Source organism: Hypomesus nipponensis, chromosome 6, assembly GCF_054491055.1.
Source record: "Hypomesus nipponensis isolate SF chromosome 6, ASM5449105v1, whole genome shotgun sequence".
In the NCBI taxonomy this organism is placed as follows: domain Eukaryota; kingdom Metazoa; phylum Chordata; class Actinopteri; order Osmeriformes; family Osmeridae; genus Hypomesus; species Hypomesus nipponensis.
The window spans coordinates 18392741-18535612 of record NC_140366.1 but is presented as its reverse complement, the minus strand read 5'-3'; the positions used below and the strand labels follow the sequence as shown (position 1 = coordinate 18535612).

Below are 142872 nucleotides of genomic sequence, written 5' to 3'. Positions count from 1 at the left end.
TGGCCATGACTATAAAGACTATGTGGGTAATCCCAGCTCATATGTGGCAAAGTAATCGCAGGCAGGAAGAATTTTTACACTAAATGTTAGTGCCATTACTCTGACTCAGTGTGACCTTGATAAAGGAAATGCTATTGAAACATAAATCCAGACCTTAGGTTTTGTTATCACAGACATTTATTGACCACACACACAAGAGAAGTGATTGTGATAGAGACTAGGGTAATTATTAGTGTTTGGTAAGAGTTTATTAATATGTTGATGTGCAATTGTGATGAAAAGGTATCACAGTTTTAGATTCAGTACATTTTCTGACCCAAATCACTTTTCTCCTCCTGGGCTTCTGCATAGGTGTCAGACTTAGAATGAACACTTATAATTGGCAACACAAATTAATAATTCAGTATGCTTCGACTCAGATCTTATGTTTACACTGTGCAACCGAGTCAGAATGTGTTGCTAAAGTGGACTTGCTAATTCACACACCACCTACATTACTGACTATGACCATCAGACAAAAAAACAACATTAGCAAAAAAGTTTAAGTTTAGGAGACCGCAGCACTTTTTGTTGAATATGACTTTTACTTAAAAGGAAAAATACAACACATCTGGAATTCAAGTACACTTTTAAATCAATTGTAAATGTAAATGCAGAATTAACATTACACATTGAATAGTATCACTGTGATGTTGCCTAACAATACATAGTGTTGCGCTTCATTATTCTGTCGGCATCACTACAAAGTGAACAAGATTCAGCTCAGTGCTTATACGGCAAGAATTCATTGAGGCATTCATCAATTTTTACATTTTATCCAGATGACACTGGCACCTCTGTTGAACATGAAAACAAAAGCAATGAATGCATGCCAAAAGCAATCCTTTATATAAACCTTTTCATCAGTACTTCAGATTACTAGGAAAATAACCCATGTCCCAGCTGAGGCAACAACTGCATTCTGAAGGCCGGTCAGTTAAGATATTAATACAGCACACTGTGTGTGTGTGTGTGTGTTTGTGTGTGCGTGCGTGTGTGTGCCTGTTCTAGTCTGTCTGTGTGTCTTCAGAACAAAACATCTTTGTGTTCCGTAATTTTAAATTGTTGCAATTTTCATCAACATAACCCACACACTAACTACTGCTTCTTTGATTGCAAGTTCAGTGATTTAAGTTAGACTGTAAAAGTTGTTGGTCAGCCTTGTCCATCCTGTGAGAAGCTAGTGCTGAGCGGTGTTACAACAGAATTGTGTAGCTCACAGCTGTGTGTTATCAGAGAGCTATCAGGTTTAGCTCTGTGGGCATGAACAACACACTGTGACCTTCCTTCCTCCACATCTGACATCTTACCTTGATTATTCACACCAAAAATAATAAATACCTGACCCGAATTGATCACAGGAATATTTGAGTCGATAAACGTGGAAGTTTGTAAATCCAACTGCTACCACAAAAACGTATGCAGTTGTTAAACTGCTCTTTTTTACCTGACAATGTTGAAGTTGAGAATAATTACTTTTCACGCCCCTTTCCAGTCAACTTTGAACACAATGGAACATTCTCCCCTGTTTATTTCTTGTAATTGGAAAGTTCATCATGCTTGAGATTCATTACTGCTTAGATGTGTTTGTTCTGAGGGGAGAATGGGGTTTTTTCCTGTTCCTAAAGAGCAGACAAGGCATATTTCATAGTTCACCATTGTTCCACATCTATGGTGCAATTAGAAAGTAACATCTGAGATGATTTCACATATCCTAAGGGCTGAAAGGGATTAAGTTGTAAGATAACAAACTACCGATATAGGAGGAGTCAGAAAGGTTCTTTAATTGCAAATTGTTTGTAAACCTGAACTTTCGTCTGGGGCATTTATCATCCAGTAATCAAATGTTAAAAGAAGTCAGCAAAAGCTTTGATGGATTCATTAGACACACTTTGATGGAAGTCAGAATCAACATTTTTTTCTCATCAAAAAAGTAATTTCTGTTTGTCTGGAAGAAGGAAACAATCTAATTAGACACTTCCTCAAAAGCTGACAGAAAAAAGGTCTCATGTAAAGAAAGACAGCAGGAAACAAAGTATGAAAGTGTTCAATCTAAAAGACAGGCTTGAAAAACATGAATATCCTTTAAAGAATATTAAAACAACTGAAGGCTTATCATGCAAATGGTCAGAAAATTAAAATATTGTCTCTCAAACATATGCCTTTCCCGTCCATGGACCATGGATCATGGTTTTAGGAATCAATACAATTAATGAGACACCCACCTGGATATCTCATGGAAATGAAATCGATTTCCAAGCAGCGCATGATTAGATAAAGATTTATTTTGACCATCAATCTAAATATAAGGTTTATGGAAACATGCTTTATCCTTAAGCTGTCCACAGGATTATAGGTCATTTTCAAATAATAAATAGATTTTCCAACAAATTCACCATACAAAGCTTACCTATAATTAGTATATCCTTGGGTTACGCTGTCACAGTTAGGAGCATAGTTTTATAAGCAATGACAAAGAATTATGGATAAATAACTTTCAATGAAAAAAGGCGGTGGACCGAAACTGCAGTCTAGAAGAATGTGGGACTCCCAACAGCAGTGATGCTATTCCAGATACTACAACCTGCCATCCTGAAAAATGAAAAGCAGCTTGTTGACTGTTGGATAGGCCAGTGGTACCACATGGAAATCCTGTGTTCCTTTCAAGGACCAAGTATACAGTATTGTTAAATTTAACTTTTTTATAAAGTGTGTCGTTGATATAGGTTAAGTACTCGTTTTTACACAATGCAGAACATAATTTGAGTTTGTATGACTATGATAGCCCAAGAAAATATATTGCTATCTACTTTTATCAAATAGATGGTTTCTATAAAATGACTCACCCTAAAGAGTACTATTTACTCCTCGTCATGACAAGGACACTATCTCAAATGCATGTATTGTGTAATCAGTTACAGCCACTCTAACTATGGATGTATGATTGTATAAACACAGCAACGAAAATGTGTTATGAAATATTACTTCTGCACCCGATTGTTATCATGGCCTACGTATGCACTAATCACGCAAAGATGTGCAGAATAAGCAAACACGTTCACCTGAAACATTTCCCTGGAGGAAATTATTCCTGTGCCTATGCTGTGCATTTTACAGGGATATTCTTATTGTCTGTGGGTAATAAACATGACTAATCGCTCCAAACTTAGCCGGGTCCCCTGATATGTGCCCTTTGCGTCTTGCTACGAGCTTAGTAAGGTGCTTCTCATCCTTCTGATTTTGTACACAAACATCACATTTTCTACTCACAACAATCCTGGTCAATTAATTATTCATTGGCAAGCCTTCCTCTCCTTGGTGCGGTGCATACAAATCTATGCAGTAATGACCTATATTGCATTTTAGGATAGAAACACAAGAGACTTTTTCATCTTCAGAGCCTACCAGCATCTGAACGAGTCCCTAGTGTGACCTCATCCCTGACTGTGTCCTCACCCCATTATCAAGAAGTGACCCAGATTTGTAAATCTACTTTTCAGTAGTTCAGAGCCAAAATGGAAGTAGTCCCTCATCAGTAGTCCTTTACTCTTGTCTAGATGGTAAATAAAGGAGCCAGCAGGGTAGCGATCAACTCCTACTGATTGATCAGAAGAAAAGCTTCCCTTGAGGTAAGCTTTAAATCTCGTCACAGTCTTCGATGCTTCTTCCAAAACACTCTCTCTCTCACACACACATACACACTCACACACACACCTGCTGTAAAGCTGGTGACAATCGGCTGCAGCCCCCACGGGCAGGTTGGAGTGGGAGTTTTGTTTTTGTGCATAAGAGTGTGTGAGATCAGTGGTAAATCCAATGTAATCTCCGTCTAAGCTACAGACCTGCTCCAAACATCCCTCCTGAGTAAGGAGACGGTCCGTTATGACTGGGCCTTTCATCCGGGCGAGGGAGATTACATCTGAGCGGCACTCTCCTTTCAAAGTTCTGCTTCGAGTTCAAACAGTGTTTTATTCCAGTTACATCCGCATGAAGGAGAGGCATCACAGGCCTTTCAAAACCAACGCTTATATAATCTAGAAAAGAGACCTACATTTCTCAAAAAATAAACTGCACAGCTGGGTGTATTAGTCACAACTTTTCCACCTTGAGTAACACGGAGGATTGATGAAAAAATAAGTTTGAGGTGGTGGAGATGTATGTACCATTCACTCACTGGGATTCAGAACATATTCAAAAGTCAGGCAGGTACGAGACAAAGCTCTATACATCTTGCACACCAAAGCACTTTGTAATATTATATTCTTTTTATTGACTTTTACCAACACTCATAATCCCAAATCATATTCACTTTCTACACGGTCTGATGTGGCCCCTGCATGTGATGTGATGGAGAATAGATTGATCGCATACAGGGGCACAGGGAGACGGCGACAGACAGCCGCTCACTGGGGAGCACCCATGGCCTGCTGTATTGATGGGAAGTTTTTTTCTTTTTCTACGTGAATAATGACGGAGGCCTGTCGCTAATGATTGATGATGGAGCAGAGCAGCGGTCGGAGGGGTTTTCTCTGCTTCACCGCTCATCTGTCTCTGGAACAGCTGTCATGCGTCTGCCATGGGGCTGAGGGTGCGGCAGGTCGCGAGGGATTCTGAACCACGCGTGGTCTCCCCTAAGACCGACCGACAGCATCGGAACCGGCTGTCGAGGGGAACTCGGGCTCAGCAACACCGTGTGGAGCTGCATGGGCAGGTCTGTTCACCGACTGTTACACCTAGCAATGAGATTTCTGCGGTTTTAGTTACAATTGTTCTGTTATGTCCAATTAGTCTTGTAATCACGCTGTTGTAATTACAGCAGCAATTTCAGCTTCGACTACAAAGCAACATCCGTCGCAGCACATTGCTTGCATCAACGCTGGGCGATCTTAATCTTTAGCTCTATAATACTTCTTTTGTGTACAACTTTTTTAGTTTTAACCTCACTGGATGTAATTGTAAAACTGGTATAGCCTATTTAGGATTAAGGAATACAAAGAAACATGCCGTTTGCATAAAACTTGTAACCATATCCACATGGTAACAATTGTGTGCACATCAGATAAGAGCTCACTGTCTGCGAGCTGGGTCGGACTGAATCATGTGGCGCGTTATTAGGAAACGTCACATCCACATCCTGAAACCCCATTTGCATCTCATTACAAGCCTCATATCTCAGTCAGTTGAATTACATTCCAACAGATTACCTGTAACAGCGTTTCACAACGTCTCATCAACTTTGTCTCCTCTGAATACGGCCTGGGTGCCCTCTCGTACCGGAGCCGCGGTTGTGGTTTTCCCCAACATGCCGCCGCTGCGCCCTGGAGTCGTTTAAAGTTCTGACATGCAGGCTTTGTGTTGTGATATTAGCAGTGATGACAGCGTTGACGGATGGGATAACGAGAGCGTTGGACCAGTGACTAATGCGCAGAATGGGGTGTGGCAGGCAGGTCAGAGATGAGTCGAGAGGCCTGCTTCTCACATAGCCTTGAGGACAAGGCCAGCGACTTGGACGGCGCTCTGAATATGGAGCACGCTTTAGTGACACAGGAACCAAGAGAAATCATCCCCTCTTGTCTGTTAAAACACAACAAAGCACATCTCTCCTTTAGAGAGAGTGTGTATATCTGACATGGGGACAATGGAGCAGAAAACTCATTAGCCTTGCATATACTGGGTCTTATTTGTCACCTTCTGACAGCCAGCTACCTGTTCTCACCGAATACCCCCAGGTTGCTGGTGCAGATTATTTCTTTGTCTGAAGGGAGAAAAACAAATTTGTGTGTGAAGCTTTTAGTCTCTTGGCTGTTCCTCTGATGGCTCTATCACAAAGCAGTGCTGATGTCAGTCCATTTAACAATTTGCAGGATGTTTTACTGATGCGGGAATATTAAATGTTAAACTATAAAAATGTTATTCCCTTTCCTTCATTTTTTTTTTTTTTCTTTTCTTGTTCACAGATTTTTTTTTGTCTGCTTGCTGGCGGGTGTTACAGAGAGGCCAGATATTTCAAGTTAAGAGCACTGGTTTCTGAAGGAGCGCTCATGAGAGATTCCTGTGTAATTCCACCAGGCAGATGAATAGAATGTCTCAGTCTGCAGTGCTGTCAATCCAGTAGCTTTGAAGTGTGCCAACTTCACAAGAAACCCCAACAGAAAGGGGAGAGGAGATGTGGGTGTGGATCTGGGGAGAGAGAGTTGATGTCTGTATTCAACATGAGAACACGAGCAGTGTTTCTCCTCTACTTTTCAGCACAGACTTTATTTATGGCTGTAATGTACAGTTGCGCTGGCAGAGGAAGGGAAATGTGCCCAACAGCCTGTCAATATAGAGTTATTGCAAGCACAAAAAGTTGTTTTTATTAGAGTTTGAAGGCATTCAAATCTGTTCGTGCTGTTTGTGGAAACATAAATGAGTTGGTTAGAAGAAAAAGACGAGTTAAAAAGAACAGTTCACAACCCACCATCTGCAGTACACATGCTTCAGGCTTCAGTCTCTCAACAGCACCTCAGATAATACTGTTCTAAAAAGGTCAAAATGACACATATTTCAATAAATTATCAATATTTTAGCATATATACAACATTTAAGGATATTTGTTTCTTGGGAAAACACAGCACATGTTTTACCTAAATATTTGAGCCAACTTGCAACAACACATAAGCAGTCAGAATCACAATGATTGCCTGTCAAACAGCATACATGTGAAAAGGCTTACGTAATATGTCAATACAAATATGCTAGTTTTATAGTGTGCAAAGTTGTGTTTGAACTCCAACGTAAAACACAGGTGTGGAAGCTGGAGAGGAAGGAGAGCAAGACTGACTAAAAGACGTTCTATCTAATATACCCCCAAAAGATCCCCAATGACACATTTTCCAGCAGAAAAAGCCTGGCATTTAACTTCCCAATTGACAGTTCAGAGGAGGCAGCACAATACAGGGTACCACAGCATGAGCTGCTATTAATATTTGACATTTCCGTCTTTGAAATAAACACTGTTTGTTTTGCTTTGTTTTTGATTTCTTCCTCTCTGAAATGAAACAACACTGCATTTCTAGTGAGGCTGAGAAGGCACACAGCAAAAGCAAACTGAAGGGCACAAATAATTACCTGCTAACCCTGAAAGGATGGATACAAATGGGAGTCTTAGTCCTAAATACTCCTTTTTATTCTTTGCTGAAATGAGGAGCATGTCGGAGTTAGAGCCATTACATCAAGTGTGGTATTATACTGAGGTAAAGTAGCAACCCTCTTTCATGCACTGTACAGTTCAGAGTAAGGTTCATACTTGACCCACTACAAGGTGCCCCAGTTACAGTCCCACAGTGTCCCTCACACCCACCAGAAGTCATGACAAATCACTGAAGTGAACAAACAGTTTCTGGTTGTCGGTCTAAGCCTGAGTGAACGTTTCCTACTATTTAGTGTCATTAGGACAGCCGGCATCCCTCTCCCGTTGGAGAGCTCCTCCCAGGGCCTCCTGCGAACCTGTCGGGAGCCTGGTTGATACCTCTGTTAAGTGACAGAGGTGGACTGAGGCTGACTTGGGGGAGTGGTGCAGGGCTGCGGCAGAGTGAATTGGAGGGGCTGAGGCTGTTTCCTCCTTTCCCAGGGCTCCTGGGCACACAGGATGTACAGATGATAGTGTTGAGATGAAGACAACAGCACTTACTCCAGGCCGGGTTCTCAGCTGCGCGGTTCAGTGGGATGTAACGTGGCGAGCTGTCGGATCAGTCCAGAGATGCCCCGAGGTGACCAATCACGGGGCGAAGGGGAGCTCGAAACAAGCTTCTCCCCCGCGGTGACAGCACTGTCTCTGTGAATGCATTCCAAGCCAAATAAAGGGACTCGCACACACCCTTGATGGCCAATTTACAACAGAAAGACCCAGTATGTAGCTGTGATAAACAAATACAGCCAGAGGACCAAATGAGAGTTTGCGATTCACCTTCTCTTAGATAACCGTGACTTAATGACGGGGCCTGTGGAAACCGCACTTGTTCACAGGGTGAAATGGGATCCCTTCCTTAACAAAGAAAGAGAAAGAGAGAAGAATGGAGAGAAACAAGGGTGAAAAAGAGAAAAAAGGGAAGTAGAGAGGGAAATAAATCGAGGATGAGAATGGATGAGAGGGAAGGGAGAGCACGTGGGGGTGGGGGTGGGGGTGGGGGGGGGTGAAGGCGGTGTGCCCCAGCCCACAACATTTCAAACGGAGAGCTACAACTAATTGGATCGAGGTCCTTAAAATTCCAGTCAGAGAGACACAGCTTAGCAACCTGATGTGTTCCTCTCTCCCGCACTGTCATTTAGTATCCCTCTCAAACACGGGATTCAGGTGGATCTTAGTGGGACGCTGAAGGAGGGAGGGGTTTCCATGCTGCTAATGAAATCATTTCAGTTCAGTCAATTCTACACTTCCTGCCTACTCACTCAATTATCCTCCAGGTGGCCCATTCTCACCATTCACCCAGTCCTAGCTTAATGGGCTGCCAACTCTAGCTCAGGCCAATGTTATATATTTTCTGCATATGTATCTGCCAGTTACTATTTTTGCAAGGTGTTTATCATGCGCCTGGTTTTGGTTTCCACCCCCAGTCTTGCTCTGGCTGCCAACAACTTGCCAGATCTGAAATGTCTCACTTTTTAATTTCACAAATGTTTCTGGCAGGAAACACATTTCACAAGGTGTTCCATTTTAGCATGACCCCAAATGAATAACAGGGTTCAACAAACTGACATTCACACATTCCCTTGAATCCAGGGTTGACATGGCCCTCAATTTCAACTTCTCCAGTTAATGGAGCATAATAGTGGTTACACTATAACCAACCACTTATACTGTCTATCTAAATGGGAATATACAACAAAAAAGGACAATAGTTCAGTTCAGTTTGGCAGCATTTTACATAAATGTCACTTTAACTGCCATGTAACTACGTAGCAATACCTAGTGTAACAATATTGTAGATACAACTGTGGGGACCATTTATTTCTAGCTTTTACATTTCCACAACCCTGATTTGTAGGTTTGTGAAAGCTACTCATAGACCCAATGTCAGGACAGTCCCTCTGAGGAGATTGAGTCACACCGGTGAGGACAGTGACGTCACTTTGGATATTCACAAGAGACAGCCGACCGTGAATTGACGTGCCACCAATTCAAATAGGTTTTCACGTTTTTCTTTAAATAAGAAGGATTTGGTAAACAACTCACAGCCTGCTAAATGTATTTGCCTGTTTAGTTGCTTTGTTGTGTATAATGGAGAAAAGCATGAAATCAACTGTTCTAATCTACATGCGTCTTAATCATGTTATTAGCATACACAAACATTATTTGGCTTGTGTTATGGTTTGCCAACACATATCCTTCAAATAGCTTTATTTTTCAAATGTATGTTTTTTCATGTTTGATTACAAACAAATCAGTTGGCCCTCGTTGCGTTGTTTTCACGGGATTAGGAGTTGATTGGATGGAAATGTTGAGTGGACGCCAAAACATTTTTTATTTTGATTTACAAGAAAGTACACATAGACGCCCTTTTGTTTTTGAGCATGTGTTTGGGCTACCCAGGGAGCTCAGTACAGTGGGGATGGGCCTGACATCAGAGCCCATGTGAGACGACCATCCTATCTGTATGGATAATGAGAGAGGAGGGATTACGCTATTTCTGTCCCGTTTACCCAAGTGGGTCAGAGGTATGTGAAAATGAGTCTTATCAGAGAGAGAGAGAGAGAGAGAGAGAGAGAGAGAGAGAGAGAGAGAGAGAGAGAGAGAGAGAGAGAGAGAGAGAGAGAGAGAGAGAGAGAGAGAGAGAGAGAGAGAGAGAGAGAGAGAGAGAGAGAGAGAGAGAGAGAGAGAGAGAGAGAGAGAGAGAGAGAGAGAGAGAGAGAGAGAGAGAGAGAGAGAGAGAGAGAGAGAGAGAGAGAGAGAGAGAGAGAGAGAGAGAGAGAGAGAGAGAGAGAGAGAGAGAGAGAGAGAGAGAGAGAGAGAGAGAGAGAGACACTCTGGCCTGGCTATGTTCTTATAGTCTTCATCAGATCTTATTGCAATATTGATTGATAATGGGCTGAAGGACTATATTTGACCCCCCTCTCATCTGAGTTGATATGAATAACACATCCATTTTTTAACGTGGCAGACCTTATCTCTGTTTTGGAGCAATTCACGTTTTCCGTTCGTCAAGATGAGCTAGCTGATCCTTTTGATCGACTTCCTGTTAGCGTCCTAATTTCAGGCAACGCAATGGGACTCCATTTCAAGGGGATTAATAGTTACTTGGAATTCCAAGCAAGACTGAAGGCTCATGGTGAGGGAATATTCCTAGTAGGTCTTTCTAAATCCCTTTTGAGTGAGCCATTGACTTTAATTTAATTTTAAAAAGAGATAAAAGACAGGTGAATAAAAACGTGAATATAATTGAGGTCATCGTCACAGACAGTACGATAAAGATTGTATTCAAAAATTATGGTTTTATGACCATTTTGGTTTATGAATCTTTGAAGAGATACTGAAAATAGGTCTTTTGATTATTTTATTACTGTTCTATTTTAAATTCTAATAAAAGGAGGAAACTGTTTTAGGTCCTCTTAGAATGTAATCTGACTAGGTATATTCTATCATTGATTTTAGTTCCTGACAAGCTGATTTCCTTAAGATGTTTTAAAGTCATACAATCTTAAAACTCCTGTTCAAACGCAACTGTCAGTCAAGACAATTTCCCAAATCCCGCTGTTAACGCTTCTGTTTGGTGGTAAGATTTCCATTTTATTCATTTATATATTTATTCATGTTTTTTTTTCTTCTGAAGTAAAAAACATCTAATCTCTGAGGGGGGGGCATTGCCCCACACTGAGGATGCACATCCTCCACCAGCATCAGCTCCACACAGGCGCACGCATTTCAAATTAAAATCACACCCTCCTCCTAGGAGAGGAGGATACAGGTCGCACAGGGGTCGGCTGCTCATCATCCTGCTTGTCTTCAGTTGACATCAGCAAATATCCTCACAGTTGGTCTTGTCAAAAGGATGCAGCGGAGATGTAAACATTTCGGGGCAGTTCTGCTTCTGAGAGTTTTGTCTTTTTTTTCGGGGGGGGGGGGGGGGGTTCTGGAAAAAAAGTGCTGCGTTCCAACGCTATATATATATATAATATATATTATTTTCTAAGATGTTCTAAACACCCACATTGAAAGTCCAACTTCAGTCCCGCTAAGTCCCTGAACCCCAACAAGACACTATCATGAGACATGAGCCTCGTCCCTCAAAGCACACTCCCTCATTCCTCTCAACACAAAGATATCTTCATCTGCCTCGCGGGTTCCATTCAAGGTTTCCTGTTAAATCAGGTTGTGTAAACCGCCGTGAAAGGTTGGCTACAAGCAGAGAGCCACACTTGAGTGTTAGAGAAGGAGGCAGAGCCATGAAAGACTCTTTGACAGAGGTGAGGGAGCTTATTTTGTCCACATAAAAGGTTTCTTCAAAAACATTTGTTTGTTGTAGAAGAGCTAGACAACATTTGCTGATTAGGACGATCCTCCTCCAGTTGGTCTCCTCTGAGCTGAAGCCTGGTCCTTCTCCCCTGTAATCCACTGGGACTGTTTGTTACTCTGTTTAAGTGAAGTTCTGACAAGGGGATTAGCCAGGCTAGTTTAATCACTTTAAAAAAAGATCACTTTTAATTAGTTTTTACTGCCTCAGACAATTGGTATAAGAATCTGATGGAATCGGTGTATTGGTCTAAACATCTGAAATACTATTAAACATGTGTGAAAAGCAAGCTCACTCTGGTTGTCAGGATTTTAGAAGAGGATAAGGGAATGTGAAAATAATGACAGGACTTCTATGGGAAATCAAATCTTTGATCTATTTAATCTACTTCATTTACAACTTTAGTTCTGTCTTACAACTTGCCATGCAAATCTGTTAACAAACCACCCGAGACAGATCGTTAAACAGGTCCCAGAAACGTTTGGCTATTTCAGATAGTCCCTCGACTATGGGTCCCAGAAACGTTTGGCTATTTCAAATAAAGCCCTATTTTACTATTTATTTGGGTCCATTAATTGGGACCAAACCATTAATTTTGGATGATTGCAGGACGATGTGCGTTGGTATACACTGGTCTGGTGGGGAAACAACAATGATGCATATAGGGCACCCTTCTATATCTTCAGACAGTTGGGTGTGTGCATACTGCTTCAGTTGGTGGTTGTAATCTGCAGTCCCAAGAAGATCCACTAGGGGGTGCACATTCAGTGTCATGGCCATAGAGTCGAGGGCCAAGGGGTACCTGTTTTCAGTTGTGCAAACAAATACATTTCATTCACTAGATCAATACATTACACTATCCTTGTCACAGTATTTGGTAAATATACAAAATCAATAAAAGCAATATATTATTTTTAAACTGATGAATGTTAAATGTACAATCACACAGAATATCACACTAGGGAACAAAACTTGGAAGCAGAAAATAGTTGAAATAGAATTTGAGACGACTTGGATGCATATCTTTGCAAACAAGATAAATTGAAACGTTATAATTTGCAAATTGAGATGTCTGGAAATAATACTGTCAGCCAAATCAGTCGTTGGGTTAGTTAGTGGAATGAGAAGAAAAAAAAGAGAAGAAAAAAGTTTGGCACACCGGCCGGTCCTCTGAGATCCCGGCATAATCTCCTTTTCTGCCTCCCAGCCTCTGAAAGAGGATTCAATAAATATGTGATGAAAAAAAAGAAACACCTTCCCCCTCTGAAATCCTTGATCTCCAGAGGAAATTAAATGGGTTAAAAAGGTATGCTCTGTCCTACAAAGAGCAAGACTATGCACGGTCTACGTGCGGCACGTGAGTGCTAATCTCTCTCTGCTTCTGGAGGGAGACGACTTTCACCACAAGGCACAGATCCTGGCTCTCAACAGACGTCCCACACAGGAATCTCAATCTTTTTTATTTTCCCGCACAGATACAGCCCAAGTCATTTCAGAATCAATTAGAGCCGGCGCCCGCCCGGTCCCATGTGCTGCGGGGATTAGTTAGCCACTTGTTCAGCGGCACTCAGCACTGACTGTTCTCAGCTTTACACGGTCAGCCTTACTTTACACATGCAGCATGGAGAGCCCATTGGAGGCAGAGACAACAACAGATGGTGAACAGGCACGGTTAAAACGAACCTTCGTCTTGTTTCTCACTGTCAACACACGCGCGGCCAAATAACATCCCTTTCGACGCGAAAGGAGCACAAGGAGCACGTCTGTCGTAGAATCTCGGTCCGCAATCAAGAGACTTGTACCTTTTTTTTGTCTTCATGAATTATGTATTTTGTGTTAGGATAAATTATTTGTGGAAACGGATTAGCGGATTACAGCGCTGTGACACTCGTCTCCGAGGCGTAGGGGGTCAGGAGTTCAGCTCTGCCCGGGGGAACTGGACTGCTTGGTCCCTTCCAAAGCCTGGCCTGTGATTCAGTGCCAGTGAGGCTGGGTTGCTCAGCCAGCCAGCCACAGTAAGAAGCTTGGTGCATGGCAGGCGATAAAGACACCCTGCTGTGGGTCGATAATAGAAGTGGATCCTGGGTCTGAGTGACTGTCCAGATTCTCTCCTCAGACAAGCACACACTCTGCCCACATGATCGGGTGAGAGGACCACTTAGTTTGACATGCTCTATCTTTTCTATCTGAGCTTCGATTTAACAGAACTTCCAAGGTGCCAGTTTGTTTCTGATACTGGCTGGAGAGATTTGGCTTTTGTCCTTCTGACTGTAATATTGTTATAAATGTAAACATACTTGTGCAATCAGTGCCTGTTTGTGGCTCACAATACCCATGTCTCCATTGGTGCAGCTCAACATGGCGGCGAAGGCGTTTATGTATTTATTCCTAACAAACCCGAACCGCTCATCCAAATAACGTAACTTGTGGCATTGCATGTCCTCGGGAGCGACCCACAGGCCGACCTTCAACCTCATACAACGTCTGTTTCTCGAGATAATCGACTTGCGCACACACAAACTGAAAAACGGCAGAGATTCCAGAAATTATAAGTTAGATAACGATCCAAACTGACAGTCTTGGACTGTGTTATGAGGGAGGTTCTATATTTAAGTATGCTCTATTTATTTTTATTAATTTATTACATAAGTGACAGTTCGAGTACATTTCAAGGTGCAGCCTACATAACCCAACAATAGAGCTTAGATTTAGCATGTGTTATAAAATAAGTTAACATTATGAGTCAGAGTTTCCTAATATGTGTGGTTGGCAAGCATTGAATACTTCATTCTTTTCAAAGTTGTTGTCTGTAGGTTTACTCATAGCTTTCTAGCTGAAGGGCAGACCAGGCTTGGGGGAGGGAGTGAGATGCTGCCCATACTCAGTAAACTGACTGGAGGAGGGCCAATTGACATGGATACCATCGCTCCAATACTGATGGATTTTTCCATTTGAGCTCGTTATTGACTGTCTCTCAAAGTGAGGTTTTCTGAGTGCTGTGTAGTGGCATAAAGGATGTGTTCTGTGAGCACAGCAGGGGCTGACCCTGCCTGGACACCCCAGGAGGGCTGCTTCACCACGGCATGTTAAACAGCAGCGGACGACCCGCTGGTCCCGTCCTACGAGCAGAGCACCCATGGCATTTGAGGGAAACAAGGGAACCAAAGCTACCATCTGACACAGCACCATGTTCACCGTTACTTTCAGCTTATCTGACGACCATCCCGTGGGTCTTGTGTCTCGCTATGGGTGTACAGCCACATGCTGTTTGGAACTCACTCCTTCCAGAGTGGGTTTGCAAGTCTATTTAGTTTCTCAATCCTGATTGGGCAAGCCTCGACTGAATTGAAGCACCACTCTGAACAGTCAATTAGCCTGGAGCACTTTCAGTCAGTCAACATGTTGCTGTGAGGTTAGAGCATTAATCACAGCTATGCCAGACGAGTTCTGAACTTTAAGCAGGGTCTCTCTCTCACAGACTGGCATGGAGAAACGGAGCCCTGCAAACAATGACCGTTCCATTAATACAATTTAACCCGCATGGCTCAAGGGACATCCATTTTTTAAAAATTACCGACACCCCAGCTGGATTTGACATATGGCAATTTGTGAGGATTTCAATTTCTGCAAATTATCACGCATGGTTTCCTTCAGGTAAATTGCAGTTTTCTCTACCCTGTGTTTAAGCTGTGTGTGGTCCCATAGCCATCCCATCAGCCCATCAGTCAAAGAGTAGCACAAGCCGTTTACTATTCTTCTCATCGAGAGACACTTAGGTTGAGTAGCTGTTTTGGCTAGAGGTAAGGCTTAAACTCTTGACAAGAAGGAGCCACCTGTTGACTATTGTTACTTGCAGGCAGCCCAGCAAAGCCATTGAAACTCTGGGCCACTGATGAACAGGTGCCTCCACACAGCGAATCCAAACAGAATGACACAAGGATCAAGCCCATAACATTAAACTGCAAAGTAAATGGTGAGTGGTACAGTATCTTATTATATACCTGCTGCTCCTCCACACTGGGCAATACCTCTCTCTTAATCTGCTTATATCCGTGGGGAAATGTCTTAAGCTGCACTTGGAGTGCAAATTAAAGCCTTTCCCATGATCCCCAGTATGTGTGATGCCCTGCTTGTATCCTTGGAGGTTCCCGTGTGGATCAGTATTTGGATCTGTAAACACCAGCTCCCAGACTGGAGACCTCCTTCACTACCAAACCCAGCTCAGCATGTGACCTCACTCAGTGGGGATCTGTAGGTAAGAGCAACAAATTGAAACATGGTCTAACGAGAATTGAATTGAAATATGCATCAAAATCAACTAAGGCGTTAGTCAGGAGAACAGTATCTTCTCTGAACCACAAAATGTGGGTATTTCTCATTCTTGTCGCGTGTGTGTGTGTGTGTGTGGCCCATCTCTTACTTAATGGCCTTATGAGTTATCAAAAGCCTGGCTGCCCATGTCACTCTCAACATGACCGTGATCTCCCATCACCACACACTGCAGTTTAGTAAACAGATATATGCTTTGACGAATCAGTCCTCGGAAACGGCCGTGTCACCTCAATCTGATGGTCCCAACTCCAGCCGCCAGACATCCCCTCAAGTGGCTCATATCAACTAATGAAATCGTGTAGCTGGTGCTGTCAATATTTGAGCGTACATCCAGCTATAGGAACCATATGGGCTGTGCTGCCTTGATATGAGACCTTGGTAGTGATGTACAGCAACACTGGAAAACAGCACATGAGGCCTTTATTCTCCAGTCCACTGCACAAGCAGCATATGAGAATCATGACAAGGAAACATGGAATTTAAGAGGTTGTTCAAAGGGGCTTCAACTGACTCAAGATTCAAGCACTTCACCAGTAAAAAAAAAGCCTGGTTTTACGAGGCAGCAAATTTACGTCGACTTGTAAGAAAATAAACGTGTCTCCCTTTCACTTCCCGTCTGTCTATTCCGCCCCAGAAAACAAGCAGGGTGATGTCTAACATTTGAATTAATTATGGTACATATGGATCCAATCACTGAGATGACCACAAGCAAGGACGACCGAATGAGATCCGCTGCACTCTAATGTGAATATTAACTCAACTAATTGGATTTGGTTCTTAAGCCTCATTCACATGGGGATGGACAAAAAGGCAGAGTTATGGACGATCTCTGTTTCTGAGCTGCTCCATGGGATTAAAGAAAAAGGAAAAAATTAATTGAATTAAAATTATATGTGCTTTAATCTTCATGAGGAGAAAAGCCGGGCTGTAGCCTTGCGTGAAAAACCCAGCACATTTCATGACCACAGAGTACGAGTTGTGCTAATTGGTAATTTGTGAACTTGCATAGAGACGGAATCGTGTTGCACAGTGTGAAGATTTCTCACTGACACAATTAGAGAAGCACATATCTAAAATGTCATCAATATAGTTACAACTTCCCATGCAGAGTGTGGGAGGGAAAAAAACATTATTAGAGTGTAAGTGAACAGCAAGGATTTCAACAGTATGACATATAGGATCTTGCAGAAATTAAACCTAAAGATAGTTTGTGTGTGGGTGATGTGTAACATGCTCTCTTTCAAAACTGACTGAGGACGGCTATCACCTCAGAATACCATGCCTTTACATGTTAGCTAACCATTTGATTTCCCACACTTTATAATGACACAGAACACAGATACTAGGCGTTGACCGACACTCCTGCTACACTCTTATTGTGTGCCAGTACTTTGACTGGCATGCTGTTTAATCCATATAGCACCCACACTAAGGGCTTGTGTGACTTTACCATATACATTCATCTACGAAGTGCACAACCTGCCCTTCAATTATACCCATTTTGTCAGAATGTTCTGTTCCGTAATAAAGATATTACCCTCAAAACTTAAAACTTCCTAACTTCAGAGTTCAACTAAGATGAAGGAGTCAGGCAAAGTTGAGCGCCATATCTTTCTCCCACAGCTCAGCTCTCATTAATATCAATTTCATAGTCGCGGCCCAAGGGCGATGCTTTCCTAAAATGTGTGTTAGGTTTGCAGCCAAATTTCAACAGACTTCCTCACATCCAAAAAGTCCTTAGAAAACACTAACAAGGTAAAAGAGGATTATCTTGTGACTGTTTTGACCACATACAGTCTCACAGTAATGAAATATTAGTTCATATTAACACATTTGTATGTGTCTTACCTCTGGTTGAGCAGAGCAGTTTATGTGAACAGAAAACAACATAAAGGAGCTCTAACCTCGATGCCTTCGGAAGGAAATGATAAAACAATAAAGCGGAAGAGAGCTTGTTTGTATCCATCCTCCCTCACAAAAGGTCATCACATACCTGCTGCAGACATGCACTATAGTGCCTCAAGGTGAATAATACATGTGGAAAAATATAGCAAGGAATGGATCGGTCAAAGTGTTGAAAGTTCATGCTTTCACTGTAGAAAGTATTGTAAATGTGGATTTCAGGCCATGGGCATTCCTCCTTTGTGCGAGGCAGTCATCTGCTGTGGTGAAAACCCTCAGCCTCACTACTCCAGCACTCTCCGGGTCAATGTTGCTCTTTTTCTGTCCTTTTATATCACAAGTGCTTTTAGCAAAGATTCATATTTTGACAGCAGTGCCTGCTGTGCATTCCAACGTGGTTGCCATGGACACAGTAAGGTTAGAGAACGGGGGGAGGTTGCACGTTGTGCCTCCTAGCTGTCATTTATCCTGTCGGAGAAGGACCTGACTAACGGGGGGAACACGTTGGGGGATTTTTTTTGTACTGAAACCTGTGTAGCTATGCAGGGCCAAGGTTTTGCTGTGAAGACGTTGTCTAAGCACCAACTGCCAGGAAAACCAAACCGATTCACAAGCAGAGAGATCCGGAACACATCTGAGACTCGCTTTACAGGTCACACCAAAACAAGCAAAGCCACACCAACTTGACTTGTGAACCCCTCTGTTTCGATACTGCTTGTCTGATTTGAGTTATGCCTCGGTGGTTGGGTCACAGATTACTAATAGTTTGCACTTGGGATATTTCATGTGTAATAATATGGATAAAGGTAGATTTTCCCCTTTCAGTTCCTGCTTGAAAGCTGCCTTGAACTCTGTTGTGATCCATCATTAAAAGGGAATTCAAAGGAATAGAGGATTAAATAATGATATCTTCATCACAAGCCTCTAACACTGTGCAATCTCTGCTGCTTGCCAATGAATGCTTACCCTCTCAAAGGACCTGTTTCCATTTATATCTGTCCCAGAGAAATCTCTGTTTGAGTCTTACCCACTCATCCCCAAGTGACTATGGCATAAGGTGAATTATTTCCCTTTTCTCATTTAACAATGACAGTTTGCACTTGATTTCACATTTAATTGCAACCTTGCAAATGGACAGAAAACACCTAATCTAAAATGAGAGCATGGTGAAGGCTAAACTACAGGATTTTATTTTTTAATTATGAGAGATTGAAAAGGGGTCCTCTGGAATAAGTTGCATGGCATGTAATGATGGATCATTTATCCTCCATGCTGACTGATGGAATCAGAGTAGGATAAATGGTGATGGACATTGAAGTAGAGAACAGAACTGCAATGCTGATTATAGGGTTTGAGGTTCTGTGCTAGTTTGTCGTGATCTATAGCGGAGACAGTGCTTGTTACAGTGCTACAATACTGCAGGCCTTTCATGTCCACTACGTGAAATTATCCAAATATGTATGTTGCTGTTTCTTTGTGAAATACTGCTCTGACCTTTATTTTGAAGCGTAGAATTTAGTGTAAGTACTCTGTGTCCACCCATACACCAGGGAACTACAAATGAGTTGGAATGGGTCAAAAACTACAACATAAGAGTAACCATGGAGACACTCTGAAAATTCAATGTTGGATGGAAGCTTGAAAGAATCAAGGTTTAGTTGAGACAGACACTTGATAAAAAAAATTGCTTTTTCCACGATATACTTCTATATGTCTCTGAATTATTCTTTGTGTTTCCCTGACCTCGATTCCTTGGTTTGCAGCTATGATTAGGATCCCCAGAGGAATTGGCTCTGATGCTGTGTGCTGTGAGCCAACAAGGCTCAAGTTCTTTGGGCTCTTTGGAGGCAATGGATCCCTCTGGATGTGGAAATAGATTTTCAAGTCTGGCTCTAATTGTAGCTGGTCAAGGTCCTGCCTATGTCATGGCACAATTTTCTCCAATATTCACCCCAATGTCCAAAGCTGCAATTAGTTACTAAAACATAAATGCATCATACCAAAACCTCTGAATATGTGTCTCTTTTTAAAAGTGTACGCAATCTCACTCACAGACTTACAAGGACACAGGGTTTGTGCTATACTAAGCTTAATGCATTGGAGGTCAGTGAAACCATTAGACCTCTAGACTAAAAACAGAAAAGGGAAACTTGATTCTCAGGGCTGTGATGAATGGCCTCATTATAATTTCATGTGAAATGCACATGTATTTTAGACAGAAATTAAAGCATTGTTTCACAGGCTCACATTCAAAAACCATTCATATGTGATTGAGCTGTGATTTACATACTCGTAAACAGTCACCATCGATATATGTACGGGGCAGACAACGCAGTTTCATCCTCAATCCACCCAACGTTGTTGATCTAACAGTGTAATACCTGGATCTTTGATACTGGAGAGGGGTTGCATCTCCAAGCACTCCCTCCATTGTGATGCAGTCAGTTCCAACCAGTGACTGGCTGGGTTTCACCACCCATTGACAAATGACCAGAAGCTGTTGTTTATCAAGCAGGCCATTACCCATGACACAGCTCTTGGTACATGCGAGGTTTGTGATACTGATGGTAGAGACACTTGCACGCCCGAAGCCACGCAATGACAACACAGGGGGGAAAAAAAGAGTGGAATCAATATGATATTACCTCAATTAAACTTGCATAACCAGTAGTGCTGGAGCCTGAGGTATGAGAACTGGCAGTCAGCAAGCTGGAAACATGCAGGGTAGCAGGTGAATACTTCATAAGGATGGAGACACCTTTGAGGGTAAACCCCTAATATATTTACTCAGCAGTCAGCAAAGCTTCTGTCGTGGGCTACAGTTGTTTGATGCAACATGTGACTTGTTCAACGAAGCACTGAATTAAATGGTATCCTCAATGCACATGCTATCTGACTCTTGAATCATTATAAATATGGAAACTTCACTGCCGACCAGTCAGTTTAACCATTTGAGGTTGTCTTCATTACATTACTGTACACATACAACATGTGCTAAATGAGTGCTACATTATACTGTGTGTATATGAACATGTATATATGCTGTATACATTCCCCTAAGAACCCCTTCTTTCTAAACCATGAACTACACCAATAACAACATTAATCAATACGATTTAGATAGATGTTGTCATTTTCACTACAACATTATTCATGAGAAATTTCCCAAAAATCTAAATATACATTCATTAAAATGAGGTTCACCTCCTTTTACACAATCCCTGAATTGTGTTCATTTGATAATATTGTTCAACTTACAATAGGACTTGATAAATGGCCAATTTTATTGAATGATAAATGGTCCAAATTGGTTTTGGGTTGCAACACAATGGAGGTATTACTTTTTAATTTGATTTATTACACATTTCTCTGAACATATGTGAGGACAAAATTAGTCTCACACACACATACGCACAACAATTAACAATCATCTGTCTCTTAAGAGACAATACATCCACATTCATGTAAAAAACAAACATCAAGTACTGTATGTTACCAAAAATCAGAGACTTTTAAACAACTTTGAAACATAAGCAATGTATCCCCAAGACAAGCTGACTCGGCAGAACTGCAACTGCAGCACTTTACCTGTGTTTGTTAAAAGGCCATCCAGGGCCTACAGCACAGGAAAACATCTCCCTCGACACATTTACCCTCACACCTCTCTCCAGCCACAGCTCGTCAGCTTCATTTTCTCATGAGAGATAAGGCACAGGGTGGCCCACTGAATAGCTTTCAAAGACAGTCCGTCAAGCCTGAAGGCAGAGGAAGGAACTAATGGGAAAGGGGGAGAAAGTAGACCAGGAGCTCATAGAGACCCACGTCCAGACTCTCTCCTCTCTGCTTTCCTCTGCCTTTGATAGGGAGCTGCTACAAAGCAGTGAGGGAGCTTGAAACAAGCTACACATTAATATTTTAAAAAGGGCATTGGGTACTTTGATGTGCAGACCTTTATGCAAATTTAGTAGTAGATACGAGTCCCAGTAGAGATGGTGTAGCTTTATTCTTTGTTCCGGCTTTTTTTGGGTGATAAATCTAAATGAACTTTTCACACTCCCTGGGAAACCCTGTGAGCAACAAAGAAGAGAAGTTAAATCCCTCTGCCTCCACATTGTGTGTGTGTGTGTGTGCGTGTGTGTGTGTGGGCGGGGGGGTTCTCAGTCTATGATGTGACAAAACTGCTGTTAAAGATACAGAATGATGGACAGCCATCGATGATGAGTTCATGTGAATCAGGTGTACTTGAAGACATTTACTTGGCTCCGTAAGAGAACCTCTCCCTCAATGACTCCTCTCAATCCTTCCTGGCAAGACAGCTTTCAAATCTATTTATAGGCATTTGAACCACAAGCTTGTCCCACGGTGAGAATATAGTATCTTAGCAGAGGCCACATTTTAACCTACTGTTATTCTGTTTATGAAAAAGTCTATCTTTGAGAGGCTATGTCTAATGCAGTATATCTCAAATGTCAAACATCTCAAATGTCAATGTGCGCAACAGTCACCGATGTAAATGTGCTCTTTTCATGATTGGTTGAAGGAGTTGAGGTCCGCCAAGAATAAACCACTTCCTACTCTTATTGAATTTTATTACTTATGTATGTATTTATGTAACTGCAAGGTCATGAGTCACACCATCTGAATAATCAGTTGGGGAAATCTTTATGCAATAAAATAATAAATAATAAAGTCCAGTTACATGCTCATCAGAAACTGTTTATGAATTTATAATTATCTGGAAAAGCTTGAAACTGAGACTTTGCTTGGGTGCTTATCAAGACAAGATCAAACTCAAGATTGGTGATGGTACCATGTCCAGCAATCTCTTAGTCTCAGTTTTAGTTTCTGTCTGTATCTTTCTCTGTCTCTCTCTCTCTGTCTCTCTCTCCCTCCCCCTCTCTGTCTGTCTGTCTCTCTCTCTGTCTCTCTCCCTGTCTTTCTCTCTCTCTCTCTCTCTCTCTCTCTCTCTCTCTCTGTCCCTATCTCTCTCTCTCTCTCTCTCTCTCTCTCTCTCTCTCTCTATCTCTCTCTGTCTCTCTCTATGTCTCTCTCTCTCTCTGTGTCTCTCTCTCTCTCTGTGTCTCTCTCTCTCTCTCTATGTCTCTCTCTATGTCTCTCTCTCTCTCTCTCTCTGTGTCTCTCTCTCCATCTATACTAGACGTTCTCAACACCCCCCAAAAAATTGTGTTACAGCAAAATCTGAACAGTGTGAAGCCGTGGGCATATGCAACACCCTCTGCTGAGCCCAAATAAGGAAATCTGTCAAACTAGTAGGACTGGACGGAGCAGAAATCCAAGGTACTACATGTCCAGTCAAAATCCTCTCTCCCATGCTGTCCACAGGAATGACAATGAACCATGTCAAACAGGTGAGGTAAAGTAAGGCTGTCTCAAAATGATTTGCTGACATGATTGGATCTGTGTGGGTCTTAGGCCAAGATCCATGGCGCATCCTGTCAGACGGAGGTCTCCAACTCTCTGACCACCTGCTGTCTTCCAGAGGTTCAAGGAGTTTGTGAGGAGTGATACTGGACCTGGTACCATGGAGCCTATCCTCGGACCACATCCTTATTAACCTCCTGTCACCCAATGAAAAGTTAAGCAGCAACTCTGGCTCCCTGCTGTGGGCAATGCCTGCCTGAATTCGAGCAAATCTTCAGATGTGTGGCAGATTGACATTTCACCCAAGGACAAGAATGACACATAAATAACTCAAATACTGTATATCCAACCCAACTGGATTGGCTTTGTTTACGTAAATGGATTTGTTTAAATGCTTTACCTTTAGAGCAGAGAATTGTTTGGGTGAATTAATGGATTTATTTTCTATCTGGAGAAAAAAAAATCCTTCTTGAGATATGCGGTGATAAAGAGAAGATGCCAGAGTTTGCAATAGGAAAGCACTGCAGTGATGGAATCCCATTTAGGAACGGCTGTCTCTTTCTCTGGTTGTCTCTATCTTCATCTCCCCCACTCAATGTTGCTCACTTAGCTCTATTTCTGGTGTTGCCAACTAAATGATTGCACAATGTTCAGCTGCCTTACGCACGCACATCAGTAAATGGGGTCCTGATCAAAGGAAATTTGCTTCATGAACGCCAAAATCAAAATATTAATATCCTCTACACTGGCAAGATATGTGACATTGCTATATTTAGAACAGAATTTGAATTCAAATCAAAGTTTAGCGACAGGGAGGCAGTGAAAAACACTATGCAGTCATCCATTACCAAAAACTCTGAGAAGATCCTGTGCCACTTGTCCTGGCTACTTTCATGCTGGTTCTGCTATGTTATCTTCTGCCAAAGTCATTCACTACTAAGTACCATTCTTTCCAAACACCTGCTGTAGCAGGTTAGGATGATTTTTTTCGTTACAAATGATGGTGTGGAGACTTGCAGAAGAACTGCACTATATAATGCTTTTCATTCTTGTGGTATGCCTTTGAAGAAGCCAAATGCCATTTGAGCACATCTGCATTGCTTACTTTTTTCCCTCAAGAAGACAACAGACTAAACATACTCCTATGGGCTCTGGCACAGAGAACTACCTTGTTCTTAAGACCCAGTGATCCTCTCTTGGTGTCCCTGAGGAATCACAACAAGTGGCATCAGTAGGAATGTTGGGTGTGGATCTAGTTTTACACATTGGAGTTGAACACTAGGCCTACATGATGTACTCCTCTAAAAAAGTTCCTTGGACGAGGATCGTATTCTTAAAACATGAGCTATGGCTTCTGAAACTGTTATAAAAGCTTTAAAGATGAGAAACCATCTTTATCTTAACAAGCATAAGCTGCATGTTCTACTTAAACCTCAAAGCGAGATATCTGGGGCTATTATTACTGACAGTATCTGAAGTACAATTGTTTGAACTCGTAGAAACAGACGATTCACAGCTACAGTGCTAAGTTGAAAGTGTTTACTCATGCACCTCAATTTGATTACATTACAAGGAGGCACTCGTAATTTCTAAATTGCTGAGGAAACTTGGCCTAATCTTTTGAAAGAGTAGCAATGCATAAAGAAAAGAGAGAATTGCTTTGATGTTCAGAATGAGATTGAACTCTTGTGCCTCCCTGAGGGAAATGCAGCATATCAACAATGTGTCTTGTTTATTAAATGTTCAGATTTAGAGCTTGAAGGTGCTCTGAGGTATTTGATCATTGACAATCCACATCTATGGTCTTGACATACTTTTTAGAGGGTTGACAAAAAACAATACTTGAGGAAAATGCTTTCTTTTTTCAATCAAGTGAGGGTGTGAGCTATTCAGCAATCACCTCATAAACATGCACAGACATTAACTGCTAAAAAGGCAGACCGTGCTGTAAGTTTATAAATAGCAACGAGGCCTTATACACAATTGCTGTTTCTGTTACGATGGCGTAACATTATCTGGTTGTTGTTTCTGGTCTGCACCATAGGAACACTTCATGAACCATTTTGCAAAGCTGCAACACACCCTATCCATTCCAAGAGGCATATGAATTAAAGGATGGTTGTTTTAGTTTTACTAATCTAGTTTAAAACAATTTGCTTAAATCTAACCACGGTAGTTAGCAGTTTGCAGTAGGTCTACATTTTGCCAGAATATTTTGACCATTTGAAAGTTATAAAAATACAACTCAAAATGATTTATAAATTATTATTTTTTGCAATGGCACCAGGGAGTGCTAATGTGCCGAAAGAAGAAAATAGAGAGAATAGGCTAGGAACATACATTTGAATTTGTATGAATTGAATATGTAAAAGCCTACATTTTTCTTAAAATGTTCTTCTCTGATAATATTTGTCTTACACATTTATTTAGTCATTTATTATCGTTGCACTGGCAATATCTGTGTTGCATACTTGTACACAAAGCAATTGATCAGGGATTGATAAAATTCTGCTCAGAATCTGATGCCGTCATGAAAGTGCATCGAGTTCATTACTTACTATATCTTCAGACATTGCCGTGAAGACCTACCTCTTTTGACTGTCCTTTGCCGCTCTCTTGTGTCCATTAATGTTAACTACAAGCTTTAAACTAGAAGCTTATTTGAACATCGTCGCTTTCCGTACTTCATTGCAGTTATGTTGACGTGTGGTTAGTTGAAAACTAGCGTTGGTTTACGTAGCCAAGCTAGCTAACTAAGTAGACGAATGTGTGATGTTGTCGCTGTCAACTATTCAATTGACTTTAAATTTATCAGCATTCTATCTTAGCTTCTCCATTTTGAGCAAACTGTAATTTATAGACAATTATCAACAATGGCAGAGGCCTGGGAAGAAATCCGACGACTTGCAGCCGATTTCCAGAGAGCACAGTTTGCAGACACTGTACAGAGGTAGGTAGCGCTAACGAACTAGCTACTGGTATTACAAAGTACTCTTAAATGCTAGCTTGCTAAGTAGTCATGTTTATATCTAGCTAGTTAGCATCTAATAACAATAGAGTCATTCCAAGAGTTGCAAGGCATGTTGCTAATCTGTAATCCGACTGTATGTGGTAGCTTGCTACCTGGTTAACCTAACTCCCCATAATGTAGAGCAAATTTATATTTTGCTCAAGCATATCAACCATAACAGCTGCTAGTTAGGTTAACGAAGTCCCCAGTCCAGTTAACCAGTCAGCTGCAACCTAGTGTCAAATGAACTGTTATCGATGTCCACAGGCTGTCAGAGAGGAATTGCATTGAAATTATTGCCAAACTTGTGGAAGAGAAAAAGTTGGATGTGGTGCACACACTTGATGGAAAAGAATATATCACCCCGACTCAGATCAGCAGGGAAATTCGCGATGAGCTGTATGTTCATGGAGGTCTGTACTCAGTCGTTACCAACTCTTTACGATAATATGTCGCACGTATTGCCACAATTGTTATCTTGAGTTTATTTGATCTTCCTCTTATTTTAGGCCGCATCAACATTGTCGACCTGCAGAAGGTATGTCAGCAGTTGTATATGTATATATCATTCGTTTATCTATGTACAACTTTTAAAAGATTCTTACGTTTGATGTTTTACATTGTGTGTCATTGCAGTAAAATAAGTACCTTTTATTTGTGATTGTTTGCAGATCATTAATGTTGACTGGGTCCATATTGAGAGCAGAGCCAGTGACATAGCAAGATCGGATAGAGGTGTTCAACTTGTGTTGGGACAGCTCATAGATGCGTAAGTATTTCCGGATATGAAAAGTGTCGGAAACATTTTCCTCTCTATGATTGATTGTGAATGATTGTCTGCCCAAGATGGTTATGTCTTCACTTCCTTCCAGGACATACCTGGATCGTCTGGCTGAGGAATTGAACGATAAACTGCAGGAGGCTGGAATGATGAGTATTGCTGAACTATGTAAGGCCTATGACCTACCAGGGGATTTTCTGACCGAGGTGAGTCAAATAACTATTGTGTCTTGTGCCACTGAATTTTCTTTCAAGAAAACAAGCCTGTTTGCAAGTACTTGAACTACAATGCACAGATGCATACCCTGAAGTCATACGTTTCCTTTCATATTCTGTTTGATGTCCCTGGTCTGTTCTTGCTTCTCCAGCTCATTCATCAACGTTTTATAATTATAACTTTGTTTTATCTCTCTGTCTCCTAGGAATTGTCCAAACGTCTTGGGAAGATAATAGATGGCGAGATGGATCAGTATAATAGGGGTGTGATATTCACCCCAGCTTTTGTGTCACGCCACAAAGCTCGCATTCGTGGGCTGTTCAGTGCAGTTACAAGGTAGATTATACGTCTTGGCTTGTATCTGCTGTTGTATTATCTTAACCTACGCTTTTAAGTTTGTAACATAACCTTATGTGTAATGTCTTTGACTGCAGGCCCACACCAGTCAGTAGCATGATTGGAACATTCGGTTTCCAGGAACATCTCTTATATTGTAAGCTGGTCTAGTTGTCTTGTGGGGTATATATGTTTTGGAAATTATATTTCATGAACTATTTGTACATGCCAGAAAACCTTGTTTTAACATGTTTTGTTGGTGGTTTCCCAGCTGTGTTGGAGGAGCTTGTGAACACGGGCAGACTGAAAGGCACAGTAGTGGGAGGCAGGCAGGACAAAGCCGTCTATATTCCCGACATCTACTCTAAAACCCAGAACTCATGGGTGGACTCCTTCCTCAGGCAGAACGGTTATTTAGGTACTCGCATCTACCAGGATTGCATAAATGAATTTGTCCAAATGGTTTAAATCAGGGGTTTTCAACTGGGGGTCTGCGGCCCGCTGGTGGTCTGGAGTGGCATTGCAGGGGGTCTGTGACACAAGCCTATGTTGATCAGTCCACCATCCATTTTTTTAAATATAAATTTGCTACACAGATTTTTCTAGATTAGTTTGAGTTTTTTTCTTTTAATTTATATTGTATTTGTGTTCAGAATCTCACATACACATATTTAAATTTTTCAGATTCTATGTATATTGTTTGAGGTTTTTAAGTAGATATATCTAGATTTGTTTGAGGTTTTTAAATGAAAGCAACATGGAAAACCAAATGTTAAAACTTCCTTTTATCCACATGCACGCATGCACACACGTAGGCGCGCACAGGCACATCAGTGGGCCGCGGATTACTTTCTAGTAAGAATGGTGGTCCCTGGGACAAAACCAGTTGAAAACCCCTGCTTTAAATACTCATTACAGTCACGTCTTCCTGACTGTCATAATGTGTCAATTAGGTAAGTCACATCGACGATCATTCTATATTCGTCATCTTTTCTTTCTCTTTATTTTAATCCGCTCAGAGTTCGATGCCCTGATTAGGCTTGGGATCCCCGAGCCAGCGACCTACATCAGGAAGCGTTTCAAGTCGAGCAAGCTGCTGTTCCTGAGAGCCGTCTGCGTGGGCCAGGTCATCGTGGACCAGGTGGAAGCCTCTGTGGAGGAGGCGGTCAACTCAGCCACCTGGACTGACCTGCAGGTCCGCTGCCCAACTTCATTTGACGTTTCTTTAAGGAGTCACATTAGGCTGACCAATCGGATTGTCCACTGACCAGCTCGCCATCTTTTTCTCTTTTGATGTAGTCCATGTTGCCCAGCTGTCTGTCTGACGAGGACATAGGCATTCTGATCAACCAGGCCATGAGAAACACCAACGTTCAGTCCTCTGCCCGAGTGCTGGGAGGCACTGTGGTCGTCAGCGAGAAATTCATTAGCAACTGTCTCTCCCTCTTTGAAGAGGCCATGCAGCATAAAGCCCAGAAGGTAGGCCTGGTTATATTATGGTATTGTAGGGATGCTCGTAATTAACCGTTGACATCGTAATGTTGACATGTTAATACTAGCGGTTTTATCGGTTAAACAGTGTTGCCAATTTAGTGACAGTGTTTCAAGATTTAGCAACTGTTCACCTCTCCCAGTGATGATAATAATAACAAAGTTGTGACTAGCAACAAATCTAGTGACTTTTTGCTACTTCGGCAATCTCTGTTTTCATTGAGTGGCAGCAAAGTAATTGTAGGCTACTTCCGTGTTGTGCAGCCAAGCTGCAAAAATCTAGCTCTTATGAAGAAAACAATTTGTGTTTTGTTTTTTTAATCGGTTAAATATTGTTGGTTAATGGTAGTTAACGAGCATCTATTTTCAAAATGAGCATCCCTATATTGTTGTATCATTGACGTAATAGTCCGACGTGATAAAGTTCACCGAATTATAGGGGGGTCAGATGGCTGAGCGGTTAGGGAGTCGGGCTATTAATCAGAAGGTTGCCAGTTCGATTCCCGACCATGCATAATGACGTTGTGTCCTTGGGCAAGGCACTTTACCCTACTTGCCTCAGGGGGAATGTCCCTGTACTTACTGTAAGTCGCTCTGGATGAGAGCGTCTGCTAAATGACTAAAAGTAAATGTAATGTAAAAGCACCCCCGCCGGTCTTTCAGGAGGTGAAGAACAACCCTGTGTTCCTGATAACCGAAGAGGATCTCAAGCAGTCGTCTGTAGTGAGCGAGGGCCCAACCACGTCCAAAAAAGAGAAGAGGGAGGCCGAGCGACGGAAAAAGGCCACAGGTAGCGATGACCTATTTCTAGATTCCCCTCATCCTTTATCTTTCTGCGCCATTGGCATTCTGGGCTATTTTGGTTGAACTCTTTGACATACTCCTGACGTATACTTTGCTGACAAATGATGATTATTAAGTTATACAAAATAAATAAAAAGTTTGCATCCTGGCGTGATTTGAAAATAGACGAAAAGCGGACCTTTTTCCTAGCACATGTCACATTTGTTGGTGTTTCAGAGGGCAGCGGCAGTGTAAAAAGTGGTGGAGGCGGCAATGCCAGAGAGATCCGGATACGCAAGACCAAGAAAAAGGGCAAGAGGGACGATGACAGCGACGAAGAAACAACCGCCACCCAGCAGAGTACGACAGAAGCTCTTTGACATTGCTGCTGCTGCGTGTTATCACTGACCTAATGACAGAGAATGTGAGCTCGTTAAGCCAGAACACTGTAACAAGTTCTTAATGGCTGCTTTGGCAAATGTTACTCCCTTAGGTTATTAATCCTGTCATCAGAAGACAAAGGGAGGTTTAGTTCCCCCGGAGTCTAATTACTTTTTGTGTAACTCTTTTGCAGATCGTAACAGACAGACAGAGGTAGACTTTATGACGGCGGAGGAGATTGCTGCTGTCTTAGAAGAGCGGGTTTGTGACTGCCCTGAAGACATCTTGTCTGAACTGGCAGAACAGTTAACAAGGTACAAGTCCCTATTTTAGCTGACTAGGAGTGGTTATTCAGGGGTTGACATACATCTTTTGGACCACTTGTCCTTCGGGCAAGTTGGACATATTTTTTACTTGTCCAACACCTGAATGTACTTGACCAAAACAAAAACATTTGCTAATGTATAAAAAATACAACTATAGACAGATAGCAAATTGATAAATGTCATTTTATAACTGATTGGGCTTGTTTCATACAAACTACTTGAAGGTATTTTTAATTCATTTTTACTTGTCCGTTCGGGCAAGTTCAGTCTTCATTATACTTGTCCTACAATAATTTGTACTTGTCCCGGAAAATTGGACAAGCCTTAATGTCGACCACTCCTACTGTTGTCTGCCTCCCCTTGTGAGAAACAGGTTGTTAATGATACACTGTTGATCTTCATCAATGCCCTTCTCCTAAAAGTCAGTGTGCCTACCGTTCAGCATCAGCGTGTGCATGAGCTGTGAGTGCTTCTGTTTCAGGCCTTTGAAGAAGACGTATCAGGAAGTGATGCGGGCGGTGTTCCTGTCCTCCACCTGCTCCCCGTCTGGACCCACCAAGAAGAGGAGCGTGAAGGAGCTGCAGGAGGAGCTGGCCAACCTGTACAACAACATCCGACTCTTTGAAAAAGGGACCAAGTTCTTCTCAGGTTAGTAGAATTTTTAGGGAGGCAGGGTACGATAAATCGACCGTACTCATTTTCGAAAGCATTCCAAACGTGAAACCGAAATATTCCCAATCGTAAACGTCACCTGAAATGCTTTGACTGCACAGACGAGACCCAGGTGACTATAGTGAAGCACATCCTGAAGAGCGTGTGTACAGATGTCACCAACATCCTGGTGAACTTCTTGGCAGCCGAACTCATGATGTCTGTAGAAAGCCCAAGTTCCCTCACCAACGAGGTCAGCTCTCACCGTGACACCCTCCTCACCCTCGCCACCCTAGCAGAGCTAGTGGCAGTCTTGGCAAGCCTGTGGACACATTCCTATTCCATGTGTCTTTTCCCTGAAGGTTAGAGCGAAGATCCTGGGAAAGCTGCAAGAGGAAACCAGAGCACCTTTGATGAAGCTGCACAACTGCTTGAATGGCAAAGTAAGCTCAATGTTCAGTGAAAAGTTGCAAAATGCCCAGGGATCTTTTAAGTATTGATGAACAGTATTCGACATATCTACACCTTCTTCTAATCAATGTATTTCCCCCCCCCCCCTCTCTCTAGTCAGTCGAAGATTTTCTAAACAATTTAGAAATTTCTGCAGAGGTGTGCGGATTCATGCTGAAGAAAATTGACAAGAAAAAAGAGAGGTAAAACTGCACGCTGTGAAGAAATGTTATTCAGATCAAACGCATTCCATACTTCAACAGATGTTAACCACCTTATCCTCCGTGGGCCAGGCGGCCGTTCCGGTGTGTTGACTGTGAGCACTCTCCCCCCTCAGACAGGCCCTGTTCATGCACAGGCAGGCTCTGGTGGAGCAGCTGAAGGACTCTGACGACCCCGCCCTGGTGCTGCACCTGACCTGCGTGCTCCTGTTCCAGGGCAGCACCAGCTGCATGCTGCACGCCCCCGGACGCTGTGTACCCCAGATCATAGGGACCCTCACCGGGCGCATTCCTGACGTACGACCCCCCACCCCCCGTCTGTCGAAAGTAGCAAACCTTCAGCTTCCGTAGCACCCAAGCATTTGGATTGTGTTTCTGGTTTTTGGTGTTTTTTACGTTTTGGGTTTCCTCTGGTGTTGTGTTTCAGGAGCAGCACAGGCTGCTGTCCAGATGTCAGATGTTGGTGGTCAAGCAGCTGGTGGGCCAGGATCAGGGCCAGGGCCAGGGAGGCAGCAAGGAGGACCACCCAGAGGAGGGGGACGAGGCACGGGCCATCCAGAATGAGCTGGTGGGGCTTGTGGCGGAAGTGAAAGATCTGGTCATCTCTCCGAAAAAGACTGCCGCCACAGAGGAGTGACTGATACCGTGTCGTGACAGAAATGTTGCAAATGAATGATTGCTTTGAATCATTCAAAGGTTGTCTTAACAGAAAGAAAAAAAAATTGTAAACTGTTTTATTTGTTCTCTATAGAAGAAAAAAAATGAAAGTATTACATGGTACATGAGAAATGGTAATGTCATTTGAAATGTCCTCTAAATTCCTTTGTGGGATGTTTCTTGTCATAATTAACATGAAAATCCTCATTGAGGTAATAATGTCACTAAAGATTAAATCAAATGTCAAAACAACTTGACCCCATCAGTGTGTCCATGCATCTGTTTGTTGTGGATCGTACTAAGAATGTTGACTGACAACAACTGGATGACAACTATATCATTATCTTTATGTTTTTGAGCAATACTTTACATATCACTAGTGCCCTCGACAGGAGACAAGTAGGCTTCTCATTACAAAAGATGATGCCTACCTGGCTGGGAATGGTTAAAGGTATGTATGTAACTTCCTCATCCTCCAACAATGATAGTGAACTCTAAATAAAAAGTTACAAAACATTAAGAAAATAAAAAAACAACAAAAACAATTTACATTGCCTCTTTACATAATCATCTCAACAGTGACATTTCATCAAAAGACTTGAACGATATTAAATTGTTGGTCTCTAGTTTCTGAACAATAGCCTGAAAGCTGTTTCTCTGTGGAGATAATTAACCACACGAGTGGGTGGCCTATAATGTATACATTTCATACAGCCTCTCACTGCATCAACAGAGGACAATGAGGGATAAACAGGCACGGGCCTCACATTGCCATGGAAACAGTGAGATGGCACTGTCTGGAGCAGTCTTGTGAGAACCAGACTCTACTAGTAGATGGCCTATTACTAGGCCTTAAAATCAACGTCTGATACCTGGACAAGCATGTAATGGGATATCGTTGTTACATCTACAGCAGAGTTTGGTTATTGGGGTCAATTTACTGTAGGCGTATAGTCGTTGTCTGTAATGGACCTGCCTACGTAGGAGACTGAAACTATGAACCACTTGGCCTATATATGTGGTTGGAATCTCAAAGAACTGCTTAGAAAATGCAACCCATAGTTCATGTAAATCATCTGACTTCCAAAGTTATCCTTTTATTGACATTTTTGTTTTCACATGGCATTTTGTCTGGAGTCGTCACATACAATTATAAACAGTAACGGAGGAACGTCAAATGGCACAACATTGCAATCGCAAACGCATTTTAAACGCTGCAGATGGCAGACGGTTCCGTTGGAACTGCGTGTCTGACCTTGCTTTTTTTTTTTTATACAAAAGCACAAAAGCAACAATCAACTGCTTTTTAGTTGAAAGATAAATGTCATGATGGTCTTGAAACACATCAGAATCAGAATCAATCAGAAGGGATTTTATTCTCCATGAATGTTTGCTCAAACAAGGAATTTACTCGTTTTTTTTTACTCATATGTATGTGTAAGTGTTTCAGACAAGTATGTATAGTGTTTTATATATGAGTGTGTATAGGTTTACAGAGTATGTATGTATGTGTGAGTGTTTCAGTAGTGAGTGTGAGAGTGTTTCAGTAGTGAGTGTGAGAGTGTCTCAGTAGTGAGTGTGAGAGTGTCTCAGTAGTGAGTGTGAGAGTGTTTCAGTAGTGAGTGTGAGAGTGTCTCAGTAGTGAGTGTGAGAGTGTTTCAGTAGTGAGTGTGAGAGTGTTTCAGTGGTGAGTGTGAGAGTGTCTCAGTAGTGAGTGTGATAGTGTTTCAGTAGTTATGTCCTAGACGGCCCCTCATATAAACCTACTCATTTCAGTGTCATTTTGGCAAACCACTACTGTACTTGCTTGGATGTATTGTTCATAGTAATAGTCGAGACAATTATTACAAGTTTCTCATTTTGACACACGATAACGCTTACCTCACCAGTGGCCAGTTCACTAAGACTGTCACCAACAAACGTGTCCCATAGCAACGTTTGCGTGAGTTTTGGCGCGTTTAAAAGTAGCCTATTATTGTCCAGCGATGCTGTGATTGGAATACGGGACTGGAGCTGACCCTGACGACACAAATCAAAATCACCCATCATTCGGTATGTCCAGGACAATTTGGGACGGTTGGCAACCCTTTGTGTAGGTTACCAAAGCAGTAAAACATGTGTGAAATGTTTTCAAACTTGTCTATAACTCTTCAGACAGAACAATCAAAAAACCTTGATCATAGAAATTTTACTTTGGAAGGCAACGTTTTTTTTTTTTTTTTTTACTTAAATGTGTTTACCTCTCATGCAATGAGACTCTCTTCTTTGCAGGATGAGTAAACTGACTGACTTCAAAATTGTAAGGTCACATGACCAATTTCTTCTGTGGTTCCCTAGAAACAGGGGGTGGCACAAGTGCCATATGTCAGAGGCACAGCCCATGGCCTACTTCTTTAACTTGAGTTGGCTACTTCAACTTCTTTTTAAACACGAGTATCTGTACTTCCACTTCAGTGAAATTTACATATTTCAGTGTGTGTACGTTTGCCATCTCTGGCATGTATGTAGGTCTAGGCTACTGTTTACCAGGGCTGCAGCACGATTACAATAACTTATGTTGTCTGTTTTGACTGAGGAACTGTTACTGTATTAAATGCACGTTTGTCTTTAAGAAGAAAAACCCTCCAAACTCGATAATGGCACATATACCGTCTTCACGCGCATCACTTGAGACACCCCCAAGTTGCTGTTGCTTAGTAATAATGTTCTAAGCTATGATTAAAGTGATCTTCAAAGCCCCAGGCACGCTCATTAGTCACCGCGGGCAGAGTAATGAATTCCATAGAGGAAGCTGATTAAGAGCACCATCTTTTATATGCGCGAAGCTGAAAAGAATCACCGTGGCCCAACAGTGAGTTCATTTGAGTTATCTTTATCTAAGTGAACCTGGCCAGGTTGCAAAACTCCAGCAAAGCCACCGTCTCTTTGAGGTTAAATGACGACCATCTAATAAGCCTGCCCCTGACCTTTCCCGGTCATCAGTTTAGGGTGATGTTGAAGCCAGTCTGCAACCTCACTTGCTCTTGATGTCCCCCCATGTATCAACAGAGATTACCTAAGCTTTCATGTGTCTATTAACATGACATTAAAATACAAAGCTTTGAAATTCAGAGTCTATCAAATGACCTGTTTACTATCCATCCCAGTCAAATGCAAAATGCAAACCAGAATTCCAATCCAATATCCAAAACCTGTTTGCACATCAAACAGAATAAACCTACCCAAATAGTGCATCACCAACAGATATGACTATTAATAGTCTTCCTCCACCTTTTCCATATTCAACATGGTATTTTGTAACAGGTGTGATCAATGCAATATTAAAGTATGGGATTTTTAAAGGCAGACTTATGGAAATCAGCTCCCAGGGACATCATGCATTAATGCACACTGGAGATGTCTTCCATGCACAGTCCCTAGGGGGACAAAAACACAGGATGTTTTGTACCTCTGAGTGAAGACAAGCCATTTGTGATCCAAATACTCATTAATGCTAAGCCTGTATGGAAAAAAAACAAACAATTGGCTTAAACAAAACAGCCTTGTTGTATGTAAAACTCGTACTGCCTTAAAATCTGAAAACTTTGACAACGTCAAAACAGTTAGGCAATTAGGATTCAAGGACATCATTTCAAAAGTTTTTTAAAATACAAATCCAGAGAATTTTCACCATTCAAGTTATGCATATCAATCTGACATGAAAATAATAGTTTTTCAAGGAGAGATCATTTTTCAAGGACAGATATTTCATTAATGCTCACATTCATTATAATGGAGTCAGAACGTCCACGGGAAACCAGAAGTAAACCAAACAGTAGTTAACATAACCAGAAGTAAACACACAAGACTGTTAAGGTAAGAAATGTCTACTTTTTATTACATTCAATTCAAGTACAGTACACTGAAATTGCACGTTTTCACCAGATATAGCAGCATTCTGACTGGCATAGACTAATTAATAGGCACATACAAAACACTTAAATAGAAATACCAATGACAAAATGTACACTGGCTGTCTGAATGTGACAATATTTAAAACCACTTAAGCAGTTAATTTACATGTTTTGTAAACACATTCTACACAGCAAGACTGTACTGTTGTAGTCAAACAGCAAATATCACAACTCATCTTGATTTGAAAGGCGAGCGACAGCAGATGAAAAAAAAAATTTAAAAAAAAGAAGAAAAGAAAAAGGTAAAATTATTACTTTTTTTGGCAGTGAAATGTATGTCTTCCTAGTCCAGTGTTAAACCACGGAGCGGTGCTCCCCACACACGTACACAGCGCTGGGCCGGATCCTTCGCTTCGTGTGCCCTGGTAGCTGAGGAAGAAACTTAAAGTACTTGGGCATCAGATCAAGGCAGGCGTCGCGGAACTTCTTAATCCGCCAGTAGTATATAAGAGGGTTGAGGGCCGACTTGAGGTAGCACAACCAAAGGAGCCACGTGCTAATTTCAAAGAAGCTGTCCTTCAGGTAGAAGCCGCTGCTGAAGGTCGACACCAGACTGTACGCTGCAAACGGAGCCCAGCACGCCGTAAACACAGAGAACAGGATGAGGATGGTGGTGAAGGCACGCGTCTTAAAGCTCATGTCTATTTTCATCTGGAAGGGCCTCTGCAGGCTCATCAGGCCCAACTTGCTGGCCTGGCTAAGGCAGATGCTGTCCGGGTGGCTGTGGATGCGGATCGCATTGTGGCGGATAGTGTTCAGGATCCCCATGAAGGTGTACAACATGACCATGAAGGGGATAAAAAAGAAGACCAACATCAGGACCAGCACATAGGCGTGATACCCTGGATGACTTGTGTAGCCAAACACGCACTGAGGGGCTCTGGACGGAATCTGAAGCGACGGATGGCCTATAGCCAGGGGGAAGGAGAAACAGAGAGAGAGGGCCCAGGTAATCACGATGAGCACCTTGGCCCTGTGAGGGCTCAGCTTGTCTTGTTTCTGGACTATTATAAGGAACCGGTCTATACTTATTATGAGCAGTATAGCCACACCCTCCATGACGAAGAGCCAGAAGAACATGGCCGACACCCTGCAGAAGACATCCCCGAAGATCCAGCGTGTGGTAATCACTGTGACCAGAGCAAAGGGCATGTTGAGGATGGCCAGCATCATGTCAGCGAAGGCCAGACTAGCCAATAGGATGTTGATGGCGGAGCGCATGGCGGAGCGCTGGTAGACCATCAGGCAGACCACCACATTTCCCAGCAGGGCCACCAGCAGGATGGAGACGATGACGGTGCAGAAGAAGACCTGGAGAGGCAGGCTCACACCCTGCACTCTCTCCGGGGCCTCGGTGGTGGGTGTGACCGGCTGCAGAGGGGCTCCAGAGCCCACAGAGACATTCTCCATGTCCTGCTGCTGGTCCTGGAGCAGCTTCTCTGAGAGGTTCAGCAGCCCCACTGAGACCCAGCAGCAGAGGCTAGCATTGGTCTCCCTGGCCTCCAGAGAGTAAATGATAGTGGAGTAGACCATTCTTCCCCCGGGTGAGCAGGCATTGTCACAAGAGCTTTCTCGCCAAACATGCCTCAAGTGCAGGTTCTCCAAGCTGGACCAAGGAAGCCAGCATCTTACTAGGAACGAATGATCCTGAGGAAAAAGAAATTACGAAATCACCAAGATATCTCAAAGAAGCACGCGTCTTTTTTCCTTCGCACCACTCTAAAGTGTTTTAAAATGTATTTTTGTTAATAATATATGCAATACAATTTGTCAAAATATAAAAACATGTCTGCAGTCTTAAAATTCCATTATATAATTAATATAATTATCATCAGATTTGTAGTAAATCAGTCGCTTCAGGATGAGGAATGTTCCGGTTCCATTGCAACTTCAGCACACACACTACCACACACACACTACCACACAACACACACACTACCACACACACTACCACACACGCACACACAACACAAACACATAAAAACTACCTAGATAAGTCATTAATTAAGTACTTCAAACAAGAACTTCATCCAGGCACATTCTGTGGTGCATATCTTTCAACAGAGAAAAGAAAGACTGAAGTTGGTTTAAATTCACAAAGATCCCTGTAAATCTGAGTTATTCAATATTGAAACAGCGAATTGAGAGATATTTTACGCTGTCATGGATCAGAAGCCATGTTCATCTGGGGACAGGTGAAGACTGCAGTAAAAAGCTTATCACTTGTATAAACACTAACACTGTTGTTTCAGACCTGCTGGTATCATTTACAATGGCAACACAGCAAATGTCACACAGTAAATGTTTTAACCATTTGCCCTCTCGTGAAGTGAATTGGCTTTAGAGGATGTGCTTCTACATTGTATGGAGTTCACTCTTTGACGACAACATTTAAATTGTTCATTTTATTTTCTAATTTGTTCACTCTCTCTCCTATTTTTAGTCCGTGGACGTGGGTTGAAAAGATAGTGATGAAGGGATTATTATTACACTGGTACACAAAATATTCAATTGGATGTATTTCAATGTCTTTAATTTTCCCACTGTAGGGATAAAAATGTATTGACAGTCTGTCTGAAACATGGCTGGGTGTATATCTATCCATTTCAAAATTTCAAAACAGCCAAAAATCTCCCAACCAATTAAAGGATGCAAATACCCTGTTTTTATTAAGATCAACATGAAAGAATAATAGAATAAGATACACCAGATTTGTATCTGCCAATACATCTTAAGTAAACATGCCAGTTTGTTTTGCTGAATAGACTCTACCCTGACAACAACAGACACACGAGTGGTGACTAATTAAGCCAAAAGTGAAGATGGAAACATGGATGTCTGCTTCCTCAAAGCAGTTTAATCACGAGTCTCTCATCCTTCACAGCCCTGTGTATTCCATTTTAACTCTCAAGAGGTTGCGAAGGCAGACCCAGGATATAGAGATGGTTGATAGCTACTTCATGTGTGTGACTTCGAACCTGAATCAATCCCAGATTGTGATGTAAGTGGTGAGTTGGCTTGTCTGTTGACACACTTGCAAAGGTAAATAAACCCCTTTTTCCAGATTAATAGAAATGTGTGCTTCCCTTTCAAGACGCGATTAACCCAATATGTCTGGCAGCTTTATGAAGCTGAACAATTGGGTCAACCTTTTTTTAGGCTGCATTGGAAACATATTTGGTCTTCCTGCGGCTATTTGTGTCCACGTTAGGGTTACTTTTCAAAGCTTTAGATGAATCACACAGGGTAAAACAAATGCAGTACAGTAAACTGAGTTGAAAACCTTTCATATCTAGTCGCTCTACCTGTATCCACAGAAACCATAGTAACTGGCAAAAGCCCTGTACCTTGTAAGTCAATGATAACACTAAGTAGCCAAGCGGGCACATAATCTAGCAACTGGCACCCGATATATGTTCTGCGTTGTCTTTCAAAACACCTTTCATCAAACACCTTTTGAATAACAGAACCCAGTGGATAAGAGCGTCTGCTAAATGACTACATGTTTCACCCCGTAAAGCAAGAGTCTGAGTTTAAACAGAATAATATGGCTTCCCTCAGATACACTGTTTGCCTAAGGATGCTGATTGAAAATGTGGAATAATGTTGAAGAAGAGCATTGTTAATAATAAATCAACACTGATAATGCAATGCAAGTCCAATCAACAGTCGTCTATGAAAGGGGATGTGGGATTTAGTGAATACCGACATCAAGATATTTTATGATCAATGAAGCATAGTCTTCCTGCTAATTGTTATTGATCACATTAAGTCTCCATTTACATTGCGATACTACACACAATAGCTTACAGTAAAGAAAACGTGTCTTAAAAACTTTAGCTCTACATTTTGGCTATCCTATTTGCAATTCGGCTATGGGTCAACAAGATGGAATACCAGTTTTTTTGGTCCCTACTGATAAATGATCACGTAGTAGCCTAACCTTTTGCTACTTTCCATTGGGTTAGCTACAAATAAGGGAAATGAAGTGTGGGCATAGATTTACTAAAAACAGATTGAAGTCTAACTTCTTAAGCACCACTAGAAAGATATTTACCTCAAACGGTGTCCAAAATTAACCGCGGCTGTGGTAAAAATGGTGCTGTTTTTTTCAGTCATTCAAAAGCCCCCCTTAGGATCCTAATATCTTGCCACCAAGTTGTCAAAGACTATGTTCGAGTCTGGTGGAGATTTTCGTTTTTACACGCATATTATTTAGGACTAATCATTACATAGAAGGGAAAAAAAAACATTTTTAGGGCGACAATCGGCGAAGACACCCACACAATTTTACCGTGTAGAGAAAGCCGCGTAGCCTACCACTCACGCAGGCTTTGTCTCTCTATAGAATAAAAAATTAATTGAAAGCATCTTGGGAAAAGGCGATGGATCGCTTTGAAGTAAACGTTAAAACACTGCAGAAATCCAGATAAAAAATATGTTGTCATCCAGAGCAATCTGAACGGGTTTCTTCCACTACAAGGTTTGGCTACGATGTTACTACCTCTAGTTACGGACTACAATCCCTGCAGCCCCTAGCTGACGTCCCTGTAGCCCAGTAGTATGGGAGAGATCGGATCCCCTTCCACGCCCATAACGGGGGGACTCCAATCGAAATCCAAATCCTGCCTCCGGAGGCGGAAGTTTGGTTGCGGCTGTAGGGCACGTGCAGTGATGTTGTTACCATGTACAATGTTATAAATATAATTCTTATACATGTTTTTTTTATATATATAAACTTATCATAAGTTGGTGTTCAGGTTGTAAGCTACCTTATAGACAAAAGTGTCACATCTGTTTGTTTTTTTCACTGTGTTCTATGGCACTGTTTATATTTAATGCTTACATTATAGACGTCTAAAAAAATCTATGAAAACTGCAATACATCGTAAAAACACAGCTTTAAAGTAGCCTAAGAAAAGCGTGTCTGCCAGTCAGAATAACATCGTTCTCTCATGGCGTTCCATTCTCCTCCGCCACCATCTCAGAAACTTCACCGGGGAAAGGAGTATGGTGATACATCTCTTGTTTCTAGGCAGCTGTTCACTTCACGCCTGTCATGTTCACACGCATGAGAGCTTTGCAACTCACACCAGAAATATCGCGCACACATTATATAGGCTATAATGTCCTTATGTCACATCCTGTATAAAACACAATTACAAGGTGGGCTATTATTGAAAATATGATATACTCCATTGATAAAAAAAAAAAAAAAGCCTATATGTACATCTAAATTCTAATTGGTTATATATGTTCTTTAGTTATATCAACAACATGCTAAAAGGAAGATGGTAGTCTCAGTCGCATTAAGGTGTTATTCTATTAGTTCGATTGTCGTCAGTGAATTCACCAGTTGTTGAACCATGAATATGTATCAATTACGATTACCTACAATTAATTAACTGAATATTTCTCAAATTCTGCCTACGTAGCCCATTGACAACCTACATAGATGACATGCAGTCAAATCTCATTAACAAACCATTAAATACAGGTTGTGCAAGTGATTCCTCAGTTTTAACAATATATCTAGAAACATCTAAATTACTTATTCTACCATGACATTCAATGACAACCAAAACTAAAAAGCACTACAAATTGAATGATCTTATGGATTCATTTATGTAGAACTTATACAGTATGTTGTAACATTTTCAGTGACCAAACAATTTCTCAATGAGACATTTCATGACAGAACACTAAAATAAAAATTGTGAACATGAAACAGAACAAAACTTAAAAGTTTAATGTTGTCAATGTTATTTTACAGCAACGATCATCCTAACTTTGTAGGTTAAATATGCAAAGGCTATGTTGCAGGATATATTGAGTAATACCATGATGTTTGGAATAAACACTTGTACATTTTAAATTATATTCTTACATCTTGGCAACAAGGACAACAGCGCATTGATGATTCAAACACTAAACCTTGAAGCAAGGCAGACAATCTTGTTCTTATACATAAATAAATAATTCATAAGACACTTGACAAACAACTTGGGTGGTCTTGAAGCCAGGAATAATGCATGTTGGTCCTAATTATCTTTGATCTGTTTTGTATCCTTAGTCTTGGGCGGTATGATCTTCACTTCGAAAGGGATGAAGAATTCTAAGAGCGCTTGTGAGTCTTTTGGATCAAGACAGTACTCCTGAGCAATCTTGTCCGGGGTCCATCTTTTGGGTTCTTGTTTATGATTATTGAGAACTGTGAGGGCTTCAACAATGGACAATTTGCCTTTGGGAACGTCTGTGATTTCAACAATGCCATAAGGAGCCCCTGGCAGGCTGAACTTTAACTTCCTGCGATCGTCGTTTGTCCCCTCAGTGACTTGCTTGGGATCCTGTTGGGGTAAACAGTTATAAAAAGCAACTACAGCAACAATGCAATTATATATGTATTCTACCCATCTAGATCAGCTAGTTATTAACTGTTCTAGTTATAAGACAATTAACTTGAAGAGCGTTACGATCTTATTCAAACTAGAACAGTTTTTCTTGGGGATGGGATGATGCTTGTCGCATATAGCAGACACAAGGTTCCAAAGTTGACATTTCTGGTCCACTGAAATAGAATCAGGGAAAACAAAATACAATTTGTAATAGTTTCGACAACGAGTTTGTTGTCTTTTAGTCAAGCTGACCTCTGTCGTAGGATCGTTTGATTCCACATACACAGACTTCAGCAACGATAAGAGGGGATCATTCCTTTTATGGATGTCTTCCGCTATCTCTGTGACTGTAATAAAAGAATACACAACACAATTACCGTAAAACAACATTACTTACTATATTTGGGGGATGGGCATGGAAATGGCTAAAGTTATGTAGCCTGACATGACCCTCCGATCCAGATAGCTAGCTTCGTGTTGGTCAAGTCCCCCAATGTCAATACCCTTACTTACCCTCAGTACTTGGAGCAGGAACAATGTTGACAGAATGCCGAGGTGCTGCCAGAGGCTTTTCCTTCGATATTTCTCGGTGTGCTCTGTTTTCTAGATTAAAATTTCTAAACATACGTGTTACTCGTGCACCCATACTTGACATGTTGTTACCAAATCTAATGCCGCTGTAGCTGACCTCCGGTGTTAATAAAGCTTGCCAGACGTTTAAAACGGAAGCCGAGAAACTTCTACATGTTGTAAATGTTACAGCGACATCTGGTGTTCAGAATCTGAAAAATCATAGACATGTGTGAAGGAGTCCAAATGGCAACAGGTGGCAGTATTTATCAAATATTTTGGAATGATTTAACGTAATTTCCTTGATTAGCTTTACCGTTTACACGCTGGGAATCGAACCGGCAACCTTCCGATTAATAGTCCAATTCCCTAACCGCTCAGCCATCTGACTAACATTAACATCTTGATTTAATGACGATACAACACAACTGTGAGACATTTGAGTTTATTCAAAAGAGGACAGTTTAATATCTTCTGATTGTTTCTTTGACATAGGGCCTACTTGATTTACATTTTTAGGACTTCATTCACGATAGCAGTGGGATAAAACTGCTTTGAGCTTCACTCCGCTCATCTAGTTAACAGCACCTCGCTCACTTGCATTTGGAGGATTCAAGCGTCCAGAGTCAAGACCGTGTTGACCAGCACACTTTTTACAGACAATGGCCGGATTTTCCAGATTCGTTAAGAAGCGCTTAACGCTAAGCGCTTCTTAATTGCGTTCTAAGAGCATTCTAGAGCGTTCTTAGAACGTTCCTAAGAAGCTCTTAGCGTTAAGAGTTTCTTAACGAATCTGGGAAACCCGGCCAATGTCTGGGAATTTGAGACACACTGAGTCTAACAGAATCACATGGAGCAAAGCCGTCTTCTCACTTATGCACATATCTTTCTGATGGGTCCGGACCCTGATGTTTGGCTTTGGTGGTGAATAGGCTTCATGACGTACTTATGAGTGATCTCGGGGGAGATTAAAACTGCATTCTTCGAATTGTTTTTAATATATGGGAATTGAATGTTAGCATGTTCCGTATACCTTGTGGCCATTGTTTTTTCTATTTTGCAACCCGTGTTGACAAACGCAAAATAGGGCCGTCATATCGTTTTGTCACTTTAGTAACTCAAGCACACATTTAAGTATAATGGCTTGTTTTTGGTTGTTCCGTTTTTTTGGAATAACGGAATAACCATATAACATAAATGATAAAACGAGCCATTTAATAATTTGTTTGATTATTCCATATCCTTTTGCTGCTATCTGTAAAAAAATGAAAAATAGCCTCGCAATATTGTTTTGTCCATTTTGGATGTCAGAACCAGATTATGGGGAAAGGCTTGGTTTCCATTGTCTTGTTTCATTTTGGAATAACGGAATAACCATATAACACAAATTGTATAACGAGCCATTTACTAATTTGTTTGATCGGCCGTATTATGCATACTGGCACAAGTGAAAAGAGAGAGAGAGAGAGGGGGGGGGGGGGGGGGAGATGTGCAACTATTGGGGTGTTATTACTTCTGAACACCAGAGGACAGCAACAACTAGCTTTAAAAAAAAAAAAAAAACTGTGATCTGTAGGCCTACTATCTTGAAGACATAGCAGCAGGTTCTTTAGTAGAAGACACACACACCAAACTGGAGGCACATGTTGACCGAGTTTGCTAGTTGCTACGTAGTTAATACATCTTTGATGAACCCAAGTTTCTTTAATATCTATTAGAAACATTACAAGACGGGGCTCCAGTGTGTGTCTATGTAAACTGCAAAGGTAGCCCACATGATCTCAACTTGCTCAGTATGATTGGCTCAATGCACTTCATTAAAACATACAACAGATAAGAGCTGAAAGCGGTAATTTAGGTGGGGGAGGGGGTTGGGGAGGGTTACTTTGACAAGTGTGATTGTCTTTTTCAACTTTTACCGTACATTTGGCCTTGTTTGAACACACTAACTTTACATTTCATTTAAACGTATCCATAAATATTATCCAGTAAAAAAGGTTTAAGAAAGACTTTTATGTTGTTTGCAGATTTTGTAATGAATTGGCCTTGTCCAATTGTAAAATAATTTTGGCAAAATCTTTGTAAGTTTGTTACTGAAAATATTGAGGATGATTTTAGTTTATTTTGGAAGAATGTATTGTTTGGGCTATCTGACGGTTCCAGGAAAAACATCTGTGTATATATAATTAATCTTATTATTATTATTATGGCAAAGTATCATATTCATAGATGCAATTTAATGGGAAGAAAACCTTGCTTTATTGCTTTGAATGGAGAGCTCAGACAGTATATATATATATATATATATATATATATTTTTTTTTAAATCTTAAACAAAAGGCATGTATTGATTGATACATGTTTACTCTAAATGTAACTTATGTTTTTTTTGTTTACTTTAAGTATATTGTAAACTCAAATGCATCTGACATTGTTAAAATTGCTAATAAAATAAATACAAATAAAAAAACGTTAAAAAAGGTAGTTGTTGCTGGCCTCTGGTGTTTGGAAGTAATAACACCCCCAGTAGTTGCACATCTCCCCCCTCTCTCTCTTTTTCAGTATGCATAATACGGCCGATCAAAGAGTAAATGGCTCGTTATACCATTTGTGTTGTTATTCCGTTATTCCAAAATAAAACAAAACAACGGAAACCAAGCCTTTCCCCATAATCTGGTTCTGACATCCGAAATGGACAAAACGACATTACGAGGCTATTTGTCATTTTTTTTGCAGATACCAGCATAAAGGATATGGAATATTCAAAACAAGATTGTATAACAATGGCTCGTTATACCATTTGCGTTTTATGGTTATTTCATCATTCCCCAAAAAACGAAACAACCAAAAACAAGCCGTTATACTTAAATGTGTGTCGACTTACTAGAGTGACAAAACGGTATTACGGCCCTATTTTGCGTTTGTCAACACGGGTTGCAAAATAAAACTAACTATGGTCACAAAGTACACACAACATTGCTTTCCTGATTAATACTTACCAATCCTCAACACTTCAGAAATCACTTCTCTGTGACTGTTAACTGTTTCCATGCCAACCAAGATACAGATCCTAATCGACTTGAAAAGCAAGAAGTGAATCTTCCTTGCATGCGGTTAAGATCATTTGGTTGAATTTTACACCAATAAGATAGACCCCAGAGAACACATTTCAGAGGTAAACACACACACACACACACACACACACACACACACACACACACACACACACACACACACACACACACACACACACACACACACACAGCTGGACATACACAAACACAAAACACAACACGCGCACAAAGAAAATTGCAAATTGGAGCCTGCATGGGTTCTTTATCAATTACAAAGCGTAGAAAATATCACCACAAAAATACATTTTGTTTAAACATATATACAAATGTATGCATTATACAGGATGGTGACGACATACAGAGGGACATATCTCTGTATTTTAGTGGCGGGCCTTGAGACTTTGATATGAGGCAAGAAGTCTAACATACTGAACACCTTCAAGTTCACACAAACTCAATTCTACAGCTCCACAGAAGCTTATCACCTCATAGGTGTCTGGCTTTATCTCAGTAATCGATCAATTCCTATTTGGAATCAATTTTCCAGCTCAGAGTGAAGTGTGATTTGGCATATTCACCCATTGTGTATAAGAAAAGACTGTCAAGGAAGACTATCTGTTGACAGGACCCCTTGTCCGAGCCTTTTGAGGATATCAACACTGAGAGTGAGAACAGGAGGAATAGAGATACAGTAAAATGAGACTGTCAATCAGGAGGACAGCATAAAAACACCTCTGGGTGTGAAGACTTCTACCTTTTTGGAACCGCGTCAATAAAACAGTCAAGAGCAGAAAGAAGGTGACGATGTTTAGGATGAGAAACAACCTGATGTAGGAGGGTGTGCTCGACAGACTGTCACTCCTCGCCGTAGCCACCATGTGAACAGCCTTGTATTTACGTCCCTTGATGAAGCCACCTTTCCGGCCTTTGCGGTTGTCTCCGTAATCCATAAAGGCCCGTGAGTCCCCTTCACCCTCCTCTGGACTCTCTTCGTACACTCGCTTGTTTGTTTTCTGTCTCTCTTTTTTCTCACTGACCTCGATCTGTGCAAAGATATCTGGCATGCTCTCAGAGAGCTTCTCCCCGAGGTTCATTTTCTTGCCCCCTCTGCCTTTGCCCTGCTTCTTGGAGAGCGTGAACATCCTCTCGATCGCCTCCTCCGTCTTCTTCTTGTCGGAGAACTGGAGGAGGCGTTCCGCGGTCTTTCGGAAGCTGGCCGTGTTGAGCACACGTCCCAGGATGTGTCTCTCCAGCTGCTGGAAGACGGGCTTGGCATGCTGGAGGTTGTCCTCCACCACGTTGACAAACTCTTCCACCTCCTCCGGAGAACTGTCCTGCACGCCTGCGGTCTTCTCAAACACAATCTTCTTCTGGTCCACCAGCACCATCGCGAACAGAGGCTTACTGGTGACTTCTCCAGTGAGCAGGTAGATGGTGTAGGTGTGCTCCTTGGTGGCCAGGTAAATGTCAACCCTCTGGGCGTCGCCACGCAGGCTGAAACTCTGGACATCCACCCCAGGCCCAAAGAAGATGTAGGCCACCCTGGTGTGGGGCTGTCTTAGTGGCATTGTCACATTCACATAGTTAGAGCCATTATAGGGGTATCCACGAGGGTAATTCCAGTACCCTAAAACTGCTTTGTTGCTGAAACCTGTGTCATCCATCCAGAACATTCTATAAGAGTCCTCTCCATGTTTGACAAAGGTTCCGTGCACACCATCTATCTTACTCTCCTGGAAGGGCAAGTCTGTGTTGTGGAAGAAGGCACTCATGGTCCTGGTGGGGCTGTCTGGGTCCAGGTGGATGTGGTCAACCAGCACCAGCAGCTGGGGGTGGAGGAGCAGCAGGTTCCTCTGGAAACTTCTGATCTTGAGGTCAGGGTTGTAGGCCGACTGGGCCTCCCCCCGGATGAATACCATCCCCTGCCTTTCCAGCGCCGCCTCCACCCTTCCCTGAGCATCCGCTGCCAACCCTACCTTAAACTTCAGCCACTTGGAGTCACATGCCTCTGTCACCTGACCCTCAAAGGGCTTAAAGCAGGAGTCTGAGACAGCAGGGCCGAACAGAACTGCGTTGTTGAGAAACGTGTACTTGGGTCCGTACAGCGCTTCCGTGATGAAAGGCACACCGTTGGGGGCGAAGGTGAACGTGTTCTGATCAGGGTGCTCATGCCCTGCGTTGAAGTTCCGCCACCCTTTGATCCAGTCTTTGTACTTGTTCCTGTGGACCATGTCAAATATGGCACGTCCTCCCAGCTTCCCCGACTTAAAGGAGAGGAACGAGTGGTTGGCGCCGGAGGGTAAACCGCTTCCGAAGGTGACCACCCCCCAGTCCTCAAAGTAGTGGAGCCTGGGTGTACCAAAGTCTGGAGGAGGCTGAGGAACCAAGCTAGGGTCATACCTGCAGACAACACACAACGCTGAGGTTCAGACTGGATAAGATAACTGACTAAATGTAAACTTTTTCCTAAGTCACACAACAAGGATAGTTCATCGAGACCGAAAAATTGATTGGTTCTGAATTTTACAGGAGCAGCGTCGACCAGCGGAGAGAGAGAAAGAGAGAGAGACTCACCAGATGAACTCTGTGTGCAGGGTGCACCATCTCTGTCCTCTGCCAGCCTGGCCCGGCCCCTCCACCACACGGTTCTGGTGGATCTTCTCAGCCAGCCAGTTACCGCTGCCGTTCCGCATCACGTAGCGATCCAGGAACACCAACTGGCTTTCAGGTCCGTAGAACCAATTATAGTTGGAATCAGCAATCGCCACAGTCCGCTGGAACCCTGTTTAGACATGGAAGATCCAGGTGAAGAACCATACATTTACATGTATTCATGTAGCAGACGCTCTTACCCAGAGCGACTTACAGTAAGTACAGGGGCATTCTCCCCTAGGCAAGTAGGGTGAAGTGCCTTGCCCAAGGACACAACGTCATTTGGCACGGCCGGGAATCGAACCAACAACATTCTGATTAATAGCTTGACTCCCTAACCGCTCAGCCATCTGAACCCCCAGTTTGATGGCTGAGCGTTTAGGGAGTCTAACACCCAACTTTACAAAATATAGGGGGTATGGTATTTGGTGTGAACACAGCGTTATGCTTCTAAAACGTCAGTGGCATTTCAACATTAATACATTTTCGCAACACAGCGTCACGCAAATTTTTCACTTGAGTTTAAAATCTCGATGGACAATCGAATAGCGTCATTTGAGCAAATTTGTGTATTTGCATTGACTTTGCTTCGCAAATTTGCTTCGCCTTCGGTGGGAACACAGCATTATATTAAACCCTCTAGGTTGTGGTTTGTGCTTTAGTGTTGTGCAGGTTCTCAGAACCCAAATGTTGATTACATCTTTATGGTTGAAATGACAGGAACTTGCGGCCCTGCTTGTATCAGCCAATCTCGTTTTAATGCACATCAGCCGTTTTTCGTTTTACTGCCTTTCCAGAAACACACGGTTCTCATTAATTTTGCTGACGCTAAGGACCTCTAAGAAAAGAGAATAGCATTTAAGTGTGAAAAAAGGATTTGAAACCTGGTAACTGGTACTAAACATTTGACCACAGTAATTCCCTTGTTAGGATAAAACAACAAGAGCACTGACCAAAAGCAGGACTTGGTACGAAACGTTGAGGAGATCTTTTTTAAAGTTTAACTCATGAGGCAGGGGGACAGTGTTTACAGTCTGAGACGTACCTTCCACCCCCTCATTATCTGCACACAAACACATACAAATACACATACACACACTGTGAGAGCAATCATCCTGGAACTCAGGAGGTAGTTTCAGGATAATGTTCCCCTTTTCTGTCTGTCTGAGAGAGAGAGCTGGCTTTGTGGGTTAGGGTCCAGGGCTCTCCTAGGCCGACGCAATTAGAGCAGCTCTCTGAACGCCGTCGGAGCCACCCAGTCACAATACAGAAACTGTTGGCAGGCGGCTGTGAAACATCCAGACCCGGCCTCTGGGTCTCTCCCCTGCTCCTGCCCTCCCCGTAACCTTCAGACCAGCCTTTCAGGCCCGCCAGGAGAGGACCAAAGCCAAGATCTTTGCACTGCCCTGACAGGCATCCAGGAAGGTTGTAACTGCGCGCATGCTTCCCCCACGTCAAGACAAAAGAGTAGTCACTCTCCAGCAGCGAGTCATGCTCTGAGGCCTTGTTTCATGCCTAATCTGCTCACCACACAGGCAACATGGACGATGCTGGCTGCAGGCCAGGTTTCCCAGCCGCCCACAAAGGAATAAACACTTATTCACGGTCTGCTGACTGGTCCAGTATTTATTTGCACCTCCCCAATTTAGTCCTATGAGGTTACTACAGTACATCATGTAATTAATTAAACAAATCTACATTTCCTTAACCCGTTAATGAGCAGCGTCACAAACATGTGATCGTTCGAGCGTACCATCACAAATATGTGATTTGAACATTCTAATTGATTATTTTCCGACACATAACCCAGATGATGAGAGTACCTGGCAGGACGGTTCTGTAGAGGAAGGCAAAGTGTTTGTGGAGCCAGGGGTGGTCAAAGTGTCCGATGGAGAAGTGGCGTTGAACCAGGAACATGTACTGGAACAGAGAACGCGTGGTGTAGGTACCGTAGGCCACGCCTTCGTACAACGAGCCGTCCGTTACATCCTGCAGGAGAACCATGGATTTCTCCATGATGGCCAGGACCTGCCTGGTCCACAGGTAAGCCTCCTGAAGGTACCCTGGAACAAGAGAGAGAATAGCGTGAAACATGAAACGCTTTCAACAATGGGTTCAGACATTCTCAACTGTGGAGTTTTAGTCCTTAAACCTTGGCGAATTCAACTGTTTCCACACAGCTGAACCCCAGAAGAAGATTAACGGTGACTAGAACTGTATGCCTAGCCGTCTCTAGCTACTGAGACGTGCAGTTATGGTACTTATTCAGCACTAATTCCTATTTAGAAACACGACTCCTTGAGCAGATTCATACTGGAAAATCAAATTCCTCACGGCATGCAGCGCACACTGCCAAACTCTTGTTGTCATTTCAGGAAAGTATGACACTACCACACCAGTAAAGTATTACTGAAAAGCTGGATTCAAAACATAGAGTTTACTATGAGAAAAAGAAACCACATAAACACTCGAGCCACAGTTCCTTGAGGATTCCCTGTACCTCGATGGTGGAGACTAGCCCCGCCCCCCCACCTGGCCCCGCCCCCCCACCCAGAGTAGTCAACCCCAGTGTGTGGTTTGGGCTAAGAGACCAGAGGTGGACACAGAGCAGGTATTTACCATCAAACAGGAACTGCTGGAACAAAGTCCACATTTACACAGACAGCGTTTCACTGCGCTCACACATAGCCCCACACGAAAGCACACTGTTGGGACTGTTCAGCATTTTCCATTATTAAACTTCAAGCTCAAGTAAGTCGAGAAAAAAACACACGCAAATCAAATTGAGTCAACTAAATTGGAGCAGATAAAAAATAAATAAACAAAAGTTAAAAAAACGTAATTCCGCTAAATGTATTTGATCATCCGTGTAATATAGTTAATCAAATTCTGTGGCAAACTCTATGAACCTAAAACATTGTACCCACGGCTTCACCACTAACACTAACGCTCGGTTTTGCAGTCCAGCAAATTCCTCAAGCAGTGATGTTGTTGGGTCTAATGATGTGGCTAGTTTGTCTAATGACTAGCAGACGGAATAATGCTGCTGTCATACTGCCCCCGTCCTGCTGCTAGTGATGGCTGACCCTGTGGAGGCCCGCAGTGTCCTTCGCTATACATGAAGCCCCCTACACACTGAGAGCCAGGGAAGGCCTTGTCTGGTCGCTCCTTAGCAAACCATCACGCTCTGGTCAGGAGGAATGTGAGAGGTCGGGGGATTTACTATTTTTGCACTGCTCTTTGCCCTAGTCTGTTGCTCAAATTCTCTCACAAGGGATGCATGGAAGCAGGCAGGAAATGGCTGTATGATTCAGGATGTGTGATATGAAATATTATACAGAGTTTTAGATACCTAGGAATGTTGCAATAGCGTGAATGTGAAAATAGTTTGGTGGTGAATCGGCTTTATCTAGTTGTAAAAGCTGGGTGGCCATAAGGCAGCAGGACTCTACGTCCACCTCTCTCAGTTCTGGTCCTCAGGGACCCCCTGTCCTGCATGTTCTACAATGTTTCCCTCTTCCAACACACATGATTCAAAGGAATGGGTTGATATGAAGCTCAGCAGAAGCCTGATAACAGCCTATTCATTTGACAAAGGTTAGTTGGAAGAGGGAAACATGCATTGAGAAAGGAACCAGAATTGGGAAAGGCTGGTCTAGGATATGGATGGATAAACTGCAAGCATCACTTTCCATATTTGGGGGACAGCCACCAAGCATGAACATGAAAAGGAATTCACTGCTACAGCAATCTGGAACATTGGCATTTATCATTTGATCCACTCTTTCCCTAAGTTGATCACACAAGACAGATCCCTGTGTAGATCCAAGCTAGCTTTAAGTAAATATGGATAAAGCTCACAACTGTCTTATGTGGAAATTCCTTGACAAGTGGAGCTTAACCTGAATACTGAGCTGTTTTACTTCTTACTGATGAATAGACAATACAATCCCTCCCTTATAAAAACACATGAAAGAAACCAAAGTTAGGCGCTGTGGTAATCTCTACAACTTGCAGACATGTACAGAGGAAAAGTTCTAGAACATTTAATTTTTGATGTTGAAAGTTTGCACTTTTAACTGCAGTTTTTTGTGGGTCAAAGCACCACTTATCAAGAGGTCCTGACAGAATAACATTTAGCCTAGGGTTAGGGAACTCTAACCCTAACATCATACGTTTTGCACAGAAAATGAATGATGAATATTTGACAAAGGATGGTTGTAAGTTAATACTGGCATGAACATAGGTAAATTGTTTGGTTTCGCGTTCAAAACACTAATAAGGTCACTGGTGGTTTCTCCTCAGTCTTTCTTTTCCTATCCCCTCCTTATCATAAGAGAGACGGAAAAAAACACTGTTACCATAGTCATCTACCATTTTGCTGTTTCATTGTAACTTGTCTAACTACATGCTCTTATTGTTCTTCTCTTTGGGACTTATTTGGTTTCACAATGTATGCTACATGTTTGGCTACCCGCAATGTTTGGGGCTATCTCGTTGTTATGATCAGTGACCTATGCACTTTAGTAAAACTCGCTTTGGATAAAAGCGTCTGCTAAATGCATACATGTAATATAACGTAAATGATCTCAATAAGACTGCTATCAACTATTTCACACTCTGTTCGTCTCATCCCAGAAACACTTCCTCATCTTCCAAACTAAAAACCATGGGACTTCTGGAAACAGCAACAGAACTTCACCTTCAGCTGGCCTCTCTGACAGAACACACAGTCCAAGATATTCAGGAAATTGAAACTAAACAATAAAAAGGAACCACTTAAAATAAGCAGGAAGTCATATAAAGTCTTTTCAACAGTCAAATACTCCACACAAACTCAACGCACAGACGCACGGTGAAAGAAATGTCCCTGTGGAACGGTGTGGAGAGAGTCGGTGCTGGAGAAACAATTAGGAGGGATTAAGAGCAGCTGTGGGATAACCCCAGGCTGGCTCAACTGAAATTCCAGTCAAGAATGTTCTCGTCCTGAGGGAAAGGGGGTTGGCAAGCCCTGAGGAATCAGTCTCCCTTCTGTCAGATCAAGCTGGAAAGCTGCCCTCCATTTGAGGCCCACGTGATATAGGAAGTAGACTAGAGGAAGGAGGATGTGACAGGAGGAATAAAGTTACCAAGACAGGATATTCTACAGTACAACGAATAAGCACTGTACTCATTTATTGTTCTTGTTTATAATCCGAGTTGCCTTTCTTACTCCCTGTATCTTGACCATACACAGTTCACGTTCATCTTCCAACCCAATAAACCTTGAGGTCCAGTTTCCCAGACATGGATTAAGCCTAATCTTAAAGTAAGAGCCAAATTCAATGAAGATCTGCATTGAACAGGTGTTTAGTCTAGGACTAGGTTTAATCCATGTCCGGGCCTGAGTGTTCAGGTTAGTTTAGCCGCAGTTCCATGGAGCGTATGTTACGCCCCTTGTGACACTGTATATTACGCCCTTTGTGACACTGTATGTTATGCCCCTTGTGACACTGTATGTTACGCCCTGTGTGACACTGTATGTTACGCCCCTTGTGACACTGTATGCTACACCCTTTGTGACACTGTATGTTACGCCCTTTGTGACACTGTATGTTACGCCCTTTGTGACACTGTATGTTACGCCCTTTGTGACACTGCTAAAAAAGGCTATACAGGTCAAATCTGTTTTGATTGAACCGGGTTATACTGGAGGTCTGTGCAGGTGATACTTACCCTGGGTCATGTAGACCAGGCTACCCGTGAGCAGAGCCACACAGTTGGTGGGCTGGTGGTTGTGCAGGTACTGGAACCCCCAGCCACGGACGTAGGACTTCTCATACATGTAGCGGGTGGCGTTGCCGATCACCTGCAGGAAACGCTCCTGCTGCACCTTGCTCAGGTACTCGAACAGGAAGTCGTAAGCTGTGGCGAACCCGACCAGCGAGTGAGCCATCGGGACCTCATCCCACGGAGCGTCCTTGACCAACCTGAACGACAGAACGTGACAACTGAGGGATGGAAGCGTGACGCAGTGGTCATATGATTCTTCTGATTCTTCTGATTCTGATATGGTGTTGATACAACTACACACCCTAATGTGTGAAGGTTATAAGAGCTCCGTATCCAGCGTCTGTCTGCCTTGTAAGACACTGACAGAATGCTGACTCCACTTGTATTTTTAATAGATGCTAATTGTTCTACGGGTGAAATAGTACTGACCCATGCATTACTACAACTTTAAAGGAGCTCTTGAAGCGTTTTTGTGCGCGTGATTATGTATAGATTGACTTCAGATGTGATCATAAAAGTACCCAGGCAACCTGTTGACTCAGCATTTGCGCCACTGTGTGTTACTGTTGGTTTGTGCATTTTCATCTTCAGTTCAAATATCTATGGAGCTTCCTTTTAAAGCGTATTGTTCACACATAGCAAAATACATGGGGTTACACAACAAATCCTTCTGGCTTCAATTTGTCCATATGATGTTTCTCATTCATCCATTTATATCTGTCAAGAGCTACTGTGAGTTCAATTAATCTGCCGGTAAGATAGATAGATTCTTTCGACGACAGGCCTGGGGTCACCCACCAAGTTTAACGCATAATAAAAGGACTTCTAATGACAGAAAGGTGATTATGTGGCACTGCTTTACAGGGAATTGCATAATGCCAAAACACACAATATCTCTCTTCTGTATGTTTGCACGAGGAGTGTGTAAAATTTGAACCAGGAACCAGAGCGCCACAAACTGAACTTTCCCTGTGGTTGTAAGGTTCCCCTCCACAACTTGTTGGAAACGTAATTGAAGGCCATGATTACCACAATTGAATGATTTCTGGAGCCACTTTCAAGGTTCCCTGTGAGTCTTGAAGACCCTAATGAAAGTATGGGTGAAGACAGAACTCACACTGTGTGGTTAAAACGTGAAAGCATATGTTCAGTGAGTTGTTTTCCCTCTACAGTGGCACAATCATCAATATTGAAGAGAAATGTTTGCAAATTGCACTAATACTAAGCTGTTTGTAGAAGTCCTAAAATACATCTAAAGGAGGCGACAATGCTTTGAAGGAGAGCCATGAGAGGGATGTAACTGGGATTTTATGACTGGGGTATGACAGGAGTATGAATTGGCTGAAATATTTCATAAGCACCATGACTAAAGCTGATGGCAACATAGCAAGGCCTTGCCTTGTGTGTCATCCTTATACAGAAATTCTGATTCAGATTAATTTCCTTTTCCAAACTCTGACTAAGGTCTACTAAGGAAGTGTGATTATGAATACAGGATGTGTCATTATGTTAGTCAGCAAAGAGCCGAAGGCTTGGAATTAGAACAAAAGAACCATGGAAGTGACTTTGAGGTGTGGTTATTTCTTAGATATTCAGTATAAATGTAGGCTTTCTCAGAACTTCGATTTCAGGAACACACACACACTGACGTTAGAGCAAAGCAAAAACTTCCTTGGTCTGGTGTGTGTGTTTGTGCGTGTGTCTCAGTGACCCGATACCAAAATCCTCCATCAACCTGCCTACACCAGGCCATTGAGCTCACATCTGAACATTTCATTTCCTTTGAACAGGGGCATGTTCAGCAATGAATTCAAACAGCTGCTAAACATATTTCCTAGACCACAGGTCTATCAGACCACAGACACATGAACAGTTGCACTCCTGAGTCTTGACCGACAGACTGTGAATCCACCGAGGCAGAGGGAGGTTCTGGTATTCAACCTCAGTGATCAGATCCATATCTGGAGTACTAGGTGAGGAGAGATGTAGATATCCTGTGTAACCTCTCCAAATAGATCAGTTTCATTCACGATAAAGCTAAAAACATATACAGAGCTGCCTTCTGCGAGAGAGAATATAATAGATGTCTCCAGACGTGGGGGCTGTAGTTTGGGGGAATTTAAGGGAGAGGCATGAATATTCACTCAAGCCTCTGGGTGACTGTCTCAAATTAAAAGCTCAAAATTAATTGATTATAAACTTGGTGAAAACATGCCTGATACGTTTTGGAAAAGTTTATATTCTTGTGACGCACTGATAGCTTCTCAAATGGACTTGCCCTTGGGTTAAGGATTACATCATTTACTTGGAGTGCATTTTGCTACACGCAATCCATTTCATGTTGCAGTGAGCATGTTACAACGAATAGAACATAGATCGCATCAACAACAACAAAACAAGGGACTGTGTCGTTAAGGTGACGCAGAAAATATTAGAAAACAAAGACAGAAAATATACCAACTAGGCTGAGCTGCCATCCTTTCCATGTAGTCCTTGGCCAGGTCCAGAGCCCCTGAGCGGTGTGGGTAGAGCAGGCAGAACATGGACAGCACCCCCAGGTTGTTCCCGTAGACCTCGTTCCAGCGGGCGCTGAACTCCGCCGGGCTCCAGGGGGGCAGGTACTCCTCTGGGTGCTCCAGCATGGCCTCCCCGGCGTCGCGGATCCTCCGGGCCATCTCCCGGTGCGTCCCGGCGGCCGCCGCCTGCAGCTCCTCCACCTCCGCCTGGCCGAAATACAGCATGGGGTGGCCGTCGTAGTTCCCACCCATGAAGGGGATCCCTGCTGCGGGGTCCGCCTCCACCAGGACCGGGGCCACCAGGGGCCACAGCAGACTCATGAAGAACACTGTGGGGGCCCCACGGGTGTAAGCTCGCATCCTCACATCAGAGAGGGCACCGGGGCATTACCAGAGCTCAGCTGAGTGCGGACGGGGAGAAGGGAGAGCAGGAAAAGGGTTTGAGAAGGCCTGCCCATATTCTCCAAAGATTTTCTTACAAAGGCACTGCATTCCTGGAATAATTGGATACAGCTGTATTCCTGATCATTCTGGCCTTCCCTACTGTTCTCAGAGGTTAGAAAACTTTCAGCTCAAAATCCTCGCAGCAGACGACGCGACACTGTCATAACTCAAGATAAAGTTCAGATCGGTGTTACAACGCTTATACTCTCATCCTACCCTACAGAGTAGAGGTAGGTGTTCTACCTGACCATGCTGGCATACCATCCTGAGGCCTTATTCTTCGTCCAACATTAGCCATGTGTATTTAAAATGATAAAAGCCCTGGTTGTCTAAATGACACATCCTCTGCTGGACTGGCTAAAGCAAAAATAGTGTAGGCTATGTATCAAATGAGACAACACACTACAGAGAAAGAAAAAGTTAGTCATCTCAGTAAGTTCCATGACATGACCTTAGTAGCCCTCTTGGCATTTCCGTGATGGAAATCATTTGGTAGTGATTAGAGAGGTGTCTAGACATTGGTCCACTTGAATGGCAAGCGTTTTCTTTGGTTCAGTTTGTTACACTGTCTACCACTGCGTATAGAGGGACTAAAAGATGACATATCCATCGTTCCACAACTCTCTAAATTTGACATTTAACCTCACGAGTTGTCACATTCCAGATAGAGGGCACACAGTACGTTCACCTGGTCAACGTAAACCTTGTTGGGTAGACCAATTTGTCTTTGACATAACGCCAAACACAACTTAATTGTGGTAGTAAAGGAAGCCAAATCTATCTTTGTGAGAACGTCACAACGGCATTGTAAAAGCACCTTGGAATTCGACATAGTGTAGAAGAAGATGGACTGTTCACCAGAGCACCAGAGGCCCATGCATTAAGCGTTGTTTGACAAAACCCAAATTGCAGGGTTTACATCAACCACCGAAACCCATACATTGTACTAGCGTTTCCTTCGCTGCCACTAAGCCTTACCTAAACCAAATAACAGCATAGTAGCCTGTGGAAAACAAGGTTTCAGAGCCACATCTCTTTGATACCTTCAGGAAGTCAGATGTATAGGTTATTTCGGGAATTCAAAGTGATTTGCTCAAATGTTCTGAATATTAGATGTTGTGTGTCTGTCCCATAAACAGACAGATTTACCGAATGTATTTCATTATTTAATTTATAGTCAATATATGATGAGTGAAAACGAAATGGCAAATACTTTATGGATATTTTATAATCTATAGCCTACAACAAATCTCAACCGTTTCGTCTATGAAAAAGGTATTGATAATTTTTCCGTTAGAAAATGTGTGCATTTCACGCAACAAATAAGCTCAGTCGGGGGCTTTCCAGAAACTGGAAAATTACTTACTTTACCTGTCAAAACAGTTGCCTTGAACGTGTGGTCCAGACGTAGTACTCCCCACAAGACGTTTCCTGCATATCAGAAAAGTAATCCTCGCAACATTTATCGATATGATGGGACTTTCTAATACTGAAGAAAAGTTAAACTAAGTGCAAGGAGAAAGCGTGCGGTTCTGTGAAGAACGTCATGAGGAGGGGCAGTTGAGGAAATACTTAAAGGAGACAGAAAAAAATCACTGGTTGCACACTTCCAGCCCGTCAGGTAGGGCATGGCAGGTCCGGCTTTCCAATCTCACTGCATTAGACATGATCATGTAATCAATCACTTGAGCACTTTTTGAGTGCATGAACTACAGTATGACAGCGTTAATAAAATAACGTTGGTTTTTGTGCCATTGTAAATAATCAGCACAAAGCCTTATGCTAATTGTAACAAAATTGTAGAACATCTTTATTTCATACACAGTACATTGAACACTTTCCCTAATGACTGAAACATAAGGCAATGGGTTAAAGTTTTACAGGTCAGGTACGAAAAAATGAGTATGTGAAATACAATCACTAAAGCTGCAATGCAACCTAAATAATAACTTTGGCTGACCATGGCTGACACTCTTTATCAGATAATACAGTTCTAACTGTCAGAACAATAACGCCAAAAGCATATTTAAGACATGTCATACAAGAAGTATGCTTCTATCAAGTGCAACCATTCAGAAGTCGGTTTGAGCACATCTCCAATTGGTACTGTATATAAAGCATAAGTATTCTACATTTTTTACACAATCACTCAAAAGACCACAACATGTACTGCTGGACCAAAATAACATACAGAAAACAAAGAGCATTGTCTTCTTTACCCTTCAGCATTACAGTTTTCATACAGTAGGAAGGACTTATTATTGTATTCTTTTATGAGAAAGGCGACACCAAAGAAGAGCAAGATAGTGCCATTTCTTGGAGGACGATACCTTAAAGAACACCTTCCACCAAACTGACACAGGGGTACACACCTTGAAAGGGATATCAAGTCACTGACCATACAGTAAAACAAGAACCCTGATAATACACACAGTAGTTGTATAATAGTGTTTACTGACACAAACCAACACAGCAATACTGGACATAACGAACTGTCAGGACACACACACACACACACACACTCCTGGGACTATTTGAAGTTGCATTTCAACTCGGATTATATTTTTGAGGTAAGCAATTTTCTGTGATGTACCGAGACAATCCCCTCTGCGTTTGGAGAGATCCTACTTCTCCTGGTTGTTACAGCTGCTATGAACACATACAGTACATTGAAGGATGGACCGAAGAGGTGAGGATTCAACCGGAACAACAATTACTCATCTTCGTTACAAAAGGGTGGTCTTTACATTAAACAATGAGAACACTATGCTGTAGTCAATAGTGTGTGCTGCTGTGCTGACACATACACACACACACACACACACAAACATACATTATTTTGGCAAGTCACATTTACGCACGTACAATAAACCACCTAACAACGTTCAGATGTAGGCAATGATGAAATAGTGGGGGGAGGGAAGAGAGAGAGAAATATAGAGATTGAAAGAGAGGGAGACGGGGAATCACGGTGCTTTACATTCACATGGTGTTTCTAAATGGGAGTGTGACTCCTGTGCTTCATGGAGAGGGTGCTTCAGGTGAGGAAGTACAGGTGAGGAACTACAGGACACATGGACACACATTCCTCTGCTGAGAGAGGAGGGAGGGAGGTAGGGAGGAGGCCTGAGGAAGGAGGGAGGGCTGAGGGAGGGAGGGCTGAGGAAGGGAGGGCTGAGGGAGGGCTGAGGGAGGGCTGAGGGAGGGCTGAGGGAGGGCTGAGGGAGGCAGGGCTCCTAGGACTGACTCTGGACCATCCTGAGCAGGGAGTCAGGAGGCCTGGGGTAGTAGCCTGTGGTACACGGCTTGTTTGGTGAGAATCTGGGAAACTTGTAGTCCAGGGGAAGGTCTGTCAAGTCGAGAGAAAGAATATTCACCAATAAAACACTGAAGTCAGTCGATACAGCTTAGAATCCTTATACTGATGTCGTTATATTGGGATTGGTCTGTGATTTGTGAAACATCAAGATATATGGGGTCAATGGTAACTACCCAAAAAACCCAGACAGTGTTGCCCCTGTCAAAAAACCAACACTGCCTCATTCACTCCTAACAACCACCCACTGAGAGATGCAGAGGATATATATATATATATTTCTTTTAATAAACCTTACTATACATTGCCCTTCAAAATAAAAGTCCTCCTAAGTCCTGTCTCCAGTACCTGCAATGGCCTCCACGCTGGGGATGGCCATGGTGCTGTACTTGTGGAGGCTGTGGCAGCACCAGGTGAGCCTCTGGCTCTCCTCCTCCCCTTCAACACTCTTATGGGCGTCGACAAAGTAGGAGCCCCACTGCTCAGAGGGTGCCGACGGAGACTTCATGCCCTGGTCCTAAGAGATGGGTCCAGGAGTAAGATATATAAATGAGAGAGAGAAAAGAGGTGAGAGAGAGCAGGGGTGAGAGAGAGAGAGAGAGAGAGAGAGAGCAGGGGTAAGTGAGAGAGAGGGAGAGAGCAGGGGTATGTGAGAGAGAGAGAGCAGGGGTGAGAGAGAGAGAGAGCAGGAGTGAGAGAGAGAGAGAGCAGGGGTAAGTGAGAGAGAGAGAGAGAGAGAGCAGGGGTAAGTGAGAGAGAGAGAGAGAGAGAGCAGGGGTAAGTGAGAGAGAGAGAGCAGGGGTGAGAGAGCAGGGGTAAGTGAGAGAGAGAGAGCAGGGGTGAGAGAGATAGAGTGAGAGCAGGGAGAGATCAGACTATACTGAACTTCCTCTCAACTGTATTACTTATCCACTGAGTGCTGATACGTCTTAACGGTAAAAACTGCAAAATAGCAAAACAGGATGTAGTTAGAGATAATAAATAGATGAATCAAACCAGAGTTTGCAAGCTATACGCGGTCATAATTATTGCATCATTTTAATGGAAGACATTGGGCATTTGGTTCTATGTAAAATAATTTACTTTGTTTTGATTTCCTTTACCATCAAGAAGTAAAACCTGAAATCAAGCCCAGAGTGGTCAACGGCATTTCTCCATTCACATTTTTTGCATCGTAACCCAACAGCACATACTTTAGATGCGCTAAACTGGTGTTAAATGACATTAAACATGGCTATCATCTGTGAAAAACCGTGTATGATTGTCTCTGATACAGGATAACGCCACTAAAACACACAGGTCTGGTTATCCTTGTGAAAAAAACCACCCCATAACTCTGAAGAAGAGGGGAAGTCTCCACCATCTTATCACACTTGGCCAAGATACAGATTTCAGTCAGGAAGTCAGAAGATAACCAGCATCCATTAAACCAGGGAACACAGAACAGAAACCTTGACATCTACTACTGCCATATCACTGTCCCAACAACTTGAACTATAGTCAAGAGAGATGTCTTAGACAGTAAAAAGAGAGAACTATACTAATCTAACTAGCAACAGAAGTAGGAGAAGGAGTCAGGTTGAAACACAGGAGGTCATGGAAGATGGCCTCTTGAAACAGGCAGTGATCCAGTGTCCGTCCTGATCACGTTCCAGGGCTTTCTCTGATCCGTCCTGCTAACACATACTAGCCCACCTCCCCTCCTCTGTCTGGAACAAAACATCCTGCAGCCTGATACCTCTGGAGGAAGGGACTGCCAAGACCCAGGCTTTCAGCAGGCCCCAACCTGGCCAGCCCAGAGAGAGAGAGACAGGCCCTGGCCTGGCCAGCCCAGAGAGAGAGACAGGCCCCAGCCTGGTCAACCCAGAGAGAGAGAGACAGGCCCTGGCCAGCCCAGAGAGAGACAGGCCCCAGCCTGGCCAGCCCAGAGAGAGAGACAGGCCCTGGCCTGGCCAGCCCAGACAGAGAGAGAGAGACAGGCCCCAGCCTGGCCAGTGCTGAGAGAGAGACAGGCCCTGGCCTGGCCAGTGCTGAGAGAGAGACAGGCCCTGGCCTGGCCAGTGCTGAGAGAGAGACAGGCCCTAGCCAGCTCTGAGAGAGAGACAGACGGGCCAGTGCTGAGAGACAGACAGGTCACTGCTGGGTGGTACGACATCCCATAGTTGTGAGCATTTGTAGATATATTTTTGGGGGCATAACTGCCTGTATTATCTTATCAACGGAGATAGTTATTATGCAGAGGACATGAAATGTGGTAGAGAGAGAGAGAGAGAGAGAGAGAGAGAGAGAGAGAGAGAGAGAGAGAGAGAGAGAGAGAGAGAGAGAGAGAGAGAGAGAGAGAGAGAGAGAGAGAGAGAGAGAGGGAATGACAAGTAGGGAGGATTTCTTTCTTGTTTCCTTCCTAGTGGTGTATCAGTTGCCCTTAAATGCGTTTCCTGTCGTTTTTCTCTACAAAGCCTTAAGCAACGGTAATCTCACACGAGCCTGTTTCAGCATGTCTGGTTTCACTGGCTCCTCCATTAGATTTGAAACTGTAATGATATGGAACCACCACAGTATACTTACGTAGTAATTGCTGAAAGCATTTACAAAAGGACTCACGGAAAGCAGTATTGCGCAAAAGCACATATGCACTCTCACAATCTACAGAGGGTATGTTGTGGCACTCAGCCAATGAGAGGGGAGGAGGAGGATTCTAAAAGCCAGGCAGGGGGAAGGTGGGCGACTGCATTAAACGGAAACAGCTGCTCGTGTGAACTCACCTCAAACTTTCCCTTCTTCTCCAGAGGCTCCGCTTGGGCCTCGTTGGACTTGGCAGCCTGGCTCTTTGGGACGCCCTCTCCCTCCATTTCCTCTGCGATCATCACCGTCTCCCATTTCCCAAAGCTGCTAGCAGGGAACATGTCCGATCGCATGCTGTCCCCAAAGTATGCCACCTGTAGGGCAGAGGCACAGGACGCAGAGAGGAATCATCTCAACTGTTTTGGCCAAAGTTTCTTTCAGGGAGGAAAGTGAGAGGATGTAATATATAGATCAGATACAGCCAGCAGATGTTTATTATCCCCCCAGATAGACACGACTTTCATCAATACACAATGTCGGTTACAACAGGAACACATTTGAATGTGTTCGCATGAAAAACAAGATGGAATACACAAACAAAGTAAGAGGCAATAGCCAATCTCCTGATTGTTATTGACGCGTAGGAAATCTTACATTTCTTCCACACTTGATAAAATGATACAAAATGCAACTTGGCTGGGTTCCTCTGCTCGCAGTATTCACATTCAAGACTGCTGACATGTGTCTTACGAAGGTCCCTAAGGGCAAGCTAGACCAGACACGATGAGACTGCGAAACTCATCACTTCTCCTTCGACCATCACGTCTCTTTTGTACTCAATACGAATGGAAAGAAAAACACGTTTGGACAGGCGTATTACAAGACGGGCTTAGCTGGTTAAAAGTTCAAATGCATCCTCACTCTGAAAAGCAATTCACAAAATAATTTATGTGAAACAAAGTCAAAAGATGAATTTACATAACACAACAAGAGAGAAGGAAAGACTACAAATACACATTTCTCAGTCACATACCTCTCACAACCTTGTATGGAATGTGAAAGGTTACACTGTGTGCATACAGTACCTGTGCACATGAGTGTGGAGGGAGGCGTCTCTACACGAGACAGACCCCAGAAAGAGAAGGAGGTACGCAGGGGGGGTGGGGGAGGGGTGTGTGTGTGTGTGTGGGGGGGGGAGGGGTGTGTGTGTGTGTGGGGGGGGCTCCTTGGGCCCTCAGGAACCCCCTCCACTCCTCAGACCATTTGCTGTATCTCCGACTAGGCTCACAACTCATGAACAAACAGGCAGGGCAGCCAGACTGGCCTGCTAGAGCTGGAAGGCTGGGAGGCTGGGAGGCTGGGAGGCTGGGAGGGTGGGAGGCTGGAAGGGTGGGAGGCTGGAAGGCTGGGAGGGTGGGAGGCTGGAAGGCTGGGAGGGTGGGAGGGTGGAAGGCTGGGAGGGTGGGAGGGTGGGAGGGTGGGAGGGTGGGAGGGTGGAAGGCTGGGAGGGTGGGAGGGTGGGAGGGTGGGAGGGTGGAAGAGTGGGAGGCTGGGAGGGTGGAAGAGTGGGAGGCTGGGAGGGTGGAAGGCTGGGAGGGTGGAAGAGTGGGAGGCTGGGAGGGTGGAAGGCTGGAAGGCTGGGAGGGTGGAAGGCTGGGAGGGTGGAAGGCTGGGAGGGTGGGAGGGTGGAAGGCTGGGAGGGTGGGAGGGTGGAAGGGTGGAAGGCTGGGAGGCTGGAAGGCTGGGAGGGTGGGAGGGTGGGAGGGTGGGAGGCTGGAAGGCTGGGAGGGTGGGAGGGTGGGAGGCTGGGAGGGTGGGAGGGTGGGAGGGTGGGAGGCTGGAAGGCTGGGAGGGTGGGAGGCTGGAAGGCTGGGAGGGTGGGAGGCTGGAAGGCTGGGAGGGTGGAAGGCTGGAAGGCTGGGAGGGTGGGAGGGTGGAAGGCTGGGAGGGTGGGAGGCTGGAAGGCTGGGAGGGTGGGAGGGTGGGAGGCTGGAAGGCTGGGAGGGTGGGAGGCTGGAAGGCTGGGAGGGTGGGAGGCTGGGAGGGTGGAAGGCTGGAAGGCTGGGAGGGTGGGAGGCTGGAAGGCTGGGAGGGTGGGAGGGTGGGAGGCTGGAAGGCTGGGAGGGTGGGAGGCTGGAAGGCTGGGAGGGTGGAAGGCTGGGCGGGTGGAAGAGTGGGAGGCTGGGAGGGTGGAAGGCTGGGAGGCTGGAAGGCTGGGAGGGTGGAAGGCTGGGAGGGTGGAAGGCTGGGAGGGTGGAAGGCTGGGAGGCTGGGAGGGTGGAAGGCTGGGAGGCTGGAAGGCTGGGAGGCTGGAAGGCTGGGAGGCGGGCCGGTGGGGATATGAGCTCCAGGCATCAGGTTTCCACCAGACTTTCCCAGAACCGGCCGTGACTTCAGCACAGCTCGAACCAAACCAGAAAGAACTGCTGGGGACTGCACTTCTTGTGCTTTCCAGATCCCCACCCCCTAAACTGCCAGAGGCTTCGGATCAGTATGATAAATATTTACAGGGCCAGGAATTCTAGCACAGTGGCAAATTATTATAAAGCAGCTTTTATGGGGCTGGAAACTATATTATTAGACTGACTTGGGACCAGACTGAGACGACTAGAAAACAGACAAATCATCATTATTATTAATTGTCTGATTTCAGGCTACACTTATCAACTTATCACATCAACTTTAACCATTAAGGAAGCACAACTGTAGATATATATTTTTTTTTTCACAACCCCCCCCCCCCTCCCCCCTTTATTCTCTCCGGCCATCTTCCCCCTGCAAGAGCACCCCTCCCCCAGTCTGAGAGCCCTGGCCTCCTGCTATCTCTGCCTCACTCAGGCCAGCGATTAGGCCCCTGGGTAAACAGACGTGGAGTCAGGCCAGCCAGGGGCCAGGCCTTAATGACTTCTTTGTGCTCCGCTGTGTGGGGCCTGGGGTGCAGGGTGGGGGCAGGGGGAAGAGACAGGGGGGAGGAGAGATAAGGACATAATCCACCTTAAATATCTAAGTTGACGACAGTAATGCCCCTGATATGCAGGTAATGAAACTGTCATGTTACGACGAAGATACAGCAAAGCCGTCTCAGTAGGTTGTGGATGGACTGACAAACTCACTATGGACCCTATTTTAACGATCTGAAACACAAGTATCAAAACGCAAAGTGCAAGTAACTTTGTGGATGGGACTCCAGCGCGGTTGCTATTTTGCCGGCGGGATAAATGACTTTGCGCCTGGCTCAATCTAAAATGGGTTGGTCTGAAGTAGCTACATTACTAATGGGTGTGGTTTGGGCGTAACGTGCAGCAAACCAATCAGAGCGTCATCTCACATTCCCTTTGAGAGCAGAGCTTGTTCCATGGCGGATTGCTATTATAACGGCGGATTTGCCAGGCGCACACCAGGAGTGGTTCACAGGAGGAGACCGACGTTCTAGTCAGGGCAGTAACAGATAGAGAAGTGACATTGTATGGGAAAGGCAGAGCAGTTTTCTCACTGCACTAAATGGCCCGCTCATGCTGCTCATTCAAATTCTTATTTGTATATATATTTTATTTTTTTAATTGTTATATTTTAAAATTATTTAGTTATTAGAATTAGTTTCACTATTGTACTTTTTTACTTAATTTAAAACCTGTATATGTATATTGTTTTCACCTTCTTGCCATAGTAAATTCTGTGTTTGCTTAACTACATGGTGAATAAACCAAATTGTGATCCTGATGGAGATGGGAGAAGAAACCCACCCAAATTAGCTTCAGTTAAACAGACTTGGGAGGAAATTGCCACAATTGTTACAAATCAAGTTCACATACTTAGAGATTTCTCATGAAAATGTTTTTATAATCATTGAAGAAATGTAACACGCCATAAATCAAAACAATGTAACGTAGCTTCCAGAAAGAAGACCCTGGCCTCGCCAGCAGTGCGCACGGACCAAGCTTGCGCCCTTAAAATAGGTTTTTCCTGGTCAGTGGCGGAATTATTTTTCTGAAACTGCAAAATAGCACCGGGGAACGTTGGCGCCGGAACACGCTTTCTTTTTCTGCTGAACCGCCCCTGGGAGCGCAAAGTCATTCCCTAATTTACAGACGTGCGTCTGTGGAGGGAAAAGTCCGCTTTGCGTCGAGTGCAAACGAGGAATGATACTTGCTTCGTTGACAAAGTCAATTGCGCTGGGTGCAAGATAGGGCCCTATGACTCATACAGGAAATGCAATATCATAAACGGATTTACTTGGCTGCCAGAATGTTTTTAAAGTGACAATGTTTTCTCTGCTGGACTACAGGGGTACATAACCAACTTTATCAGACTCAAACCCCAGTTAACTAAGAAGTGCGATGTTATCTACACGTCTGAGCCGTGTTCCTGCTGGTCTCTGGACCCGAGCAGAGAAAAGTCTGTAATGTGACTTGAATGCCTCCTATTCAGCCCACCTGTTGTAAGTCCTGTCAGGTGAAAGTGGAGAGCGGCCCAAAACGCAGGGCCTCAGGTCGCCCTGGAGGACTGCTTTTAAGCAGCGGCGCTAAGTGCAGGTTGTGCAGGTTGACACTGCATTCCGCGAGAGCTTTCTCCACGTGGCCGGGGGAACAGAGGGGGCATTGAGCCCCAGGCCGGGGAGAGCGGGCTGGGGGTGAGGAGCGCGGGGCGGGGGCCCGGAACGTGGATGAGGATGGGCGGCCCTGGGAGCACCAGGGGCCGGCCGTGTCTGAGAGAGAGGTAGAGAGAGAGAGGAGCCTGTCCTGGCTGGAACACAGCCCTCCTGCAGGCTGGTCACTGTCTCCAGCTCCCTCCTGGAACACAGCTCTCCTGCCTGCAGGCTGGTCACTGTCTCCAGCTCCTTTCAGCGACTTTGTGTTCAGCGCCCCCTGAGCAGGCATCCTGCTGGCACGCCAGCCTCTGTCCACACTCCTGCCAAGGTCTGCAGGTGTACAACGCCTTGCTCCTACCTCCCTCACATCAGTGTGAATCTCTCCCCGAGCTGGTTTATAGAGAAGCTCTGATCTGTCAGGATCTGAGGCCACCGTCACCCTGCCAGCCAGCCTAACAGATCCCTGTACTACACAGATTCCTGTCACTGACCCTTGCGAGTTTCCTCAACAGAACAGTCAGGCACATGTAAATGAGAATCGTCATTTCATTCTAACCACAATATAACAGTTCTCTTCCCCCCGTGTACAGTGTCACAGCTGGTGTGCGGGATCAGACCTACCGTGGGTTCCAGTTTCCCCGTCATGGTCTTCAGCAGCTCTTGGAGGTGGGGCCAGTTGCCCTGGGAGTACCAGCCAGGCTTGTCCAGGGAGGGCAGGCCCTCACTCTCCTCCACGTCGTTCACTGTCGCCGGGACAGACAAGCGGCCACACGGTCACCACAGTTCACCCACACAGCGCTAAATACCCCCACCCCTACCACACCTCTCCCCCTCCCCACCACACCTCTCCACCTCCCCCCCACCCCACCACACCTCTCCACCTCCCCCCCGCCCCACCACACCTCTCCACCTCCCCCCCACCCCACCACACCTCTCCACTTCCCCCCCACCCCACCACACCTCTCCACCTCCCCCCCACCCCACCACACCTCTCCACTTCCCCCCCACCCCACCACACTTCTCCACCTCACCCCCGCCCCACCACACCTCTCCACCTCCCCCCCGCCCCACCACACCTCTCCACCTCCCCCACACCCCACCACACCTCTCCACCTCCCCCACACCCCACCACACCTCTCTACCCCCACCACACCTCTCCACCTCCCCCCCACCCCACCACACCTCTCCACCTCCCCCCCGCCCCACCACACCTCTCCACCTCCCCCACACCCCACCACACCTCTCCACCTCCCCCCCACCCCACCTCACCTCTCCACCTCCCCCCCACCCCACCACACCTCTCCACCTCCCCCACACCCCACCACACCTCTCCACCTCCCCCCCACCCCACCACACCTCTCCACCTCCCCCCCCACCCCACCACACCTCTCCACCTCCCCCCCACCCCACCTCACCTCTCCACTTTCCCCCAACCCCACCACACCTCTCCACCTCCCCCCCACCCCACCACACCTCTCTACCCCCACCACACCTCTCCACCTCCCCCCCACCCCACCACACCTCTCCACCTCCCCCCCACCCCACCTCACCTCTCCACTTTCCCCCCACCCCACCACACCTCTCCACCTCCCCCACACCACCCCACACCTCTCCACACCTCCCCCCCACCCCACCACACCTCTCCACCTCCCCCCCCACCCCACCACACCTCTCCACCTCCCCCCCACCCCACCTCACCTCTCCACTTTCCCCCAACCCCACCACACCTCTCCACCTCCCCCCCACCCCACCACACCTCTCTACCCCCCCACACCTCTCCACCTCCCGTCCACACCTCTCTACCCCCCCACACCTCTCCACCTCCCGTCCACACCTCTCTACCCCCCCACACCTCTCCACCTCCCGTCCACACCTCTCTACCCCCCCACACCTCTCCACCTCCTGACCTGCATGCTGCTGGTAAAGATTACATCAGCCATGACATGAGCAAAACCAGGAGAAAACAAACCTGGTCAGGTTCAAGGAGGTGCTTCCCAGAGGCTCTGCCTGGACCCCCTCCTCTTCTAGCCCTCCTTCCCTCCCCCCCCCCCTCCCCTCCCAGCCCCCCTCTCCCTCCCAGCCCCCCTCTCCCTCCCAGCCCCCCTCTCCCCTCCTAGCCCCCCCCTCCCCTCCTAGCCCCCCCCCTCCCCTCCCAGCCCCCCTCTCCCATCCTAGCCCCCCCATCCCCTCCCAGCCCCCCCCTCCCCTCCCAGCCCCCCCCCTCCCCTCCCAGCCCCCCCCCTCTCCCTCCCAGCCCCCCTCTCCCTCCCAGCCCCCCTCTCCCCTCCCAGCCCCCCCATCCCCTCCCAGCCCCCCCCTCCCCTCCCAGCCCCCCCCCTCTCCCTCCCAGCCCCCCCCTCTCCCTCCCAGCCCCCCTCTCCCCTCCCAGCCCCCTTTCCACCCCTCCAAGTCCCCTCTCCCATCCCCTCAACTGCCAGCCCCCCTCTCCACAGTCAAAAAACTGTGATTAATTGACTGTATAACTGGAGAAGAAGAAGGCCACATGAAAGTGTGATCCAAATTTGAAATGCAATTAGAATGTTGAGGCTGGTGGAATCTCAATTGCACAACAGGCCAGATCATTACTCTCTCTCCAGACATGTCAGGGAGGGCCCAGTAAATTCCATAGCACACACAACAAATATGACCAATGCTTGGCTTCAAATACACAGCAGCTTGGCTAAATCGCGTTCATAGGCTACTGGAATTGCAGACTGGGAAATGGATTTGTAACTTACACAGTTGAACGGCGAGGCGAACTGCATAACTGTCATGCATAACTCTCACGTGTCATGTATGATCATAATAACAAGGGGCACAGCCCTTAGGAGAGGGAAATCAGAGTGCTTCTGTTCACGCGGTGCTCAGGACACCTGGTTGGTGGCTGCAGTAGGAGAAGCATCAGCCCCTCTCTACACCAGAGGAACAGGACAGCCCCTCTCTACACCAGTGGAACAGGACAGCCCCTCTCTACACCAGAGGAACAGGACAGCCCCTCTCTACACCAGAGGAACAGGACAGCCTCTCTCTACACCAGAGTAACAGGACAGCCCCTCTCTACACCAGAGGAACAGGACAGCCTCTCTCTACACCAGAGGAACAGGACAGCCCCTCTCTACACCAGAGGAACAGGACAGCCCCTCTCTACACCAGTGGAACAGGACAGCCTCTCTCTACACCAGTGGAACAGGACAGTGCCAGGGTCATGCTAAGGTGAAATAACCTACAAATATTGTGACAGAAGAAAGTAAAAAAGCACAGGCTGACACACACACACACACACACACACACACACACACAGTAACAGCTGTGAGGACATGGTACTTGTAGAGACAGGGGAACGAGAGCTATGTGGTTTCTGCTGCAGCTCACGGGACACAGAACAGATACACACTCCATTCATACAAACACCAGGGCATCTATTAGCATGTCAGATCTGGTGGTGTTTTCCCAGTAAACCAAGTGAGGTTGTATGCGCTGGGTAAATATTTATAGAGACCTGGCAAGGCCTGAACAAATGGCTCCGTAGGTCCTGTTTAATGAGAGGTACGTCCTGATGTATGGACCTGCACTCTGTTTTCAACTATTTAAAGAAACACTTTCAAACCCTTTTGTCATCGGTCACAAACACAATACGTGACGTAAAAGATGAAAAAAGTGATGTTGAAGTGAAGCGCTAAAGCCAGTGTGTGGTGTGTCTACAGCAGTGAGTTAACGTTTCTGAGGGCCTTTCTGCCAGCGTGGCTTGGCTCACAGAGGAATATTTGAGTGACTGGATCATTGTGCTTCACACATAATGCAACGCTCCTGTGTTATCCCTGGCTGCAGGAGAGAGAGAGAGAGAGAGAGAGAGAGAGAGAGAGAGAGAGAGAGAGATAAACAGACAGACAGAAGAAGAGGGTGAGAGAGATATATAGAAAGAGAGAGTGAGAGGCAGAGAAAGAGTGAGACAGAGAGAGAGACAGAGTAAGGGAGACAGAGAGAGCTAGAGAGAGAGACAGAGACAGGAGATAGAGACAGGGAGAGAGCTAGAGAGAGAGGGAGCTAGAGAGACACAGAGAGAGAGCTAGAGAGAGGGAGCTAGAGAGACACAGAGAGAGAGCTGGAGAGAGAGGGAGCTAGAGAGACACTGAGAGAGAGCTAGAGAGAGAGGGAGCTAGAGAGACACAGAGAGAGAGAGCTAGAGAGTCCAGCTGAGGCAGCATTCCTCAGCAGCAGCAGTTCAGCTCCCCTTACAAAGCTAACCCTTACAGAGCTAACCCTTACAAAGCTAACCCGTACAGAGCTAACCCTTACAGAGCTAACCCTTACAAAGCTAACCCTTACAGAGCTAACCCTTACAGAGCTAACCCTTACAGAGCTAACCTTAACCCTTACAGAGCTAACCCTTACAGAGCTACCCTAACCCTTACAGAGCTAAACCTTACAGAGCCAACCCTTACAGAGCTAATCCTTACAGAGCTCACCCTAACCCTTACAGAGCTAACCCTTACAGAGCTAACCCTAACCCTTACAGAGCTAACCCTAACCCTTACAGAGCTAACCCTTACAGAGCTAACCCTAACCCTTACAGAGCTAACCCTTACAGAGCTAACCCTAACCCTTACAGAGCTAACCCTTACAGAGCTAACCCTAACCCTTACAGAGCTAACCCTTACAGAGCTCACCCTAACCCTTACAGAGCTAACCCTTACAGAGCTAACCCTTACAGAGCTAACCCTAACCCTTACAGAGCTAACCCTTACAGAGCTAACCCTAACCCTTACAGAGCTAACCCTAACCCTTACAGAGCTAACCCTAACCCTTACAGAGCTAACCCTAACCCTTATAGAGCTAACCCTAACCCTTACAGAGCTAACCCTTACAGAGCTAACCCTAACCCTTAGAGAGCACACGTCAACATCCAGCCCTGGGATCACACACCAGCTGCGTGGGCAGATTGACGAGGATAAGTATTGGATCAGATACCCACTTTGGATCACAGAGAATCAAACGCTATCGGCCAATAAGAACCTGGACTGTATCTGCTGCCTGTGAAAGAAGGCAGTGCTCTCACCCCATGAGGTTCTGGCTGGGGTGAAGGTCTGGGTTATAGTGGTGGGAGTCAGGAGAGGGTCTGGAGTTTGAGAGGGAACTCTCTTTTACGATTTCTTAAAAGGATCTTCAGTAATCTCTAACCTGAGATTCCTAAGTAATCATTCCACTGGGGTGTTAAATATGCGGCTCTTCAGCTAATACTCTCTCTGGAGTAGTCAGAGGTCTGGTGTTCCACTCTGTGGAGAGGAGAGGAAAGCATGGGGAAGGACAACCCCATGCTGATGCTGGTGTGGGCAGTGGGACGGCACAGTGGGCAGGGACTCACCCAGGGTCCGGAAGGGTCTCTGCTGGGGCACCAAGGAAAAGAAGCCAGGCTTCAAGGCATTGGTGATGATGACGTCAAACAACTCCTCAAAGTCCTTCCTGCAAGCAGAGCAGGGACACTGTGCTCAGTACGGACGCAGAGCCAAGCCTGGCACACACGGACAAGGATTGTACATAACAAAACCATGGAAAAGAATAATTTCCATGGAACCGTTCTGTGCAGAGTTAATGGGAAATGTTTCCATGATGTGGTGCACGTAAACAAAGTGATGGATGAGAATAGTCGGGGAACCATTCAAACATGTGGAGAGGAATGTAAACACATCAGGACAAGCACAATTACAGAGATTTCTCCAGTAACACTGTATCTAGTGACGAACTGGGAAGCATTCTGAGAGTCACAGAGCAGCAGAGCTGGACTGGGCCTGGACCTGGTCTGGACCTGGTCTGGGCCTGGGCCTGGTCTGGACCTGGTCTGGGCCTGGACCTGGACTGGGCCTGGTCTGGGTCTGGACCTGGTCTGGACCTGGTCTGTACCTGGTCTGGACCTGGTCTGGGCCTGGTCTTGGCCTGGTTAAGGCTGACATGTCCTTGGGACCTCTGACTGCGGCCTTACATGGGTGTTAAGCCGAAACTAGCAAAACACAAATCAAGCATAGCACGGGGACTGGAAATGAGTAGAATAAAGGAGATAACAAACTAAGAAATTGTATGCTGTGGAATAAAATACTGGGGGAAAAAACGATAGTACGGTTAAACCCAAACAAAAAACAAACTAACAAAGTGGATCTAGTCCTACATGCTGTATTCATTTCCGTGCAACATATGGGCTACAGCGCTGTTTTGCTGCCCTGTGAGAAAGGCAAAGTAGGGAGGGCTAAAAATAACAATAAAAAGCAAACAGATGACTGCACACAGACTGTTTTGATCTCAATGTGCTGCACGCCTCGGCTAAAGAGGCACCTATTCCCACAGAGGGGTCTAGACTGAGGGTGTGTGGGTCTGGAAGAGCCCTGGGCTTGTTGTGTGACTTCTAACAGCTCTCAGGCCTTGGCCCGCTAGGGACCTGCCCGCTGCCTGGAGGCCTGAAAGGTTGGGGTACTCCCCGACTCTCTTGAGAGAAGCGTGGGGATAAGTAATCAGACTATTACTTGGAGAGCAAGGATCACAACGCAACACCTTGCATTGAGGGCAAAGTGCAAGCGTGTTCTGGAAATTGTGGGAATTCGCCCAAAGCTGGGTGAGCAAGAATCCGATGATCCTGCCTGAAAGATCAGGCTTTAGACTAAGCAAGTCAGTAAGTGTTAGCCGTCAGGTGAATCGCAACCAGACCAACCAGCTTGACAGTAAAGCATAATTATCCCTAAACCAGTGAGCACAGGAAAACATCTATATCTTTATTGTAATATTTATTGGTTGAAAAAATTCAGATTTGTTCTGATGCAAACTCCTCTGCCTAGATTTTTTTGGCCATGAATTTTTCGGCTTTAAATATTTAGCCTGGAATTTTTTTGATTCCATTTTTTTTTGCCTCGAATTTGAACAGCCTAAATTTGGTCTTCTTTAATTTCTAGGATCATTATTTTACCGTTCGAAGTTTTGGACCAACAATCGTAGTGGTGTTTACATTTCAGTTAAGTATTCAAAGCCTTTTAGAATTCAAAACATGATGTCACTGATCAGATTCTATAGTAGATGAGCAACCACTGCACCCTCCCTCCCTCCCTCCCTCCCTCCCTCCCTCCCTCCCTCCCTCCCTCCCTCCCTCCCTCCCTCCCTCCCTCCCTCCCTCCCTCCCTCCCTCCCTCCCTCCCCCCCCCTCCCCCTCCCTCCCACCCACCCTCCCTCCCTCCCACTCCCTCTCCCTCCCTCCCTCCCTCCCTCCCTCCCTCCCTCCCTCCCTCCCTCCCTCCCTCCCTCCCTCCCTCCCTCCCTCCCTCCCTCCCTCCCTCCCTCCCTCCCTCCCTCCCTCCCTCCCTCCCACTTCCTCCCTCCCTTACCTTCCCTCTCTCTCTCTCCCTCTATTTAGCACAAACAGACACACAGCCAAGATTCTGCTCCACGTGGCGACTGCCTGGGAGGTGACACATGTTGCGGTGTTAAAGGTCCCGGGTCTGGGTGCAGGGGTGAGTTCCACAGAAACCAAACCAGCATGGCGGAGCGGGGTGGAGAGGTGAAGGAACAACAGAATGGCCTGGCCGTGCTGCTTGACAGGAAATTAAGTGGGGGGGGGGGGGGGGGGCTGAGCCACGGTGATCCCTCGAGATGGGACTGGGATCCAGAACCAACAGTTCACTTTCAGCCCCCCCCACCCGCCCCCCCCCCCCCCCCCCCCCACCCCCACTCAGTTTCCAACAATGGTGATACCGAGGCTAGCGTCAATTGGATGTGTGTTGGCTGTGAAACCAGTGAAGGCAATTGGGGGAAGGGGAATTGGAGGGGGTTTGACCCCCCAAATTAAGACTTGGACCCCCCCAAAAGAGGTCAAAACAACAGGTCGGGGGGGTCGATACATTACATATCGTTCTTACCTATAAGCGTACCCCCCCCCCCGATTGTCATTGTATAATTCGCACTTTGGGTAGAGTGTTGGTGGGTGTGTGGATGTTTGGATCATGGGCAGGAAGGCCACAATAGAGCATTCAATTCAACACACTTCATTGCCCACCAGCCCAAGTGTGTAAGACGGTTTAGGCAAGAATAATAACCCTGAACCACACTGTGTACACTGCAGCAAGGAGCAGTGGTGCTACGGTGTCCAGTCCTCTGGGCCAGCCCACACAGCTGCTCAGAGACGAGCCTACGGAGAGCCTGTGGGGACAAACCAAACGCTGCACACATTCCACAGTGGGAGTCCCTCCCTTGCGCTCCGAACGTCGGCTGGGCTAGTGGCAAACTGCTAGTGGGTGCTGTCTGCACAGTGGGAAGATGAGGGTGTGTATGTGGTGTGTGTGTGTGTGTGGTGTGTGTGTGGTGTGTGTGTGAAAACGGAATGTGAGGGCGGTGTGGAGTGGGAGTTGGCAGAGAGAACAGTAGAATCTGTTTCCATCCTGGTGAGTCTGGTCTTGTCCTGAGCAGAACCCTACACACTGACAGATCATAAATGCAGCTGGTCTGGGCGGTGGGATTTATGGCATGCAGCGGTAAAAGCTGTCCTGCGGGGATAGTGTGTGGTCTGGTCTGGTCTGGCCTGGTCTGTTCTGGCCTGGTCTGTTCTTGGTTTGGTCTGGTCTGGTCTGGCCTGTTCTTGGTCTGGTCTGGCCTGGCTTGGTCTGGTCTGGTCTGGCCTGGTCTGTTCTTGGTCTGGTCTGGTCTGGCCTGGCTTGGTCTGATCTTGGTTTGGTCTGGTCTGGCCTGGCTTGGTCTGATCTTGGTTTGGTCTGGTCTGGCCTGGCTTGGTCTGATCTTGGTTTGGTCTGGTCTGGCCTGGCTTGGTCTGTTCTTGGTCTGGTCTGGTCTGGCCTGGCTTGGTCTGTTCTTGGTTTGGTCTGGTCTTGGCCTGGCTTGGTCTGGTGGTGGTCTTGGCCTGGTCTCCTTACCCCAGGACGTGATCACAGATGAGCCTGCAGTAGTCGCTGTGGGAGCTGGTGATGAGCAGGAGGACCTTGCCAGCATTCTTCATGCAGCGGAGCCAGGTCTTGACGGCGTCTGAGCAGGGCTGCAGGTACCGGCCTGGGTCCCGCTTCACGCTGGGGAAGTACGTCCCAGCATCCTCTGAGCACACACACACACACACCAAGACAGACAACATACACAGTTAATATATTCTGTCAACAGATTGGCTTGATCTTCCCTCACAGATGGATGCTTTAACATCTCAGAAACCACATTTCCAATATAATCAAATAATCAAAATGCCGTGACGTGAGCCCGTGTGTCTTTCATGTGATAAGAAGGCTACATGGAGGAATTCTGCTGTGTCACATCCGGATCAACAGGGTCAAAAGACAGACAGTGAACTCCCTTTCCTGCCCTCCCAGGACTGTTTGAAGTTTAGAGGCTTCCAAGCCAGCCAATGGTTTTCATTAAAACACCAGACCGTGCTAACAAGCAGCAGGCAGCACAGTCTTCAACCTTGACACACACATTGACTGGACTCACATATGGTGTGCGTGTGTGCGCACGCGCGTGTGTGAGTATTTGTGCATGCGAGTGTGTGTGTGTGTGAGTATTTGTGCGTGTGAGTGTGTGCGTGGCTATGCTCTGAACTAGGTGTAGAGCACATACGGACAGCCACTCGTTCAGTCTAAAAGCTCTGGCAGACGACCCAGTGGTGGATGAGGGGGGATCTCAGGGTCATGTTCCTCCCCACAGAGGCATGGCGGATGGGCAGCCTCTGCTTCAAAGAGCCCTGGCTGCTCGCTGGCACCACCTGCCTGCCTGGCTGTCTCTCTGCGCTTCAGCAGACAGTCAGACACTGCAGAGCTGAATCTAGCCCACTCCGATCTGCGTTTAAGAAGCAGACACAGTCAAAACATCTGTGTTGACCTGGAGAGCTGCACCCAGCGGAACCATGAATAACAACAGGTATGTTTATTACAATGGGAGGGAGCCTTCGCAAACAGCACCGCTACACAGCTACCAATTAGCACATGGTTATTTATGAAAAAGAGGAAACAATAAAAATAAAACCTTGTCTGGGTGTTTTCATCATAGTGTTTTGTTACATTGGAACAGCATACTTGAGTAGTGAAAGCCATTCGATTTCAAAAAGTCTAGACTTCAGGAAACACCCCTCACCCCTCTACGATCAGACAGTATTGGATTGACTATCTGTCATATCGATGAGTGGTAGGGGCCATATTTTAATTAAACACTGACATGCTTACAACCTTATTAAAACAGGAAGTGGACCTCTATTTGCCCTGCAGCTGAAGAATGTTCCCAGTAAGTGAGAAGTGATGTTGAGTTTTTTCACGAGCAGGAGAAAAGGCGGCTTAAGAAAACATCCCGGGTGCAGATGAGTGGAGAAGTCATCGGGCCAGGTGTTTACCCTGGCACCGAGCAGGACGACTTCTCATGGAGCATCGCTGCGTGTGTGTGTGAGACAGAGAGACGGTGTGTGTGTGTGTGTGTGTGAGAGACAGCATGAGAGAGTGTATGTGTAAGAGAATGTGTGAGAGACAGACAAGAGTGGGTTGTGCGTGAGAGTGTGTGTATGTGAATGAGTGTGTGTGTGAGTGTGAGAGATGGTGTGTGTGTGAGTGTGTATGAGAGATGGTGTGTGTGTGTGTGAGTGCCCGCACCAGAGAGAGAGAGAGAGAGAGAGAGCTGGACTACAGCAGAACAGACCCCACCCTCCCACTCATCTTGTACCCTTCTCCACCTGTGATAGAAGGCTAACCTCACCAGAGGTCACAGGGTGCCAACCATCACATGGGTGACGCAACAATCACAATTTAGCTTCATTAGAGACCAAAAGTGTAAAGTCGATCTTTAATGGGTGAATTGATGCCTGCTAGACTATCACAATAGCCGAAGGTCTTCTAGATTTGTTGTCGTTTTTTTTAATAAAATGAATGGTCCCACATTTCAGTACGCTCTTTGCTAGTTTCATCTTGCCTGTAAGATGGTGCAAACGCTACGAAAGACTTGAACTTGCTGCCATCTTGTGGTTCAAATACAGAGTTGCTTTTATAGGTGAACAAATACTTGGCTGATGTACGGAAAGAACACTGCAGATAAAAGAGCAATTCCTCACTCTCACCACAAGAGGGTGACAAAGCACAAAGAAAACAATCACGTTCCTCCTGCATGATTCTGTACTTATCTTTCGATATTACCACCAAGAAATCATACACTAAAGTGTAAATCAACAGAACTTCAAACATGGTAGAACAAAACATAATGAAACTTCACTATTGACAGTAAAGGGTTAAAGGAGGCCTGGGATCATAACTTCACCAGTTTCCTCTGAAGTTGTCCCCTCCACTTTAACTCGACCAGTAGGTCAGCCAGCTGGCTCTGGGTGGACCCTGAGACAGCCCAGACCTTGCTCTCTCACAGCTCCTGAGCTCGTACACTGACGGACACTCAGATCTGCACTGGTACTGTAGACACCTACACATTACACCTACAGGAGCTTTAATGACATCCCGTTCTAAATCCATGGCCATTTATATGGAGCTGGTCCAGCCTTGGTACAGAGAGAGGATAGATTATGAGTAAATGACCACTATAATGACCACTATAGTCTGTGAGTGAGTGAGTGAATGTATGTGCAAGTAGACAATATGTTGGGTGTAAATATGGAAGTGTAACCCATGTCCCAGGTGTAACCCAAAAGGGAGTCAGATGGCTGAGCGGTGAGGGAGTCGGGCTAGTAATCCGAAGGTTGCCGGATCAATTCCCTGCCGTTCCAAATGACGTTGTGTCCTTGCCCCATTCCACCCTACTTGCCTCGGGGGGGAATGTCCCTGTATTTACTGTAAGTCGCTCTGGATAAGAGCTTCTGCTAAATGTAATGTCGTGAGCGGGCTGTGGCGGCAGGGCCTGCTTGGGACAATGCCCAGCATCTGGGAGCTTCAGAACCAGCAGGGTAGCTCTCGCACATCAAAGCACTCTTTACAGGATGCACAAACAGTTGCAGTGCAGATTGGGGCAGAGTGCTGGACCGTTTCACAAACAGACACGCCACAAATGAGGGTAAAATGAGCTAAATGCACGTAGCTCATTTTTCTTATCATTTTTTTTCCTTCAGAGGGGAAGGCGTAGGCTATCAAAACGCAAATAAACATTATGGATTCATGCTGTCCGCTTGACAACAGTTGACGACAGCAACATTACCTTGTGTATGTAAGTGGCATGAAGTGAATCGCAGGCTGTAATCTACTGAGGGAAAAGTTCCGACCATCCAGACCAACTTTGCATTGTATGCTTTTTCTGAAGAAAATGTACTGCAGTGAGATCCACAGAGCAGACTTGCCGTTTATAAAAGACTGATTGCTATATAGTGCCCTTCTCTATCCTTTTGGTCAGTGTCAAACAGGGACAGACTTAATTTGTGACCCATCGTCGCAGTAATGTTAAGCCTTGATAAAACCCAAGGCACCATCGTTTCAGCTGGTTTGTTTAATGGAGCAAGTGGGTACAGACATCTCTCCTAAAAGGTTAAACACATAGGCCTGCATTCTATTTGTGCCTGCCTAATTGAAGACTCGTCACCATGCAGTATCCGTCAGTGTCTGGGTTTAAAGAAGAACATACAAGGGGTTAAGATGTAAAAAGACGTAAAGACAGCTCAACTGGAGACATTGTAGACTGGAGACTTTCCAGAATACGTGATTCTAAACAGCAGCAGAGTATCACAAGGTGACATGGCGTCTGTGGCCATGACAACACATCAGTGGTTGACAACAGACTCCATTTTGATTCTATTTTGCTGATACCATTCAAAAACAGGAATAACAAAACATCTGCCTGAAAGAACAGTGGCAGTTGGGATGGAAAGGATGGTGGTTTGGGAACAAGGATGAGCAGTGTGGTCTGTGAGACAGCACTCGAGGTGCCTTGTCACTTTCCCCTAAAGGCCAACATGTGGACATTGCAATCTGTTATTATATAAAACCTGAGCTATATCTAGCCAGGACATCTTTGGTAAAGACTTGGGCGGACCTATATTTGAGGATGTTATGTGAAGTTCATCCTATAATGAAACAGTTTTAGGGTGAAAATGCACTGTGTCTTTCAATGGCAAAATATTTTTTAAAGATAATGCTCAAAATGATCTGAATCCAAAGCCAAAAATTATCTTTCATGACTGCAACTAGATTCTAGACTACCTATGAATTCTTCTCACAACCTTTAATATTCACACGTTGTTTGAAATCTGCCGAGGGTTAGTCTTAGCCCCTTTACACCACACTGTTGACTCAATATTCCTGTTATAAATCATTTCAGGCACCAAATACGATAGCAATCCAATGTCTGTTTACTAAAGTTTCTGCTCCTACCAGCTGGAACCTCGTAGGCTGGAAACGGCTGATGGAAGAACAATGCAATAAATAATGAAGCTACGTTTGTAAAGCCTAAAGTAAAGGACGTTGAGCCAGGTCCATCTTAACCACAGCAACTAACAGTGTGGCACTGATAGTGATAAATGTTTCTCCAGCCTAAAAGTACAATCAGCGCAAACTGGACCTCCTCCACATCTCTGGTGAGCTGCGTTTAGCTGAATCCTAGGCAGGCAGCTGCTTACATCTACTGAATCTAAAGGAACAGCAGAGACTGTCATCTGGATTTCCCAATGTGACAGACTGTTGATGTCTTGCAACATTTAACTACGGGTTAATTAAAAGTGATTTTAATTTGTTTTCACCAACCTGTAGTTCGCCATGGCAACCAGCTCATACTGTAGCTAAGTTTGGTGAACCTAGTTCACACTCCTCCCCTGTAACAGTATGGGAGCCATAACAAAAAAACATTATAAGAAATGAGACAGACCACAGTTGGAAACACAGAACTATGTAGTAAGAATATGAGAAGATCAAATGTAACTCTGATAAACAAAAGTCTGCTTTCACCCAACATTAATAAACAACAGCAAGTGATTTACATCCCATTTCTGGATTCCGAGCAGTGAGCTGTTCAAAGTTCTAATTAACATTTTATGGTTGTAAAAACATGGCATGACATAGCAGTCAAAGAGAAATTTGGTGCTCATTTTGACAACTGAACCCAGCTGCAATTCCATAACCTAACAGTGTTCTATGTATCAACTTTAAGCAATTGTGACATTTTAGACAGATGCTGGTCGCGAGGCTGAAATCCAACTTTGTAGTCTCCCACCCCTGTCGCGGCCTCTTAATGGTTGCATGTTGGTAAAATACTGTACTGAGACCCAACACAAACACGCTAAATTACTGTTTCTGATCAGACACACGTGCACAGCCCTCCCTAGAAATCGTCTACCAAGTAACCTGGCAGACTTACTAAAAGGGCCACCAACTGCTAGTATTTAATGGCCTTCTCTGTTCTATTTGGTATTGTAAGCCATAAACTTTGACTGTTATTGTTGCATGCAAAACAGAGGCTTGGCTTATCTTTGAGTTAGCATGGCACAGATCAAAGAGCAGGACGCGGAATGTCAGACATAACAGTGTATGTTCCCACCCTTCAAAGGCCGATGCAGCGTCACGACGCGTTTCCACGGCAGCGCCCGGCTCGACTTAAACCCCTTACCCATGAGCTTCCTGCACACAGCAGCACAGCAGCTGCGTCCTTACAGAGGACCCTCTCACTGCAACCTACACAGCAGATAAGCCTTTAAAAGAAATAGAGAGCGACAGGCTCCGAAATCTGTCATCGTGAGTGAACATGGATTCAAAGCAGCTGGGACTGAGAGGCTAGTGCAGTCTTGTAGTTGCGTCACTATCAGCTCAGCCAATGTCCTTCTCCTAGCTCGTTCCTGTTTATTTGACCGTCTCATTACGCGGCGGTTGAGGCCCGCGCTGCTAATGTAAACCTAGACACACCTAAATAACCCTGGAGCACAACTTTCCAATGAAGAAATCCTTAAGGACCTGACCGTGTGCAGCGCGGGTTACGATGACATCATGGTACAAGTTTAACATGTCGCCGTGCAAGCCGTGAAAACATGGAGACAGTTGCTATGACAACACGCGGCGGAGCATGTCCATGCTCTCTTTGAGCAGGTTGCAGATTAAAAGCTTATGAGTCTTTATAAAGTGAACTAAAACCGACCATCAAAGACCATCATTATGCAAATTCATGGTTTTACAGGCATGCACTGTAGCGTGTGCAACAACAACCAAACAACAACATCCAATGGCGTCCGAAAGGATGGGCTCCTGAGATATGGATGACCACCAAGCATTTCAAAAATGTTCTTGAGGACAACATGGTGACACTGGGGTCTGGAAGCGAAGCTTATTGCTTGAGATGAGAAAGTTCAGAAGAAACACAGTTGGCTCATTGACGACTTTTTTACAAAGATGTTGTTTTTGTCGATCCCAGAAATACACACATACTGTTATGTGTGGATATACATACACACGGTTATAACAACATCTGATCATGAAAAATATAAAAGAAAAAGGCAAACTTTGCAAAAGATATAGTGGCCACGTTTAAGCGTATGAATGGTCAAAGTTGTGGCAAGTTTGGTGAGCACATACTGGTATTTTTGCATCTTAATACCATGTTTGAAATACATTTGCTGGCATGAAATAGCCCAGAATGGGATTAGCAGTACTGCCAACAAACCTGTTTACTGTCACAATTAAACATCACATTTCTTCAGCCGGTTCCTCCCAATCACTCTTTAAAATGGAGGCAGCATTACCTGCTACTTACAAGCAGCACTCCAAATGTGTCTTAAATCTTAAACGTGACAATAAAAGAAAAGTTATTCCTATGGAGACCATTCTAGACGGGCCAGTTTGTGTCGTTTCAACGCAACACGATGGACACTTTGAAAACTTTCTAAAGTCTTTACAGTGATTACTTTAGGGGAAGGCTGGTTAACTAAGCCTAGCCACTGGTCATTACAGTACAGTTATAGAGCGCTAGCAGTAACAGAGAGCTGAGTCATATCTCTCTGTCTCCTGTGGCCTCACCCACGATAGGTTTATTCCTGGAGCAATAAGCTCAATCTTTCTGAAGTAGGGGAGAGTGACTTCATGATCTCCACCTCAGCTGAGTAACCAAATCTTGCTACCTACTAAACAGCTTGACATTGAGGTGTCTGTCTGTTTCTCTGCCGCGTCACCATTAAGATACGTACAAGAGTCGATCATCACAGATGCTTCTCAAAGATACTACAAAGTCCCAGGTGGGACCTTTGTCTATTTTGAGTTTTCTTTCTTTCTTGGTGTCCCAAAAGTGAAGGACGTTGAGAGCAACATTTTGATTTCATGCATCACCTGTTTACCTTTTTTGTTTTAAGCGGAGGCTGTGTCAACATCCATCTTTTACTGTCCCCACAGTTGTGCAGAAATAGCAGTTGGACACAAGAAGCACCCATTTTGGGGAACAGAGGGAACCTCAACACTATCTTTAAATGTAATGTTCCCCACGCTTCAACTCTTTTCCAAACCTGTCCTCTCATGCCAGATTCTATATCTTGTCCCTGGATGCTTTAGTCTGTCCATTCTTAAAACACTTACAGTTGACAACACAAGTCACCTTCACATGGGAGTTACTCAAACTGCAAGAAATAATGTATTTATGCTATCATCTGCCAAATCATAAAGAACTGAAGGAAAAATACTTTGCATAGTACCACTTCCTTGTAGCAATAGGACTAACACGAAAAATGAGAAAGATATCTCGATCATTTAGGGCCATCCAAAATAAGTATGGGAATAGTTATGAAGGCCCATTTAAGCCACTCTAATGACAATAATTGCACTTCAATCTGAACTAAAGTATGTGCACTATTCCTACCTAGCTACGTTTTAAGCCATAGTAAACACTATCCATGAGAAAAGTTCTGCTCGTGACCTGGCCCCCATTCATTTTGCTGTGAGAAACGTTTGCCAACTTTTTACCAGACCTCCTTCCAAACGTATTTGAGTGGCTCAAGGATTCTTCTCAGCCAACACTTAAAATAGAGAAGAAACCAAGAAAAACATAAACACACTTGACCTGACTGAGACCAGAAGGGGAAATCCACCCGTAGCACCGCATGGTTAGGACATGCTGGAGGCTAGCAGGGATGCAAAGCATTGGTTTCAAAGCGATCTAAAGGGTGGCTCATTGCGTGTACCACGTAGGCTAAGGTCTTACCACATCGGCTTGGGTTCTAATCATGCATCTCTTGCAGCCTGTCATCCCCTCTCTGTCCTTATATTTCCTGTCTCTCCCTACCATCACTATGAGGAAGAAATGCCCCAAAAATACTTCTTAAGAAAAAAAAGCTACATCAATAAAATAGGACTGTAGACATCCGGACACAAGTTGAATGCCACAGCCATAAACAAAAATGAGAATATGGATCAAAACTAGGTTAGGAGGCAAGCAACCCAAACTGGACCAACTGTTTCAGTGTATGAAAGGTTATTCAAGCAGTCAGCAATAGTAATCCTTTTTACAAATACCTTTGTTTTGTACCGTTCAGAAGAACAGTGGAATGGGTATATAAACATACTGAGATCCTGTGTGTTCTTTACCATTAAACAACATCCAAACTGAGATTTTCAAAGCTGCTTGCATCAACTTTCTTTTTGGTCAACCATAATTATTTAGAGTAGAGAGTAATTCGGTAAACATAGGAGCTTCTTCCAGAGAAAAAGAAAAGTAAAAAGGATCCTGGCTGCCCAGCATAGTGGTTTTGGCTTCCCACACCTTTCTCACCACGAACTTCAACACAAACACCAACTAAGGAGGGAGTGAGAGAAGCGCTAGGACCTGCAGCTGTCCCTCACAGAGAGCGTTTAGCCTTTAGACATTCTGGACCTGGACTGGAGCAATCTGACATGAATTGCGTAAAGAGAAGTGTAACCATAAAAGCAGCGGTACAGATTTTAATATGACCATTAATCAAAGGTTTACTATGACCCTGACATGGGAACACATGGTAGGCTGGCTTCCACATGACAACAGGAACCTAAACCCAACAGGATACCAGGTTTCCTCAGATACCACTTTTATGACATGTTACTTCTTGTAAAACGACAGAAATAATCCTATAAAAAACTGATAAGCTTTAGCTATGCATTAACCTAATGCAAAGCACTGCTAAAATGGGATAAGTGTATACATTCACAAGTCGAATTTCAAAGCACTCTACTTTTTATTTGAGACTGTATGGATCACTTAAATAGTATTGCGAATAACCTAGACCCATGTCAGAATGTCAAAATGCAAACACACAAGAATTTACATTTTGGGACAGGTCAAGTTCAGTTTGGGACGGTTCATTTTGCACCTCGGGACGGTACTGGGACAGTGAGGAAAAAAGTGAGTTACGAGCCCTGACTACAGCTGTGCAAAACGACATAGTATAAAAAAATCAAGCGATAGTGTTACAATGCAATGATTGAGAAAACACTGAGGGATTTGCTTGAGAATCCACACAAGCCCTTTATTCAGAATAAGTGACTACGGTGGGTGTGAGAGGCACAGTCAAATGGAAAAGTACCAGTAATTAAGGCTCTACTTCTGTGTTGCGTCCTGCCTAGATTGAGATAATTGACTTCAAACAATCCTTAGCATTACCTGGCCCCAAAGAGAACCTAAAATTAGTGTCAAATCTGATTTTGGAAAAGCAACCTGGATTGCAACAGCCTAAGTGAGGGGGGGGGGGGGGGGGGTCTGTCTGGCCTCTGTTTCCCCTTGCCGTTTACCAGCTTTTCAGTAATTTCAAGATTTGCAGTTGTCTTTTTAGCCCAGAATATTGAAACAAAGCGAAAGATACAGTCCTGGCTTTGAAGTTCTTATTTTGAAACACGGTAAGCCTCAGGTTGGTCATGATTCTGACCATGGTTTCAAGACGTTTGTCTTTGGGTCCCTATAATTGCACCCAAACTCCAGCCTGGAGGTCTACCATCAATGCTTCCATTCATAAAGCTGGAAGTGCCTCTTAGTGGCAGATTTGGTTTATTAAAACGTTAAATCTGTATCCCAGTTACTTCCCAGCCGAAACAAGCTATCTTTAGCGCTTGCCATTTTCAACTCTTCTCACTGGCTTTAGTCACATCATCAACCTGCAATTATTTACTCCTTCCTCTCGGGCAGTGTGGCATCCTCAAATCACTAAACGGAGACTAAAGATTCTAAACACAGACAAATGTCTCTCGCCCAGACTGCCACTGAGACCCTGTGGAACAGAGGTAAACAATCAGCTCTAAGATTTTCAAAGGACTGTCTGTAAGGAGAGCCTGAAAGGAAATCTACAGTTTTCGACATCACCATACCCACAGTCACAGTGCTTCTTTGTTAGGACTGATCCCAGGAACAGTAGTTCGGATTTAATCCAATGCAATTTACAAGTATGTTCTTATGTGCTGTATAATTTGTTTTATATCATTGTCTGAACATTGTAATATGGAGCATATAGAAGGCCTCTTTGTGATTGGTGCTACAAGTCACCAGTCTACAAGTTGCTCCTGATAATGAGTAGGCTATGATAAAGTGCTTTGAGATTTCAAAGACGCTTTGAAAAACTGTTTACATATTAGACAAAACCATAATGTCACCATAACACGAGTTCAATGAAATAGAAAAAGACTATCAATTAGGTTCAAAACATGTCTCCGCGATGACACAGTGATGGTGTCCTGTGCAGAGGTAATGGGGTAACCAGATGCCTCTTTTCCCCTAGTTGGTGACAACCCCAGTCATTCCCATAGTAATTAAAACCAATTAGAGTGATTTAGTCATGTCTGGAAAGAGGCAGCAATGTCAATTTCAAGAGCATTACTGTATGTACAAAACAACAGTTACGTCAGAGCCACTTTGGGACCCTGCTATGATTCTAAGCAACAAGAGGGGCACCATGTTGTGGCTGGGGAATGATGAGTTAAACAGAGTTTCCACCAACCCACGAAGGACTACAGCTAGTATGAATCAACTATTAAAGGTACAGTCCACCATTCTAGATGAACGGAAAACATTCAGATGCATCAGGATTGTCTTTACGCTTGACGGTGTACATTTTATAGTGTCGTATATGGGTGATGGCCTTTAAACTGTTCCAGATCATTCTGAACCCCGGACGGTTCTTTCCAGGTCACAGGATGTGCATCTAGGTATTCATTTGCATGAAATGACTTTAGTATTATTTTAAATTGGGAGGAAACACCATAAGAAATATTTAGAACCCAAATAAAAACTCTTGTTATTGCCACTGCGTGGTAAAAGAAGCTTTCATGGCAAAAATGGGATGCTTGGTGCATAGCCAACCTAGCCACGGGCAACCTTGGTAAACCCTTGGAATTAAATGACAGAGTTGCGGGGGGTGGAGTCCACACTAAAAGACTTTGCAAGCTCCTTAAGGCCTGCTAAACTCAGAGTTCAAAATAATGTTAAAAAAAAAACTGGGTTCTGTATACCCATTGAAAATCCATGACTTGACAAATTCCAAAATATCAATAAAATTTATAGTTTGGGAGGGAAGTAATGAACAGGTGCAAATTGACAAACATGCAACACACAAAATTGAAGGTGGGCAATGAAATAAAATGTACAAGCTATGAGTAACCTGCGGCTCGCTGTCCATTTGATAGAATTCCATATTATCCTGGTTTACACACTTTTACAGGTAGTAACCCAAGGTGGAATCTACCTTGATTCTGATCTTTTGGTAAAGGAAATTCCGCCCCCTGGTGTACTGATCTCACACTGCGGTTTCATGAGGCACAGGCATCACTGAAAACTACATAAGCAATCCAGTTGACTGTAACCTCGACCAACTTAACTTTGAGTCACTACCTTAGTTACGAACGACTAACCAGTAAAATAGCACATTGCAAGACATTGATATTGCAGCTGCCATGCAACAATTTTCTATTAGCTTAGTTGAAATGTTGCAGGTCTCTCTGCTTCTCATAAATGTTAGACATCAAACTCTACAGTTGGGCCCATCTACTTGTGTTATTTATGTTACTGGGGTATTTGACTGCCCTGAGGGAAATCTATTTATCAAGGAACATGCTCACTCACTTTGTCACTTTGAGGCATTCCTACTAAAGCACTGATAGGCCAACTGTGAGCCCATTGTATTCAAGTTCAAGTCCTTTATTGTCAGATGTACAGAAAAACTCAAGGTCAGACTGGGCACTGACATTCTTAAGACAAGACAACGCAAAGCAACCTGGCATAACAAAACATTATTAAACAAGGAACCATATTTGTTTCCATCTTCAGTCACACAAAGCAACTGCGGTGAACTGTGGCCAGACAATAAAATATTGCTTTAGTTTTATTCATATAGCTCTGTACATCACTATCATACACATATGAAAGTAACTCAAGTCCACCAAACGTCAAATAACTATGCCAGCTGAAGTGTCTCTCTGTGGTGCTCAACTGAGAGAGGAGGAGGAGCCCAACGTTGCTCTAAACACCAGGAGGGAGACGGCCCATCATCCTAAAGAGACCAGCCGTCTCTGAGGACATGGCACCCTTCATTAAAGATGACATCACAGCAGGGAGGGGCCTTCCATAGTAAGTAGATGGTGTGTGATGATGGAGACTGGGGATGTATAAAAACCCAGAGCCCAGGGTTAAGAGCAGCAGCTGCAGCTCAGACAACAGACTCCACGTCTAAGGATATACAGCCCTGCAGTGGACAAACATCTTCCCCCCCCGTTCTTTGGAGACTAAACCCACAGGTACAGTAGGCGTTCGCCCTCCGGTCTTCTCCCTGTAACACTGTGACCTACTGCTGTCTTGCTGGCGGGGCGTGTGTGTGGGGGAATGTGAACACGGTACATTGGGTGAGGGGTTTGGCTTGGCTGACATGGTGGTGGTCGTTGACGATGAGAGGTGAGCAACACATAAGACCGGGAGACTAGACGACGTCATGAGGCCTACAATGTTTACTGGGTTGTACCTCTTTGCTAGTCTGAGCAATCAAAGCCGGCCGCTCCTGTGCATAACCTTGAAGTAAGCAGCACTGACAAGACCCTGACTAAATGTACTGTATATACTGTATGTATGAAGATGTCTGAAAAAAAAAGTCTGATTAGATTTGGCTGGTTTCCTTCCTAGGTTTAGCTTCTGAAGATGGACATTAGGGTGACAAGTGTTCTCCTCGTCCTCTTGGCCGTGGTGGAGGCAACACCAGAGAGATACTACCATGTGCAGAAAGTAGCCAAGCATGCTTACCCCACCAAGACTCAGAGTAAGTCCTCTTATCTCCTTATCAAACGTGAAGCTGGTCAGTTATTTACAATGTTAAATGACGTATATTTCCTTTATTTGAATCACTTTTCAAAAGCACTGACAATATTCAAAGTCGTTTTTCAAGGAAGACTGTTCAATGTTAAAAAAAAAATACCTTTGAAGGACTTTTTCAGTAGCAGATTTGCTTAAGAACATTGTTAAATCATAAAGTACAAAACTGAGATGTACCAAACACAAGATCATGATTGATCAAAATCCTTAAAAAAATTGAATGTTGTACAAATGTGTGTAGGCCTTCAACACAAATCTTTCTTGTTCATTGCATACAGTATTACAATAGCAAGTGAGCAAATCAATTTGATTTATTGATGTTTCTGATGATAGTCACTTGACCAAAGAAGATTTAAATTTGTATTATACCCTTCAGAGCAAAAATTCTGAAAATGTAATCCAAGTTGTTTCTGAAGACGTGACAGCCAATGGCAATTGTCACCTCTGTATGCCCTATTAAATCTTAGCAGCATGCTAAATAATTTGTTGGCCGTTAAAGCCTTACACTTAGTTCATGCTCAAGAAAATATTTATCCTCAAGAATATACAGAGTACTGTAATGACATGTCAAAAGCCCAATGTTGAAAGTAAGTGTGAAGAAATGTTCTGATGTGGTTTTAATGGTGTGTGTCCTTCAACATATAAATAGAAAAGTTTACCACAAAGTGAACAATACGAGCTGTCGAGCTTGGATTCAAAAACCTACTAAAACAGATGTTACCACGTTGCACTGGGCACACCCAATCAAACCACTTTAGCTGTTAAAACTGCACCAAAGCAAACACTAGGATGGAGAGAAACATCTTCCTATTTGAAGTGTGACAAAAGTAAAAGAGACACTGTCGCTCAACAGACAAATTACACCAAATCCCCAAATCTATCTGCTGTGTTTTATATGGATCAACACAATATAACATATTGTGCTCAACAAAAACTCAATTGAGTGTAGGTAGCATGACAGACAAATGACACATTTGAATGTACCTACTTTTAAGTCCTATGCTACGACAACTATACTAAACAACATCAAGGGTAAATTGCAGTCTACCCTACTTCCTTAACCAAAGTTCTTATTGTCACCTCCAGTTTGTGGGATTTGCCTCGGATGCCAAACCTAGTATTGGCGCACACTGCGCCCGTGAGGTTTTCAACATACTCTTTTGTGGCTTTAAAATTATATCCCCGTTTCTAAGCTTTTCCTTCTTAAATATCTCAATGTACTGTGGAGGATTTCACAACACAAAAAGTGGTGCTACTGTCAAAATACAATATATTTGTGGAATCCTTATGGAGTCTTATTCCATGCAGAATCACTTCATCACTCATCAATCAAATGTGAAGATTAGGTACATGTACATACAGAGGATGCACTGTACATTTGTCAACAGTATTTTTAAGAAAAATCATCCTCCTGACTTGTTTCAGAACTGGAATCCCAACAACATCCTGTGTTGACCTGACCTTCGTCTACTTCCTGAGAGTTCAAACTTAGGTGGTACAAATCATTCAAAGTGGTGCAAAAAACAGACCACTAATCATATACCATTCTACAGACAGTTTGAGTAATGAAAGGACTCAGCAGAATGCGGCCATCTTAAACTAAAATAAAAGTCTACAGTAGCTGAAAGTCTGTGCCTCAACATGGTAGATATGACCTCCTGGGTTTGTGGGAAAATCTCAGTAGACCGCTGCGGTTCCGACAACACTGCAGTGGGATGAGAATTCACTCCCCACAACCTCTCTCCATAATCACAGGAAGGGACTGCGTTCCCCAGGGTTTTAAATCAGGTTGCGGTGTTTCGTATGGAAATACCAACCCTTAGGTTAGTTACGGATTTGAGAACTGACAGAAAAGAAAGTGATGGGGTTTACAATACTGACAAATGTTTAAGTGAGAGGTGGCGTCTTTGGTAAATGGACTGCATTTATATAGCGCTTTTCTACCTTAGCGGTAAGAGGTAGAAAGCACTCAAGGCACTTTACAATGTTTTCCTCTCATTCACCCCTTCATACTCACACTCACACATACCGACGGCAGCGAGCTGCCATGCAAGGCGCCGGCCTGCCCATCAGGAGCAACTTGGGGTTCAGAGTCTTGCTCAAGGATACTTTGACACATGACCTAGGAGGAGTCGGGAATCGAACCGCCAACCATGCGATTAACAGACAACCCTCTCTACCCCCTGAGCCACAGCCGCCCCGTCTTTATGATTAACTATTTCAGCAACATTACAATCTGTGTCAATGGGACTAAAAAAGATGAATCGATGTGCAGCAACTGGTGCATGATATAATTAGATGTCAATATGAGCATGGTCATTAGATTCAAAGCTTTCCCATTCAACTGAAATCAATCTAGGGGCATCAGAGAGAACAAAATAAAAAGGGGGACAAGTCGTCCATGGAAAATACAGCTAACATATGAGCTACAAAACAATCTTTTAACAATAAAGTCATTTTGACTTCTTGTGTATGAAAGCCTAAACTAAAAAGCCACCTGGATCTCACTTAATCACATTTATCCATTCTTCAGCTGTGGCAGGTGAGCCTGGACCTCCAGGTGCCCCAGGTGAACCCGGACCAATGGGCCCACCTGGACCTTCTGGGAAGAGTGGTGTGGGACACCCTGGACCAAAGGGTCCACCTGGCCCCCCTGGACCAGCCGGCTATTCTTCATCTGGTAAGCCTGGCAACCCAGGTGGACCTGGAAAACCAGGTAGCAACGGCATCCCTGGAGAGAAAGGCCATACTGGGGCACCTGGAGCTATGGGTCCAAGAGGATCACCTGGCTCTCCAGGAAGTCCTGGACCAGCTGGACTCTCCTCCGTGGGCAAACCTGGCCCACACGGCTTACCTGGAGGAATGGGGCCAAGAGGTGAGCCCGGACTGAAAGGACATCCAGGTATTCCAGGTCTGCCAGGCCAGAAGGGTGAGACAGGACATGGTATCCCTGGAGCAAATGGCGCGAGAGGACCAGTGGGACCAATGGGTCCATCTGGTCAGCCTGGTCAGCCTGGCATTGGTAAATCTGGTGCACCTGGGTATCCTGGGGAACCTGGGAAGAGTGGCGCACCTGGTAGAGATGGAGTTCCAGGATCTATGGGTATGCAAGGGCCAAAGGGTCACACTGGGGCCCCCGGGGTGGGAGCACCAGGAAAGCCAGGTGAGAATGGTACCCCTGGTATGCCCGGGGGTATGGGAGTTAAAGGTCCCCAGGGACCCGCTGGGCAGCCTGGTTCACCTGGCATGCCAGGTGTTGGAAAACCAGGTACTCCTGGGCACCCAGGTGACAGAGGCGCTCCAGGTACATCAGGAACCACTGGTCAGAAGGGAGAGCCAGGCCCAACAGGTTTCACTGGTCAGCCAGGTGCTACTGGGCCTATGGGCCCTGCTGGTCCACAGGGTGCTAGAGGTTTCCAGGGAGAGTCAGGTGTGCAGGGACCAAAAGGTGATATTGGCCTGATGGGAGCCCCAGGGGCAAAGGGAACCAAGGGTGACCAGGGAGCTCAGGGTTACTCAGGTAAATCAGGTATCCCAGGTGCAGTGGGCCCTGCAGGCGCAAGAGGTGCTACCGGGCCTCAGGGCAACAAGGGTGAGCAGGGTCACACCGGTGCTACAGGTATTCCAGGCGCAATGGGCATACCAGGAGCAAAGGGACACACTGGTGCCCCTGGCCTTCCAGGGCAGAGAGGTGATAACGGCATCCCAGGGGCGATGGGACGAGTCGGGCCATCAGGTCCATCCGGGCCACCAGGCGCTAAGGGCCATCAAGGTCACCCAGGACCCCCTGGGCCTGCTGGGGCCATGGCCAAGGGAATCTCTGGTCCCCAGGGTCCACCTGGAGTTCCTGGGTCAAGAGGTAATGATGGTATCCCCGGCCCTTCCGGTCCTCCAGGCCCACCTGGTCCCCCTGGTGAAATGGTCTATCATCACGAGAAGAGCATGCCCGTAAAATCCCATGAGATCGTAATGCCTCACCATGAGATGATGAAGGCCCCTATGTCGGCCTTTAGTGCTGTTCTGACTCGGGCTTACCCCACAGCTGGGGCACCTATTCAGTTTAACCAGATTCTGTACAATGGGGAGCACCACTATGATCCTCACAGTGGAATGTTCACCTGCCAGGTGCCAGGCCTTTACTTCTTCTCTTATCATATGCATGTCAATGGTGCTAACGCATTGGTGGCCCTCTACAAAAATGAAGAGCCAATTATGTTCTCTTACGATGAGTACAACAAGGGCTTCCTGGATCAGTTGTCTGGGAGCACTGTGCTCATGCTGCAGGCCCATGACACAGTCTACATCCAGGTTCCTGATGAGGAGACCAATGGCATATTTGCAGCAGATAATGTTCACTGCTCTTTCTCTGGTTTCCTGATTGCCTCGACGTGATAACTGACTAAACAAAACTTCCAAATTAACAAAAACAAAAACAACTTCTTACAAATAGTCCTGTTTACAACTGGCAAAGAGTTTGGGTTGTAGAATAAAAGTAAATGAACAAAATATTCTACAAGTTTTTTTCTCATGCAGAACTGCAAAAGAAACATTATATTTTTTTGCCCAAAAATTGCACAAGCAGAGGCAGTCAGGCCCAGTCATAAACAGATGGTTTGAATTTAGGAATTCTTATCTCTATTCCCTTTTTTTTTAAATGTGTATTAAGGAGTTTCAATGCACGTCAAAGGTTTTAACATAAATCAAATGGTGCTCTAAACTGCATGTAACATTTACAGCAGATATTTTGTTTTCATTGTGTTTAATAAATGTCTCGCGTCTGAAAAGTTTTCACCTGTAATATATCTGCAAAAGAACTCATGCTTTTACTTTTGTGCTGTTGGTAAAACAAACAAAATGTCAAAATATATCCCTGAGGATGCAGTATGATATGTACAACTTATTGACCGAAACAAAGAAATAAAGTCTTGATTCCAAAGATATAAGAAACACTTTGTTCCTTGCTTTGTTGTGTTCCAAATTTGCAATTGAAATGTGAGAGTTTGAAAGTTGTAGCATACTTTAGACTCTAGGATATATTTCCCATTGTCCATTTAAGGTTTTAGAAAGTTAAGCATTTTGAAAGAAATAATGCAATAATAATATAATTATAATTATAAATAGAATGCAAAATGTTTACCTTTAAACGCTGATGTGTTGTAATTGTGGTCGATTGCTGCCAACATGTCTTTCCAGAAATCAGAATTAACTTCATTTCCACGCTGTTTATAAAAAGGAGAAATGATTTAAAAACAAGTAGAAATATAAATGAGCCGTAACTATGTAAGAAAACAGTCTTGAGAGATGTTTACCTTATGCAACATATCCACTACCCTTCCACAAAGAAGAGCCCCGGGAAGGTCAAAATAGTTGTCATAAAAATAGTATTTTGCTGCAGAAACATGGGACAAATTATTTGTTTTAATAGGTAGACGTTTTTAAATGTCACATACTGTACAAATATTGTTATTACACCTAAACAGAAATGTTATCTGAAAAGAGGTTAGAAGGAGGACCACGTACTAGATCTCGTGAAGGATGTATTGAGGCTATTGAAATGCTTCCATTCCCTTTGGGGCCCATAATGTTTGATGATCTCGTCTGTGCTGAGGTCATTGGTGCCATGAGTTGCTCTAATCAAATACAAAAACAAGTCGGTCAGGTTATCCAGTAATGACTTGTTTTGAATTGTCTATCATTCACAGCGAATACTAGTCTACCGTAAAACAGTTCCATCTTCTGCCAGCTTTACCAGGTTTCCATCCTCAAGGTCCACCACTAAGCCTTTAAAACTGAAGAGAATTGACGAACATCTGTTATCGATTGTACTGATAATCTATTACAATACATATACCATGTGCATTATCTATTACCCACTTGCTGTAACTGAGGCAGTCATTTATGGGGTACCTCGGATTTGCAAACTATAGTCAGTGTGTGTGTGTGTGTTTGTGTGTGTATGTGTGTGTCTGTGTGTGTGTGTGTGTGTGTATTAACACACAGTTCACCACTCCTCTCCTCATGACTCACCAGAAATCCCAGGTTGCTGGGGTTAGCGTCAGAAGATCCTTGTCATAGCCTTTGTGCTCCACCAGATAACTGGCAAAACTCTCATAGATCAGCTATCAGGGGAACAACATTAAATTGGGGGTTATTATGACTTAAATCATCTATCCACATGTGGAGTTGTTACATTTAGCTCATTCTTTTATAACATGACATCAAGTGAATGGTGACGGAAACCCCTTGTGGTAGTCGTGTTATTTATAAATTATTTCACTGTTTTATAAACTGAAAGATGTCATCAAGACGCAGTGTCACTGCTGTGTGATTCATAGCCACCATGGGCCCCAGTGACTTCTTGTTGTAGCATAGTATATGAATCCTGAAGCTTCATCGCTTAATTAGCACCTAGTTTGTCTCATGTGGAATTGAGGGTGAAACTGAAGCTCGTTTTTTTATTTACTTCAACAGTGCAGTTTACCTTTAGGCAACATGAAAGACCTGCTAGTCACGAAGAGCAGCATCTTCCTAAATATATGAACATACTGTCGGCTACAGCTACATATCCGCTAACTACTCCTTTAATGAAGCATTGTGCAAAGCTACCAGAACGGCAGAATAACTGGCAATGGATGAAACATGCAAAAAATTTGGCTAAAGGCTAGTCGAACTATCGTCTGCATTGTCAGTGAGGCTACAGTAACGAGCGACAGTAACTCACCCTAGACGTCTCCTTCAAATGGTATCGACAGAGAGTGTGATCCAAATCAAAACCAATAACATCACAGTCTGAAAGGCTAAAATATTCACTCATTGTAACGGGTGTGCTCTCTAATAAAGACGAAGCACTGTACATACAAGAACTTGCACGCCTGCACTGTGCGCAGCACAACTGTATGCGAGTGTGTCAATGTCAACGACGACTAGCCGCAACCAATGTATTTGCCGCTACGACAACACGTGGGTGCTGGCACAAAATGAAAAGGGGATTCCTCAAATCTTTGGCTACCCTGTTTAATGTATCGCTGTTATAAGAGTTGAAAATGAACACATCCATCAATTTTCATAATGTAAAGGCTTGTGGCGTGTCTGACTTGTCTTCCCATAAAATGTAGGCTACGGTGCGTGGTGGTACCGTAATATTTGGGGTAGTAGCGCATTCTTTTCTGTTTTTCCCCCCCTTTTTTTCAGGATTAGGCTCCACGAGATCATCAAGAAGGTGAAGGCTAGGTTCTCTAATGATACTTGTTGATCTATGTATCAAGTATCCTAATTAAAAATAAAGGCTGGGTAGCCTATGCCTTAGGCAACGTTTGATAAATTAACCCAAATCGTAAAGCTTCAAAATAAAAACATTCTAAAAACTTTTACCACAAATGGTACCTTAACACTTGTTTTTCCTGTGTAAAATGTGACAAGTTCCTGTCCTGTAATGAGTGATATTCCTGACACACCTCCACTGAAACCAGCAGCAGGTGGATGATGAGTGCAACAGGAAACGCGGTGAGTTTGAGACAAAGCTTTGGCTTGGGCACTTTATTTCATTGCAGTTGAGGGTGTGTACCTGCGATTTTATGGTCTCCCAGTCCAAAGACCAGGCAATGTGTTGCGGGAGCTGAATCTTTCCGATAATGGAAAGTTAACTACGTAAGGCAACTGTGGATTATAAATGCTCAAAGGGACTTCTATTCTTCTTTCTGTCACAAAAGGATAGCTATAGTGTGACATCGTGTTTTTTGTTTTTGTTTAGTTTGGTTTGGTTTAATATTTCAGTTTTTGGAGAGATCTTTACAATGGAAATTCGAGAAAGGATTTTGTTTTGCTGTCAGGCGACCTTTCCATGTTTTGATAAACAAACCTCAAACACTAACACCACACCAAAAAAGAAAGAAATCGTGATAATTAAAAATGATCATGCGATTGAACACATCCCTCGAGTTTTGCCACCAATACCCCCAGTAAGACCGGGGTATATTTATATTGCTCTCTACGACTACACCGCTCGAACGGAGGAGGACATAAGTTGTAATGCCGGGGACAAGTTGGAAGTGTTGAACAAAAGTGCTGGAGAATGGTGGTACGCAAAAGCGCTCACCGGGATTTCAGCTGGCAAGCAAGGTTACGTTCCTGCTAATTATGTGGCACCGGTGGAAAGTCTTGATGCCGAGCCGTAAGTAGCCTATCCTCGATATCATGTTGAATGTAGAATTGTATGGATGAGTTTTTTTGTGGCGTATGTAATTGAGTCAGGAGGAGAAAACAACAGGCTAAACTTTGTGTGTTCGGACTAACATTCCATTCCACTTGCCTTCTTTAGATATGTAACTGCACCAGTAACACGGCCTACATTGTTGACACTAATGCTGTAGAAAATAAAGGGCTATTTCACTCTCTGAATGTTAAGTGATTATACTAAAGTGTGTGGTCAGACAAGTTAATGATTGTCAATAACCAGGAAGCACAGTGTGTAGGTTAATAATTTTCAGAATCCTAAAGGAAAATACTTGTCTGAACCATACATTTCCAAACAAGATTCCAATCAATGTTTGAGGAATATTGTAGGATACAAATATTGTTTACATCCTACAAACAATGTTGTGTAAACCAAAACAGGGCTGCCTGGCAAACCATAGACAGAAACAGGTTAAGCAAGGGATCTGGGAAATGACAGTGAACCAACACTTTAATGTGGAAAATATTTGTCAGTCACATACTTTGTTTAATCAGTATTTTGGATGAATGTGGTTTCCACACTGTGAGGCCCATCAATAAGTTAATGAATGGAATGAATCAATAAATTTAAACAACTTAAACATTTCCCTCCATACCACCGCCTGTCTTACTGATTGCAGTGTCACAGTATGTCCTTATTTTTCTTTTCAGATGGTATTTTGCTGACACTAAGAGACTTGACGCAGAAAAGCTATTGTTGGCAGAGGGTAACAGCCATGGGTCATTCCTCATTAGACAATGTGAGAGCCAGATGGGGGAGTTATCACTTTCAGGTAATCTTATCACCCACACACACACACACACACACACACACACACACAATGAAAGGGTGTTGTAGGTAATAGCTACTGTACCTGAGGTATCTTCAGCTTATGTTCTCCTTAGATTTTGTTTTTCTGTGTGTGCGTGTGTGGTTTGTGTCAATATAAAGTGGGAAAGCTTCCTCATAAAAAATCTCTGCTGTAGCTAATCACTCTCTTCCAATCACCTAAGGTGATTCATGAAAAAGGATCAGGTTAAATAAACAGACACACTAACAACCCTTGCTCTTACAGTCTGCCCAAGGTGCACACACACTGGTCTGTCAGTTCCTGTTCAGTCCAAGGAGAGATGCCTATTCATTAACAGCGGGGCTGTAAACTTGGTTTCACTGTGCTCTAATCAGAAGGCTATCTGCCTGGCTACCACTCTTGTCCATTAATATGTTTCTAAACCATAAGTAATATGGCATCAAAAGGTTTTATCATGAACTCAGCACTTGCCAGTTCCCCGCTGATGTTCTATCAGTTTTGAAAACTTAGGTGCTTAGGTTTCCCTTAAGGAGATGTTCCGATGGGAGGGACATCATTGCATGTCAACAGACCTTGTGTGTTTACAGTGTGTTTGTAGATACAGCAATGTGCTGGCACTGCTCTTGAGTACACTACTCTAACAACTGTCTCTTTGTCTTTCAGTGTTGGACAAGGGTAAGGTGAAGCACTATAAACTGAAAAGATCGGACAACGGTACCTACTTTGTGTCGAGGATCAGAAACTTTGTAACTCTGAGAGAGTTGGTTGAACATTACTCAAAGCATGAGGATGGTCTTTGTGTGCGACTAGGCGAACCATGTAAAAAGGTAAAATTATCTCTCTAACCGGACACAATCAATGGTATTTTCTTAATGGTACTTGTGACTGTCTGGTCTCTGTGTTTTTCTGATTTTTGGACCATACTATGGGAATTCTCAAACTAAGACAATAAAATAATTTGGCAAATAGGGTTAGGAAAATGTATTTTCAATAAAATCCTTACACTGTACAGTATATTGCAGAGGTGCTGAAAACAATCTTGTGTAATGTACTGTATATTTGATAAAGCCCACATTCACGTTCACAATTATTCTTTATTTAGAGTGTGGCACCGCAGACCCATGGTTTGTCCTACAACACTGCAGACCACTGGGAGATCGAACGCAGCTCTGTTAGACTGTTGAATAAACTCGGAGCCGGACAGTTTGGAGAAGTCTTTGAAGGTGTATGGAACGACACCACATCAGTCGCAGTAAAGACCCTCAAACCAGGTAAACGGATTAACTCTTTAGGTCGGCCTGTGATTTCTGACCTGTGATGGAAAATGAGCCACAGCCCTTTTGCAACGGTGCAGCAGAGACACTGCGTTTGGTAAAATCCTGTCAGATCATGTCAGTCGCGTGTCATCGCATCTTTCTTTGACCATCTCCCCAGGCTCCATGGATCCTGAGGACTTCCTCAGAGAGGCCCAGATTATGAAGAAGCTCCGGCATCCTAAATTGATCCAGCTGTATGCTGTGTGTACCGTGGCTGAGCCCATCTACATCATCACTGAACTGATGAGTAACGGCAGCTTGCTGGAGTACCTGCAGAGTAAGACACACCCACATGCCCTCTGACCCCTACAACTAGCACAGCGCAGCAACCTCTTTCAATCAAACACAACTTTGATGCTATGGCGCTTGTCATGGGTTAACCAACAAGAGCAGATGTTTGTTTAACTTTACGACTAGCTTTCTTTATGGTTGTAGACACTTATCTGAAGACTATTATCTGAATGAGGAAATACTGCGTACAAATGTAACATCTGAGAACACGACAAGGATCCCAGATCCTTTTGACATGTGGATGTCTCTGCCGGGAACATCCACATTCTTTATTGCATAACTACATAGCATGAAGTGTGTAGACACTGGAGGGGGTGGGGTTTCTAATCACCCCACATGTAGCCCCTGGCTACTATGACAGCATGGGACTACATTGAGGAAACATTTTAAGCCCCTTCATTCTGTGAATCGGATGAGTCCTCCTGTGAATTGTTGTCCGAGTTCTGTCTACTGTCTGTCTCCCTCTCTTTGTTTCAGTTTGAGAAAGCATGTGCTTCAAACATCACCTCCTTGCTGTCAGTCTTTCTGTAGCAGTGGGTTGAGTAGAATGAGGAAATGAACTGCAGGACAGGCACCATTGAGTACAGATGTCTGTGTGTCTGTCAACCATGAGATAGCAAACCAAATTAATTTGAAGGTGTACAAAGAAGGGGGGGAAGTAAAAAAAATATTTTAAAAAACAGGTTCCTCGTATTATTAGGTTACAAGTTTTTGGGGGTCCATGGTCTGATGTTGGTTCTCCAGTGACTCTTTACAGTAATAATCTCTCATACTGTATATTGTACCCTGGCATGAAAAATGCTGTGTCATTGCGCATCAGAGAGATGGTCAACTCTGGTCATGTAGAATTGATGTCTGTGTCCCTGAGACTGTCTGGAACTGCATCCCCCATAATTCAACAGTGGCACAAACCCCCGTGGCCTGAACTCTGTCAAAGTCACAGAGTGCAGTCCATTGCACTGCTTGAGAACGCTCAACTTTCGAAACAACACTTGCATATATATCAAACCTTGGGATTTTTGAATGAGGTTGACACATCTGTGGCCGTCTCTCATGGTCCGACACGTCCTTCTGTCTCCCTCAGAGGACAAGGGGACGAAGCTTCGGATTTCTGACCAGATAGAGATGGCTGCCCAGGTGGCTGCTGGGATGGCCTACCTGGAGCTGCAGAACTACATCCACAGAGACCTAGCGGCCAGGAACGTCCTCGTGGGGGAAAACAACATCTGCAAGGTGGCAGACTTCGGCCTGGCCAGGGTCTTCATGGTGGGTCTCACTCCTTTTTTAAGTGTGATTTGCATGCACGTTGTTTCGATCCGTAACATTGAAACCGTATACCACAGCATTTTAATTGAATATTGATATCCTTTCTGGATCACATAATGTTTTTGTTTTTTTTGGTTCTTCTCTGCCCATTAGGACCAGAGTGACGAGAATGTTTATGAAGCGAGTGAGGGAACCAAGTTCCCTGTGAAGTGGACCGCACCAGAAGCCATTCACGGAAACAAGTTCTCTATCAAGTCGGATATCTGGTCCTTCGGCATCTTGCTGTACGAGATAATGACCTTTGGACAGATGCCTTATCCAAGTAAGATTTTTACACTGGTATATACATATACAATCTGTTTGTCATGCTGCAAATTGTATGAGCATGAGTCATCATACTCAGGTTCTGAACTGCAGGGTGTGCGGTAGATGATAAGGGTTCTAAAACTGGCCAGTTATTGTTTACATGTCAACTCCTCCAGAAATCGTCTAACTCTAACCTTAACCCCACACCAAACCCTTACCCTAACCGGCTTGGATGAGTGTTTTACATGTCTCTCATTGTTTCTGTCCTGCAGCCATGACCAACTATCAGGTGGTCCAGAGGCTTCCCACTGGGTACAGGATGTCCTGCCCACCCCACTGTCCCAAAGTGATGTACGAGATCATGGTGGACTGCTGGAAGGAGAATGAAATGGACCGGCCCACCTTTGAGACCCTCCAGTGGAAGCTGGAAGACTTCTTTGACCTGGACGTGAGTTCCTATGACGATGCCAACCGTTACTAGGACAACGCAGCAGGACAGGATGCTCTGTCATTGCCTGTAAATGTTCAAGATGTGGAGTTATTCCAACAATGCCAAAGTTTTAAGTTTATAGTTGTTTGTACACAGCATATAATAGCATAAATGTTTGTGTCATTTAACATCTAGCAGGTGAGCAAACATTTTGCTGGAGAGTTGTTGTCCAAGAAATGCAAAATGACTAGTTTCATAATGCATGTGTAAACAAACCATCTACATTGAGCAGAGCATATCAAGATAACTAGTACTGTATATACAGAAACCACTGTTCATCAAAAGACTGTCTGGGGAAACTGGGGAATCTTACTGACCGGTGTAAGTAGTTTCTGACACTCCCTAGTCCTGCTTTGTTTGTCAACTAAATGCACTTTGTAAAGGGGCGTTGCTGGGCAGCAGCTGAAACCTGTCTGCCTCTGGCACATCTCACTTACCAGACGCTCTCAGATAAGCTGTGAAACCAGCCTCCAGTCGATGAACCAGTTTGGTGAATACACAGCATAGCAGACATACTTCTAAAGAGTGTGTACAGTTGCCCGTCACAGTAGTCTGTACCTTGATTGAATGTTGGACGGCAGTTGTAGAATGTTGGAATGTGACGTCTTCCTTCCTTTCTGTAAGATGAGGCTCTTGTTTGGTCTTTTGACTGATGAGACTTTTCTCACTGGACTGGCAAGAGCACAATTTTAGTTAAACGTGGGGTGAAGATGACGACGACGATGATGACGATGATATGAGCTTATCATTACGTGTTTTCCAATTTAAAAGTGTCTGTCGTTTTTTCTACAGAAAGTGTTAAATTGATTACATCATCCCCATGAGTATGAGATTGTCTTCTTTAATGCATACAAATGATTCAGAAAACTATTTTCGTTATTCTCTTTGTTGGACGTTAATTTTAATTATTGATGTATTACGAGCCTTGTTGCATAAGTGTCTTTACTGGGATTGCCAATGCCAAATGTTGCCAAATGCTACCTAAAACCTTTTTAGAGTTAAATAATGTTGTAATTTTTCATCATAATAACATAACCTGGTTTGGTCAATGTGGCAAAATTATTGTGACGTTTTCTCTATTCCAATAAAGTACATTGCCACATGGTGGTGCTCACAGCTCACATTCTCCCTGTGTTCGGGCTTCTGATCATTTCACTTGCTCTTGTCTTGAGCTGAAACCCAACTGAACATAACAAATCCAGACACCACGAACCATCGGAAAAGGAAGACAAAACTCTCATAATTCTCAACAATATTTTCCAGATTAACTGGAGTTTGTGTTTCTTTTGTGCAGTAGTACCAACCAATATTTTCCTTTTTGTCAAACCATTCTCCTCTGTATAATATAGCTGGCTGGATATATAGATATATAGACACATAGACTGTTGTGGCTTTAGTGACCCCTGTGACCTCTTGAACATCTTGTGCCATCTAGGCATTCATCTAATGTTTTGCAGAATACCAACATAAGGTTACTATAATTACTTGGAATTTCGAGTATCTGTCTGGTCACAGATAACTATACCAATAAAGTGAATAATCAGACAGTATAGTTTTTTAGCTAGGTCAGGACATTAAAAAAATGTAGAAGATGGAAGTTTCACTCTGTACATTTTGTTTCCCCTGACATGTCCTGCTCTGAGAACTTGGGCATCGAGCACATTCCGTATGGGGTGTGACATGACTGTCTGGGAGGACAAGGCTGTGACTGGATGAAAACCAGCCCTTCACCTCTTTTCTCCACTTACTGCAACCCATTCTGTGAGGCACAACTGCAATCCGCTTCAAATGGCACCCTAGATCCTCTTCATGCTGCGTCTGTACAGTCTCAGCTTTTTACCCAGGACTCTCGATTACGTGTTTCTGATGCGAAGGCCCTTCACTGATGCATACAGTATACCAGGCTAATGACTCAGTAAGGTACATAGCCTCTGTTCCTCTCCACTTGGTTAGAATAAAATTGGTATTGAATAAGAATGAACTGTGCTGAAGTTCTGAACCATGTTGTTTGGGAAATAATGGCTATGTCGTTGTAAGTAGCTTACAAATGTGATCTAAAGTAAAGTAGGCAATGGCTTGAAACATTCTGTTATGATGAGCTGGATCGGAGAGAAAAAAAACCATTCAAATGATTCCAAATGCGATTGAAATGGTTAGCATCATTTGGCTATGTTGTTAAAGAGTATAAGTAGCCACATAGCATAATCAATCTTCCTATATAAGCATCTGAAAAAGCCCAGGGTTGGAGATCCACCATGGAAACTATCTGTCTGTTCTTGTTAAGAATGAAATTTCTCCACGTTTAACACTTTATGGTAACAGCCTATGTTTCCCTGTACATCATTGTAGATTCAAAGGAGATTTGACTGTGGTAATAAATTACAGGCAGACAAGGGTTGATTGCCCCTCAACAGAAAAACAAGTAGATGAGACAGGTTTAGGGAGAATTATTCAAATGAATTGCTCTTGTTTGCAGACAGAGGATGGGTGGGAGGATGTGATGCAGAGAAAGGGATTGATCATTATTTTTCCAGCCAACATATTTATGTGTACGGAGTTAATTCCTTCATCCATAGAGGCAAGCTTGGAGTTTCTCACCATGTCCTCCTCTCTCTCTCTGCAGGCCTTGATGATTGACTGTGACAGAATCTTAGTATGGGAAGAGGAACAGAACACATTTATAGCACAGCTCAAAACAGAGTTTAATTCAGCTCTGTGACTTACATGTCTTGCGTCAGCAGTAAGAGTGCCTCATATAAAAAAAATCTATTTGAGGGACAATAAAACTGTATTGAAGTAAAAAAAATCCCCTTTCATGGTTTAAAATTTGAAAAAATCTTATCATCACCATGAATCTTTGATTTTGTGCTTGGTTTTGAAAGAACATAAAAGGGAAATTGGTAAAAAGTTTTAACAGAATGACTAGTTTCTCCCAGATAGAACTGAATGTACAGTTTACAAAGATATTGTCTCCTTTCAGCCCTTCGGTCTGTGGATTTGACATCATTTAAATATGTAGCGTAACTCATGGCGAACACCATGGTAACGTCTTCATTGGGGAGACGTTCAACCTGGATTTTTGTATTATTGGTTTGTCTTCTGCAGGCACTGAGTGTTCTTCTCTATCATGTTTGGTGTGTTTTTTCTTTCACAAAATCAACCAGTCATTTAAAGTTTTATCTGGAAATGTCACTCTGTGTCTGAGGCACAAGCCCAGAGAAGAAAGACAATCAGGCTCTCTCTGTCACCATTCAAAGGCTGGCCTTTGCTTATCATAAAGAAAAGCACATGAAGGCTTTCACTGAAGTTCTCTAACGTGCTGGCCAAAGTGGAATTTCTGTATTTCGGAATAAAAGCACTGTAAATGCACTACCCTTTTGTAATGTAATAAGCTTCACAGTGTGTCACCCAAAATTTCAAATTTCTAAATGTTCGGTGGCTAAACGGCTCTCTGGGCTTTTACCAAGCTAACTCCCGCAGCTGAGAAAATGGTGCTAATTAAATGTGTTTGTATTGGTCAAATCATCCTGTTCAGACGGCATTCAGACATGCGTGTGCATTCTCCCTTCCTCTCACGCCAAATATTTGTTTATCCCAACCTTGATGAAATCAGAGGTTCTGTTGACATAAATGCAGAGATGGAGAGAGAACATTATTAACGAGTCATGTTTGTCTCCAGCTTTACAACCAAGAGTATGTACCAACACTCTCAGCCTTGCACAGAATTGGTTCCCTGAGTGTGAGTGGTGGTCAATATCTAATCCCGTAGAGTTTCTTTACACTGGTTTGATTTGATCAAGTCACCTGGGACTCCAAGCAACACACCAGCAACTACCTCTTAAGAAGCTTGAATGGAGTAAAAGAAACCAAGAACACGTATCCTCCAACAATTTAAAGTTAAAATTTAAACTTAAATTTAACTTAAAATCTGAGTACCAGTGGAACAGTGGAATCCTCACACACATAACTGACCACTCAATCAGTGGGGCCCATCCATTTACAGGTAACCTGTGCGACGATCCCCGTTGAGTCCAATTCATGAACGCCCTGTCTGTTTAGGGTTCTGAAGCGGAGGCTGAGTGTAATTATGTTAGTGGCGTGGGGGTCAGGGCGGGTTCATAAGGGCAGCCTGGGTGGGGACAGAGTCTGTCTGCGTGGGCATGGTGATGGATGGACTCCTCCTCGCCTGGTCACATTGATCCTCCAGGCCCTAATGGCCTGGAGAGAGGGCCAGGCCGGGAGCTTCTTCCCAGAGACGGATGACTCTCATCCACAGGCCCAGGCCCCACCATCACATCTTCATCAAGCATCGATTGGATTCCAGCGAGGATAAATGCCTCTCGGCAGTTGGCCGGTGGACGAGTTTCGGACGGCAAGCCGACCATGTGCTGGCTTTCATTAGCACAGCCACTGTGGTCCTGAGCCCCCATTAGGGACTCTTATTTAATTGTCTGTCCTTGTTGTGGGTCCAGAGCGGACTAGACTCGACAGGTGCTGCCTTTTCTTAAAGGTTACCACCAGTAAAACATCACAGCCTGTGGTAGGCTAGGCTAGGCTAGGCTAGGCATGCTGGGTTGGGCTGGCCTAGGCATGCTGGGTTGGGCTGGGTGCCACACTGATGTGATCTAGTCTGCTGAGGTGACTTGCTACTAGAGACAGTGACAGCTATCTCCCATAATGCTGCCATGAGCATCTGGAATGGCAACAAATGTGCACTCTAAAAACAGGCAATTTAATCAAAAGGTGCAAATGAAGACTGAGTCTCTGCTGTGCATCTGTGTCATGCAGCTGGAGGATTTGTTTATCTCTTTAAGTTCTTGACTGACACAATTTTCAGTACCAAACTCAGCACCTTAGGTTGAGTCACTGATATGCAACTTAACTCAACATAATTTAATCTCTCTGTTTTGTGGTAAGTGTAACATTTCTGCTTATGTCAACCGATAACTTGTCTCGAGATTTTCCTCTTAATCCATTAGGACTGAGGTGTAATCTGAGTTTTAAGACTCCTGACCTCTCCCAGGATTTCTGTCTCTGTTTAAACATTCAGACCACCCGTTCCATTCACTCACACCCTCAGTTAAACATCAAAGATCTCTGCATGTTCATTGGAATTACATTAGCCCATTTAGCAGCACGTGTCATTACATTTTCATCTGTGATTTAAAACAGGAACACTGTTTCGAAAGAAGAATTTCTCCAGGTGACGGGGTTTACATGAGGGCGGAAGGCCCCAGGGGCGGGGCTTTGTGTGGTCAGTCCAGACCGAACGACACCTCCAGCACCCTGGTCCTGCGGGGCGCTGTGTCAAGCTGGTGCCCTCTGTGTGTGATGAGGGCCACCTGATCCAGCCACGGGCCGGCAGCAGGCCCCGCAGGACCCCCTGGCACAGGGCCGTGGCTCAGAGAACCCTCCTTTGTGTGGAGAGCTGTCCTTCACACCTTCCTCTCTCTCTGGTCGCACTGAAGCCCGGGTCTTAACCCCCAGATACGGGACATGGCCTGGACGCAATGTCGTCTTTTTTTATAATGAATAAATAATATATATATATTTTATAATAATCTGAACGTAGGATGTTCCTTCTTGTGTCAAGGCTTTGTTCTCATGCAGAGTGATGGCAGCAAAGGGTGCTAAATTACCCAGAATTCCATTGTGTCACCATATGAACAACGGAGGAGCAATCTGCTGCTCACTGGATGAGATCAGAGACAAGGGTTGAGACTTGTAGAAAGAGTTATTTTAGTATACAGAGACAAAAATATTCCCATGCTAATAGCCACACTTTTCTGTCAACAACTCTGAATGTAGTTTTGTATACATCATCTACATCTTAGGTTTGGACACTCCCGCTGTTGGATAAGAGCGATGAGTACCTCACAGGGCCTTGCAAGTCCAATCTGGATTTTTCTCTGAAGAGTGCTGTAGGCTTCCCAATACTAGCATGTCTTTGAAACATTGTGACTTTACAAAGCGGCAATCAACTTTCATCCACTTTAAAAATAAACTTAACGACAGATGTTGATCAACAGAAAGTGTTTTCTTTCATATTTAGACCCCTGAACAAAAGCCAGAAATGTCCCACCCCTGGACAATAAGGTATCTTTCTTGCCAAGCACTTTCTGACATTGACACAGATGTCCAAGTCTATCAAATGGTGTTCAAGGACTGCCATGATCATTGACGAAGCTGGCCAAGAAAGCACTCGGATATTCTAATCTGTGAGAGCCTGTTCTCACTTTGGATAAAAGGAGAGTGCCCTTCCTCTTGGATGTCCTCTCATTTTTCATTTGCTAGAACGAGCTGGACACCGAACAGTCTGTGGTTGAGGAGCAGATGCCTGTCTTCAGTCTTCTTCAAAGACCTCTGGTTTTAGGTCTGTTAATGCTTAATGCATTTCTCTGATGGTGGAAATGACAGCTTAGACCAGCTATTTGTGTGTGTGTGTGTGTGTGTGTTTGTTTGTGTTTGTGTGTTTGATTTACAAGTAGAGTAGAAAGGGAAATTGGTGCTTAAACTAAAGGATATAAATAGGAGTGTGTGAGGCCAAAATCAAAGGATATTGATGAAAGCAATCTCTGCTGGATGTTTTCCCTCAACCTGTACATAATTGGACAAGCAGGGCAACTGATGAAGGCTGATTTGTCACTCAGCTTGTTTGACCCCTAAGTTGCCAGAGCCTGGGTTTTATCCTCAAACAGCCATGACTGGATCTTAACAAAGGATACTTTACAGGAAACCCTGATCTCAAGATAAAATTGAAGCTTTAAAGAAAACCTGTTTGTAACACTCCAAAGCAAGGTGGACTTACTGATCACATTGTAGACTTTGAGACCCCCTGCCCCCATCTCTTATACGCTAAAGCCTTGAGCTGTTGGAAGACAATTTTCTTGATGTTTCTCACACATTTTATATTTGACATTGTTTTCATTTAGGATACACAATTCCAGCATATTTGGTTTCATTATATTAATACGCTGTCCAGTTTACCCCTCTCCTATCAGATCAAGGTGCATAGTTTTGATTGTGTGGCTGATAATAAAATAAACATAAGGAAAGGTCTTCTATGTACAAGCACGGAATTCAATACAAAATTGCTTTTACCTTACTTGTCAGCATACTTCTTTTTCAGCATTGTTGCTTGAAGTGTGGTGTCTTCGACGTAGCCTCTTCGGAGCCACGGCACATGAAAATTCTTCGCAACCTGTCCCAGAACATTCTGAAGCTATCAATCCTGCTTTTCCTCATTCCACTTCATTGTCTCTTTATTTCTGCACTTTCCTGCATGGGGAGGCTTGATTGATTTAGCATTACAGGCCTGGAGACAGGGAAGTCGGGGAGCTAGGCAAAGTGTTTGGGAGCATCGCATAAAGTCTGACACAGACAAATGACTCTTCTTCCTCAGATGAATCATTTGAGTTTTCTAAAATTGCGCTTGTTCCCTCTCAGACACGTGGCCCCCGTCATGCTTCTTCAGCGACCTGATAATGTGGTGACACACATCTGTTTTCTTTTGGCCCACTTTACTTAGCCTAGGCAATTGCATGGAAAGGATATCCTAACCTCCTGGAAAAGGAGGGACATTTCAAAGTGACTGCAATGAGTGGTCAGTGTGTGTCAGAGGAGCACTGCAAAACTGATGATCGACCTTTATAAGGACAACGCTGTGTCTGGAAAACAGTTCCTTCACCCAATCCATATTTTAGCTGTCTGTCACACTGTGTATTTATGTGCTTGTATGTCAGAGAGAAAAGAGGGCGATCTTTCTTGTAGATATAGAATCTAACATCCCCCCGCTAAATAAATATTTATTTATCTTCTAATCCTAACTTCAATTTGTGAAGTTTAAACTTTTCATAACGAATCATCAGACAACGATTAAACAGACAAGTGCAGGCTGAATCGTCTTGACACACTCACTGGGTAGTTTTCCTTGTTATAGAAACAGCACAGTGGCCCTGATTCACCCTGTGTGCAGATTAGTCTCTGGGAGGAGAGTCAGAGCCACTGCTGGACAGGGACTTGGGGGCAATTAGCAGAACTGACACCATTTTGTATGCTGAGTCTGCGATGAGTTTGTACAGAGAAACCCCGCAGGCAGAATGAGCCCCTCTCCTACTAATCCACAGCCACAGATTTCCATTTTTAATGAAGTTCCGTTTATTTTTGGGCTAGACTGCTTAAACATTTCAACATTTCTACCCCCGTTGCGGAAAGATTAGCTATATTCCACATAAATGGGGGAGAGGGGAGTGAAGGCTTGCTGCAGACACAAAGCACTGGGAATCTTCACAGACACTCTTTAGAAGGGCCGTGGTATTAGACTTGAGTTCATACGCAGTCAGCAGGCTTCTCCAAGCTTCCATGATTGTAATGAAGACATCCGACAGCTTTAAGTACCAGTGGCAGTGTTACAGAGACCCCCTTCACAGCATCATACTGCTCAATTTACGAAAACAAGAAACGCATGCAAAGCAAACAAAGTTTTTCGCTAGCGCCTTGTCCAATTTCCCTCCACACACAGACACTAACAGGAAGCGAGCTGCTATAAATCTTGTAAAGACTTCAAGTGGAATGTTCAGCAGTCCCAAGTGCTTTTCTAAACCCAGGTCCCCAACGAGCAGCAGGCTAATCTACTGGTCGTCTGATTGGGACCGTGGTGCTCTCGGCAGCAGAATCAGTGTGTGACAGCCAAACGCACATTAGGGGGGGTCACTGGAAGCAAATAAAACATCAGTGCAGTTAGGAGGAGATAGAGAGGATCAATGGAAGGGAGGAGGAGTAGAGAGAAAGGCGGGGGGGGGGGGGGGAACACAAAAGAGAAGAGAGAAGACATGTGAGGGTGAGGAGAGGAGGAGATCAAAATGGAGGACATTGTTTTTCCTCCCTCTACAGGAATTAGTGGTGGTGGGTGGGCAGAAAAAGAGGCTGGGCGCTGGGCAAATATGCCTATACTGGCCGGAGGGGCTGAGGGGGTGAGGGGCACCATCTGTGGTGTGAAGACGCAGGCTGTGGCCCATCTAGGGTGACCAGAAGAATGACCCTGAAAAGGAGGACACTTGGGTCCAAAAAGGAGGACAAAGGGTCATAAAGGAGGACAACCCCAAAAAGTTGTTGACGGGGGGGAGGGGGGGGGGACAGAACTTACAGAAGGTATGATATTGATCTTTGCTGCTCTTATGGCAAAGTGGAGTTCTGAACTCCACGTAGGTTAGAAGGAGGTCTTTCTCTTTGACATTGGAAAACTTTCGCGAGTGGTAAATTGCAACGGTGGGCAGGAAGGGTCAAAAAGGAGGACAAAAGGGCGAAAAGACGGACACGCAACAGCGGTCCGGACAAAAGGTTGGAAAACAGGACTGTCCGGCCGAAATCCGGACGTCTGGTCACCCTAGGCCCATCCCCTGGGCACATTGGCCAATCAACACGAGCCGCTTCCTCTTCGCCCCTCTCCCCCTCAACGCTTTAGACAAACTATTGGCCGAATGGAAAAAAAACAAGCATCAGGGAAGCTGGATGTTTTGGGCTGAAGTCCGAAACAACCGTCTAAATAAGAGCATGGACATGTTTTCTTCCCCCTAACATAGATTTGTCACTGGCTTGTCATGTTGGTGGGGGTTCCAGTTTGAGTCCCCCTATCATATCTCCTCACTTACTCTGATTAATTTATTTTCAAATACGACATGGATTAGTGTAGAGGCAATAACTTATGTTGTCATAGCTCTGAGCCTGCCAGCATTTCCTCAGTTTTTCAAGGTTCATCAAGTCTGTTCAAGATGCTACATCTACAGATACTGTATATCACAATGGTGTATCAATCACCAGAATGTGCTTTTAAGTCAATCAATATTATTCATGAACCTGTGGTAAATAACCATGATTAGTTCGAGCAGAGGTGAAGCATTGGATTCTGCGAGATGGCTAATGCTTCATCAGTAGAGCCCTGTCTCTCGCGCTACCACTGGTAGATAGTTAACTTAGCTGTTTCTTAGCTTCCTTTTGTCATGTGAAGCTCAAGTTTGTCCGCCTAGCTGTAGCCCAGCCGTTGCTGCAGTGTTGTCAGTCACTAATGAGCGTAAAAGTAATTGAGCTTGATTGGGCGGGCCCTTTGCCACATCATTAGAGTGATAGATCGAATTGGCAGATCACACGAGAAAAGGCGGGAAGCACTTAAGTCATAAAGCAAGGTCGTTTTCACCACGTGACTTACTCATTTACAGTGTTTGTTTCGGGTTGCGATGGCATAGCGTGCGGAATGTCAATTATGAAGACACAGGGCAGATATTTCACTTCCAGGGGTGAACATACACTTGAAAGCCGCATTGTTAATAGCAATTGAAAACAAGAGGATCCATGAATCAATATGTATTCACGCTGTGTGTGGATCCAGAGATCGGTGGAAGATTGCATCAGTGCAGAACAGGTTCGCAAAGTTGGCTGCTCCGAAAGATTCTCGTTGCAACAAATGTAAATCGAAAGTAGGCGGATAGTTCAATTTGACCGTGTAATGCACACTTAAAGTACATTTAAAATGACCTTAGAACCTCTGATGAAGCTATATGCTAATATGGTAATGATTTTCCGTGGAGACCTTTAAATGTCACAAACAGATAATTCCCGAAGCTCAAGGAGCTATATGCGTTTATTATCCACTTAAGGATCTTAAGGAAGGATTAGCTTGCACAAACAATCAGAGAAGATGCCAGGAAAGATTTCATAAAGCGGTTTCAGCGTCCCAACTTTGTGATCGGTGATAAAGGCGAGAGAGATTGACTCAGGTTCATATTCAGCCTTAAGTAGCCTATGCTAGACTACTCTCGATTTCGTCAAATGGCTATGGCCCTGTGCCCGTCTTTCCTCCATTTAAAGGTAAGGCAAGGCATTAGACAGGCTTCGCTCAGAGAATAGAACAACCATGGTGTTTATGATGCAAAGGGAGTGGAGGGGGCTCCGTGTTGATGCAGTTTTTGCAAGAAGATTTTGGGGAGCTGGAGATTACACTGATCTAATTAATTACCATCATAAAAACGCCGAACATCGTTAAAGTGTAATTCCATTAGAGTTCCTCATTCCACCAATGTTAATTAGCAGACTAAAGCGAGAAATGTGAAGCATTGAGGGACTACACTGACACACGCGCACACACACACACACATGAGTCTGGAGGTGTTATGTAGAATTAAAATCTGGTTAAAGGCCCACTGCAATGACAGAAAGAGGAAAGCAAGAAAGAGGGGTGGGGTGGGGGGGGGGGAGAACAGCAGAAGAAAGTGTTACATAAATTCACTTGAGCTAAAACACAGTTTAAAAGCTTTTTATACAGAACTCTTTGTGACTCCCGTGCATGTGACTGTTGCATACTGTACCAACATTCCGGAACTGTAAATTATTCAGCCTAAAAAGCCATCTCAGACTAGACACAGACACCACTCTCAGGCTGCAGAATCCCAAACTACTTCTGCGCCTTGGGAACACTTTGGAGTTGGAATTTGAGCAACAGCAAGCAAGGATTGCTGTTGTCGCCATCTTTGGAAACTCATTACAAGCAATAACTTTGGGATTCAATCCCAGCGGCCATGACAACACCTGAACCAAAGCCTTTCACCCGCATAATCAGATAAAATACCGTCATTAATCAACTCCCATCTGCAGCGTTAGAACGGAAGATAACCATAACAAGATCATCAACCATAATATTTTCATATCAGGGAAAAATATTCATCCGAATACAGTGCCTATATTCTGAATAATGTGTTGGTGGTTATGTCTCCATTTGAAACATGCCATGTCTGGCAATAGTCAATGAATGTCAACGTGTTTGTAACACAATATCTCCTCGTACAGGCGATGATGATGTGAAAACTTGTCTGTGAGAACGTTCAAATCGTTCGAGTTCATTCTCAGGAATTGTGTCGGGCACTCCAACCAGAAGAGGTCTGTGGGCTTAATTGACAACTCTTTAGGAGCGCCTGTGTTGAGTGGCCTTGATGAGGAGGGTGTAATCAGGGTCCTTGTCTCTCCGATAAGGGAGGCAGCCCTGAAGTCTAATCCACTCCACACCCTCACATTTGCTTCTGCTGTGGCCTTTAGGTTGAAGAGAAACTCCAGAGGCTTGGAGAGCCTACTTCTACACTCAGCCAGAACTTAAACACCCAAAGGTCATTATGTTAGGGAGGGAAATGCTGGAGTATCAGAATGAAGTGATGTGCCGGTGGTGGTTCTTGCCTGGGTCAACAAGTACTATTCCCAACTAGGCACCAGTCCACCTGAGGGATTCAGAAAGGTCGCCGAAAGACAGTAAACAATATTGCTTTGTCTCGTAGACCTCTATCTCATCAGACTTTTATCACTTTCTCCGTCTAGTTGACCTTTGGAGGAGTCTCCAAAACTATTTCTTTAACAGATTTTGCATTGAGTCCTGTTGAATCCCTGAAGACAGGCAAGGCTGTTTCTGAATGATTAATGTGGGTCTTTGTTCTGCTTGAAGAAGCTTTTCTTACAAGTCCTATTCAGCCAGAGATCATGGGAGGGGAGAACACTGACAATACCTCAAGAATAAATAAAAGCTTCAGGCTCCTCAGTCATATCTCAGAGCCTATTCACTAGAAAAAAAGTATTTCATTACACACAGATAGAAGCACAACAAAGTACTTTTATTTTTCTGATTCTGATATGTTGAGGTTCTCTAGCGCTGTCTTTCTCTCGCTCTGCCATTTTCAATTGTGTCAAAATCTTTCGTTAACTTAACCTAGGCTATGATATAGGCAAAGGCAGATACAATTTATCTTCTAGGACCAAAGTAGGCAATATACATTTGTGATCTACAAAATGAAGAAAGCATTGGAGTATCTTCAGAGAGCAAAAATGTCAAACTGATATAAAAAGGTGTAAAGTGATTTCAAGGTGAGATTTTAGTCTATTATTTGACACCACTCTGCAGGGCACAGTTACAGTTTAGTACAGTTCGCATCCAATCTAAGTGATGAGAAGTCGGCAAGAAGTCAAGTGTTGATTGGCTGTGAAATTAGATTGCTCAAGTGGCACCATTCTGAGGTGTTACTGGCCTGGGATTCTGGGCACTAGCTTGAGAGCAGGTGAGCGAGACAAGGACAGGGACAAAGACAGAGAAATAAACAGACAAAGACATTTAAAGAAGACAGAAATAAGCCCTCAACAGACTCAGTCCGTTCTGTATCTTAGATGAACAGCAGGTGGCCAGGGAGACAATCTGTACACTGCATGATCACAGAGCACCAGGAAATAGCGATCCGTCCGAGGCATTGATAGAGTGCGTTTATTGAGGATCCTATTCTGCCCGAGGCGAGGCCCAGCTCTGCTGGCCCTGGTTAGTGAGAGTGCTCTCTCATTAGTCCTCAAGCTGAGGTGTGCAATATTGATAGCAGGAAAGCAGGACTGACACAAGCAGGGGCAGGCGTCCATGAATACCTCACCATGCGCCTGCCCTCTCGTTCGCCACTGATAGCCCTTTTGGCACAGCCCTACAGAGTCTTAAGGTGTGCTGACTTCACTCCTTTATAATCTCATGGAGAGGCTAAAGCAACTTTTTATGCGCTCCGAAAACGGCGTCAGACTGACTTCACTGGCATCAAGTCAATTTCACGAGACGTCGTAAAACTCTATTTCCAGGGGAAGAAAGATGTGTTCTTTAATGATAAATCATTTAGATTCATCATCCTTTGGTGTCTCTCGCGAATGGGACGTTAAGTTGTCAGTTGGATTTGGAAGTGCATTTATATGTTTTAATCATGTGATCTCCCTAAAATAAAAGGTCAGCACCTGTTCAGAGTAACAATGCTCTGTGGAGGAGTACAGTTTGTTAGCTTTTTACAAATGAATCTCCTGACCATCATTCAGTCATTTAGCGGACGCTCTTATCCAGAGAGACTTACAGTAAGTACAGGGACATTCCCCCCGAGGCAAGTAGGGTGAAGTGCCTTGCCCAAGGACACAACGTCATTTGGCACGGTGGGGAATCGATCCGGCAACCTTCTGATTACAAGCCAGACTCCCTCACCGCTCAGCCATCTGACTCCCCATCCCATGATCAAAGGCCTTGTTCTTGTTGCATTCAATGATACATCAAAGTGATGTTTTGGGACGGCTCGGAATCTAAAGAACAGAGAATACTGCGATGCTAGGTTTTACAAGGACACCTTTCTGAAACTCGTTTCTTCTCCCGCTAGCTACTCACCAGACCCCATGACTCCCTCCCATGTCTATGATAGGATGTGGTGAGTCTCGCTCAGCCAGACATTTTGGATGAAGGTGCCAAGCAGCACGGTGTGGTGATCTATTAGTGTGTGTATGTGTTTGGATGGGAGGTGTTTTGCGAAGACAGGAAGTGTCTGATTACAGGGGAGTGCTGTTCCTGTTGCTGTAGACTGGAGGCATTAATCCACCTGTTAATTGTAGACTGAATAAGAAAAATATCAAATGTGCCAAAGCAGTCCCCCACTCGTCTCTCTCTTTCTTGTCATCCTCTCTTCTTAAATGACTCCTGGGCTTTTCTTTTATGTCCTGGATTCTGACAAGCAACAGTCTAATCGGCCACGCTTTCATAATGATGGGAGTTCTGCACGCGCAGTTAAACTCCCTGCTCCGCCAGTTTCTCTTGGACTACATGTGCAGGGAAGTTAAATGTCAGAGATGCAGAGTGACGAGTTCATCAGAGTGAACGTGCAGTTACAATGTCTGCCCTCAAATGTGGTTGTTAAGGTGTTCCTGCCCATGTGCACGTTCCCTAACACGTGGAAATGGAGAGGTAGTCTTCCCTTCTCTGCAGGAAAAGACAGTTCACCTCTCAGCATTTCCAGGCATGTGACAAAAAAATAAAAAGGCAATTTGAATAATAGCTTGGACTTCTGAACTCGGAGACTGAAACGGAGGAGGGCTTTTTGACCTCCACTGACGTTTTGCTCCCCCCACTTTGCAGGGCTCATGCCAGAGGTCAGAGACCCGTCCATCTTCCACACACACCCCACATCCGTCTCTGTCTGAGGGGGGGAAATGAATTCAGCTGATTTGCAGAATCTGTCTTTGAGCCTCTCGTCCCATCCAGCACAGACGGAGCTGCCTCTCTTCATCATGAGCGCTGGCAGGAGCAGCACGTCTCAGAGACACCTCCCCTGCCCTCGACGCATTCCTCCGAGCCACGGGGACGCGAGTCGTTCCGCCCCGGGAGCCTCTGAGGAGAGGGACACAGCCTGTCATCCGTCCATCTCCTCCGCACCCCCGGGTGCCCTTGGCCAACCTTGGAGGGGGCCCACACCTGCCCTCTCACAGGACGGACAGGGATGGATAGACAGACACGTCGACAGACAGAGCCAGGGAGACAGAGGCTCAGAGGGACCTGTCGCTACCTTATGCTAATGCAGTCAGTGTCACCAGGAGAAGGGGGAAGCGCGTCCCCCCTCCACGCTCAACAGGCTCTGGGGACGGCCAGCTGATTTCTCTCACTTCCACCCGCTGCCTTCATTTTCCACACTACTGGAAACAGGACACCGTCATCTGTTATTGAGTCCCTGGCTTGCATTGCTCGGATCGGCTCTGCGGGCTGCTGCAGCCATCCCTGTGTGCTGATATTGAACACTGTGCTTCCAGCTATATGGCCTCAGCTTCGTTTCAGAGAGACCGTAAGTCATACCTAACGGTGTGCAATTACCAGCTGAAAGACATTCCTCTATATCCATAGCCGCACTTTGTTTGGATGGTGCAAACGAACTTGAACTCCTGCAAGGGTAGATTGAGAGTCATGACCACATTCCTGACAACCTAACTTTAACTTGAAGAGGTGGTAATAACTGGGCAGGCAGGAACAATTTGACCTCAATAGCTTTTCCCCCAATAATTTATTTCTGCTCCAGGCATCGATTAAAGCCATTTAAGAGGATCGTTACTATTCAAACCTGGTGATGGAGCATTATAAAAAGAAACCTTGACAGACAGTTTGCAATTCAGTGGATGAATCAACATAATAAAAGAGCAAGACATCCATCATCGCTCCAATTACCTTTCAGGCAAAATTAGAACATGTCACCAGGAAGGTCAAGGTTGCTTTGGCATGCATGTCTGTCACCTGTAAATGACCAAGGAAACGGCTCCTTTTTCCAAATGCTCTGGCTCGTAGCGGCCGACTGTATATGTCTTTTAGTGCCTGGTCATTTCACACACTCCAAGGGAATGCTAAAGAAACCCTTTCAGGAATCTCTGTGAAGACTGGATCAGAACACTGCTAAATCAGCACCCAAATTACTCTTACGTTGACAGGTCTTCAAATCTGAGACGAAATATATGTGACATGTTACCTAGGGTGAGCATAATAATATACACGCTGGGTTCTTGGCCTTCAATGACTGTATCATGTGATACAAATAAACGTCACACAGAACTTACAGGAGTGCTAAATCAGTGCTGAATGTTTTGCTTCCATGTGAAGTCTTAAACACATCCCTTTCACAAGCCTTGCCAAGCGAGAGGTATGGGCTTTGTTTCTATCCTCGTCATATTAAAAATGTCGGTTTAGAGGGAAGAGAAGTGGTGAGTTTCTTTGTTTCTTCTTCAACCTTGCTCAACAAGAAAACTGCCTCAGACACCAGATACTTTTCCCTCCCTCTCCTAATTACATTCAGATACTTTTCCCTCCCTCTCCTAATTACATTCTTCCCCATCTCTGGACCTTCACTGGAGTAAAACACTTTACCTTCACCCCTCTGCCAGCCCCTCCCATCTCCTGATTACCAACACAACCAACACTACAACAGACTTTATTATGCTTTAACTGAATACACAGCATGTATAAAACGATATATTCTCTGTATATATATATATATATATATATATTGTTTTATATGAAATGCAAACTGCCACAGAGCAATTTACATCAAGTTAATTTACACTATCAATGTTTAATTGCTTCCTAATATACATTTTCACAATAAAAATAAAGCCTTTAATAAGCTTTTGGCTCAATTTCCCCCTTTTACCGGACTATTTCCTGCAATATAAACGTCATTATTTCAATTATGAAATAAGTTCAGCCAGACAAATACTACTCAGACCAATTCTCACTTTGAGAACCTCTCTGACTAGGGTAAAATTAAAACTTCTTGCGGAATAGGCATATGGACTCTTGTATGTCTTCGCCTCTGAACTGCATGACAGGCGTGCAGAGCAGTTACACTGGCTAACAGGTGGGTTCAAGGCACACATGCAGTTTACTGCCGATGGACGGACAGACAGTTAGTGAACTAAACTAACTACCTTCACTCTGATGAACATCATCCTAAGGTCTAATACAAAGGGGCAGATCACCAGACAAGAGCACACACACACACACCCATACACACACACACTCCCATACACACACTCACACACTCCCATACACACACACACTCCCATACACACACTCACACATACACACACGACAAAGAAGAATCCACAAAAAAAGTGTTCAGTTTGTACACACCAACTTAAGTCTGAAAAGACTGAAAATATATTTTGAGGAATCTGGGTTGAGAACATGCTCAGAGCAAGCCAGTGAAATTTCTCAACTGCCTCACTCTGCATCTTTGCGTTGTTAGTGGAGATGAATAGAAAGCTTAGCAATGAGGACAATCAATGAGTTCTGTTGCTATTTTCACCATACAGGAAAATCCAGGTTTGCTCACATGAAATAAGAACAGCCTTCTTTGGTATATAAATCAGGCCATTTCCAAGGGAAAACTATGTTTCATTTTGATAAAAATAACCACGTTCCCCCAACAGTATCAAACAGACAAGACTCGATTTTCCTTCTTTCTGATCAATAAACCGACAAATGAATTAAACTATACTTAGGAGGTAAAGATAAAGACATTAGGCTCAATGAAATTCCACAAAAAAATGTAATTGAGAATTCCACATAAGTGCCGTGTCAAAAAAAAATATTGGACAAAATGTCTGACAGTCATCAGGCCTCAGACTGATGACTTTTTAAAGTGTTCCCAAAGAATGAGACGGGAAGGCTAGGGGGTGCGAGGGGGTGGAGGGGGGGGGGGGTCTGTGATATGATTAAATTGTGACTGTGAGCTACCTCAGAGTGCCTTTCCATGTTTGACACCTTGAATCACAGCCCTCCTGGTCATTAGAGAAGGGACTAGAGAAATGTTTGAATTGGAAATCTATTAATCTGCTTCTCTTGTATTGATTAGTTGTGGCTGCACATCTGAATTTTTTTTGCCGCCGTCTGGGAATAAGGTTACCGATCATTAGATCCAAACTTGTTAGGGCTCTGGGCTCTGAAGTGGTTGTAAATCCTTCTATCCAAGACATGCAGCAGGCTAGTTTATCTTTTGCCAGCCACAAGCATAAAGCAAATCTGCGTGTTATTCCTCTGCACTGATACATCACACAGCAGATGGTTTTGTGCTTTACAGTGTATTACAGTTTAGTGACTGACTACTGCAATACTGGGAACCATTTAACTTCATTCCTATAAGGGAAAGAGGGAGAGAGAGAGAAAGAGAGAGAGAGAAAGAGTGAGGGAGAGAGAGACTAAAGGAAAGAGAGAGAGAGAGAGAGAGAGAGAGAGTGAGGGAGAGAGAGACTAAAGGAAAGAGAGAGAGAGAGAGAGAGAGAGAGAGAGAGAGAGTGAGTGAGGGGGGGAGAGAGAGGGGGGAGAGAGAGGGAGAGAGAGAGAGTTTGAGAGAGAGAGTGAGACAGAGAGAGAGAGAAAGAGGGGGGGGGAGAGAGTTTGAGAGAGAGAGTGAGACAGAGAGAGAGAGAAAGAGGGGGGGAGAGAGAGAAAGCACACCAAGTAATGAGGCTTCAAACGGAGCCGCCTGGTCGTCTGTTCCTCTCTTCCTCCATCACGTTCCCTCCTTCTTTCTTTATTTCCTCCCTAATGTCTTCCCCTAATGACAGTGGCAGAGGGTAGGCTTCTCTCCTGGGTCGGCCAGACAAATAGCGTCTTCTTCGTAACATCCCGATAAACACATTGTATAATTGTAGCACAGTATTTATGGACCTGTTCTTGGGTTGTTTAACAATTGTTTTTTCTTCTGGTCAAATTGAAATTGTGTTACACATTGATGTATGTGTGTTCCACTGGTGCTGGTCCAGGGGAAAGGCTGGTTTTACTTTGCCATTTGTAAAGGACAAATGTTCTGAATGAATACATCAAACCAGATCGATAAAGACGATCATGATTATTTCCTCACACACCCAAATACTGGCCGTTTGCCAAACACAGGTATCTTACTTCCAGCAGCGTTTCCTAAAACTATTTGACATGTTCCGATGTTAGTTTCCTGGTGTCTGGACAATCTATTCCATCTCCACTTTAGACCAACATACTCACTCTATTGTACTTGCTTATTTCCTGGAAAGACATTAAACCTCTGTAGACCTACCATACCCTGAAGCTATGTAGTAATTGAACACAATTTTTATGGAATCAGGCTGTGGAGATGTGGCTCGAAGGCTTCTTTATGTCTGAGATGGGGACTCGGCCTGGCGATAGGAACAATATAAAACTCAATATGGTTCCTTTGACTCCAGCCACATACTTGGTGATAGCCTGTATCAGGAAATTGAAAATGTGAGATGTAGACACTATGTTAACTCTGCTCCTTAGAGATTGAAGCTTTGTTCAAATGGATTCGGAGGTTGTAAACCAAAGCAGTAGTATATACATTTGAGTTTAAGGGTTTGATCGAAGATTCTCTCTCCTAGTCTAATGTTTATTTTATGGCTGATATCTCATTTTCAAATGAGACAATAAGTACCATTATGCCCAACAAATGGTGATGTGTATCATTTACTCTACCGCCCACTGGCCAGGATAATTAAGCATCCACATGAATCATGTTTCATCACAATCTGGAGACACAGATCAACTCCTCCGTTAAACATTAACGTTGAAACGAGTGGGGAAACGTTTCTCCCCCACTCGTTATCATATTTTGCTGTTTGTTTCACAGGTACGTGGATTGTGGTCAAATGAGATACACAGTCATGTCTGCAGTACTGAGCACAGACAGAGTCATGTCTGCAGTACTGAGCACAGACAGAGTCATGTCTGCAGTACTGAGCACAGACACAGTCATGTCTGCAGTACTGAGCACAGACAGAGTCATGTCTGCAGTACTGAGCACAGACACAGTCATGTCTGCAGTACTGAGCACAGACAGAGTCATGTCTGCAGTACTGAGCACAGACACAGTCATGTCTGCAGTACTGAGCACAGACAGAGTCATGTCTGCAGTACTGAGCACAGACACAGTCATGTCTGCAGTACTGAGCACAGACAGAGTCATGTCTGCAGTACTGAGCACAGACACAGTCATGTCTGCAGTACTGAGCACAGACAGAGTCATGTCTGCAGTACTGAGCACAGACAGAGTCATGTCTGCAGTACTGAGCACAGACACAGTCATGTCTGCAGTACTGAGCACAGACAGAGTCATGTCTGCAGTACTGAGCACAGACAGAGTCATGTCTGCAGTACTGAGCGCAGACAGAGTCATGTCTGCAGTACTGAGCACAGACAGAGTCATGTCTGCAGTACTGAGCACAGACACAGTCATGTCTGCAGTACTGAGCACAGACAGAGTCATGTCTGCAGTACTGAGCACAGACACAGTCATGTCTGCAGTACTGAGCACAGACAGAGTCATGTCTGCAGTACTGAGCACAGACACAGTCATGTCTGCAGTACTGAGCACAGACAGAGTCATGTCTGCAGACAAAGAGGTTCAGCCACACGGAGGACAAGCAGACGCACAGAAGCTGCAGGACATTTACCCTGCTGGTTAAGGCAGATGAAACCTAATTCACCCTGAGTGGGGTTCTGTGTGGGAGGACATCTTGCGGTGATGCGTTCCCCTGCTGTTGATGATAATGGTACGTCGGCCCCTTATTGGCCTGTCAGCCTTTACAGATGTGCTGCTCCCTCTCCTGTAGGTCACCCTCAGGCAGCTGCAGCTGTCTCTCTCCCTCCCACCAGCCTCTACCCCTCCCCACTAGCCTCTCTCCCTCCCCCAACCTCCCTCTCTCCCCCCAGCCTCCCTCTCTCCCCCCAGCCTCTCTCTCTCCCTCCTTGTCTTCTCTCTTTCTGCCTCTACTCCTCTCCACCTGCCCAGTCTCTCCCACCCTGTTTCCCTCTCTCTGTCCCCCTTGTTAGCTCGCCTCTAGTTCTATCCTGTCCTCCTCCTCCCCCTGCCTACCTCTCTCTCTCTGCCTACCTCTCTCTCTGCCTACCTCTTTCTCTGCCTACCTCTCTCTCTCTGCCTACCTCTCTCTCTCTGCCTACCTCTCTCTCTGCCTACCTCTCTCTCTCTGCCTCCCTCTCTCTCTCTGCCTCCCTCTCTCTCCGCCTCCCTCTCTCTCTCTGCTTCCCCCAGCAGTGAGCCAAAGCCAACTACAGCCCTCCTGGTCAGTAGCCACCTGACATGAGCCCTGCTGCCCCAGGCAGGAGGTGGATGCTCATTTACAACTGTCCCATCCAGACCAGAGGGGAAGCTTTGCCACCACAAAGCGTCTGCTAATCAAAATCCCATTACTGGTTTTTCCTTTGATTTCCCTGAAGTGTGGCTCTCGCAGACTGGGGCATCCAGTGGCCAAGACTGATGGGGCGAGGCTGGGATGGGCTGGGGGCAGGTGATGAATCAGAGGGAAGTGAGAGGAGATCCGGTGAGAGCTGTGATTTTATTAACTGCATCCTTGTGATGGATCATCTTCGACTCACCCCCCCAAAATAAATGTCCATTGCATAAACAACAAAAAAAAAAATGAAGGAGTGGGGTGATGGTGTTGTTAATGTCACGCTTCACAGTACCCTCTCTAATGAGCAAACAACCATGGAGTGATCCATTTCCTTGAGCTTGGCCTTGAATTCCAAGGGAGGAACACATCACAGACTGTGCTGCTGGCATTTTGAGGCAGAGCAAACAATGAACCTTGCTTCAACTCAGTATAGTTCCCTGATAAGGCAAGGCAGAGCTCGAGTGCCACTGTGTTTCTGTCATGACAGTGTTTATCTCCACACATTTCCTGTTCCCACTCCTCCTTAAGGTGCACACTCACTATGTCACTGTGTGCTTAACTGTGATTCCTTTAGCATAATGTGTTGGCACTCCATCCTGTCTCTTTCCCCTTCAGTGCCAGTAAGATTACGACCATAAGTATTATATGACAGAACAGAACTGATGCATAGACTCTGGAGAAGCCAATGTTTAAAATAAAATAAAAAACGCGTCTATTTATATATTTTTTAACGAGTTGAAATATGTACATGGGTTGTTCTGTGCTGTGCTGAGATCCATCTTACTGACAGGTACAGATGTCGTCAACCAAAAGCTTCTGTCCTTGTGCCGCTGGGCTCCTGTGTTATTGCGACGCCTGAGGAGAGTTTTACATAATCTCACGGGAACAGAGGAGCACATAAAGGGGTTCAGTTATAACTAAAGAAGGCAACGGAGCCAAGCCCTTCATTCATCCCTTCAATAACAATATTGATCATTTGAATAATGCAGAAGGCAGGAGGAGCAGCCGAAGGGATGTGTCGGACTGATTACTGGAACAATCAGCCGAACGGCGGATGAACCTGTTTGCTGACTGCATCTTGAGACAACGGCTGTCGGTGTTGATACACTTTTACAGAGGCCTACATTTCCATAAACCGCATCTGAATTAATGACAAGCATTGACAGCCATGCATAATGCATCAGAAGGTCCAGAGCAACTCTCTTAGCGTCACTGATTTGAGCAAGTAAACATTTAGTGTATCCACAAAGCTAGCTGTTCTAAAAGCTCGTGGCTGCATTTGGCACACACTTTAACACTTCAACAATTTTTTTACTGCTACTCAAGTCCATTTCACTCATCAGGATATGCTGATGCCACCATTTGAGATATTGTAGATTTCCATTTCATCTGGGGAACCTGCCTCTACATGGCCACCCTATCGACAAGACTACTGTGTTAAACTGTAGGTAGTTCATTCCCAATGATCCCGCAGCAACGCATTGTATATTTCCCAGCATTCAGCACCTTTACAGTACGGGCCCAGTAATGCACTTCAGAGTGTCAGAAACTTGCAAATGTTTCACCCTGAGTCTATGAATTACAGCAGAGAGGAATACAGTAAACCATCACTTTATCTCTCCTCCACTGGGGGTCGGAGGAGTCAGGGGGCTATCATGCATGTCAGAGGTTCCAGCCTTTCATCACCGAGGGGGACACTCTCTCAGTTTGTCTCCAGTCACCTAATCACTTACCTGGGATCAACCTCGTGGCCTGCCAGCCTCCTGTCCTTGGGCGCTGACTCAGCTAACTAATAGGTGTCTGAGGAGGAGCCTGTAAGATCCACGACTCAACTGAGAGACGTGGGCTCCATCACAGCTCCCACAACGCAGACCGGGAGCTTGGATCTAGAACCAGGAGGCAATGTCACCGATTATTTTCAAGTTCAGTGGCTGGTGATTATGGCTTAGAGGAAGGTGGATCGAGTGTACCTGTCATGTAGCTATCATCATCACCACACACACACACACACACACACACACACACACATACAGACCTCTCTAGCTCAACATGCAAATGTGAAGAGTCAGATGACTGCTTGACTCGCTCCACTTCCAGAATGAAATGAAATAGTGCTGATCCCTCTCTTTTCAAGGGGACAGAAGCACAGAAAAGCAGCTTTTTAAGCTTCCTCAGCTTTGTAGCGCGCTATGATATATTAATCATGTTTTACAAAGGGCCCAAAAATAAATGAAATAAAGGTAGGGAATTAATAAATGGTAGCTGCAGGGCAAGTCGTAGGGGTACCTATGCTGCCAACGTACAGATATCACATCAGCTATATGCTGCACTTTTGATGAAATTGTTTTCAGGTGTTGCTTTGCACGCCTCATTTGTTGACTGAGTACAGGGTTCAGACAGCCTTGCAGTATTTTAATTGTATAGCACAAAGGCTGATGCCTGGGGGCCCTCAGGCCCAGATAGATTTCTCTCCGGGTTGGCAACAGCTTTCTGAACAATGAGAAGCAAGAGTCAGGGCGAGAGAGGAGATAACGCTGTCACACTCTGTGAGGATCCCCATCAGGGCTGTTTAACCATGCAGGACGGCAGGAATCTCGGGACGTTGGGACGCTGGAGGACGTGATTCTGGAGGAGCTTCACTGGGAGGGGGTCCTGGGCTCCAGGCGGGGGGGGGGGGGGGGTTGGGGGGGGTCTGACCCCCCTGATTAAGACTTGGACCCCCACCCCAAAAGAGGTAAAAACAACAGGTCGGGTTGGTCGATACACACCCTGGAGAAGCAGTTGACCCCCCCCCTGATTGTCATTGTCTAATTCGCACTCTGGCTCCAGGTGTGTCTGTCAGCACCTGGGCCTCATCTACTAGCTCCAGAACATCTCAGGACCTCTTCCCCCCTCCCCCAACCAATCAGGCCAAACACAATGACATCGTGAGCTGGAGGCTGACGGACCAGGAAGTAGTATTTAACGTCATGTTATTACATCAGTGCAGCAAAAGCAAGAGCTCTCAGAGTTCTGTTTTTCCGCTGAGTGGAGCTCAAAGGAAACTGGTTTCCGGCACCAGTTTGGACACTCTCTTAGCGCTGATGAAGGAGGAACTGAGAGGCACATTGGCAATCCAGATGCCCTCTCTGCAAGGACAACTGTGTGACACTTTGCAAATGTAAACAGAGTGGATAAGGAGCAATGAAAGAAAAAGGTCCACAAAGCAGTTGGACTTGTTTTTTTCATGATGTGTCACAAACAGTGTATATAATTAATGCCCCCATACAACACAAGCACTAAGTTATTTTTAAAATATTACCTAATTTCCTGACAAGAAAACTATTATTTCTTGCATAATGTTTTCACCATGACAGTGATTATAAAATTAGTCTCTGCACTCTCTGGTGTTCTGTACTCAGTTTAGAGCAGTTCTTGTCATTCATGGGTGGAACTGAATATCAGACGTTTTTTCATCTTTCCTCACGCCAACATCTCTCTACTTGCGGGCAGGCAGATGGCAAATTGGACCATGTTCACTCACAGCTCTTAATCTGTTTTGGCAAGATTAGTTTCACTGCTATTTATGAAGGTACATCTCACTGCATTTTGCCTTAGCACCAGCTTTAACAAGTGAACTGAGCAGTAGGCTTAGCTGTCATCGCGCTGCAACCCTACTGGAACCACATGTGGATTACTATGACTTCCAACACTTCGAGACCAGGCTCACGCAAGTAACGCGAGTTCAGCTGCGCCAGATTCTTTGATGGCTTCACTATCTCTGATCTTCGATACTGTTTCCAAAAATAGTTTGTTGTCCTCCTCCATATACTCAGCAGCAGTATGGGGTGGACGTGCTGGAGAATATGCTTGAGCTCTTGGGGGAGTTCTGTGTTGATGTTGTGGTTGGTTGCATATCTCCCCAGCTCTCTCCCCAGAGGGCTGTATATTTAAAGGTCTGGGGAGCAGGGGCTATGTGATCTCATTTCTGTGGAGGTGATTAAATGGACATGCATGGACGGACGGGCAGAAGTCCGCGGTCCACCTATGCCGGATTAGGACCTGCTGAGCACTGCAAATATTTGAAATGTCAATCCATTTGATAATGTCACTAGGCCTCACAGACCAGAGTGAGCACAAAAGGGAACATACGTTCCATGCTGCAGAATATTAACACCTTCTCTCCACCACACCACCCCCCCCCCCTCTGATCTCTGCTTCTTCCCCTTTTCATGTCTCCCTTGCTGCAAGTTGCCATCTGTGGCCATGAACTAATCTGACCAGAGAGGAACATCCCACATACATGCTGGTGCGCACGTACGCTCTCTCTCTCTCTCTCTCTCTCTCTCTCTCTCTCTCTCTCTCTCTCTCTCTCTCTCTCTCTCTCTCTCTGTCTCAGCCTTTCTCTGTCTCGCTTTATCCCTCTCTACCTCTCTCTTTCTTTCTGTCCCCCTCTCCCTCTCTCTCTTTCTCCCTCTCTCTGTCTATCTCTCTCGCATGAAGCAAGAGTCTGGGGGTTTAAGATGTCAAGGAGAGACGCTCTGCATATTACAGTGGTAATGTGTTAACAGATGGACCTGAGTAGAGGAGGGCTTCCCGGGAACGCATTCACCCTCCACAAGATACTCATTAATATCCACATGAATGTGTGACCCAAGCCTTATCAAAACAGACCTACTGCAGTGAGCCATGTAGGATGTGATACACGTTAAGTCACCATCGTCTGAATCCTTCATCTTTTGTTGACGTGCACGTCACAGGATTATACAAAACCACTTGACCCCTTCAAGCCACTTCCTTTTCTTTTACACACAGGTTCCTCCTCTCACATTTTTGTTCATGAGATGGCAAAAACGACTACAGTTCCATCACGGTTGCATATCTTCAGTACAATGATGAAACAGCGTTGGAAGGGCCTGATCTCTGGGCGGGATAGGGACAACAAGACGTGCTGACTGTAGCAGCCTGGAGACCATGTGTCTGTGGTCTTGGTATGATTACATTCATGGATAGGAGAGGACCGTTTTTTAAAGACAGCAAAAATGTTAATGTGCGCCACCTTGCATTCAAATGGAGGTCATCCATCACTTGGTGCTAGCCTGAGAAGAGCAGAATTGTGAACTTGGGTTTAGATCTTTTTTTCTCTCATCCGATTCAGGGCCCAGCTGTGTGTGAATTACCTCCGGCAGAATATTGTTCCTTGTGCACCGAGACAAAGACACTGTAATGTACAAATGATCATCTGCACCACATTTTATCTGCTTAAAATAAATCTAGGGGTCAGTAGAAGGCGTGGGCTTATGATGTACGACCACGGCGGGGCGGAACGCCCTCACCTTCTGGTTCAACTTCATTTTTTACTCGCTACTGCACGTATAAATGTATGTTATATATATATGTATAAAAATAATATTTTTCTTTTTAAAGCACTATTATTATGTGTTTAGTTTGATGTTCATGTGGAAAAAAAGGGGACTGATGAGGGGCTTTTGTTTTACTGTCATCGGGTAATTAAAATAATAAATATATTAATATATCATGTTTTGAAAAATATCTGGTCCATACTGTTTCAAGTTGCCATTTGTAACAAGTACAGACACAGTTCCTCTTGACGTTCTCTAGCAGCCGATCTAAACCTCAAATAAATCATCCAAACCTGTAGGATTAATTCCTAAACTGTATGAACCCATATCCTCATTGACAACATACAAAATATAAATACGGATTTGACAAATGCAGCCATACCAATGGAAGCAGCACTGTGAATGAAGATAACAATAAACATATTTATCTTTCTAACGATCACACACAACGCACCAAAGACATTCACAGTTCAAGAGAAGCAATATTGGACATATTTTTCATGCTGTGTCCTTTATCTGCATTGCGACAGAGATATTCACACATTTGTGGCCTGTGATGACTTTTCCTGAGGTTTGAGTCCCACTGTCATTCATTCCCTTAGTGAATGTAATGCAAACATAATCAGATAAATGACACAGCTGCTTATTCACAGCACTGTATGGTCAACAAAGGGGTTAGGGTTACAAACAACTTGTACATAACAAATAAAAGTAACAAAACCCCCCAAAAACTTTTTAACCTCTAACTCTCTCAGAGAGATTCCCTACCTCTTCTTAGGAAACAGTGAAATATCAAACATGGCTGTGAACGTTGAAATAAGCAAGTGACTGCACCTGTTTCATTTGTATTGACAGAAACATCATGTTAAACTGAGAGAACAACAGAACCCACGAGAGATGGCTCGTCTCTATATTTCAGTCTAACCCAACTTTCAGAACTTACAACAACGTCCCCCGGCCCACAAAAGCTCAGCTTGAAATCCTGCCATCATTCCCAAAGGCACACAGAGGAAACATAATCGTTTAAAGCAAAGACCTGTATAAAAACTGTAATGACCGTGGTTGTGAAATGCCACTGTGTCAAGTGGTCCCTTCCCTCTGCGGGAAAGGGCTCAGCAGAGGATTGAAACCGGGGACTGAGCCAGAATGGATCACATTTGAGATGCGTGTAGACGGAGTGGTCTGTCTCCCGGGCGGCTGGTGTTCACTAAGAGCACACATGCAGACGGCTCGTCGTGATTGGATTCAGATCAGGTGTCTCAGAGAGGTTAGGCTCCATGGCGATGGGGGACTTCCTCGGAGACCGTATCCGTGTGCCTCCATCTCTCCCCGGCAACCGTCTGAGTGTGCGCGGGATGAGAGGAGACTGCAGAGCTGTTGCCGTGGTGAGGGCGTGACCCGGCGGGTGTATATCCTGTCTTTTAGTGTCACCTTCTCTGTTTGACTGAAGGTCTCCATGGAGACGGGCCTGGTGTCTCCCTGTACTCGACTGGGGAACCAGCAGGGAAAGACGAAGTAGAACAAAGATAACTCCAGGATTGGAACTGGAACGAGGCTTGAATGTTCACCCTCCTGTCTGTACTTATGAACTTATGTTAAGGTTTCCAACTGGATCCTTTCTCAGAAACTTTTCCCATCTTTTTTGCTGTGTTTCAGTTTTAATTTGCCTTCATTAATCCACAAAAGTAATATAAACACTGGACACAATACACAGAGAAATCTCATTAGAGAGATCCGTTAAAAGAAAAATCTATAGGGTCTTTCCTCTGCCCTCTAATTAATCCAACTTCCTCTGGGTTGGAGTCAATTAGCCTCTCCTGTTTTATCGTTACCATTGATTCTCATTTTGAGGAAATCCATGCATTCTCTTTCTGATGAGAATGGTACAATGCAAAGTCAAGAGAATGCATGGTCTGTAGCAGTTTTAAATGAGTTTTCTAAAGGGAAGGACACTGCACACTGTGGGGTCTGAACTCCAACATTTCCCACATGCTACTGATGCTACCAGTCCTATGAAGGAGTCCACTGCATGCTACTGATGCTACCAGTCCTCTGAAGGAGTCCACTGCATGCTACTGATGCTACCAGTCCTCTGAAGGAGTCCACTGCATGCTACTGATGCTACCAGTCCTATGAAGGAGTTCACTGCATGCTACTGATGCTACCAGTCCTCTGAAGGAGTCCACTGCATGCTACTGATGCTACTGTAGCCGAAGGTTTTAGACAATAGCTATTATGTTTGGCTGTAAAATAAGGACACGGGATTCCGATGCCGAAACCAAGACGGCACCGCACGTCTCACTTTATTTTCCGAACCACACTCTCTTATTAGACCGTCCGAACAACGACCCCCTTTTTCACAATAAAAGCTCACAAGAAAAATAGCTTACATACCTCCCCCCTCCAAAAAAAAACGTCCTCGTTTCAACACAGAAACTACCAAAACATGAAGGACACCAACACACAACATCAAAACACCACAACCATAGAAAAAAAAACAAGACCAACTCCAACAACAGCCAGCAAAACACATGAACCTCACATACAGAATCAACATGGACAACCATCAACGATAGGTAACAAAGTCCATGAAACGAACTGGCAGTCTCCCAGTCCGACCAAATCGAGACACAGTCTGTCGAAGCTCACCGGGGCCCGTATCCTGAACAGTCTCAGTGCCCGGTGGCTCCTCAAGTCCGCAGTCCCCGTTTTGCAACCCCCCGACCAACAACACAGGAGCATGAGGAAGAGAGGAAGCAGGGACGTCATGAGACGAAGCAGCCGGCACCAGTCCAACAGTGTAGGGTTTGAGTCTATCATAATGAACAACCTGCTCTCGCCCATTGGGGCTCAAAGGACTGCCAATCCGGTAAGTGAGCCCAGGCTCCCCCTGAGAACCTATGACAGCCAGGACCACGTAGGGCCCCCTCCAGTGGGGAGCAAGTTTCCTGCGGTCTTCCGTGGGGTCATGCAGCCACACCAGATCACCCACTGCATACGGCTTGTGACGGGCAGCTCTGTCATAATACAACTTCTGATTCTCGCGGGCGTCGGCACCATGTTGCCTGGCAGTGCCGAAGGCAGTTTTCAGCCTCCCCACCAGAGAAGTCACAAAGTCAGCATGAGAGGAATGACCATCCGAACATCCTGTCTGATAGGACACCAATACATCCACCGGAACACGAGCCTCCCGCCCATGAGTCAAGTAGTAGGGAGTGAAGCCGGTGCAGGAGTGGACAGATGTGTTGTAGGCAAAAGCCACCTGTTTCAGGTAATCATCCCATTCGCCTCCACAGGCAAGCAACAACTTGGCCAGCTGATCTATGAGAGTCCGGTTGAAGCGTTCCACCATGCCATCCGATTTGGGGTTGTAGGGCGTGGTCCGTGTCTTCTTAATCCCTAAAAGTTGACACATCCTCTGTACAATCTCTGCCTCAAACTGCCGCCCTTGGTCACTGTGGATGACCTCCGGAATGCCATGCACCAGCACATAATCCTCAAACAAACACTGGGCCACAGATTGTGCTGTCTGATTAGGGAGGGCATACAGATTCACAAACTTTGTAAAGTAGTCTTCCACTACCAAGACATACCTGTTGTCCTTTGAAGTCACTGGTAGTTCGAGAATGTCAGTAGCCACTCTTTGGAATGGTCGAGTCGCCTGGAGACCCCCCATTGGTGCCCGGTGCTTAGGCACAGGAGCCCTGCGGGTCTGGCAGGGAACGCACTGTTCACACCACCGTTGAATGTCTTTCAGCATGGAAGGCCAGTAACAAGTTTGCCTCGCCCGCTCCCACACTCGTTCCGCAGAGAAATGTGCTGCAGCAGGACCCCCATGAAGGTGTTGCAGCACCTCAGGGATGAGTGGGGGAGGCACCACCACCTGACACAGAGAACCCCCTGTGAGGGGCGAAGACACAGCTCGGCAGAGTAGTCCATCTACAACGGAGAGGCGGGGATATTCGGTCCATAATTTCCTGAGCCATCGAGAGCTGCCTCTCAGGTCTCCCCGAGGCGGTCGAACTCCCCCCTCAGCAATCCAGTCCAACACTGTCTTTATATCAGTGTCGGCCCGCTGCAGGTCTCTCATGCCAATCCCATCATGCGATAGAGCATGCATGAAGAATTGGTCATCTGCGTCACCATCCATTCCCACAGGCTGCACCCTTGTGAGAAGATCAGAGGGGACCAGGACAGTTGAGGACGTGGAGTCTGTGTCGGGCACACTTGGCTCTCCGTTCAAGCCCACAGCATTCACCTGACTGGCAGCTGCTGGACAGGCCTCGTTTTCTGTACCAAACTCAGGGTCTGGAGGCCGCCGTGAGAGTGCATCCGCATTAGTGTGCTTCAGTCCATCTCTGTGTCTCATGACCCAGTTAAATGGATCTAGTTCCAGTATCCACCTCGCCCTTTTCCCTGTGGGGTCTTTGTCAATAGACATGCCACGAAGGCCAAGAAGAGGCTTATGATCCGTTATTATGGTGAATGCGGCTGACCCAATGTAATGTCTGAACTGGCGTACAGCCCACAGTACAGCCCACAGTTCCCTGTCAAAGGTGGACCAACGCCGTTCAGTGGGTGAGAGAGAGTGACTGGCATAAACCACCACTCTCTCCAATCCGTCTCGGTCTTGAGCCAGCACAGCCCCCACCGCTTCCAAGGAGGCATCAGTATAAACCTTGAAGGGGACATTGAAGTCAGGCATGGTGACAACTGGGTCAGATGAGAGCACCTCTTTCAAGTACTTAAAGGTTGCATCACAATCAGACGTCCAGTGGAAAGGTGTGTCTTTGCAGGTTAGGCGATGCAGAGGTGCAGCATGTAGGGCAAAGCCCTTGACAAAACGCCTATAGTAAGAACAGAGGCCCAAGAACGCCCTCACCTCAGTGGGGTTTTGTGGTGTAGGCCAGGTCCTGACCTTGGACGTGTTACGAGGGTCCGGTTGCAGACCATGACGAGACACAACGTGCCCCAGGAAAACCACATGGTCTCGAGCTAGATGACATTTCTTTGGATTAAGCCTGAGGCCCGCTGCCTGAATCCTGGAGAAAACTTCTCGCAAACTGGAGAGGTGCTGTTCAAAGGTGGGGCTGTATATAAGCACATCATCCAAGTACACCATACACACCTGCCAGGGGAGCCCTCTAAGCACCAGCTCCATCATGCGCTGGAATGTAGCGGGTGAGTTGGTGAGTCCCATAGGCATTGAACGCCATTGATATAGGCCCCTGCCCGTTGTAAAGGCTGTTTTTTCCCTGTCCTCTTCAGCGACTTCAACCTGCCAGTAGCCATTAGAAAAATCCAAAGTGCTAAACCAGAGGGAGCCCGCTAATGCATCCAGAGTATCATCTACTCTTGGGAGGGGATGAGAGTCCTTTACCGTGATACTGTTCAAGCGACGATAGTCGATGCAAAATCTCCACCCACCATCCTTCTTCTTCACGAGAACGACTGGCGAGGCCCAGGGGCTGGAGCTCTCCTCAACTACCCCGTCAGCTAACAGGGCAGTCACCTGTCTGTCTATCTCGTCCCTCTTGTCTGGTGAGGTCCGGTAGGCACGCTGTCGTAGAGGTGGGTGATCACTTGTTTTGATGTGATGTTGCATAAGTTTGCATTTTCCAATCACTCCCGTGGACGTGCTGAATATCTCCCTATGCTCTTCCAGTAATGCCTCCAGCTGCGCTTTCTGCTGCTGACTGGCCGGGGACTCCTGCAGTGGCAGAAGAGGCCCCGTGGCCGAAATAGCAGAGAGCGTACCAGCTGACGCCCGTGGGAGTGACCCAAGCTCCGACTCGTCCACAGAAAAAAACTCTCCCAGGTGCATGCCCTCTCTCAATATGATGTCCTGATTAGCAGGGTTCAACACTCGAGCTGTAGTAATCCCGTTCTTTACTGATGTCACCGTGCGGGCCACAACACATTCACTTTTATTCTGGGGATTAGGCTCCAGGTAGCCCACAAAGTCCGGGGGTAGGCCTGGGCCAACTGAGGAGACATTTACCGGCACCAGCATCTCGCTGAGGGGGGGCAATGTCATGGCAGCGGCCATGGAAACATTACAACATTCAGGGATCAAGTCTTTGCTGCTTAACAGCGGGATGGCAGTGTCCCATAACAGCAGCCTGCCAAGAGCAAAGTCCAGGAGTGCATGGTTGGCCACGAGAAAGTCCAGGCCCAGCAGTGCTGCCTGAGTAGACCCCCTAAGCACATGGAAAACATGCTGCCAGGATTCATTTCCTAGATGCAGAGTGGCTGTTATGGTGCCCAACGTGTCCAACACTTGACCGTTCACAGCACGCGCAGCAATAAAATCAGCATTGAGGGGACGCTTGCGAAGAGCTGGGACGGACATGCGAAAGTCTGCACTGATGTAGGAATCTGTCGCTCCTGAATCCAGCAGTACGTTCATTTCCGTCCCCTCGATGTTGCCCCTCACATATGAGGTACGCTGCAGTCCTGGTGTGCCTTCCACAGGTACATTGCACGTGATCTTTTTTTCTACTACCAGATGACCCATGGGTTCCGTAGCTGATGTTTGGGCCGCAACATCAGCTACAAGTCTTTTCCCGACTGGCTGGCCGGGTATCCCCTCTTGGGCGAGAGGAAACGCACTCCACGCCTCCCCTGTGTTTCATCATTACCTGAGGGCCCGGCAGGTCTCCGGTCGTGGCCATTCGGAGAGGTGGTTCGGTCACCGTAGGACCTCTGATAATCCCCTCTTGCCCCGGGACTCCTCTCTGCTCCACGTTCACGCCAGCCACGGTCAGGGGAACGCCCTCTCTGTTCACCCTGTGAGCTACGTGACTGACAGCCCTGTCCCCCACAGTCACACTGACATCGATACACACGCCCCTGGGGAGGAGGTTTCCATTCATTCTTCCAGCCATTGGATCTCAGTAGGTTATCTTCCTCTGCCATTCGTCTCATTTCAAGTCTCATTTCTTTCATGTCCCCTGCAAGTCGGTCCACAACTCGATACAAGCCTCCATCAGATATGGAGTGCACCGTCGCCGCTGTGCTATTCCCAGCAGGGGCTAGACGTGCATAAGTGCTAGAACAGTCCATATTCAACGTCTCCCTGGCTATCTCACATCGTCCGGCGACGGTCAGGGCTTCAACCAAATCAGTAGCCCCCTGCTCATGACATTTTGCCCTCAGGACCGGGTCGAGTCCGGCCAGAAATCTGCGAAATTTCTCCTCCCTCTGAGCTGTCTCACCATAGCCAGGGAACGCTTCATGCACTAACTTGCTGATATCTGCTGCATAAACTTCCAAACTCTCACCTGGAGCACGGAGGCGCGCCGAGAGGTTCGCTCTGAAACAGTCCAGGAAACGTCTCTGTCCAAACGCCTCTTGTAATTTCTCCTTGACTGCAAAGTAGTCTGCTTGCACGGCTATTGGAAGGCTATCCCACAGGAGAAACGCAGCCTTTGTGAGCCGTGTCGGTAAAATCCTAGCTAGCTCATATTCATGTTCACGTTCGGTGCCTCCCACCAGCGCCTTCACAGCCACCTCATACTGTCGGGCCCAGCAGGGGAAACTTTCATTCACCTCCCCGGCAAAGTGTGGCGGCAGTTCAATCCTGACGTTGCTGGAGAAGGGCCCTTCCCCGCGACGCTGTCGGCAGTCCAACGGATCTTCCTCAAACTTCCACATTGTGTCGTCACCTTTGTTTCTGTTTTGCTTCTACCACTCTCACTAATTCGAACGAGAGAAAAAAACTGCAAAAACACCCGAGGCACAACGAGCGTGCTGCTATTTAACTGTAAAAAAAAAACTAGCGTGGAGTTAGCAGTGGCTAACTCAACCGACCTTGCTAGTCAACTGTTCGATGTACCAACAACCAACAAAAGCCCTCAATGGAGAAAAAAAATAAATCCCACCGCTGTCACCAATGTAGCCGAAGGTTTTAGACAATAGCTATTATGTTTGGCTGTAAAATAAGGACACGGGATTCCGATGCCGAAACCAAGACGGCACCGCACGTCTCACTTTATTTTCCGAACCACACTCTCTTATTAGACCGTCCGAACAACGACCCCCTTTTTCACAATAAAAGCTCACAAGAAAAATAGCTTACACTACCAGTCCTCTGAAGGAGTCCACTGCATGCTACTGATGCTACCAGTCCTCTGAAGGAGTCCACTGCATGCTACTGATGCTACCAGTCCTATGAAGGAGTTCACTGCATGCTACTGATGCTACCAGTCCTATGAAGGAGTCCACAGCATGCTACTGATGCTACCAGTCCTCTGAAGGAGTCCACTGCATGCTACTGATGCTACCAGTCCTCTGAAGGAGTCCACTGCATGCTACTGATGCTACCAGTCCTATGAAGGAGTCCACTGCATGCTACTGATGCTACCAGTCCTATGAAGGAGTTCACTGCATGCTACTGATGCTACCAGTCCTATGAAGGAGTCCACAGCATGCTACTGATGCTACCAGTCCTCTGAAGGAGTCCACTGCATGCTACTGATGCTACCAGTCCTCTGAAGGAGTCCACTGCATGCTACTGATGCTACCAGTCCTCTGAAGGAGTCCACAGCATGCTACTGATGCTACCAGTCCTATGAAGGAGTCCACAGCATTCTACTGATGCTACCAGTCCTATGAAGGAGTCCACTGCATGCTACTGATGCTACCAGTCCTATGAAGGAGTCCACTGCATGCTACTGATGCTACCAGTCCTATGAAGGAGTCCACTGCATGCTACTGATGCTACCAGTCCTCTGAAGGAGTCCACTGCATGCTACTGATGCTACCAGTCCTCTGAAGGAGTCCACTGCATGCTACTGATGCTACCAGTCCTATGAAGGAGTCCACTGCATGCTACTGATGCTACCAGTCCTATGAAGGAGTCCACAGCATGCTACTGATGCTACCAGTCCTATGAAGGAGTCCACTGCATGCTACTGATGCTACCAGTCCTCTGAAGGAGTCCACTGCATGCTACTGATGCTACCAGTCCTATGAAGGAGTTCACTGCATGCTACTGATGCTACCAGTCCTATGAAGGAGTCCACAGCATGCTACTGATGCTACCAGTCCTATGAAGGAGTCCACAGCATTCTACTGATGCTACCAGTCCTATGAAGGAGTCCACTGCATGCTACTGATGCTACCAGTCCTCTGAAGGAGTCCACTGCATGCTACTGATGCTACCAGTCCTATGAAGGAGTTCACTGCATGCTACTGATGCTACCAGTCCTATGAAGGAGTCCACTGCATGCTACTGATGCTACCAGTCCTATGAAGGAGTCCACTGCATGCTACTGATGCTACCAGTCCTCTGAAGGAGTCCACAGCATTCTACTGATGCTACCAGTCCTATGAAGGAGTCCACTGCATGCTACTGATGCTACCAGTCCTCTGAAGGAGTCCACAGCATTCTACTGATGCTACCAGTCCTATGAAGGAGTCCACTGCATGCTACTGATGCTACCAGTCCTATGAAGGAGTCCACTGCATGCTACTGATGCTACCAGTCCTCTGAAGGAGTCCACTGCATGCTACTGATGCTACCAGTCCTCTGAAGGAGTCCACTGCATGCTACTGATGCTACCAGTCCTCTGAAGGAGTCCACTGCATGCTACTGATGCTACCAGTCCTCTGAAGGAGTCCACTGCCACTGTAGCACATCAACACATGGTACGCTTTTTTTTTCTTGAAAGAACATGCATTTGCCTTTCCTGATGTGAATCTGCTCCATATCTGTGACACTTCTCTGTTGTTGCTGTAGTATTGTTTCAGACAACTCTCTCTCACACACACACACACACACACACACACACACACACACACACACACACACACACACTCTCTCTCTCTATAAACTCTGTCATTCCTGAATCACTTGGGAGATCAAATTGACAGACGAATGAGCCACCGCCATGAACTCCAGAAAGCTCTGCCACGCTCAAGAACAGTGGCACCACCATTAACCCCTTAGGAAGTTGAACATCGATGTCAAACCTGTTAGAATGTATTTACCTGACATCTGAATTCACAAAACCAACGTCACATTCACAACTGACAGCACTCAGGCCTTTTTAGATGTTTATACACAAACATAACTATTGTGTGGTATTTGATCCATAGTGTAATATACTATATCCTATCAAAATCTTGTTTCTTGTTTTATGTGTTTTGGAAAATTGACTTAGACTATTCATGAAATTATTTAGAGGGTGCAAATAAAGACCTAAAATGCCAGACATGAGAGGGCTTGAGTAGTCTGCATTAGACACTGAGATCCAGGAATAACTGACAAATTGTTGAAGTATACAGCAGAAGAGAAGTGAACCTAAAGTTATCTCCTCCTTAGCACTTTTTTGTTGCTTTTCAAAAGTTGTCTTTTCCCTTAAAAGCTATTGATTGGATTTTATGGCATACAGACATTTACAGGAGCATTCGTAGATGGGCAGTATTTGTCTCCTAAAAAAACGTTATCCCCTCCCCTTAGTCAATAAAATTTGACATTATCATTTCAGAGGCATTACTAAGCCAATCAGCATGTGGAACTCACTTCCGCTCATACCTATTTTGTATAACGTTTAATAATATTATCTAGCGTTTATGAGCACTTTGGTTGATTGCGACAATGTTCCTCAACGAGTCATGATATTTAGAAGTTTAAGACATCAGCATGTTTCTGCAGAAAGGTGCTTGTTATGATTTACAGACCACAGTCCTGCTCCCATTTCCTTTAGTAGGTAATATGTGTCATTTTTTATAACATTGTGAAGTCGTGAAGTGCGAAGTGAAATGTTAAGTGATGTTGCGGTGACATCCAAAGGAAGAGATTGGCCTTGTCTGGCAGTAAGTGAATATCCTACCCCTCACCAAGCAACCATGAGCACCTCAAACGAAGTTTACCCGAGTCCTAACGGGAGAGAGTCTGTTTCTGTTTCCAGAGGCGGGGAGAGTCGCCGTTAATTGAAAGCAAAGAGCCCAGATATGCTGTCTGAACTGATCCCAGTGCTTTGTGTTTCATACATATCAAGTGATCGTTGCCACTAGCGATTTGATTTAATACTTTTAATTTCCACATACTTACCTGGGTCGAAAATTATTGTATTGAGGCCCATTCATTGCTTGTGAGCAGGGTGTCATTAGAGTCAGTTTTATAAATGGCCAGAGAACGTGAACTATCACTTTGGTAGCCCATATGACGCATATATTTTTTGATTGAACCCAATAATCTGTGATGCTTTGATAAAACACTTTCAGCATTTTATCTGTCGTAAAAGTGCATTTTGACAATTTTTGATATCCATGGAATCAAAAGATTCACTTGGCATTTTCTGCCTTTAATAACGAATGACCATTTGAAAATTAATTGTGTTACTTCCAATTCCACTGTGTGACAAAATGAAATCCATTAGTCTATTTTGCTTGGCCTTGCCAGCCACTATGAGTGTGAATGTGAATACTAATGTCTCCTATCTCCTGTAGGACTGGCCTTTTGTTGACGTATCTGTGGATACTGTGTATGTAAGCTATATTCTGCACTCAGTGAATTGTGCACTGTTGTTTTGCAACCCATACTCCATATACCTTCAAGTGGACCATAGGCCTAATCCCCATACAGTTTTGCAAAGCTATCGCGTACTATTAATCAACGTTTTTATTTTAAAAGGTACAGCAAGATGTTGTGTTGAAGGGGTGACTTTCAATACGTGAGCCATTGCGGAAAATTAAAATGAGGTGTTTGTTGTGTGCACTCAAAGGCTGTTTCTAGGCATTAAACAGTGAGATTAAAACGCTCAAGTGACTCCTGGTGGCATTTCAGCCATATACCCCGCTCAATGGGGGCCTGCAATCTCTAGGTCTGACCTTCCGCCCTCTCAGCCAATTAAAGCCTGACATTTGTCCACCCCTTTGCTAATGAACATGCAAATAAACTCATGAATTATGGAAAGGGTTGACAACAGGTTAATTGGCCCTAAATTTGTCGTAACTGTTAAAACAGATGCAACACACTGGAAAATGAATGCTGTTATGCTCTTGTATTAGTATGTCAAAATGCTCAGATTAGAGTTTACAATTCACTGCTGATAGCTTGACGTGTGTGTGTCTTATGTCACAGCACTTACCTCTTTGAGAGGCTATTTTCCCCGGTATAAAGTCATCAAATCAATTTACACTCATTGATTAAGGAATAATTCACGGTTTAATCGAACATACTGTCTGTCAGGTGTCTCGCTGGTCTGATGTATGGAGATGTGAAGTGCAACCTCTGTCTCTCACCTGTGATGGCCTCCTCAGTCGTCAAGCGGCTACACCTGGGCCCGGAGGTTTGCTCCCCTTTAAGAGGACGTCAGGAGAGAGAGACGACCACTTCGTTCTGTCCGCAGCATACTTTGTTTTGAGTTGTGGCAACCTTTTTGATTTGTGTTAATGCACCCTTCAACACTACACTCACTAACCTGAGTCACACACACACACACACACACACACACACACACGTACGCCACTGATTCACTGACTTACACTTAACCTTTTGTTACGTTTATTCTTTAATAAATGACCGCGACTGCTAGTCAGCGCACGTGTTCCCCCCTTTGATCTGTCTGAACCCCGAGCCGGGATAGGGACATGGGGGCTCCTCACAGAAACATGCTGCATGAAGCACTTTCACCTGTTTCATTTCAAATGTCAAGAAACAACCCCCACTCGAACAGAAAAGTAAAACAATACCCAGTGTATATTGGTCATAACTGCCTGCATCGTCCTCAGGCCAGAATTTTGAACACTTTTTTGCAGAAAAGTAGATCTCCACTGCCTGA

General features: G+C 44.7%; 7 protein-coding genes and 1 long non-coding RNA gene across 11 annotated transcripts; 4 read left to right on the top strand and 4 right to left on the bottom strand.

Moving 5' to 3' along the window:
* Positions 1–13535: 13535 nt before the first annotated feature.
* Positions 13536–19749, top strand: LOC146287478 (uncharacterized). Its single transcript, XR_014758510.1, has 4 exons — positions 13536–13673; positions 15385–15501; positions 15673–15783; positions 19526–19749. It is a non-coding gene; the product is annotated as an uncharacterized LOC146287478 (long non-coding RNA).
* Positions 19750–25791: 6042 nt separating this feature from the next.
* ufl1 (UFM1-specific ligase 1) lies at positions 25792–32709 on the top strand. Of its 4 annotated transcripts, XM_084700815.1 has the most exons (19): positions 25812–26094; positions 26422–26567; positions 26664–26692; positions 26826–26923; positions 27027–27141; positions 27357–27487; positions 27586–27644; positions 27759–27905; positions 28507–28682; positions 28787–28966; positions 29642–29768; positions 29999–30121; positions 30336–30456; positions 30950–31116; positions 31242–31372; positions 31482–31562; positions 31687–31772; positions 31907–32087; positions 32218–32709. In XM_084700815.1, the coding sequence occupies exons 1-19, from the start codon at positions 26018–26020 to the stop codon at positions 32425–32427; spliced, it is 2385 nt and encodes a 794-aa protein (XP_084556941.1). In that variant the 5' UTR covers positions 25812–26017; the 3' UTR covers positions 32428–32709. The 4 variants fall into 4 exon arrangements, with proteins under 4 accessions (XP_084556944.1, XP_084556943.1, XP_084556942.1 ...); XM_084700818.1 differs by lacking the exon at positions 32218–32709 and having other exon boundaries at positions 25792–26094; positions 31487–31562; positions 31863–31944; XM_084700817.1 differs by lacking the exon at positions 32218–32709 and having other exon boundaries at positions 25795–26094; positions 31487–31562; positions 31907–32044.
* A 3608-nt stretch (positions 32710–36317) lies between these two features.
* Positions 36318–40945, bottom strand: gpr63 (G protein-coupled receptor 63). The gene is made up of 2 exons (XM_084700107.1): positions 40458–40945; positions 36318–38047 (listed from the first exon to the last, which is right to left on the bottom strand). Exon 2 carries the CDS (start codon positions 37931–37933, stop codon positions 36695–36697), a length of 1239 nt encoding a protein of 412 aa, XP_084556233.1. The 5' UTR covers positions 37934–38047; positions 40458–40945; the 3' UTR covers positions 36318–36694.
* Positions 40946–42134: 1189 nt separating this feature from the next.
* On the bottom strand, positions 42135–43496 carry ndufaf4 (NADH:ubiquinone oxidoreductase complex assembly factor 4). The gene is made up of 3 exons (XM_084700123.1): positions 43309–43496; positions 43048–43142; positions 42135–42747 (listed from the first exon to the last, which is right to left on the bottom strand). The coding sequence occupies exons 1-3, from the start codon at positions 43448–43450 to the stop codon at positions 42442–42444; spliced, it is 543 nt and encodes a 180-aa protein (XP_084556249.1). The 5' UTR covers positions 43451–43496; the 3' UTR covers positions 42135–42441.
* Positions 43497–46681: 3185 nt separating this feature from the next.
* On the bottom strand, positions 46682–59353 carry dse (dermatan sulfate epimerase). Its single transcript, XM_084700823.1, has 6 exons — positions 59195–59353; positions 57321–57780; positions 54807–55060; positions 50915–51154; positions 49014–49221; positions 46682–48839 (listed from the first exon to the last, which is right to left on the bottom strand). The coding sequence occupies exons 2-6, from the start codon at positions 57737–57739 to the stop codon at positions 47093–47095; spliced, it is 2868 nt and encodes a 955-aa protein (XP_084556949.1). The 5' UTR covers positions 57740–57780; positions 59195–59353; the 3' UTR covers positions 46682–47092.
* Positions 59354–59600: 247 nt separating this feature from the next.
* nt5dc1 (5'-nucleotidase domain containing 1) lies at positions 59601–97607 on the bottom strand. The gene is made up of 12 exons (XM_084699261.1): positions 97232–97607; positions 96538–96629; positions 96228–96299; positions 96031–96140; positions 95820–95899; positions 95648–95729; positions 77190–77364; positions 73652–73749; positions 68911–69032; positions 63902–64075; positions 61488–61656; positions 59601–61172 (listed from the first exon to the last, which is right to left on the bottom strand). Exons 1-12 carry the CDS (start codon positions 97364–97366, stop codon positions 61060–61062), a joined length of 1422 nt encoding a protein of 473 aa, XP_084555387.1. The 5' UTR covers positions 97367–97607; the 3' UTR covers positions 59601–61059.
* Positions 89833–95592, top strand: col10a1b (collagen, type X, alpha 1b). The gene is made up of 3 exons (XM_084699259.1): positions 89833–89945; positions 90325–90457; positions 93044–95592. The coding sequence occupies exons 2-3, from the start codon at positions 90340–90342 to the stop codon at positions 94900–94902; spliced, it is 1977 nt and encodes a 658-aa protein (XP_084555385.1). The 5' UTR covers positions 89833–89945; positions 90325–90339; the 3' UTR covers positions 94903–95592.
* A 164-nt stretch (positions 97608–97771) lies between the features above and the next one.
* On the top strand, positions 97772–104328 carry frk (fyn-related Src family tyrosine kinase). The gene is made up of 8 exons (XM_084699260.1): positions 97772–98680; positions 99394–99515; positions 100197–100360; positions 100636–100804; positions 100968–101126; positions 102225–102406; positions 102560–102728; positions 102985–104328. Exons 1-8 carry the CDS (start codon positions 98304–98306, stop codon positions 103191–103193), a joined length of 1551 nt encoding a protein of 516 aa, XP_084555386.1. The 5' UTR covers positions 97772–98303; the 3' UTR covers positions 103194–104328.
* The last annotated feature ends 38544 nt before the right edge of the window (positions 104329–142872 follow it).

What these genes read in the sequence shown, in the direction of transcription:
- gpr63 (XM_084700107.1), bottom strand. Translation starts at nt 37,933, where the DNA reads ATGGTCTACTCCACTATCATTTACTCTCTGGAGGCCAGGGAGACCAAT.
- nt5dc1 (XM_084699261.1), bottom strand. Translation starts at nt 97,366, where the DNA reads ATGTACAGTGCTTCGTCTTTATTAGAGAGCACACCCGTTACAATGAGT. An exon ending in ATTTGAAGGAGACGTCTAGG is followed by an intron (nt 96,630 to 97,231) that starts GTGAGTTACTGT and finishes TTCCCCTGATAG; the next exon opens with CTGATCTATGAGAGTTTTGC. An exon ending in CCAGCAACCTGGGATTTCTG is followed by an intron (nt 96,300 to 96,537) that starts GTGAGTCATGAG and finishes AATTCTCTTCAG; the next exon opens with TTTTAAAGGCTTAGTGGTGG.
- dse (XM_084700823.1), bottom strand. Translation starts at nt 57,739, where the DNA reads ATGCGAGCTTACACCCGTGGGGCCCCCACAGTGTTCTTCATGAGTCTG. An exon ending in ATGGCAGCTCAGCCTAGTTG is followed by an intron (nt 55,061 to 57,320) that starts GTATATTTTCTG and finishes TCTGTCGTTCAG; the next exon opens with GTTGGTCAAGGACGCTCCGT. An exon ending in CTACAGAACCGTCCTGCCAG is followed by an intron (nt 49,222 to 50,914) that starts GTACTCTCATCA and finishes ATGTCTAAACAG; the next exon opens with GGTTCCAGCGGACTGTGGCG.
- frk (XM_084699260.1), top strand. Translation starts at nt 98,304, where the DNA reads ATGGAAATTCGAGAAAGGATTTTGTTTTGCTGTCAGGCGACCTTTCCA. An exon ending in GGGGGAGTTATCACTTTCAG is followed by an intron (nt 99,516 to 100,196) that starts GTAATCTTATCA and finishes TTTGTCTTTCAG; the next exon opens with TGTTGGACAAGGGTAAGGTG. An exon ending in TAGGCGAACCATGTAAAAAG is followed by an intron (nt 100,361 to 100,635) that starts GTAAAATTATCT and finishes TTCTTTATTTAG; the next exon opens with AGTGTGGCACCGCAGACCCA.
- ufl1 (XM_084700815.1), top strand. Translation starts at nt 26,018, where the DNA reads ATGGCAGAGGCCTGGGAAGAAATCCGACGACTTGCAGCCGATTTCCAG. An exon ending in CAGGCAGAACGGTTATTTAG is followed by an intron (nt 27,906 to 28,506) that starts GTACTCGCATCT and finishes TAATCCGCTCAG; the next exon opens with AGTTCGATGCCCTGATTAGG. An exon ending in CCACCTGGACTGACCTGCAG is followed by an intron (nt 28,683 to 28,786) that starts GTCCGCTGCCCA and finishes CTTTTGATGTAG; the next exon opens with TCCATGTTGCCCAGCTGTCT.
- ndufaf4 (XM_084700123.1), bottom strand. Translation starts at nt 43,450, where the DNA reads ATGTCAAGTATGGGTGCACGAGTAACACGTATGTTTAGAAATTTTAAT. An exon ending in TCCTGCTCCAAGTACTGAGG is followed by an intron (nt 43,143 to 43,308) that starts GTAAGTAAGGGT and finishes CTTTTATTACAG; the next exon opens with TCACAGAGATAGCGGAAGAC. An exon ending in CAAACGATCCTACGACAGAG is followed by an intron (nt 42,748 to 43,047) that starts GTCAGCTTGACT and finishes TTACCCCAACAG; the next exon opens with GATCCCAAGCAAGTCACTGA.
- col10a1b (XM_084699259.1), top strand. Translation starts at nt 90,340, where the DNA reads ATGGACATTAGGGTGACAAGTGTTCTCCTCGTCCTCTTGGCCGTGGTG. An exon ending in TTACCCCACCAAGACTCAGA is followed by an intron (nt 90,458 to 93,043) that starts GTAAGTCCTCTT and finishes TCCATTCTTCAG; the next exon opens with CTGTGGCAGGTGAGCCTGGA.